The sequence below is a fragment of the Anas platyrhynchos genome, chromosome 2, assembly GCF_047663525.1.
Source record: "Anas platyrhynchos isolate ZD024472 breed Pekin duck chromosome 2, IASCAAS_PekinDuck_T2T, whole genome shotgun sequence".
NCBI classification, from domain to species: Eukaryota; Metazoa; Chordata; class Aves; order Anseriformes; family Anatidae; genus Anas; species Anas platyrhynchos.
In genome coordinates, this window is record NC_092588.1 from 50,154,379 (window position 1) to 50,283,574 (window position 129,196).

The window sequence follows — 129,196 nt, forward strand, 5'->3', positions numbered from 1 at the left end:
CCTTTTTATTCCTCTTAGAAGGATTTTCCAAGATGTTTTTCATGCTAATCTTCTCTCTAGCACTATCAGTGTTGATTTTTCTAATTATTATTTCCTGCCACCAATAAATAATAGTAAGGAAATTTAAAAAATCTCTACTCAGAAATAAATATGGTTGTGAGGAATCAAACCACAAGTGCCTTCAACAGCTAAAGCAGCAGTGCTGTTGGCCTGAGCAATTATCCAAACTCCTCCCCAGCCTTTGGTCTTTGCAAGTCTGCTCCAGACCAGTCCCTGAGATGGACTCCAGCTATGGAGGTACCAAGCCAAGCCAATAATGAATTAATTTGCTCTACCAGCGACGGGAACTGCCTGTGCTCACTGCCTCAGAGCAGGCAGACACTGCTCCTAACAGCCCTTTCCCAAGGGAAAGGCATCAGTCCTTTCCAAGACAGTCCATTGGAAAATGAGAAACAGAAATGCCCAAGGTAGTACTGCCTTCACGTGAAGAAAGAGGTTGCACTTGGAGTTGTTAGGATTGAGATCTGGTCTAACTGTGCTGCTAACTCTGCAACTCCATCCACAGAAAAAGCACGGGCTCAGGCCATCTTCTGGTCAGGAGACAGAAGCTGCCTAGACAGACAGACACCTGATGGATTTCCTTAATTAAATGTCCAACTACCAGCTCACATTTCTCTTAGCACCCTAAAGACGGAAGAACCTGGAGATGATGAAGACAACAAAGACATTATCTGTATTAACTGTAAGGCACTGCTGCAAACAACCACACCACACGACACTGGTGTGCCAGGGGCTTTAGGGACGATCGTGTAGGAGGCAGCCTCCACTTTTTTCAGGAGTAGCTAGGGATAAGAAAACATTGCCATCTGGTGGCGGCAACTTGCTGAGCATTCATTCTCCTGCCAATTTTCCCGAAAAAAAAAAACGACCCGCCCACTGCAGAGACCTTACCAGCGGCACGCCGTGATTGATGGGCGAGGAGGCAGAGAAGCAATTAAACGAAAATAATTGCAAGGTGTCAAAAATACTCGAGGGCAGTCATTTTTAAAGCACAGTCACGTTCTAAGACTGGCACTGGAGTGGCACCAGCCTTCATGGGATCTCGGAAGTTACACTTTCAAGAGTTACGAAGTGCCAAAATGAAGCTTTGCCCCTGCAGCCGCCTGCGTGCCTGGTGCTATACGATCAGGGCAAGAAACTCATTGAACCTACATGACATAAAGTAAAGGAAACCCTTCTCTACAATCCATATGGGATAGCGGGGAAATGCTTGCATGTTTTAAGCTGCACCAACCACTTCTGCACGTTTTGTTTTGAATAAATGCTAAAAGGAAAACACCATCACTAAATTGCAAATACTGCTTCAACGTATCCCCATCTATCCAAAAATGTATATAAGACAACTGTAAAATGAATGTGTATATTCATGCATATACATGTACATACACAACTCATATCTACGTTACTCCTGGAATTACCAGAATTTTTAATGACTAATATCACACATTCACTAGAACTACTTTAAGAGCTACATAAACTCACAAATACACTATATATGCTAAAAAAATATACTGAATTTTAACAGATGCTCCATTTTAAACCTTAAACTATTATTGGCCTACCCAATTTATTATAAAAGCAAGTGCTTTAATGTCCATGATTCCAAGCAGGGCAAGGAGATAGCCATGACTGTAACAAATGCATAGCTACGTGAAGGGGAACATAGAGGAGACTGCAAAACTGGGAGAATTTCCCAGAGAATAAGAACAGCTTTTGCATTGACAATTGATATCTCAGCCTTCCACAAAACCATTAGCAAACACTTCTGGATGTTGGAAGTCCACCTTGCTCATCCTCTCATGTAAGCCTCCCGTTCCTCCTTATAGGTCTCAAAGTGCATTTGGGAAGGGGACAAGGTAGCTCCCATTTGGCAAGAAGGAAGTGTTTCCCCACCCAGCTGCCCTTAAAACTAGCAATTGTAAATTAGCTCAAAAAAAAAAAAAAAAAAAAATAGAAACTGTTAAAAGGAGGAAAATGCATCCATAGCAGTAACTGAGGCAGCTACAAAGCTGGCACAATGACAGAGTCCCACGGCAACCCAGACTGCTGTAACCACCAGCTTGCACAGTAGCAGGCAGGCACCCTGAAAGGTGTGTGCACACCGATGTAAACACGTACACAAACATACACCAGGGTTTTGAATAACCACAATACCCATGCTAACAGGTTAACACAGTGTGCTAACACAGTCAATGTTGTGTGGGACTCACCTACCACGCTGCATGCATACAGCACCCAGAGAGCTCAGCTCGCCACCGCGCTCATCGCAGGAGCCAAGGAGCTGGAGAGGTCCCTGTGTGTACACTGTGAGCTGTGTTGTGAAAAATTGTTACCTGGGATTAGCTGCTTCATTTCTATTCTCTCTTGTTCCACAAATGCAACTCCTGCATAGCTCTAGAAGTGGACTCTCAACCACTCTCTCTTGCAGTACACTCCTCTTCCACCCATGCTGCTCCCAAGTGCTGGGCTGCAGCCGCCGAGGATCTGTGCCTGTGCTGACAGCCTGGCAAGCACACAAGCACCACCTGGCTTTTCAGCTCACCATGCAGGCTTGCCCTTGATGGGAGCACCAAACTCAAGGTCTTTCACCTCAGCTCTAATTGCCCTGTAATCAGAGATAGCTGGTATCTGTGCAACATCAAGCTATCCAACGCATCTTGAATTAGATTTCAGGTTCGCGCAGGAAGCAGCAGCCCAAAGATGCTTCAATCACATAAACTTTGTCTCTTTAAGGAATAAGTTTCTCCGCAAATGCTCTGACCTTCCTTTGCCATTGTAATCTGGTTCCTGTGGAGGCAGGATGAGGAGATAATTTTCCCTAATCAGAAAAAGCAATCTGTTCTGATTTTCTCGAAGCTGGGACGTGAAATAAAGAGGCCATAGGGCTGAAGTATTTCAAGGTATTATGGAAGAAACTGAAGTCTGAAAGCAGTGCCATCAAGCTGAAGGAATCCCAGGCATGAATACAATGAGAATCTCTCTCCTGGAGTTCTCCTGTTTACAGGATTCATCGCTGCTTTAGGCTTAACAGCCTTAGGATGGCAAGAAATCCCTGAAGATCACTGATCCCGAAGAACACCACAGGAGTTTCTAGCAGATGTTTGGGGGGAACATAAGCTGCTGTATGAGCTTTCACCTTCTACAAACCACTCACTTAATCAAAGCTGCACTCTAGCAGCTCAGATTAGAGCTCCAGAGCTTGACCCAGGGTTCAAGACTTTTCTATGGACTTCCCTCCTGAGCCTTTCCAAAGCACAGTTCTGTAACTACTGTCCCATATGATGATTTAAACATCTCTCAAACATCAAGAAACAAAGCATCATGTTTGTAAATCAAGGCAATCAGTAGATTATCGACATCACTACTCTTTAAACCAGCCTTCTGAGGAATTGACTCCAAAACCCACGGTTGCACAGTTTGGGCTATCAACAAGGCAATGGAGAAATGTTTTGCCACTCCCCTGGGCATGTAGAGCAATACATACCACCACCACCATGGTTGTTGTATAGGTTCAGGAGTGTTTGTTTTCTTTTCCTTGGAAAGTACAAACAGTTCTGGCTCCACAAATACTTGTGCTACACAAACGCTTCCATGTTCTAATACTGCCAACAACACGTGCCCAAGTGATTTGGGTGTTTTCACTGGTGACAGTGGTTTGTTTTTTTTTGTTGTTTTAGGGTTTGTTTTGGTGGTTTTTGGATTGTTTTTTTCCTGGCTAATGCCTTTTAGTAGAGTTTGGGCTGTAATTCGGGTGAACACAACCCACTGGTTAACACCTAACAACCACATTCCCTTCCTGTTTAACACTCAGCTTCAGGAAGAGAAAGGCAACAGCTATGTCTTTGAGAAGATGCTTTAAAAGCCTGAGAAACACCTCTAAGCAATATAAAACAGCATTTTGGAAACCCAGGGGAAAAAAAAATTATTACAAGAACCAAGATGGAGAGTATGCTAGGGAACAGCGGTTGCGCCCAATTCATCTCTTCCCAGTAGTTTGTCCCAACACTTGTGCCTCCGTTTCCCAATCTCTACACCCAGGATAAGCCATCTTTACAAGGCAGACAGAGACTCATGAAGACTGCTGTTACCAACCACTCTGAGAACTGGAAAGGCACTGATCACCAGGGAGTATCTCTGAATTCACCTAAGCACTTAAATCTGCATGAACATCAGTAGAAAGATATGTTTTAAAGAACATCCTGAAAGTTATGTCAAGACTACGACTTTTTTTTTCCTTTTTGGAAAACCTGGATGATATTCAGGGTAAGAAAAAAAAGCAGTGTGACGTTTATTATACACAAGTTTAGAAGGTAAGAATTAATAACTCTGTCACCTTTCAATTAATTTTTCATTTATTTCAAGTGTCTGAGCTCAGCCTTCTTAGCTATAATCATAGCTGTCTGTCTCATGCCACTGCGCCTGGATACCGTAACACCCTTTAAAACTTTTCTGAAGGGAAGGGAGGGGATGAACAGCATTCCACTGCTGCCAGCAACAGAAGTAGCTACTGTATAAACAGGGATTCAATACCTAATGGCAGTGTTATCAGCGTTACATAAACTGGTACGAAGCTTTAGATAAAACGGCACTCTAACATGGTGGAAGATGCTTATACAATTGAAATTAAACACAACTTGCCCAAGATGAAAAATCTGATTTCATCCAAATCGCTTCCCAAATCTGGTTCACTGCACAAACACGCAAACCCTCATCACAGCAAGAGAGGAAGAAGTACTTGTATCTAGCAGCACTGAGAAAGTAGATAAAAGACAAAAATCGTGTAGCTTTTGTACAAGACCTCATTTCTACTTCGCCATTTGTCATTTAAAGGCAAAAAAAAAATTTAAAACGACAACACTATCGCTGCCCATGCAAATCTCTTAGCAAATTTACTTAAGCACCCACACCCTGCACCCGAGACCAAAAACACAGCAGACCAACTCCAGTGATATGCTTGGTTACTCTACTTGAGAGCCCTGGAAAAGAAGTTCAGACAGGAAAGAAAGAGATCAGTCTCGTTTGTCATTAGTTTCAACCCTTCCAACAGGAGCCCAATCCCTTGAAAAGACAGACTTCTGTACTGAACACCCCATCTCGGCCAACATTTAAGCATGCCACCAAAGTAACGCTGCCAGTCTCTGGGGCAGCAGCCATCTGTGCTACCCAAGGAGCTTCCAGCACACGGCCCCATAAAGGCACTCACCAGGAACCAGCGCAGAAAGCAAAGCAGTGAAGTACAACAATCACAGAAACATGGCTAAAAAGGCAAAGTGCAGAATTTTATCCCACCTGTAAACACAAAGAGCAGGACATTTTAATATTAGTGTTTATTAGGGCTGCTCTGTAACACAGAGGTCTCATTACATCTTTTGCCAGAGTTTGCCCCAGAAAGTCTGTTCAACCATAAACATTTGGGACTCCAGACTGAAAAAGAAAAACTCTTTGACATGATTATTGTAAATGTGGCAGGTCATCAGCATCCCCAGTGCTGGGTGGATTCAAGCACCTGCTCTTCTCTCCAGCAGCAAATCTTCATCCAAGCCAGCTCCCTGCTACTAACTAGCAGTACCAAGCAGCAGGGCAGTTACGCCACCTTCAGGGACCTAGATACACCTATCAGCATCCTAAAGTCTACAGAACATAAATATTCAGGAGAAGTTTCAAAATTAAAAAAAAAAAAAAAGGACACTACTACATTTTCAATGGTTTATTAACACTTCAGCTTTTAATATCTTTGAGGAAGGCCTGAAAAATAAGCTTTACTTATTGACTTTGTCTTTTCCCCCTTTGGCAAGATGTCATCTTCCACCTCCTCCCTCCACCCCTTCTCCTCCCGAGAGGATAATGAACTTTCAAGCTAGTGTTTGGTTGCTTCTCATATATAAGTCGGTTTCAATCATAGCAGCAGAGACATGCAAGCCTGGACAACAGTTTGTCAACAGCTTTTCAAGAATGAGTAGAACGGCACAAATAAATTGTGCGTTGATGCAAATAACTTTTTTAAATGAACTTCATATACATATATGGATTTTAAAATGTGGGTTAAATTTGGTGTCCAGAATTACTACAGAAGCTATATTTTCTATTTAACAAGGCTTTTTTTTTTTTCACCTGAACCATCACACTACCCTTTTGTAAAGTGATATATTCAGACAAACTTTTAAAGTAACGCTTTGATACTGTATACTTGTTCCATCTTGTCCTTTTGAGAAATCAAAATGGGACTTGTGATGCATATTTAACTGAAGTTACACATGTAGCCTCACATGACTTCATGGGCATTGCCATCTGATCTTATCACTAGGAGCAGCGGAGGCTGTATTTCCCCATGCTTACATACACGAGTAAGCAGGCAGACAAAGCAAGAAGTTCTAACCATTTCAGGAACAAAGACAAACAATTTAATCCATATTACATAATTCACTGAATACAGTTGATCTCATCCAAAGTGACTCCTGAGAGCAAAAAAGTTGTAGCATTACATTTTATATACAGCTATGAAGGGATTACTGGAAACCAAGACAGTCTCCTTATACCATTAGTAAGCACACTGGTTACGAGACTGCTGCACACTTTCACTTTGAAGACATCACTCAAACGACGACCAATTTTTACAACCACCTGTTCAGTATTTATGGAGAGAATTTATTTCAATCCAATTTTATCTAGTTTTTTTCCTTTTCACTGCGGCCAGACATCAAAACCTGAGTCAGCCACATTGAGCAATGACTCCTTTTTCTATCTTCAAGTCCTGAAAGTGCTAGCTACCCTTGAAAACCTCTGTACAATATGCTGTAAACATTTTAAGATCTTCCAGGGGATATTTTTTTTTTCCTTCAGTGCAGGATTAACTGCTCTGTCTCAAGCAAACTACATCCTGCACACTTATTGCCTTCATTATTTTCCACATAATCACTTTGGAACAGGCTATGGAAGTTTGATGCGTTAATGTTCTGTTCGAGAAAAAATTGGGAGAATTACACCATTCTGAACCAGCGGAACCAAAATAATCAAGACCTTAACAGAACGTTTCCAGTCACTGGGATGGAAGGCAACTTGAATGCAGACACTGGAACAAGTAATTGGAAACACCTGTGCTCGCATGCTTAAATGAAAATAAGCAGTTTTTTTGTATTTTCTTCATCTTCCTTGCACATATGCAAAATTTTATAAAAAGTTTATCACAGAGAACAATAACAGAACATGATGTAATTATAGTTTTCTTTAAAAAAAAATCACTAGAAATCAAAGGCAACCAAGATAATGTACATCTTCTCTAGAACATTTTTCTCATCTACACAACGTGTGCATATACCAAGGTCTAACATACTTAGCTGCACCACATCAAGTCAAGCTGTCCAAAAGCATACACAATTTCACTTACAGGAGTATATCCCTTCCATAATTTTTCAGTTTACAAGTAATTCCCTGTATTGGATTAAGCTTAGTCAAAAGTACAGATAATATTTTGTTCCATTACTACTGTTTGTTTTTATGATATTCAGAGATGAGGCAAGACATGAGATTAAGTGCAGGGAAGCATTTTAGACCCCCAAAAACGCATTCATTGAAACTTAGCTATATATATGGTTAACACAGGTAGGTCTGCCAAGAGCTGCATAAAAATGACTTTCATTTTCAACACGTGAGCAACTAAGACTCACTCAGCAAATATCAACTCTTCCGCATCATGGAATTCATTATGGGTGTCTCAATCATCCAAATCGCGTTTTTGAGCATCGGCTAAAACGGAACTACAAAACATAATTTGGTATATGTGAATTAAGTACCTTTATGGAAATCAAAGGAGAAAAATGTTGACTCTTGGAAGACACCCAAAAGATCCAAAGATGGAACAAAAGGTTGATTATTACACTTCCGCACAATGCAAGCTAATTCTTAATATATCGAAAACATTCGAGTCTGGTATTTGTACCTGCTGGATATCCAAATTATTCTGTCCCAAAACGAGTTTGACAATTATCCCCTCTATAGCTGAAAGCAGCCAGAAAACAGTTGTTTTTTTTTTAAACAAACAGAATGGAACCCCCCTTTTTTTTTTTTCTTCCTCCAAGCTTCAATAACAACAGTCTAAGCCAGAGACTTATGCAAATAAACTTCAAAATAGCCATTTGTTACAAGCAGCAAATTGCCATGAACAATGAACTTGTTAGGAATCCCTTCTAAAAGTACGACACACACAAACAGGCTACCCAGCAGAAAATCTGTTAACAATTTTATTTCTTTTGTAATGTTAAATATTATGGGACAGGATTGTAAGGACGAAGAACTCTCAACAATGCCTCATGAGGGATAAGAAAGAAATTCTGCCATGGTATTAGCAAAGTAATGTAAGGAGAAAATTTACACAGTAAGAGGCACCATTTCCCCCAGAATACCTCTTGTCATATTCCTGAATGAGTGGGATTAGCAATCTAATAAATCATTTTTTCAAGAGGTAACAGCAACAGATAAAATTTTTAAGGATTATTAAAATAACATTTACAAGACTCTGAACAATTTTTGAACTCTTATTAAAACCACAGAAAGAAAGAACAATTCTTTATTTATGAATTTTCATAAAGGACTGACTGTGCAACTGACACTTGCTATTGATGACTTAATGTACAATTTTGTCCAGTAGCCGAACAGTTTGTCTTTTTAGATTGTGTTTTCTAACCGTGCGAGATCATTAAAGGCAAAGCCTGTTATGATGCTGTACACAAAAATGGTCACTTGGGCCATACTACCAATGAAGTGGTAGGTAAACAAATCTTTTTTTTCTGGCCAAGAAAAAAAAAAAAAAAAAGAAGCTGCATTTTGCATGCATGCTTCTCTCACTCATTCTTTCTACAAGATGAATTTCCCTAGAAAGAATCCAATGAAGATGGCTGCAATTACAACAAGAAGTGATGGAAGAGAATTAGAGCCATTATCTCTGAGAGCCAAAGCTGTGGGTGATCCAGATTTATCCGAGTGTGCTACCTTTCTGAGCCTCAAGCCTTCATCCTGAAGGGGGGAGAAAAACAAAAACACAGATGGAAGAAAATTATGAAGACATCTTCTTTACAATTACATAAAACCTAACTCAAAAGCCAAATCTACTGGTGAACATTTCAATAAAGAAAATAATTTGAAAAATAATATTATATCATACCAAAAGCCAGGATCTGAACACAGCAAACCAGAACATTTTGAATAAGGATAGGCAATCCAGTGCTTTGCTTAAGATTTTGAAAAGACGGACTCTGAAGTATCCATCTTTTGCTTACTATGTAAGAATTAAACAGCAGTAATTCCTTATTGTTAAGGAGAATCATCTTCTGTTTGTCTTATGTTTCCAAATTGTCCCATATCAGCAGTTACAGGTGTAGAAACATCATTATTTATGAGTTCTTTAAAAGGCTACTGCTGCCAATGAATTTTTTAGATACCCAAAAGCAAACAGACAGAACAGTCATGTAAGAACCACTTATCAATTAGTTACAGATTATTGAAAGGGTACCTTTCCATAAAGGTACTACAAAGTGTTGTTTGCTTACCTCCTCTGGCCAACCAGTTGTCCTTGTTCACTAACAATGTGCAACAGAGTTACCATTTTGGATCTCGTTTACTCATTCTTAAGAATGAATAATAATATGCTTTTATTTAAAATTCATTATTAAATCTAAATTAAGAGATACAGAAAGTAACTAAAACCACCTTCAATGAGCCTATATTTACTGCATTTCTTTGAAGAAAATGGTGTAGCTTCCGTATCTCATCCATGACAATCCCAAAGACCCAACAACTGAGAAGTATAAAATACACAGTGAACAGGACAGTAAAATTACATTGCGAATCAATCTTGACATCCCAACAACTGCAGCTACTTTCTGAAACACGCATTTCTAAGCCTAATCACAAGCCAGACTTTTCACTCAAGAAGAGCGAAGCCACTTCAACGCAAACATGGAAGCAAAACTTACTCTCAGGTGCCGATTTTCTTCCGACAGCTTCATAACCTCTGCTTGAAGTCGTTTGCACTCCTCCACTAGCTTCCTTGTTTCAGTATCGTTAAGTGAAACACTATGTGGTTTTGGCATCGGTCCATCCTGCTTAGATGCATTCTGTACTGGAGCGGGTTTGCTTGCATCTATATCATTCTACAAATATTAAGAACGACTTGAGAATTTTACTTATCTAGAGAAAAATTACCCACAGCTTAAAACTGGAACAACCCAGCTATTAATATAGTTCTATTGAGTCTATACTTAAAATGATCTGAATAAAAGACTTTTTTTACTGGTTCAATTCCAGTTAGCACAAGTATTGGAAAGCAAGACAAGACTGAACTTTTTACATCTGGTACTAAATGCCACTGGGACAAAAACAAATACTTCAGCTGCTTCACACCGACCCAGTAGGCATGCAAAAGATGGCATAAGATATATCACGCAGCATTTGAACTTGACAGAAAAAAAATAAGCAGAAAAGGACATGCAGGAACAGCACAAAGCTGCACTGAGGTTCAGATTACACACTGGGAAAAACTTCTTTACTGTGAAGGTGGTTAAACACTGACACAGGCTTCTTATCAACATGGTTGATGCCCTGTGCCTGTCAGTGATCAAGAGCCATGTGGACTATGCCCTCAGTAATACGCTTTAACTTTTGGTTAGCCCTAAGTGCTCAAGCAGTTGGCCTACACGATGCTTGAAGAATTAGTCCAGTTGGAAGGACCTATCTTATTCAAAAAGGAAACAATTAAAGCTGCAATAGTAAGAACAAAGTAGAAAGAAAACAGGTTGTATTACAACTAACATAATGTACGGCTGAGATATTTTGCATTTTGAGAACCTCTTACTAGAGAGAAATTCAAGTTTTGTGCAAACATGGCATCTAAGTTTCAGAGCATCTCTGCAATATGCAATACTAATTTTGGACACAAGTAAAGAGTAGCACAAAAAGCTGCCAGAAAGCCATAAATAAAAATAAAAATAAAAGTTCCCACAGCTCTGCTCAAGACAGACAGTGATCTTCAGTAGTCAGTAACAACAGAATGGATTCAACTGTATAGCTCAGGTTACCATTCACAAAAAAACACCATTCCCATGGCAGTACATTCAAGCTTCTCTATTTTTACTTGATTGGCTATACAGCTATGTCACTTAGACCACCACTGCACTGCATGTGAAGCAGCCCACTCTGAATATAACAGAAAACCTAGTAAAAAGTAACGTATCTATGTACAAACAAAACAACTTAAAAAAAATCTGATTTCCAAGATTCTCTTTAGTTCCTATACGAACAGCAATTATTCGGGCTACAGCATCTACTTTCATTTTACATCTTTTGCAATGCAAAATGCCAAATCCTGCTATTCTACACAGGTAATCCTAACTAGATTTAGAAAGACCAGCATACTTGTATCACGAGTAAACAGAGAAAGATGTATCGCTTTTTTCTCTGGCTCACTAGCTAAACTGAACTCCTTTAGTAGTACTGAAACATCAATAGAGACCTAAGACTTATCTCCCTGGAGCAAACCTCCTTTGCTGCCTGACCTCAGTGACTGGTTCCTTCATGTCTATCTTCTGGCTATGACTTGTAGGCATCTGAAGAAAGAGGTTGCTGACTGAAGTACTTGCATCCTGAGGTGGTATGTGAGCCTTGCCCTCAGGTCTTGGCACATTTCTCATTGCAAGGCTTAAGTGAGTGACTAAATCAACTCGTAAAGCATTAGGTTTTGCAACCCCATGCTGCTACTCAGAAAAATATAAAGATTAGGTACAGTCAACACTATAAAGGTATTAAAGAAAATATAAAAGGAGTTAGTTCTGTAAGAAAGCATTACATTTCTCTCACATTTTACTGTAAAACTAAAAGCAAGTGTGATTTTCTTATATCTAGAATGTAATTTAGTAAGAGGGTAAGAAACACGGAAGGTAGCCAGCTAAGTACCTTGATAATTAATGCTTAAAATTTACAGTTTTAGCATTTCACATACACAGGCAGCTGAATAAAAGCCTGCATCTCAAATTAATCTTTACCAAAAAAAAAAAAAAAAAAAAAAGACCATTATACTGACCGTATTACCCTCACATTACACTCCAAAAACTGTATTAGAAGAATGGTTGCAAATACAACTATTAGCCAGCCAGCAGACTTCATGAAGATCCTTTATGCATACAAATTATGAGATTTTACATGCATGGATTCATGCTGCTTCCACCCAACACACCTTACAGACTGCACAGTTAAAAAAGCCAAAGCCACAAAGTGAATAAGGTTGTTTATAGAAATCCTGCATTAGCACTCTAATTCACAATGCTAAAAGTAGCACCAAAAAAATAAAAGGTAAATAAAGAAGAATGTACAGTATTAAGATTCAATAATCAGAAGAATGAGGGTAAAATGTGTAACGTGTAAGAATTTCAGCCATATTCCACAAAGCTTCAGGACAACAGACAGTTAGCTATTATTCCAAACACCAGGCAACATAAAAACAGACATCTTCAGTCCATATACAATGAAATTGTCATCTCCTACACAAATGGAATTGATTTTGTTTGAAGTCAGAAGCATGAAAGAGCTAATGGGATTTTTTAATTTTTTGGTCTGATTACCTGTCTGTACCACTACCTTAAAAGATGCATTTAGGATTCCCAGCGCATGTATTAATTTCCAATCAGTACTTCCTTTTCTCATTCAGCTGAATTAGAAAGAGAATTTTTAAAACTGAAAAGCACTTCATACTTTAAAAAGCAAATGATCCAATTTGCTTTTCCCTGTATGTGGTACTGAAGACTCTGCTTTTATCTGACAGCATTATAATGCTAAAGCAAATCAGTAATATGAATAATGAAAGGACAATATTTTTTGGCAATAGTTCAAACTATTTGAAATGAAGCTAGCATGGCAATTATAAGGTAAAGGACAACGCTGACTTGTTTGTGCTGCAACACAGAAGCCATGCATACTGCACATCAGCATTCATACTGAAATAAAATATAAATCACCCCATACATCATTATGCATATCGACAACAGTGTAATTTGGAGTTGTTTCTCTCCATAATTGCCAAACTAGTAGTAGAAGCAGTAAATAAAAACTGTATTAAAAATAATTTTGTCAAATGCTTAAATCTGCCTTCTACTTGAAGATTCATCTCAGCTGATTCTCAGACACCAGAGTTAAGACTTACCTCACCTTACTTCAGCCTTCTAGATAACCTGTACCTAAAACTAGTTTCCATAAAAGGCAGAAAGACAGGAAAGGCAAACCTAGAGGTACAAATTCTAAGCATGTACCTTTGCCATGTACTAGAAGTAGGGAGCTCAGCTGCATGAACCGATAGCATAGCACATATGAATGGCTACAAGAGGCAGCCATCAAACAATGTTTTCACGTGAATATCAGGGCCCAGTGAAAACATGTGCCTGAAGAGTTATATACCAAACACCTCTCCCATCCATTTAACCAGGTTTAAACTCTAAAGATCCACTTAACCATCAAATCAAACATTCTAAAAAGTTGAAAACAAATTTCTGTAAGATCATAAGTCAGTGTATGACAGTTTCTTACTCTTTTCTTACTTACCAGTTTATCATTTTCGTTGGGCATTTCAAACACACATCTCAATTTGGAGTCCATTAGCTCATCGGGCTTTGCTTCTTTCCACTAAAACAATTAATATAGTTACTTAACGAGCCAGTCGTGCAAAGATATGAATAGTTCAAAACCTTGTTCTTAGAACTTCCCTATAGCTTCTACAAAGCTGAATGCTGTTCTTGTCCTAGCTGCAATTTTCAGACTTGCTTTTGAACAACAGTTCTGTCCACTTTAGATTACTCTGTAAGTAATGAGAGGCAGAGATGGTTTAACTTAAGTCTGGAAACGGAATCAAGTGAACTGAACGCCAGGATGGATCCAGAAGTTTGTAGGGCACAACAGGTGGGACAGCAGAGTGGTTTCCTTAACACAATCAGGAACAAAAGTACCACCTGAGTTGGCCTAAGAACAAAGCCATACCGCTGCTTGGTAAATGTTCTCATGTCCTATTTCAGAAGCATCAATTTTAAACAAAAGAATGAAAGACACATTTATTGATTCTATACTTAACTCCAGAGTAAATTCCTTTTTATTTTTTTTCCTCCAGTGGCTATAATTGTGCAGTAACTTGTAACTACAATTACTGATTTTCTGCAAGATTTGTTTCTCAGTATTCTATACTTTTAACAACCAAGAAAGCTGTTATTTTCAAGGTATTTCTAAAGTGGATTTTTATATCCTCCCCAAATAGTTACGCTTCACTTACCACACATAACCAAGAGCTACCAGCACATATTAAGAAAAAGTAAACCAGACCAACAAGAGAAATGTTATCTTTGTAGCTACACATCTCAAAAGCTTAAAAATTTTTCCACTGTTTCCAGTGGAAAGAGATGCCATAATAATCTTTGCCTTCACATGTAAGGGAAGAGAGCCTAAGCCATCAGAGGTCTAGTGAATTTCAGTAATTTATAAAATATGGATAAAAAGTTTTGTTTGTCCTCCTCTACCTTGAGTGAACACTGAACCACGTGATTAACCATATGAACTCGGGCGTCCTTAGAACAGTTTCTAGAGACAGAAGCCCTGCATCATGCCCCTGGACCCTAATAAAAATGCTAATGGGAACCCATGTATACCCTGAAGGGCAGGTGCTGACTGAAGACTTCTCTTCCAATTGCTTGTAATGTCAGAGAAAGGTGTCCTTACTTCTGAACTAAAATGCACAAACCTAATTCTCTTCTTCCTGGATCTTTTGTCAGACCAGTCCAACTCAAGAATTGAACCTACAGCCTGTTCTATTAAAAAATAAAATCTATCATTTGTGCTGTGTTTAGCCACTTGGTATCTCATAGAGAGACAGTGTAGTCTTGCAAATGTTTCAATTCCTTAGAATACTATTCAACTTTTTAGACCTAATGGGTCTATTTCATACAACTTCAGGCTTGCTGCTTCCATATACTGGACTCCCTCATATAAAACCTGTTTCTTCAGTTCCAATAAACTGCTTATCACATACAACACGACCATGCTTTAGCACTGAAGTGACTTTAGCTTTGATATAGTACTACTTCTATTCAATCAGTCCACTAGACAGGTTCCAAGAACTTAGCTTGTATTTAATATTAAAAACCCAGAATCACTTACGGAAGACATTTCTCCAAAAAATAATTTAGAAAACATGATTCACTTAAGACTGAAGACTTTTTAAATTAATAAGCAAATACAAACTACAACAATTATTCTACCCCTGTTTTACTTACCACTGCCTCCATATCTGAAATATTTGATGGTGCGTAGATCGTTTGTACCATAAACTTGTGTTTACTCTTCTCATTTGGGTCATAGTCAAAAGGTTGCAGCATTACTATACAAAAGAATAAAAAAGAAATCCGTGATCCTCCAGCTAATCACTGTAATAAACATGCCATATGCTTTCGGTTCACTTCTCAGTGAACAGACACTGAAAGTTAAAACATGAAGGCAGTGTTGAAAATAGGGCAGATGTAAGATGTTTCCTTTCATTACTTGCTACAGTGTACAACCATTAAAAACCTTAAGTTTTTCAGAGTCTAGCATAGCTTAAAAGATTATTTCTGCAATTACTATAACTAGAAGACATTTAATATACAAGTGAGAACAAACATATCCTGACTTTTCTGTGGAATAGATAAATTTTGTGATAAAGTAAATGCAAACATAGAAGAACGATGGTATACATTATGACATTTACTCAGGGGAAAGAAAAAAAACCTTACATTAGACAGACCACCAGTAGGGCAAGCTCAACTGACTAAATTGTATTAATCTAAGCTGGGTGCAAGACTACTAAAATACTTAACTCAAACCACAATTACTACAGGAGGTAAAGCTGCCTAGGGCTTTAATAATGCATCATTAGAACACTTTCAAATTCAGCTCTTGTAAGATTTATAGTGATTACTTACGGAATAACTACGTAACACATTTCATTCAGGTTTTGACATTGTTAAACTTAAGTCCAGCCTAACAGCTAATGTTTGCCCAAAAGCACTCCAAAATCCAACTATGGATTTGAATTCTACAGCAAGTTTTGGTCCTCCACTGCATTTTATGAGTGGACAAAGAGGGATGGGATTCAAAATCATGTTTGATGTAAAGGCAGTTTTAAGTGACATATTAAAATTAAATACATAATACCCTCTTTGTATTTTATCTGATGTGTTTTATCCCCGCATTGTCAGCCTTCAACATACTCTAATGCAGATTTTAAAAATCTTCCTGAATGAAACCAAATGCTTCTGACACAACATAGTTTGTGCTACAGGTACCAGAACTAGAATATGCAAGCAGTAGAGGGTACTTTTGTGACAAGACATTTTCTGAATGAGAAGTCTTTTTACTGCACTCCAAATTTTTACAGCTTTTTACAGCTTTCCAAATTTGATAATTCAACTGGTCAAGTTGAACTCATGTTTTCAAAGTTATTATTTTGAAGTGTACATAAATTGGAAAAATGAATTACATCAGTAACAGTTCCCATTATCTCCATTATTACTACAACACTACAATATTTTTAAAAGAACACTTCAATTACAGAAGCACAGCACCTTCATCCATCCAAACTGTATAAAGCCATCAGGAGGTTGAGGTGTTTGTTGTTGTTGCTGTTTAAAAAACAGCCCAGACTGGTTGTCAGCTCATCCTAGTATCATTATTTTGTGTGTGATTTCTTTAGTTCGAAGTGACTGAAAAGAGAACGTCTATAATACCGTCCAGGAGAGTAAAGCAGGGGTATAGTATAAGGATTTGCAGAAATACCTGAATACACAAGGGTTGATAATAGTAGTGCTGGAGGACTAACTGAAATAGACAGAAGGATACATAACCAGCAGAGTCTACCTCCATCCTACTTCCATGGAATAGACCGTAAAATAAACCGTCACTTTAGCCTCCTTGCTCACATTTCATCCTGGAGACAATTAGTTGACTCACTCCTGCTGGGAGTCCCAGGTAACAGAAGTTACATACACGAATACACACGTGTACACACTTGCAACTCTACCAGAGAACAAGGACTCAGAGTAAACTGTAGAGATAAATTATTTGACTTGTCTCCCACAGGAAGTGGATTCCACTTTAGAGCATCGTTATATAAAAAGAAAAGAGAAACTTAAGTAATTCCAGATAAAGATTAAAAATGTGAATTACATTTATGGAGTCCTATCACCAGGAATCCGTATAGTCACCTATTTTACAGCAATGAAGAAACTAAAGCAGAAATATTTATTTACCTAGGAAAACACACTGTACGCTCTGAATGAGTTTCCCATGTAATTCTAAAAAAGTTCCGTCTGTAGACTTCAATATTTTTACTATGTCCAACAATTCAGTTTTATTTTCCTCAATTCTGAATCTTTACTGGATGTATAGCTCAACATCCCCGCTTTCACACAGTGCAAGTTCTTCACAATAGAACTGAACCGCATTAGTTTATAAACTGGTAAGTACAGTATCAAAATGATTAACTTGGCCTCTCCAAATTCATCGGTACTTATGAAAAAGTTACTACTAAATTTAATTATACTGCAACCTAATTTTAGAGCTTATGTATTAGTTACATGTTGCAGATGTTTGCTGCAGAATAGTTATCCAATGTTTTTCCTCCTTTAATGCTGCATAGGGTATAATCAAATGATAATTAAATAATCTAGCATTCTATCTAGCAATCTGAATCAGATACATTCCACAAATAAAGCCCGTATAGGAACTGCAATATTTGACATGCTTTCAAACGATCCTACTTGCAAAGGCTTTGAAGTCAGGTTTCTTTAATCGTTGGCCTCACTTAGGTCCAGAATATAAATGATCTAACTAAAGGCTTCTTCCAAACATGGAGCTACAGCAATTTATCTCTAAGAATTGTTCCACCAGCAGACCACAGAAAGAATGCAGTACTTTAGTTTCCCTACGCCAAGGGAACAGATGGAATAGCTTGAAAGACAACAGAACCAGCTTTCCATCATCTGAGAACTTCCTCCTGTGCTGGCAGAATCCTTGGGTAACTAGTTAAATAACTTGGTGTTCTTTGACTACTAGGTAACAGCTGAAAATTTGATTGAATTGAAAAGCAGCAGAGAAAAAGATCAATGAATTCAAAGAGACATTCAAGCTATGTTAGGCTTTAAGTAATCATGGCAAACTCCATGAATATATGAAGCCACTGTTTTCAGCATATTCTCAGAGCCCACGAGCTGTCGACATTATCAATTCTAAGAGTATTGCAAACAGTTACGAAAGCAAGACTCTTGTTAGTAAGCCTAAGTTTTCTACACAGAAGGGCTTTATCTCCACAAAACCGATCTTAAATGGGTCTGAAACTCAGAAGGAAGAATAGTAACATGTAACACTAACAGTTGCAAAGAAAGAAAAATAACATTCTATAGTCTGGAAAGAAAAATCACCAGCAAACAATTAATATAGATGACACAAAAATAAATAGTTAATTTAGGTCATCAAGGTGAAGGGAAAGACATCCAAATCAACAGTAAAAGAGAGGTCCTATCAAATCCGTATTTTCAGAAAAAATATATAAACGTGGTTAAAAAATAGTACCTTCTGTTTCACAATAGGATGATACAAAAATGTCCGTGGACCTCCTTAAAATGTCTATTAAATCACATCTCCAATAATGTACTTTAAAACTCCCTTGACCCTGAATTATCTGATGCATTATCTGGACTAGAGGCAGCTAACATTGTCAACATTTAGTGCTGAACAGAGTTTCAGCCATGGTATCCTACATTGATTTCCCTCTGCACAACAATGTGAGAGAAATCTATTTTTAATGATATGAACAATGAGTCAGCACTGAAAACATTCAGTAGAGAGATACAAGAGATAACAAAGTGGGTCAATAGAAAAAGTATCTGCGTACTTGGCTTACAAAGTAATTCAAAAGAAATTATATGCCCAAAAACAACAATTTGGGGAAGAAAACTTAAATTCTGAAAAGCATCTGTAATGACACATCTACATCTTGGAGTCACTGTAGCTGAAAATCCGCATGAGATTCCATTAATACAGAAAAAGCAGCAACAAAGAGCCACTGTGGATGCAAAGTGGAAAATCACCCAGCTTTGATACTCTGATACATAGTTAACACAAATGTCTGTGAGTCAATGTTGAAAAGGAAAATAAGCTAAGCTTTTGACTACGAGAATCTCTAAACAATTATCTCAATAAAATGATCTTTTGTCCACAAGACTCTGAACTGTCCCTGGCAAGCAATACTGAAGTTTTAAAAGGTCACATTCTACAGATCATATCAGATTAGAAAACTGGTGTCTCTCCTAAAAGGAAAGTTACTCTGAGGTTTTAATCCATCAACTTTGAAGTTTTCCTGAGTTATTTCTTGCAGCTTTTGAACATATCACCTAAAGCTAGTTCCTCAAATTCTTTTAAACTTCCCAGAGGGCTTAAGGGTATGAATATGAAAAGCTCTGAAGATTGCTCCTTGTTTCCCTTTGCTTTGCTATAGCTTTTCAGGGGTACTACAAGAATCGTCAGCTTTCTAGACTTAGGAGATCTAGAAGCTTATGACTGTGTCACCCTTGATCTCTACAACCTATGAGACTACATCCATGTTGGGAAATATGATGGTTCCACAGAAAAGTAAGAGTTTCTCTCCTCTTACAGTCATAGGTTTGAGAATTTCCTTATTCAGATGATTCTTAACTCAAGAAGATTGGGAGAACAACCTACAAAAATAATTTATCAAGTCAGAAGACCAATACCTACTCTTTTCCCACTTTCTTGAGAATGTCTACTCCCATCATTCCTGACACCTGGTCTTTTTGACACAGTACTGTCCAGTATAGGATTAGATTATTATATATCCAGCTCTCAAAATTCTGTTAATTGTCATAATGAAGTATGTAAGCCAAACCTAGACGGAGTTTCACGGGGGGTGGAAATATTGTGTGGCTTCAAGGCTCACACTGCTGAGCATTAAAGATCCTTTTTTAATCCACATCCCAAAAACAGATTAAGAAGTGTCTCTAGAGTGAAACGTGATAGATTTGTCAAACCTAAAGGCTACAAAAGCTCCATCTAATATAACAGAAAATTTCCTTAAAAGAACTGACAGATTATCACTTAGCATGTATTACTTAACACACTCGTAACTCTTCTATTATGACAAGTTATGACACAATAGAGTTCAGACAATAGGGACCTGTCCTATTCCAAACAACTATTCCACAATTGTGGATGGATTTATTTTTTTTAAACGCATTGAACTGTCAAATGTTGAACTTTAAACACATCAGAGCAGCCAAGCAACGTCCCACTTCACAATGGGAACAGGAATACAGTTGTCTGAAGGTACTGTTAATGTCACTGCCCATTTCCCGCTTTCCTTCCTCTTTAACACAGCAATAGCTGCAGGTAAACATGATAAACGACAAACAAATATTTTTGTACAGAGGTTTTTCATGCTTTAAAACATATAACCTACAACGATGCATATCTGCTTTTACCTGAAACAATTACAGATGATCCTGGGTCAATAATTCCACTGTTTGGCCTCACACAGTATCGACGAGGCGCTGTGGTCTTCACTTTGAAGCATACTTTTCTATCTGATGGATTTCGTAGCTTAAGATTTGTAGTTACTACGTCTGTAAAGGGACCTGGAAAAAAAAAAAGTCATTTTTGTTGTAAATATTCATGTATCTGTGGAAGACAAGCCTGTTTATACAGTACAAATTACTCTTAAAATATAATTTAATGGCAACAGGCAGGTTAAATCATACATCTGTTAAGCACATATACCGTTACGTGCAAAACATATTCCATCATCTTAGTTATAACAATATACATTAACGCAATGAATGAGTAAGTACTAAGACATATTCAAGCTGCTGGTGCAAGGAGTTCATATATACATATAAAGAGAGAGGCATTTTTACGACTTACACACAGACGTCATTATGCTAATTTTACCAAAGCTTTCCTAACACTGCACGTAACCAGTGGGTAATGATCATATGTGCAAGTAAATCTTGCTGGATTTTTCTCTAGGAATAGAAGCAATATGTACTTTGGAATTCTTTCAAGTGTTTATTACAGAAAGGAAACACTGCGATAATGAAATATACGAACTGCTCGAGATTTCAACTTATGTTGGGCTTTGAGGTCCTACAGCCTTGACAGAAACATCACCCTCATCTGTTAAATCCAAAACAGGCAGGGAAGATGATACTCTGTTTATGCATATATTCCAACTCGTCCACCAAAAAGAAACTTCAGTTGCCATATTCACCAATCTAATGCAGTATATTCTCTAAACCATGCCTATATTAAACCATCAAGATAGAAACTGACTCTAAGGCTGGACTGGACGACAGAGGCTTAATTTCAATGTCAAGCTGTAAAAGCTCTTCTTCCAGAAGAGATCACCTCCAAGTGATATCATACGGTAACAGCAAAAAAGGTTCACAGTGTTCTCAGCTATGTTAATCTCCTTTATGTCATCTGAAAGCCAGAATGCACAGGCACTGTAAGAATGAACTTAGAAAATGGAACTGCATATGAACATGAAGTTAATTCAATAATACTTCATGTGTACATGAATTTTAAAGAAGCCTATTTTTCTTTAGACATTACAAATCAAATTCCTACAAAATGCTTTCCACCATTATTGGAATAGCAACAACTACTTTTCCATTTAAAAAAGAAAGAGAGCAAACTTTAGATTATACAGGGTTAAAAACATACACGACCTGAGCAGGAAGGTAGGAATCCACCAACATAAGATAAAGGAAGTCAGAAAGTCAGTTCTCTTCTGGGACCTCTGTGGAATAATGTCTCCAGGACTCCTCTGAAGCCAACGGCGCTATCACTAGCATGTTATTACACTAGAGGGCTCACTATCTGAGCAATGTCTTGATTTCTGTAACCCTCTTTCAGCCCGAATCCTTGATGTTGAGAGAGTGCTGAACACAGCCTTGACTTGAAACAATGAAATACAAATCGACAGAGGACAAACTGGGATTACTGAGAACAAGAACAGTCAGGTGGAGGTGAAGACACGTGTGAGCCAGTTTAAATTCGACAAGACTTCATTGGTGAGAAAATAGGAACTGGTACTACTCGTCTGAAAATGTCATTTCTAATCTGGCTTTATACAGTAGAGGAAGGTAATCAGCCTTTTAATCCACTGAAACTTGGCACGGGTCCCATGAGGAAGATTTACAAAACTACTTCAAAGTTTCCTGCCACTTGTCCCTTGTCGGCTCTTGCAGGATCCGGTTGCATTTACTTAGAGAGTTCAACCTAAAAATAACTCCCATAACCCACACCACAAGCCGAACTAAAATCAGGTATCTGAATAACCCTCTAAGTCTGAGGCTGCTGATACACTCAGAAAAAAGACTGAGCATTTATTTTTTGAGCCATACTAACATTTTTAAGAACTTAATTCTCAATATTTTACTTACAGCCACCTAGGCAGTGCCTTTGCAGTGCCCAGCAGCATAGGAAACCTTGAATTTGGCTTTGTCTTTTTTTTTCCCTTTTGTTTTTTGTCTATAATTGCAACTCTAGACAACCTGAGGTGCTCTGCTGTGCAATCTTCTCAACCACTGCTACAAGAAAAAATCAGGTCTAAGAAAAAAAGGCTCAGTTCAGAGGCTCATTTTGAAAGACACAGTCACCAACTGGAGGAGGTCTACTACTCAAATAGCTTATCTCGAGACACAGAAACAGAGAATTTAGGAACTCGAGATCAACTTGTTTAAACTTATAAAAAATAAAAGATGTTCCAAGACATGAAAGGCCCCCTCACGCCTTCCTTCTCAGAGCCTGCATAATAAAGGCAAGATAGGAGTCAAAGCATTGTTAGGATTATTCTAATACTTCCTAGCAGTTCTAACACCACAGATGAAAAAAAGCCTGCTTTTGTTCTCCAGGTACATACATGTAATGACCTCCTCTGCATTTCCCCAGCACTTCCCAAAGAGCAGCCTTGATCTCAGGAACATTTTTCAGCATCAGACACTTCTTCCAGAGTGGACTGAAATCTTTTCTCAAAGCCTTGGGCACCCTTTTGCCAGCCTTACCTTTCACCTGCTTTCCAAAAGCTTGAAAGGTGACAAGCTTTACAGAACCTCTCCAGACTCACAACCATCAGAATTAATAAATAGCTCCCAACAAACTGGTGTACAGAGGGACAACAAAAGGAAAATAAGACTGAATGGCACTGGTCTGGCAGTGCCCAGCTGTTCTGGTAGTTCAGTGACAGCACTGATCTTGAGCATGGGTAGGCAGGCATAGACTTTTCTGACACAAGGACAGGAAATCAGGGAAGAAAAGAAAATGACTAGCATTGTGAGGAGAAGCATGTTCTAAATTAGAATGACATGTCCTTCAAAAAAAAAAAAAAAAGCATGCAAGAGCAGAAAGGGATTCTGGAGTTTCCATTCACACAGACATATGTGACCCTACCCTTGAAAGAGTGGGGAAATAAAAGTCTAGCTGGCACCTACAGCCTGAGCACAAAATCTTAAATCATCAGATTTCTTTGAGAAAAACTAGAAGAGTGGGGCAAGAAAAAAACAGGAGTGAGAAACACTGGGCCATACCACACAGACTACATCTGAAGAACCTGTAGAAAAGAACAGAGGCTAAGATAGGAGGTAGGTACACACATTTTGGGCGTGCACTGAGATGGACAAGAGCATGCCAACTTCATCTCAGGAAACACCGGTACGTTACCATATTATTACACACAAAAAAGTATCTCACTCGCCACTTGTGACACCCAGTCTAAACCTGGGTTGGTTTTATTTAAGCACTTAAACCTGTAACAAACTCACATAACTGCCCCCAGCACACAAAAACACCTTGTGAGTACTCATCTACTGTATTTTGCCCAATTTCCATTGGAAACTATCTTTTTTTAATCTTAGATTTGTACAACTGAAGGCCATGGACTTTTGGATCTGCAACGAGGGTTTCCAGAAGCTGGATGGTAATTTAACCATTAAAATCCTCAAGGTACACTGACTTAACTGTGATGTACCTATATCGATGTAACGGTGATGTACATCGACAAGAGATCATTGCTTTTTAAACCTGTGATTCCAATCTAACAACTCCCGGGAGGCAGAGCTGTTTTAAAGGGGACTGGGAGTTTATAAATCTGTTTAGCAGCACTGAGTCGAGACACCAACTCCAGCATCTTTCTAGAAGAAAAGCCGTGGAAGTGCCAGATAATTCCCACTGGTTTGAAAGGCACAGTGACGACCCACGCCAAGATCTCTCCTGTCTTTTTGACTTACGGCAGCCTTAGAAAGGAAGGACAGCCACCTGCCTCATCACATCGGAGAAACTCTAGAGCTCCAAAAAACACAAATGCACTGCATCTCTCTTCCAGCAATCCTCCTGTGCAGCCACCACGAGATTAATGCCGGGGTTGCCTCTGGCAACCACGTATCTTGGACTAGAGCAGCTAGCAAGCAGGAGGAAGTGACACAGATTCTGCAGAGCCAGCTCCCACTGCTGAAATGCGGTCCCAAATTGTCTGGCTTGCCACATCCCAGCCTCTTACACTGCAGTAAAGCCAAACCACGATGTTACAGGACAGGTATGGTCTGCACAAAGATCTTTTGGGATGAACATTGTCATGTTTTCTCTTCAAATTCAGGTCTCCGGGTTCTGAGCACCAAGGCACCCTACTCCTGCCCAGAAAGGTCGAATATCAAGGGAAAAGGGTGACATGAATGTGCCTTGCTAGAGTGGGAAAAATGAGCTGAGAGGAGTCTCCTCAGTCCGTGGTACCCACGGGGGAGATCTGAGATTACAGCCAGTAATCTGCTCGTTAACAGTACAGCACAAATGAACTGGAAGAATTTCTGGGAGGGGACAGGCTTGGTTCTTAGATGAGCCTTTCAAAATTAGAACAGCTAGCAGAACGTATACAGAGACCCTGTTACACAGCATCTCCCCTGCCTAAAATTAGGTAACAATTTATCATTGTATAAAATTACAGCAGCTTGTACAAAAATAAGCATGCTTATTTAAAAAAAAAAACACTGAAGAGCAGTTTCCATGAAACAGCTTATATGTAAGTATGTTATTCTCTTTAAGACACTGAACTGTAACTGTTATAGAAAGCTAAATACCTAAGCTGACTGCCAAAGGCACTCCATTTCATGCAGAGAACTGAAGATTATTTAAGCTGTAAACTGGCACATTAAAGTATTCAGCCATATCCAAAAAAAAAAAAATACAAGTATACATAAGGAAGCACACAAACAAGCAAAAAGACTACTAACTTCTAAAAAAGCATGAGCTGCAGCATTAACTTCAAGAATTATTTGTCCAAGCTCTAAATGCAATGCTGTCTTTTCCTCACCTTCCCAATTCTGGGAGCAATCTATACAGAAGGCTTCAAGGTACCTTCCCCGAAACGTACTCAGGCAGGGTAGTTTTTGTCCGGCGCACGAGAGTCAAGTTGGGCAGTCTGGTCTCCTCCACCAGACCAGCCACTTCATCCTAGCAGCTTACCACGTTGGTCGAGCGTGACTTCCCCTTAGTGAACCCATGCTGACTACTCCTGATGACTTAACTTTCTTGCCCTTCACATGCCTGGAAATGCTTTCCAGGGTGAGCTGTTCCATCACCTTCCCAGGAATCCAGGCGTAGCTGACCAGCCTGTAGTGCCCTGGGAACTCCTTCTTGCCCTTCTGGAAGATGGCAGTGAAATTTGCTTTCCTCCAGCCTCCTGGCACTTCTCCTGACCAGCAGGTTGATGAAAAATTACAAGAGTGGCCCCACAATGACATCTGCCAGCTCCCTCAGCACCCCTGGGTGCATCCCATCAGTTTGCCTAAGTATTTCCTGACCTGATCTTCTTCCACCACAGGTAGGTCTTCCTTGCTCCAGATTTTCTCCCTGGTCTCTGGGATTCCTGAAGGGTGACTTCTGGTAATGAAGACTGAGGCAAAGAAGGTGTTAAGTACACAGCCTCTTACATGTCCTGTGTAACCAGGTCCCACATCTCCTTCAGCAGTAGGCACACATTTCCCTTTGTCACCGATGTATTTACAGAAGCCCTTCTTGTCATCCTTGACGTTCCTGGCCAGACTCAATTCCACTTGGGCTTAAGCCTTCTTAACCTAATGCCTGCATGTTAGGACAACCACTCTGTGCTCCTTCCAGGTCACCCAGCCTTTGCTTCTACCCTCTGTAAGCTCCCTTTTTGCATGTGAGTTTGGCCAGGAACACCTCGTTCATCCACACAGGTCCCTGTGCATTTTACCTGACTGCCTATCTGTCGGGATGGACTGCCCTTGAGCTAGGAGATGCTCTGGGAATACTAAGGAGCTCACAAACGATCAGTGAATATCTGCATCTGGGACAAGCATCATAAACAGAAGTATTTCCAGAGACTCGCTGTCCTTTTAAAAAGGAGTTACACCAGAACAACAAAAAAAATCTCTGTTATAAGAACGGGCTGGACAGATGCTCAGTGATGTCCAACCCACAACGCACTGACACTGTGTGCAATGCACCAGGAGACATCAAGGGCTGTATGTATTAAGGTGTTTCTCTTTTGGTTTTAAATCGATTGAAATAGCCTTTGTGCTGTGTCTACCGTCTTCAAATATATGAATACTGATTGCAGTAACTTAAAAATAAGAGTTATTTCACAAAGGACTTGGAGATGGCAGCTCATTCTGCTTTGCTTACAGTCTGATACTCCAGCTTTCTTTCCCTGTACAAAGAACACTCCTGCCCTCTTCACCTCCAGATTTTTCCTCTTAAGTTTATCCAATTATTTTAGAAGCCCCTAGAAACATTTCTATTTCAGGTTCTACTACAGAAGCATATTTATTTTAAAAGATATAATGAGAAGGAAAAGAAAAAAGGTGAAATGCCAAAATTAAGCTGAAAATTGCGTATTACTGGCAAACAAAAAACAATAGTGAAAAAAATGAAGGCAAGATGTCTAAAAATGAAAGACCAGCATCCAGTAGCGATTTGAACTACCTGACTGTCAGACAAGCACACTTAAAATATAAACAAAGCATTTGATTGCTTCAAATGGGATTTCATAGTTCTGAAAAAAAGCGTATGTGAAAGAGCTGGCACAAAAAAATACGAGCAAGAAAATATTGTTTCTTTCCATAAACGACTTCTAAGCAATTAATATTCAAATCTTTGTGAAAACCATCTAAAAAGAATCCATAACAGTTATTTTCAAGGAACATCATTCCTTTTTCTCTTGAAATACCAAAACCACGATCATTCAAATATCCTATAAACTCAGCTGGAAGAAAAATTCCTACTCTAACAAATCACCGGTGTTAAATTTATTCATGGTCTACAAAGCGTAATAGCTTAGGTTTCATGAATTAATACTTCAGCATTATAACTCTGAACGATGAGGAATAATCAGTGGATGAAGTTGCAAGATTACTAGTATCTACAAATAGTCACTGCTCTCAGGTACGTATCCATATATCAGAGCAAAAATACAGGCTCTCTCTCTTCTTATGCTACCCTGGCACTTGAGAAATAACTCTTAATTTTATCACCAATCTGCACATAAATACCACGGTCCAAACAAAAAAAAAAAAAAAAAAAAAAAAAAACCTTTATAAGAAAGCTGACAGGCCTCAACATCCACAGCCCCCCAGCAGGCTGATTCCAGGCTAGCACTGTTCATCATGGAGTAACAACAGATATTATCTGTGTTCCTCACACCAGCACACTGATGGTAGAGATCTGTCAAAGATTTTTTCTTCAGAAAAAAAATGCTCAGACAATGCCCATTTTTAATCCTAAAAGAGCTTGTATTCCTCTGTCAAAGCGGCGAGGAGAGCATATATATAAGGCTATACAGCTTACTAGAGGTGCTTGAACCCATGCTGACATGCATGCTCTCACCAGGGGCTGTTGGAAGGGAAATGGGAATTGAGATCTGTTGCCTGCCTTTCTGACAGAGAAAAGACAGGAACACAATACAGCAGCATTTCAAACCAGACAAAACAAACATTCTTTCTCCTTGTATTTTCTTCCGGGATCAGAATTTCACATTCACCCCAGATTGTTCCTGATATGCTGTTAGTGGCCAAAAAAAAAAAAAAACATGGTAAAAACACAATGAGCATCCATCTCAAGGGTAAAGTGCAGCCATAGATGACTATCATGAATTCTGGTAAACAGAACATTATCTGCTTTACAGAATGGCAAGAATACAGGCTAAAAGGAGATGGTCCTGCACTTAAAGGTAAATATGGACAAAGGTTTCCTTAGACTCAACAGCACTACCAATAACACGACGTAACACAGAATAACTTCATCCAAAGACATTAATGCCCGTGGTTTAGTTTAAGCTTTAAAACCTAGCAGATCTAGGTTTTAAGTCTGTTTATGTCTGTTCTTGATATTTTCCCTACTGAAAGAGTCCCATTATCGAATAAATGCCATGTTACCGGTGTCAAAGGCAAGCTTGCTACTTCAACTTAACCTCCAGGTTATTGTGAATTCCCGACTTGCAATTTAGCTCCATTTGGTTGGTTGTACTGTTGTTCTTACACAAGACATGCTAAGCATACTAAAACTGGTAGCTCATAACTCTACTAGGATAAAGTCTTAAGAATCTAGCAATAAAGCATTATTCACCCCAAAGTGTTCTGTTGAAAAAAAAAAAAAGCAGTAGAAATATTTTACTACTGATAAATATGAACACTTAAAAGAGCAAATGATGCTTAAAGTCCTGAAACAACTAGTAATATGTGCAAGCAATTTAGTTCAGTAAGGGCTGCGTCATAACCCCTTCCTGCTGGAGCAACTCTTTACTTGGATGAGGCAAGATAACTAATGAATTTGATAATTACAGAGGCTCTTAGATTTCAAAGAACAGTAGCCCATTTGAACAATAGAGCTGGATACACAAGTAACTGTCCCCTTTCTTCCTTTGAACTTTCTTTGTATTTTAACCTGCTTAAAGAAGCTTTCAGGGATGCTGAAACAGCCAGATCTGCTGCTTAAAATTTCCAAGCATACAGCAGCTCAACTACCCAACCTCCAATTGGATACACCTGTCTGATCTGAATCACAATATTCAAGACACACTTCAAACCATCCAGCGGTAATCAGAATGTGTAATTATCTCAGCTGACAGCTGCAATGGCACGCAGTATGCTGCAGCAAGGCTGATTTCCTTGCAGGCTTGACCAAAAGCTGTGTGCTCAAAGAACTGGACATCAGAAGCCGGACTCAAACATGCTTCAGAACACCAAAACCCTCCTGCTTTTCACCAGTTTCCCTGAAGGTAGTATCCAAACAGCACAACGGAGTAATTTTGATAAATAAATGTAGCACAAATAGCATCCAGCCTCACAGAAGAGGCACACCCAGCTAAACGGGCTCACGTATCAGGCATTAAAATGCTCAGCGTGCAGATGCAGCTAGTGCTGGGCCACCTCCCAAAGGCGTGAGCAGCCCACTCCAATCTCAGGGTGACCTCTCCTTCTTCAGAAGCAGAGCCCAGGCCTCCAACGTCTCACCTCTCTGGAAGCCAAGTTCACCAGACCCCACCGTTACTCAGGAAACAAACATCTGCTTTCAGCTGGACGTGGTGACAACCCCCTTGCTCTGACGAGATCCCACACCCCATTCCCTCCCTTATCTTCCCATCACAGCATCATGCTGAGAGACACAGCCCCACTGCAGGACCGGGCAGCTCACTTCCACAGCAGCAGCAAGAGCCTCAACATGGAAGTGAAACGACATCTTGCACGTGTCCAAAACAAAACCCTAACAACTTTTAGTTTTGCTCTATTAGACTTAGCGGCCTTATTAAATTAACATCACACTCCCGCGCATTCTAATTCCTAAGTTTACTTCACATATGGAGCACTAACTCCTATGTGTATGACTTATTTTTATGAACATCCCTTCTTACAAATAAAAAAACCTTTGAATGCTATCCAGCCCTGCACATCTCTGTTGAGCTTTTCTAATGCCTTGAAATGTACGACAACATATCAGCTTCTAGGTGAAGCGTGCCACAAAGTACCACCACAGTCCTACCAAGTTATTAGGAACACTGTAACCTCATGACCAAGTAGAAGCTTTCTAAAGCCCAGGAGAAACAAATCGTTTTGTAAGATGGTATCTGATGAAGTGAAAACGAGTTGAGGGGTATTTCTGCCCGCAATTCCTTTTAGAAAGTTGGTTCCGATTGCTATGATTCAGGTTTGAAATTCAAGTGGTTTCTACTGACCTAAACACACTCATAGCCACTCGATGCCAACTCGGTTTTGTACCAGTCCTACCCTTCCACCTGCACAGCTTCTCTTTTCCCCGCTGCCTACCTCTTGATGTATTTATGACAGCGATCAGATCCCTTGCAGTCTTCACCTTGCTGAGACAAACCGTGCTACTCTGCTTCGTCTGTCAGTAACTCTGCCTTTGCACCATTCCCACTTGGGTGTGCTCTCTCCAACAGGCTGCTGCCAGGGATGTACTCAGATAAAGCCTCATCAACGCCATGCACCACGACATTACAGCTTCCCTCATAACTGTACTACAGCCTCATATTTGCCCTTTTTCATGCCTCGTCACACTCACACAAGCCTGTGACTAAGTACTGGTCTCTAGTCTTACTCGCTCATCACTCCCAACAGGAACAGTCAAGCAGCAGGTCTATCCCTAGCACACACCAAACACACACTTTTTTACCATTCCTCACATCTCCTACTTTGCATCCCCAGGGAGCTCCACCAGCACAACCCCACACATACCAAGGCCTTTAAAGAAGTCACTGAGCCAAGTTCAAACACGACACTGGGCCACCCTTTGGAAATGGCTTTATTAAGCCTCCAGTAGGCCGACAGCTGTGCTGCAGTTCATTTTACAGCTTGCTCCTTCTCCATCTTAAGCTTACCTGCAACTTAATTATGTACTCCGCAGACACCGCTGTACCAAATAACCTAATGCCATCCAGAAAACCCAAGTGTTTGGGCAGCAGGGGCACACAGAAGAGCTGAAAGGAGAGGCACAGAGCAGGAAGCGGCTCTCAGACCAGACTGGCACACGCTACCCAGGACACCGACGCTGCGTTTTATTCCATGTTCCATTTACCCCCATGTCTTCAATTATTCTTTCCTCCGAGGCTTTGCATACAATTTAGGTCAGATCTAGTCAAGCACTGAAGTGTCAAATTGAACGTTACAACAAGCCAGAGCACACCCTGAGAAACGGGAGGGAAAAAGCTGATGTGACTATCTTTTAAAAATTCAGAAAACTATTTCTCTTTTCCTTTTCTTCCTTCCTCATATTATTTCATAAGCAAACACCTGAAGTCCTATACCAGGGTAACCTTTAGCAAAGTATCTGAGCTATCGGGTCCACACCTACGTTACCCAATAATTTACAATGCAACGAAATAACTTTATTATTCAACAACACGCTGAAAGGAAAGAGAAGCTGAAGAGGTCAAGATGATTATGCATCAGATAAAGTCTCACCACAGTAAGGAAAATAAAGTTACTGAAGTTCCAACTGGCGTTTCTGTTTTCAACAATACCACATCAGAAATTACCTTATTACAGCAATTTTGCTGATTTATTTTTTTTAAGCAATTAGCTGATATATATTTACTTGTCAAATTGCAAGGCTTTTACTGTCAGATGAGCCAACTTCCACACTGGGAAATGTAACACTTATCTAATTATTCAGTGATTTATTTCTTTTTTCCACTCCACACATAGTAAATTCTCCCCAGCAGTCTTTTCCAACTCAAATTTACGGCTTGTAAGCCGAGTGCGTAATAACCCTTTAATGACTGATGTTTGCAAAGGTCCGGTTAACAAACCTCTCCCAAAGACACAAGGTGAGGAAGAACAGCACACTCACAAACCGCACCGAGACAAAGCAGGAACAATTTACACCACCAGAGAGAACAGCCAGTGCACTAAATATTCGGCCCTATTAACTGATGCATAAAACAACTCCTCCTGTTCACAGCAAGGTTCTGCTTCTCGACTTGGCCTTAAGCAACGGTACAACATTTGCATGCGATGCATTATTTTTATATTATGATGTATTGTAGTGTTCTAGAACACTGGCTTCAGCTGTCAACAAGCAGAGGGAGTAGGCACTTCATCCTGATTACAACATAAAGGGGAAGCTTTCATACTGATGAGAAGCACAAGGTGGGGAGTGCTTTGGGGAGTGCTTCTCAGTTTACTGAAGGTGCAACGCTAGGTCTTATGAACTGAAGGGAAAAGGATGAAACATCCAAATCTGTACTGCTGTCATCTTCTTTCATCACAGAAAAAAAAATCCATTATTGAATTTTATCTAGCACCTACAATGCACCTGACCTCACAGCCCAGCACAGACCCTGTTCATCAGTCAGTTTTAAACGTGGCCTGACACTGTGGTAGAGACCTAAGTACTAACACATTGCCAGCTCATGAGCAATAAATTGTGTAATACAGAAAAAAGTTTTCTTTGTTTCCCTCAACACATTCCCACTAAGCATTTTGTGTCATATGTTTCATTAATACTTATCATAAAATAAAGAGGCAAAGACCACTTGTTGAATGCTAAATCATTCTATGGGATATTCCATCTTTGTCACCATATGATATTCATCCAGAAAAAAATGTATTAAATTAAATGGAATCATCTCAAAGCATCAGAAAGTCACAGCTGTGCTAGTGCTCAGTTACAGCCACTTCGTCCCCTCTGCAGGTTCCCTGTTCAGTTCCAAAAACGTTCTAGAATGAAGATCCCACAAAACTGACATCCCAATCACCTTTGGGTTTTGTTTCTTAACCTATCCTAGAAAGCTGGGACATCACGAATTCACTGTTACTGTGAATAAGGTGAGTTTGTGTGTTCTTGGTCTGGTCAAGACCCACACAAGTAAGATCACATTTGAGAAGTCCAAACCCAGCCTACACTAAAGGTGTCCTGGGCCAATTCTGGCAACAGATCTTGAGGGCCGGGGATAGATTTAACATTGAGCTATTTTTACCTTTAAATTCCACCTTCTCGATTTGCAGCAACACACACCCCATGGCTTTCACTGTTACCAAAAGCAGTGTAATGATTATAAAATAATCCACAGCAATATTTTCGTATGATTTAAAAGGTCACAGAAATCCGTACATCAGAATGAGCTGTCTAAGTAAGGTGCTGCCTGCCTTACCTGGATAGAGCTGTTTGAACCTATACCAGCTGAAAGATGATTTTAATGTACTAACAGTCCTAAGGCATGAATCAGATTAATAATCAGAAGTGAAATATCATGTTCTACCTCGTCCAGTGACTCAAACCACAGAAGTGAACTTTTATTGTACACTAACATTCACAAAATTTGATCTCAGGCTGCTTACTTGCTGACTTACTCCTAACCTCAATAAATTAAAACAGAAATGGAAAAGCGTGCCTCTATTTTGAGACCTTTACAAAGGCAGCAAAACAATTTCATACACTTGTAAGCAAGAACTTCAATAAAGGCTATCAAGTTAGAATATCCATACCTTTTTGTAACATCTGATATGATTGCTAGTCAGGCACCTCTGAAGCACATGAGATGCAAACTCTAAATGCTGTCTGCTGATCCTCCAAGGCTCATCAAATCAACTAGTGTTGATTTTCAATTAGATGTTGCAAAAGCACATCTTATGACTGATGTAAAGATTTGGAGAATGTTTTTCGAAAAAGGACCACCATCCAAGACCAACTTAAATACAAGTTACTCACAGATGCAAAATTGACTTCTTTGATTTAAAGAAGACCAACTGAGTTTCCATAACAATGCTAGAAAGCTTTGAATTGAAAATTTCAAGCGCTGCTACTTCACTACACAACTGTAAAGTACCTTTTTTAAAAAGGCATTTACTCACAAGGAACCAATTCCAAACTACCATAATCTCCACTAAACTAAGGCTACAGACGATTATGTGCACAAGTCAGGAGAACAGACCCCAACAAGAGGCAGAAGATGTGCCACCTTCCAAACTAGCTGCTTTTAATTGTCTCATGTTTCAACTCTTCCTGTCTGGTCCCAGACAAATCCAAATAGCTCCAGATTTGGAAAGCTAAACAAAATACATCAGATTAGGAAATACAGAAGGAAAAAAACCTCCAGGATTAATGTGGCTGAAGACCACCAGACAAGAACCACAAGTCAAATTCTCAGTGCTCTCTGAGTCTCTGAAAGCATTATCATGTAGCTTATCTACTGCCTCTTAGTCTCATACCTTTTAAGAACAGTTTTTCCCTTGCTACATTTGTACGACACTCTGAAACTTCCTTGTTTTGTGACTCTCCTTTGGTATTCCTGATGGTTCCACAACCATGAGAAACCCCAAGTATCATAAAGGCAGAAGAAATCAGTCATCACTCCAAAATGCTATCGATGGCTGAAACATCTAGGAATGCAAGGTACTAGAAAAACAGGATCCTAATCTGCCAGTCACCAAGGGGAAATACACAATGCGTTAACCACCATGGGATACACTTTTTCAGACTCCCTCCTAATTGCATGGAATAAAATTCAGCAGAGAGGCATTACAGCCCTTATTTTTGCTGTTTGAGTCAAGTAGTTTAAAAAATAATAATAACCAACCAAGAAGAGTTTCATCAGACACTGATGAATTCTAAACCTTGACAAGAGCTCCTTACAGTAAGTCCTACCGTCTTTTTAATTTAAGTCACTGTTTGCATAAACGCATACTACCACATTTTGCTGATACCCTAAAGGTCAGCAAATTCATTACGAGCCACACTGTGAGGCAAGAAAACCCGCAGAACTATTTGTTCTGTTCAGATGTTTAGACTTAAACTGGATCTCTGTTACACATACATCAACAGTAGGACAATAATAATAATGGGTAATAATAATTCTCCCAGTAAGATAACTTTGAATTACCAGCTACATTGAAAAAAAAACACACACTTTTTTTTTTAACCAAGGTCATATGATTTTCCTACACTTACGATTAAGTTACAGTTATTGAGTCATACACCCTCTTAGTAACCAATTATTTTTAAAAGATAACACTCGGAATTCCCTTCTGCCACTACTGCACTCCTCGATGCAACACCACTTCAGAACTGAATTACTGCTTGTGGCCTACAGACCTTTTTGTACACCTCAGAACAACAAGCAGCTGGAAAATATTGACTGAGAAAGCACTCGATGCTCTTTTAATAGGCATCTCTTTCTATAAGGTATTGAGGTAATGATATACTAAGAGTGTTTTCCATGGTATATTAAGACTGCAGTCTCATTATGCTTCAGATTTTGGTTTTGCTTCGTCTGCTCTACAGAAATTGTCCTAATTATATGCATTAGCCTGAAAGCAAAGTTTATGCTTAAAGAATAGGCATTTTGCGCTCTAAATACCTGAACACACAGCACAATCAGGATTACTGATCGACAACGGCTTCCTATTGACAATTTGTAAATCTAGTATTTACTCTGTGTTCCCTGTAACCAGCAGTTCCGTATCACATAAATACAGCCTGCTTCCAGCTTGAAGACAACTCAATGTTTGCAAGCTCCAAATTAGACGCAGTAGCTAAAAAAAAAAAGGCATTTTCCTCCGACCTGTTCTCTCAAGAATAATGCAGTACATTGAAATTTGAGTGCAGACCTGGCAGCATTTTAACAACACGAGTGAAAAAAAAATAAATAAATAACTTCCCGCTACGGTGTTGGCTGTATCGATGAATGTGCAATTTATAAATTGAACCTATCAATAAATTAAGGTGTGCGATCCAACAGAATTCGGGTTTTAATGGATTTGATGGACTGATAAAACAGGTACAGCTTGTTAAAAATCCCTTTGATGCACCAGGCTCCAGTTTTATTTCTATAAGCCAGGCCAGCCAAAGGTATTTTGGGGAAATACAGCGTTCGGATTAAACGTAGACATAACCTTCTTCTTGCCCACTTAAAGATTTTTGCATCATAAACTCTGCTCGGAGGGGGGGGGGGGCGGGATGATGAAAAACGAGCCTACACGAAAACAGAGCGTGAAACAGAGACGGGGGATTATGCAAGTAGGCGCGCTGACACCGAGCGCAGGATCTCAAGCCCTGGTCACACTGACAGGTTTGAGGAGGGGGGGGGGGGGGGGAATAAAAAATAAATAAAAACCGAACATCACCGGTTGTAACACTGGAGCATTCGCTGAGTATAACAAATAAACTGAGGGGATAGTGTTTATAATGGGGGGGGGGGGGGGTACATGACACCACAAACTTGCAGCAGGCAGGCACCCCTTCCCTTCCCCTTTCCCTTCCCTTCCCCTTCCCCTCCCCTCCCTCCCGCAGCGCCCAGGCCCGGCAGAGGGCAGGCGGGGCCCTGTCCCCGCGGCGCCACGCCGCAAGATGGCCCCGGCGCGGCCGCGGGCTGCCCCCCGCCGGGACACCCCCACGGCGGGGCCGCGCCGCGCCGGGCTCGCAAGATGGCGGCGGCCGGGCCCGTTGGACGCCTCAGCGGCGCCCCCCGGCCCTCCCCCCCCCCCCCCCCCCCCCTCCCCTTCCCCTTCCCCTCCCCGCGTCCCGGGGGCTCCCGGCGGAGCGGAGCGGGACGCCCGGAGAGCTGGGGCTGCGCTGGGTTGTGTTGTGCTGGGCTGTGCTGGGCTCGCTGCCCCCGTCCGCCCCTCACCTTTGAATTTGAGGTCGGTGGGCGGATCGAGCACCAGGATCTGCTCGTGCTTCGCCACAGCCCCGGCGGCCGCCATCTCGCTCGCTCGCTGCGGCGGGGGGAGGAGGAGGAGGAGGAGGAGGAGGAGGAGGAGGGCGAGGAGGAGGAGGAGCGGTGGCAGCGGCGGCAGCAGCAGGAGGAGGAGGAGGAGGAGAGGCGGCGGCGCCGCTCCCTGTCGGGGGCTCGGAGCGCAGCGCAGCCCCAGCAGCCGCTCGCCGCCCTCCCGGCGCAACGGCACGAGGGCGACGGCGGCGGAGGCGGCGGGGCCGCTGCGCGCATGCGCCCGGCCGCTCCTTCGCCTCCCTCGCCGCCCGCCCACTGACAGCTGCGGGCCCGTCGCAGGGGCGCTGGGGAGAAATGGGGACTACAGCTCCCAGCATGCCGCGCGGAGGGAGGGGGCGGCGGGGCATGCTGGGGGGTGTAGTCTTTTCAGAGAGCCCCGTTCTCCAAATGGGAGAAACCAGAAAATCGCTTTGGTTCCCTTTGGAAATGAGGGGTGGGCGAATTGGGCAGAAGGTCTGAAAATCTGATGGGGCTGGGCTCTTCAAAGCTCACTCCTGGTCCCCGCCTCAGGATCATTGCTGGCCAGCACCAGGGTGGCTCCACCACGCTGGGAGTCCCCTTTAGCGCTGGCAACACCCAGCCCAGGACGTTGCCAAAATCTACCATAAAGCAGGAACACTGTCTTTGGCTGAAAGACATCGTTTTGAAGGCTTGGGGATAGTAATATGGGCTCTATGGCAAGAGACATTGAGCTCATGGAACAAGGGATTTTTAACCATCCTCCTTGCCCTTTTTGTCAGGCACCGTTTTCATCATAGGTCTTTTCATTAATACCGTATTTTCAAGTGGATGTCATATACTCAGGTATTTGAATACACCAGTGACAAAAATTAAAAAAAAAAAAAAAAAAAAAAGAGAGAGAGAGAGAGAAAACATCCAAATCCACAAATCCATCCTAAACTTGATGATTCCTACCCCTACATCTAACTTCAGAAAAATCTGGCCCTAAGATATGTAATCAAGCTTGTATTCGTGCAAGGTTGGAGTACAGGTGATGGAAATGAAGTCAGAAGGAGTAACATGTTTATTTTTCTTCTCTTGCAATCTGGTGGAGGTGTGCTATGAACACGTATGGGGACGTAAAAGCCTGTTTGATAAATATGCCCCAAGAGTAAATAAATCAAAATGACTGGAGTGCTTTACTTGCAAAACCAGCTCACCACAGTATGAGTTATGGATCACATCATGTCCTTGGTGAATAACTCTACCACATCTACAAACACAGAGAATGGTTTTGAGGCCATTAAGTAGGGGAGGTCCCTGAGTAATTTAGGTTCGGGTTCTGCCTTGGCCCCAGCAGGGCCTTTACCCTCCATTTCAGCCGTCTGCCTCTGCTCCGGGCCTGCCACTGCCAGGCCTGCCGCCTTAATTCCTTCTGCGCTTTCCTCCGTGTCCCTCTTGCCAAGAGCAAATACCAATGTGAGTTTTAATACCATCACCCTCTGAAGAAGAAATAAGTGAGACGTGCTGGAGAAAAGCACTTCAGAATACTTTTACGTAACTGGAATTGGCTTCAGTAGGTGCAGTTATGTGGCATATACATGTAAACATTGCTAGAGGTCTGCAACTGCAGTTTTCCAGCTACATGCTTATTTTATGACACCCATAAAACAACATCTTCAACTGTGTCCTTTCTTTTATTTACAGTGGATTATTTAGAGTTATTGTCTGATGCTCTGTTGGGCTTGGTTATCAAAACTAATGTTCCTTCTGTTTATACATTCTTACCTTGGGATCCAGAAGATAAACTGGGAAACGAAGGGGTTTTTAATATATCGTAGTATATTGTTCTTCTTCTGTTAATGTGGGCACTTACTGTATTACCTCCACTCTTTCTTCATTTCTCTTCATGAATCCACCAAAGATTAAGCCACGGCATACATTCTCAGAAGTGATAATTCAGCTCCAGGATCACTTGATAACTATATACAAGAATTTCTGGGTCTCAGCTTTCAACGAATGAAGACACGAGGAACTGCTGTGAAACTCCAAATGCCACCAAAGGTTCTGTCCTCTCTCCTTCTAATGGACTATAAAAAATAACAGTAAGAAGCACAAATTCAAGAGAAGCTTCTTCTACCCAGATTTAGAAGGCAGTTGTTTTTCTAATTTTTTTATACGTTCCTTATATAAGAGCCTATGAGGATTATCAGAAGTTTAAATCTCTTTCAAATATGATAGGTCTTACAGGTTATCCCATGCATGGTATCTACTGCAAACACCTTCTTACACATTGCTGCATATTAGATGTATCTGAACATCAATGGATGTGTGCAAGCTGGGGGAGGACTGGGTTAATCCTTATCACCAGTATATTGAGAGGCAGTGAATGAATGAATGATAGCCCATGGCCTCAAGTATGTTATTGCTCACAGAGGGAGCATCACAGCACCATTGAGGCTGGAAGGGACCCCAGGAGGGCTGTAGTTCAATTTCCTGCTCCAAGCAGGGTTGAAACTGAATTCAGGCCAGGTTGCTCAGGGCTTTGTCCTGTGGAGTCATTAAACCCACCAAGGACAGAGATTTCACAGCCTCCCTGGCAGCCTGGCTCAGAGCTTGAATCTGGTTAGTTCGGGTTATAGCAATGGCCAACTTAGTACATGAACACAGAATGGGTGCGTTAATGGTAATTATCTATGAACGTGTATTTTTAATTTTGTTGTTGCTTGAGCACATTTACAACCCTAATAATGCATTCATCTGCTTTGTTGCATTTAATATCAATTCTGATCTAATGTTTTTATTTCACCTAAAAGGATGTTAATTTTTGTATTAAACAAAACCTGTGCTGTTGATTAGCAGTATCTGGCAACTTTCTCCAACATGTGATTCATTTTATTTTAACACCTCATAGCAGAGTTCAGGAATGAAATTTTGGAGCTATTGCAGTCAATAGCAAAGCTTCACCGATTTCAGTGAGATCACAATGTTATTCCAGAAGTACCTCTAGTATCTTCATCAGTGCTTGCCAAAGGCTAACATTTGCTTAATCTAAGGTTAACATTTGTCCTGTGTATTTGTAGATCTTACTGTTTGTGTGGGGTTTTTTTGTTCACACTGTGAATTCAGTATTATTGTTATAATATCTCAGTTCGATGATGGCTTGACATTTTTCAAAACTGTTTGCTTTTAAATATTAAATGAGCCCTCTCTATACCCAAGAAGTATCAATGTAGACTTGGTTTCATAATACAGTTTTCCACTGCTTATTATTCGGCTAGCTTATTCAGTGCCCCCCCCCCCAACTTGGAACTTGCACGTCTTGCAGTAAAACAATATCACGACTTTCTTTGCAATTCCTTGGTGTTATTAAGACTGTCAGGAAGAGCAACCAAGTACCACATTACTTGTCACGTTAATGGAAAAACTCTCCATCTCACTCACTGGGCTAACATATGTATCCTGCCCTGTCAAGTCAGTGAAAATTGCAAAGCAAAACTATAAAGGTAAGAGTGTGTTTGAATTTCTCTTTAAGGAAATACCTGGCCTCTTGGTGCTGCAATTTATCTTCTGAAATACAAAACTATTCATAGCATACACATAGATTACAGCAGGCTTTAGTCATAATTTACGTGGCTGCTAATGAGTTCCATATATAATTTTAGGCCCGCTCACTTGTTATATTGTAAATCAAAGGTAAAATCACAGTCCCTGCCTTTTTGAAGATTTATGGCATTATTCAAATGTTACCACAGGCTAGAAAAGTAGATCTTAGCTGAGTATCACCAACTTTGTTCAACTAAAGTGTATTTCTCTTCCTAGTGACATTATTAGAAAAATGTACGACGCATGTTGAATATACAAGTAGAGAAAAACTAATAACTTACAACCGCCTTCTGATAGCTGTAGTGGGAAAAAAAAAAAAAAAAAAAAAAAGAAAGAATAAAAAAAAGAAGAAAAAGGGCATATGTTTCATATTTTGGACCTGCTTCTGTTCTCCTGAACACAAAAATCCTTAGACCATTTTCTTATGTAGGAACGAGACAAAAATGGTATTTTGTTCTTCTGGTTTAAAGTAGCATTTAAAGAACCGAATGAGTCCCGAGCCAATTTCAAATGTGCTAAGAGCCATTAGCCCTTTGATAAAAGACCAAGCTGTTGAGGAAATGGATTCCTGAATACTGTTTTCAATAATTGGTTCTTACAGTCCACATATATTCACGAGGGATGTAATGAGACTATTGAATATACAAAATATAGAATGTGTAATGTGTTGGTGGTTGTTTGCTGGTGTTGCATTTCTAAAAATGTACAAGCTATGCTGAAAAGCAGCCAAAAATAAAATATGCATAGATAAGCATACAAATACAAGTACATAGTTGAAACTCCCTTCTTTTTTACCAAGAGTAAAACTGTATTAAATAACAGTCTTAGCCTGAGAAGAAATCCATCAGAAACAGTGTGATGGTGTCCTACAGTCATTACATCTCTCTTCCAGTTTGATATTCATGCCAACAAAGTCATGGGCTTTCTCAGTCTCTGTTTGGGGAATTCGTATGGCAACTGGGACTCAAATTTCACCTTTCCTTTGGTCTGCTAACATGCATAGAAGCTCTATGATGCTAATTCTGCCTTCAGCGTCTCCTGAGAGATTCGAAGAAGCCCTCGAGTTTCATCTTTGTACCCTCCATCAATCGTACCTAGGTTCATTTTTAATGGGTCACGAGGTAATAAAGCTGTATCAAAGTGCAAAAGACAAGCATTGTACTGAGACTGTGCATGACACATGCTTTCCCTTTACTAAACACTGACGAGACCTGCATTGAAGTGCTATGTCCAGTTCTGGGCACTGTCCTTCAGGAAAGATGTGGGATGGTTGAAGGAGTCTAGAAGAGAGCACCAGTAGTGACTAAGGTCCAGAACACAGACAGATTTAAACAAAAACCAAAACAAAAACCAAAACAAAAACCAAAAAAAAAACCAAAAAAAAAACCAAAAAAAAAAGATTGAAAAACTGAAGTTGTTTAGGCTAAGAAAAACAAGACAGAGTCACGTATGATATTACTTTTCAAATACATCAAAAGCTTTACATTGCACAGAGAAAGAAATAGTCTGCTCTTACTTACTTTGGCTAGGACAGGAAGTAATGGGAGTAGATTGAAGCAAGAGCTGACTTAGAACAGATACGAAGAACTTCTTAACAGTGAGGATAATTAATGAAAAAGATTGCCTGGAGGGGCAGTCCGTGGAGTCCCAGTCAATGACCTTCAAGAACAGGTTAGGCATCTGTTGGGAGATACAAATTGAGCTGATCCTGCCTTGAGATGTGACCTCTGCAGTCTTATCCAGCCCTATGATTCCCTCCTTGTATACGTTCCAGCGTGCTCAAAGATTAAGCCAATCATCTGCAGTGGAAATGTGCATTCCCTAAGGTCTGAACTACAGTCCATTAAAATCAGGGAATTTTTCCATTGCCTTTAATAAGCGTTGGATCAGGCCCTAACCGAGCGTGTAATTTGGAGCCGAGGATGGAATTTGGTCGACAATTCTGTTAATGGTATTTGCAAATGAGAAGAATCCAACTCATTTTCCCAGAGTACTTTAGTTTGCAATGGTTACAAGAGAAAGTAAACACACACTGAACAACCAGTGCCATACTCTTCATACAAAATTGAGTAGAGCTGACTGAAGACAGAGACAAGGAGAAGATCCCAGGAGAAAATTTAGCAAGTTTTTTCAAGGAAGAACGTTTTAGACAGCTATTTTTTACATCGATTGAGACAGAAGGAGACAGCAAAAAGCTGTGTTAACAACGCTTTAAAAATAAATAGGTATCCTGAATGTGAGCACGAAATGTTTGTTTGTGTCTGCTGAAAGATCAAATTAGCAGAGAGCCTGAAAATGGGCAGAGGAAAAGAAGGGGAGACATGGGGAAATTCAGGCTGTCAGTGGGTTTGGTTGGGTGCATAGTGACTGATGAGGAGAGATCTGTTCCCCTGTAGTCTCTTACCAAAGAGCATGAAGATGTTCCTCAGCTCCGAATGATCAACTAAACTACAAGCACATATGCCAGCAAAAGCTCTGCTTCTGCAATTGCATGTGATTAGATCCACTGAAATCCAGAGGAATTATCAGATGCATAAAGATTTACAGATTTGCAAAATCACAAATTTGCAATTTTACAGATTTGCAAAATCACAGCTCGTGTGGGCATCAGCAGCCACTCCACGCTGGTGGGCTCAACCCAGTTCCTGGAAATTATTCCTCTTGCCCTCGCAGTTTGGGGCAGGAGACAGACAAGTGCTCACGGTGATCTTCGAACAGATGCCAGAAGCTAAGGTTACCAGTACATGGTTAACACACAAATGAAAGACCTTTGCTCTTGATTAATTCATTGCATCTAGGAGTAAAGACGCAAGGTTTCTAGAGTCACCTCCCTATTCCAGCTTGTTGCAAACGTGCTCTGTGTCTGCGCATAAGCTTTGGGCATTCTACCTGAGTGATCAGTTATGAAATATTCATTTACTTTACGTTAGGGGACGGCGGGAATGGAGAGGGAGGGGGAAGGATGGAAGTCTGCATAATATTATTGATGGCATCTTTGACTGCCAAATACTGAATTATTTATAGCTTAATTGTGCAAATGATACCCACGAGAAGCCGTTAGGTTACAAAATGCAGTTGGTACGCTGCGCACAAACAGGGACGCGCCTTTCAGACTTTGTTCTGGTGCTTTGATGGGTCACTTGAAAACAGGTATGAACACTTTGCAGAGACAAGGCTGGAATACATACAGCATTTTGCAATATCCTTCAAGACCACGTTTTTTAAATAGCTGAGGATAAAAAAGCCTGCAGAAATCCCCATGTAGCAAAAGATGCTCTGAGTCAGATTCTCCCCATGTGGGACCTTTCCATCCCCAAATGACCCACAGCCATCATCCAGCGATCTGTCACTGTGCTGACCCCTGATGCTCCCCTTCCCTGTGAGCAGCCCAGCTCCTTCTGCCCCTCAGCAGATCCTGCCTGCGCTGTGGGCACAGCAACTGTGTGCACCGCTCACCACCTCCCACCAGGAATATTCACCATTTCCCCCGCCCTGACACCAAACAAGTTAGGGGAGTGTCCCCGTTCCCTCACCATTTTCATTCTGTGCCTACAATCTGATTGCAGAGAACCACATAAATAAATGTTTCACTGTTAAATTCGTAAAGTCATGCTTGCATATATTTTGTGAGCATGCCTTTTTATACAGGCTTTAATAGCAATCACTATTTTATTCAGGTTTCCTGGCGTCATTTCTGCTTTTCAGAGGGAGACACAGTGGATTGAGACCCTTCTGCTCCCACTCCATCACCCCAAACCTACTTCTGTCCTATTTTGCTGCTTTTCTCCCCTTCCCTTCTCCCAGTCCCCGTTGCTCCTGCCCCTTTCTTCCAGCTGGCTGGCAGACAGACAGGCGTGCAGGCTTCTCCTCCCATCCCTTCACCTTCAAATGAGGCAGGTGCTTTTTCTCCTCCTTTGTCCTCAGTACAAGAAGAAGCAATTTAATAGAAATCACTACCAATTTAATAGAAAAACAGTCATCCACAGTAAACCTAGAATCATTTTTTTCCTGTACCGGGCCAATTCCTTGCCCCCCCCCCCTTTTTTTTTCTTTCCCGAGAAAGGCGAATAGAGATGAAGAAAATGGAAGTCTATAGTGGATCAGAGAGTATTGTCTATTCATCTGCCACCATCCCTTCCTGGGCCAGCACCTGAGGCTTCAGAAAGGTACAAGTCCCACCACCAGCAGATAGGGGATAGTATCTCTTCCACATTGAAATTCATCCTATTTTTAAGTATTGACTTAAGGCTTTAAATACCAACCTTAAGATCTGAAGCAGATGTTAAATACCCTTATGTTGTTTTGGTCCCTTCATTGTTTCCTTTCCATTTCCAGCAATTTTTGTGTCATTTGCAGAGTTACCAGCAACGATTTTATGTTTCCTTCCAGATCACTGATAAAGACATTGAACTTCATTGGCTCCTCTGAAGCTGTTAATAACCCATTAGAAGGGAGTAGAAACATGCTGATATGGCTGCTAATTGGTTCTCAGAGTATTTGATGCAGGTAAATTGATTTTGCATAGTACTGGTTTCTTTACTAGATTGTCATGCAGGGCTACATCAAATGACTTAAAATAATCCATGTCTTCAGTCAATACCTCTACCTTAAGCAACTGCATTTTAGTCTCATCTCTTGTGGTTTGAATGCACCTATTTTCTGTTTAAAAAGATATTGATTAACATTATGGATGTTACTGTCTATGAATTAATTCCTAGTTGCTTCCCGTGTCTGTCTTTATAGTATTTTGCCCAAGGTTTAACCCATGCTTGTAATTATCCAAGCCTATCATATTTATTCTTTACAGTGCACCACATTCATTTTTTACCAGTCATCCGCAATTTCCCTTGTGCACCAATATTTGTTCAGAATGAATATGAATGGCTCAAAGAGCATCTCCACCAATTTTCGTAATGCTCTTGGGAGCATTCAGCCCTGAAGATTTAAATGTGTTTTGCTTTCACCAATAAACATTCTTTCACACATACAATTTAAGAGAAAAAAATCATATCACTTCATTATTGCAATAGAAAAAAAATCCGCTTTTCAAAATGGCTTAGTAAAAACTGCTTTCTTCTCCAGAAACCATTCCTGGGGTGTATTTCTAAGTTTCACTCACTCAGAGGAAATAAATAAATAAATAAATAAATAAATAAATAAATAAAATTACTGCATTTTGCTCTTGTTAGCTATTCAGGGATGATATGATAGTGACAAAAAGAGCCGAGCTAGATTTTGGCTTATGCATCAGTAATGAAACTTTTAACCAAGTTAAGATATTGCATGTTCAATCTGAGAGCTGGCTAAGCCAGAAAGATGACTTTTTGGGGCAATTTTCACATTCTAAGCTGAGTTTCCAAGTCTGGCATGTAATCTTCATCAAATCTTAGGAGGCTTGATCTTGATGATTTTGAGGTACAGTAAAACAAGGAATTGCATCATTACATTTTTACAAATTCACATTTTAAATCTGAGAGTTAGGCTCTTTCCTAAAAACTGTAGGTCACGAGTTCGGGAAAGCTTGCATATTCCAGTGGCATTATGCATGATATTTCTTCGCAATTTTTGTCGTTGTATTTATTTGAAAGTGAAATGAAGTTTTAAATCTTCTGTTTTCTGTCTTTTAGAGGGTGAAGTGGATGTAGAAGTCTGCGTAAGTCCTTTGGGCCACTGGCTCAATTCAAACAGATTTTAGTAACATCTTGTTATAAAAGACTAGACAGGATTGTGGGCTTCGGGCCACATTGCAGCTGACTAGACTTCAGATCTGTTTCAGCCTGCGTAACATAGATGGTTTCATTCTTAAACACGAGCAGAAGTATTTCACGTGATGGGATGAACGTAACAATATCCAGCCATTATCTGACTACTTTTCTAGAAAGTGGTAGAGCCGCAGAGTTTACACGAGATGAGTTTAAACAGACATTTGTTCATTTTCAGTTTTTATTGTCTTTGTTACCTTCAAGCACGTTGGGCAGCTAGTAAAATGCAACACTTTCCTTCAACTGTGCCATCAGCAGCTACCACATAACATCACCAGGAAGTGAAATATCTGCAGTTGCCTCACAGGAAAACTTTGAGATGCACAAAAACACCCATGAAGCCTACTCTTGGTATGAGGCAACACTGAGGCCACTTGTGACACAAATGATGGAGTTGCCATGGAGGCCCGACAGCGTGCTAAATCAGAAAATTTTTGCATCATCTCATCACATGCTTTCTATGGCACGGTTGTGTATGAAATCAGATGGGCCACTTCGCTTGGAACACCTTGCTTACATTTCTAGCATGATCTGATTTCTACTTTCTTGCCTGGGGCTGGCTGGCTTAAAATACACATTAGAATTATCTAACACCCAAGATTTAGTTATGCCTTGGAGCACTTGCTAAAAGGAAGGAAAATATCCGAGGCTGGGTAGAATGGCAGGAAGAAAAATGTCTTTCCTCAGGCATCTTGGAGAATGGGGATCTCTTGTGGAAATTGTGGCACTGCTTCACAAAAAAAGCACAAACGTTCTTCAAAAGCAGACGTGTCAGAAGGCATTCTCAGTAACTTCAGGCTCTCCTGCACTTCCAGAGACAAGGGCTGAGTCATCTTGCCAAATTGCCAAGTAACCACTTTCACGGAGCTTTGAAACCCGTAGCTCCCAGACTTCCTCATCTCGCTGTCACCGATGTGATGCGAAACAGGCTTCTCAGACGGAGGCTCTCTTGCTAATCTGGTAGTTGCTTCGGGCCCTGTAATTTTTCTAACTCTATCTATCACCCAAGAAAGGGTGCAGTTTTCTGCCGTGGCATGCATCTTTCAGTGGTGTGTGATTTGTAGTGAGATGAGGCGAGGTGTCTGAAAGACATGCCTGCTGACAGTGATAACTTGATGACTCAAGTCTTGTGGATTTTATAAGACATCAATTTCCTCCTGGGAAAAATAAAATTAAAAAAAAAAAAAAAAAATCCTCCATTTTTATCTTCCAGTGATGGATGTTTTGTTATTGTAAAGCCTTTATACTCCCAGCAGCAAGTACTTAAGTACATACTACATGCTGTGGTTAAATAAGTCGATGTAAATCTACTTGGATAAATTTGTCACTGTCTTATTCTTTCTTCCTTAGCCTCCCCTGGAACAATTTGCCCTTTTCATGTAAAACAACACATCATGCCAAAACATCTTTTAGCTAGAATCAAGCTTCATGAAAAGCTGAACCATGCAGGCAGCAAGGCTACGTAAGTGCCCTGGGATGCATTAACCAGTCATTAGTCCGAGGCTCCTGCTTGCTGACCTGTGTGTCATGGACTACGCGGGTGGCTGTCATCTTTTATTCAATGGCCTTTGTACTATGTAAATTCAGGCATAGCCACAGGTAAATGTATAGTATCATTTTTTTACAGGTGGAGCCTTTAGCCACCTGATGCACTCTTAATCTTGAATTTGTTTATGCTCATTTGTTGACCAGGGTTCCTAAGCAACAATGGTGTTAATGTGGCTGTGTCATGAAATGCATGTATATGCACTTTGACCATTTATGATGTGACAGCTCTTCACCTGAAACCCAAATTTTCTGTTTCAGAGATCTCTTTCCATCTGTGTCACCTCAGTGGGGCTGTGACCAACCTCAAAGAGTATCTTCTAGGGTAGGACATCATCACTTTGTTCCTTCTTTCTTCTTCAGATTTTTATAGTCAATGTGACATTCTGGCCTTGCACTCTTTTCAAGGAAACTATTTCCTCTCCAGAAATTTCAGCTTCTAAAAAGTAAAAAATAATAAATAATAACAATAAGAAAAAAATACTATGGTAAAAAAAAAAAAAAAATCCAAAACTATGAGATTCCTTTTCAGCTATCTCTGTCATGAGGAAACAAGTTTATCTATTTAGAGCCTAAATCATTAGAAGTTCATATTTCCAGCATCTCTCCAAAGTCTTCTTTGTAATCAAAACCGCCAAGAAATAGAGTCACTGCCATTAGAAACTAGTGTTAATAAGGCTCCTGTCCCTCCTTCCTGTGACTACAGGGAGAACTATTTTAGTGTTAAAGGTTGTGTCGTAGGAGGAGAGCTGGTTAGGTGCCAATGGGAGGTTCAGATTGCCACCTTGAAAGCAAATTTTCCCTGAGAACAGAGAATGAGTGTGGTAAATCTCAGAGGACAAATAGTATTTCTAAAGGGAGTGGTGCCAGGAAGGCTTTTTCATTCTTATTTTGATTCCTGAATGTCTTAAGAAATGGCACAGAAAATCTAAGTATTTATTTTTAATGTCTTTCTTTTTGAGGGCTCTTATTAGATTCCTACTACATACTTTATGCTTTTTAGGTAAAGATTTACAGGGCAGAAACGTAACCATACGATGAGCGATGAATGCAGACAGGAACTTGGATAGTTGGTAGTAATTCTAGGTTTGCTGATCGCTTGATTTTTTGTGGAGCTAGCATATTGAAAAGGGATTTTAAAATCACTGTGTCATCCAGGTTGCATCCATTGCTCTTTAACGCTAAACTGCTCTGAAATCTCCTGACATGTATTTATCAGCAAAGCAGCCAGGTTCTTTTAAGATGACAAGAAGCAGGGATTTCTTTTATAACATGCTTAACCTACATTTCAACCCTATTAAACAAGCAAAGAGAAACCCCAACTATCCTCATTCATTTTTTATTTATTTACAAAATCACTAACGGCAGTGCTATCACTTGCCCCCAAATCATGTTATATTGCCAAACAGGAAGAAATGTGATGTTCGTTTTTCCCAGGAGCATCTCTTAGACTTGTAAGCTGACTTCCTTATTGATTGGCACTTGTCAATACACAATCAGAAGCCCAGTGATTGCCTCTCTCTTAGTCTGTAACAGGTCATTTCCTTAGAGTACTCTACTTGCTGTAGGGGAATACAAATTTAGTTGTTAGGTATTTATCTTTTTATTTAAACATGTATTTTACTGCAGTGAAGGGAGCAGGAATGGCATTGACTACATAAAATAAATGTGAATGAAATGGACTTCAGTGGAAATGTATTTTTGTTTTCTAAAATACCTGGAGAGTGGGAATCAGAAAGGTTAAGGTTCTCATCGTCAATTAGGTGTCTTAAAGAAATTTCCAAAGATGGTCGGAAAGATAAGGTTCGGGCTCTCAGGGAGGCTTTGGAAAAACAAGGTCAGCACTTTTCAAAGAAAGCATATTCGTATGAAATACTTCAGGGTGTCTCAGGGATAAAAATGATTTCTGACTGGAGTAATCTAAGATCCAGAAAAAAATAAATCCTTCCCAAGCTGATAAATTTTTAATACCTAAGCAGAAGCCTCAAAATTCTTTTCCGCTCTAGTGCAGGACTTTTATGCACTGATTAATGACATCTTATTAAAAACTTGTTAATTGCTATGACACTAAATGCAAGTCAGTACAGGTTTATTGCACTTCAAGTTCTGCCAGTGTGTTATCTTCGAGCTTTCACAATAGCTGTGTTGCAAAACAATTTGAATAACACTTCAGCACTTTATCTATTGAAAACACATGATTGCGAATCCTAAAATAATGAGCATGTCTTCATATTCCTACAAAATTCATAGCGGTGATAAGTGACAATGCAAACTAATCTGTATCAGGACACACTTGGTAGTATCAGAAGCATAAAAATACAGACATTTTGCAATGAGGACTTTTTTTGCAGAGCTTAATCCAGAGAGAAGAAACCCATCTGAAATTGATTTTTCAGACAAGCTGTATTATGCTACGTTATGCTATTACTTATTCCTTCTCGTCTTAACCTGCTAAATGTGGTCAACCATTGATTTTACAGTTTCTAGTCAGGAGTTATTTTTGAACAGTGAAAAAAAAAGCAATTATTTTATAACAAACAATGAAATTAGCACTGCTCCAGCTGCTAAATAGATCTAATCAAAAGCAGATCTTATTAACGGTCAAGAACACCATTAGACATGAATGCATCCTATTGTTGTAGCTGGGTCCTTAGGGAGTAACCTGCACCAATTAATGGAGGGGTTGGCACAAATACTTTCAGCCACTCTGTCCTCCCGTGAGTGTTTTAACGCTTTTAAGAAAATTACTCTGTAGCCCTGTGTAAAACAACATCAAGGAGGGAGAGAAAAATCTCACAGCCTCCTGTTTTCCTTTCAGGGAAAAGAGGTATTTCACAAATCTGATAGTAGCCTAAACACTTTTGCAGATTAGGTGAGGGGGTGGAAGTATGAAGTAGATACACAGACTATTTCATCAGACTTACTGTCCTCATTTCAGAAGAGTGCTCGAGAGATCACAGCAGGGTGTCCTATGATGCTCTCTGCAGAAAGACTGAAGCTGCATTAGGGGAGTTTTTGAAGCCTGTAACATCAAATACTTTTTCTTATGTACCCTGAGACACAACCTTCAGTTTTAAAAAGGAAAGCAGAGAGGGTTTATTTCCCAGCCAACTGTACAGTTCCCCCCTCATTGCAAAATAAAACTACAAACTAATCTAAAGCACTACAGGAACATGCTCCCAAGCCACGTGAAACCTCCCGCTGACAATGCAAGGACTTGTTGTCAAAGGGCACAACTCCCTACATCGGCAGGAAAAACAGCATTCACTTCTGATTTTCCAACACACTGACAGTAGTTACAAGCAGCTTACTTAGGCTTCCCTTGAATTATGTAGAGAATCCCAGCACAGCTGAGGCTGGCCGGGCCCTCTGGAGGCCCCCTGCCCCAGCCCCCTGCCCCAGCAGGGCCACCCAGAGCAGGGTGCCCAGCACCACGGCCAGGCAGCTTCTGAAGGTCTCCACGAGGAGACCCCACGGCCTCTCTGGGCAGCCTGTGCCAGTGCTCGGCCACCCGCACAGCACACAAGTGCGGCCTGGGGCTCAGAGCCTGTGCCCGCTGCCTCCTGTCCTGGCGCTGGGCACCACTGAACAGAGCAGTTCATGGTTATGTACCTGGGTTCATTTTTATTTTTGAATAGCTGGAAAGAGACATGTAATTTTTCAACGTGATTATGAATGCTTTAGCGTGGGGAACAGATCCTGCTGGGTATCTTCAAGTGGGATGTAAACTCACAGCCTACATAATCCCCTCTGAAATACTGGTTTCTCTGTGCATAGATAAATGGTGGCTTTAGTCACCTGTTACTTCTTAGTCACCATGGTCTTGTAAGTCAAGATATCGATTAAGATTTCTTACTGTGCTTCTCGTTTATTGGTGTGCATTGAATTTATCATGGTAGTTAGAAAAGCTTTACTCCAAAATCCTATTTTCCCTTAAAAAATAAGACCTTTATTCATGGTCCTCATCATTGTGGTAGTAACCTTAAATCTCTGAATCAGACAGTGCAACAAATTCAGGTGAGTTTAAAGGCCTCTTGAAACAGTAGCACTAAGAAGTATGAAATACTGCGTACTTCTTAAGGGAATGTTAATTCCTAAAGACACGCTCAAGGGCATCAATAAAAAGTAAAAGAAATGTTCCACCAAAAATAAAACGTACAAAAGAGTTATGTGTCATATGAGCCATACTAGTCACCTTTACTATTCCAAGTGAGTGGTAACCACAAGCCCACTTTTTCCTGATAGCCACTCGTCTAAATTTCCACGCTGGTACTGGCCACTCGGGTACCTCTCTTCTAAGGGGTAAGTCAAACAACTTTTGGCAAAGGAATCTTCAGGTGCTCTTTTCCTGTTTTTTGAAAGCCTGGCTGAGCTCCAGGATCCTCCCAGAATGCGTTCAGCTTCTGCTAGAAGGCCAGTCCACTCACACACAGTTTCAAGCAGCATTTTAAATACCCATTAAACAATCTGCAGATAGCCCTTTTTCAAGAGAAAATGATGTGAAAAGCAGGACATACTTTGTTCTGCTTTATTGAAACCAGACATCCCCAAATCAAAGGTATTTAAAACATTTATTAGCATTAATCACTGTAGGTTAAATAAAACACAAAAACTACGTTTTAGGGCAAAAATATTATTAGGTATGATACAATTAATATGTAAAACAGAAATTAAAGTATTAACAGATTGCAGCATCCTATACATGAAGCGAGTGGGTCCAGCCCAATCAAAGCCCTTATATAAACAAAACAGAGAAAAAGTACTTAGCAAGTGATTTTAAACTGACAATTTATCACTGACTGTGGTTTAAATAATTAAGGGTAGGATACTAAAATACATCATCACTGTACTGAAAAGGTCTGATTATAGTCAGGGTGCTCTCATTATATCTAGTCATGCTTATCATCGCATGCCATGAAGGATTAGTGAGAAGACAAGGGATGATAGATAACTTTTCTAGTTGTTAACATATACCCATGTTATATTGTAACACTTCAGATAGACCTGCTGTATCCGGTACAAAAATAATTGGACGTTTTTATTTTCGTCTTTTTTTTTCCTTTTTTTTTTTTTTTAGTGCAACTTCAATACTTCTGAGTCCCAATTCTTGGATAATAATGGTGTTTTGTAGATTTCTCAGTCTGCAAGACCAACTTTTTCTATAATATGCCATTTTCATGCATAAGAATGGCAAGTCAACAATTGTACCTATGTGTATCTCCATCTTCTTGCTAACCTTCAGCCTGCAGCTTTTAGTTCCTAAAGATGAAATGATCATTAAAAAAAAATGTACTTACAGAATACAATGTGCAGTATATGAGAACCAGACATAGTGAAAACACTACATGTCAGTATAGCAATATAAAACTGTACTTATATACACACAGATATGCAAAGCATATATGAAAACTAGTTCCTTTTCTTTTTTCTTTTTTTTTTTTAAACTTGTTCATGACTAGCTGGAAAAGCAAGTCACCCACAACTGGACGGTCACAGCCTTGAATCATGGTGCAAACAGACTCCACCAAGCATACTTGGCACTGCAGCTCATGTTTCAGTCCTGCTGACAGCTCTCCTGGGGAAACCAATCTTCAACAAGTCCAGCACCAGCTGGCCAGTGAAGAACTGCAGCACTATTATTATTATTGCTATTATTATTATTATTATTATTATTATTAGAGCAGGTCAGCTACAGATTTAAGTGTTCCTATACAGTAATTTAGCCTTCAACCAGCCATTAACTACTAAGGAATTACGGTTGCTGCTGAAACTTCTGACTCAGAGCTTTTTTTGTATGTCATTTTTCTGGCTGCTTAAGAATGGTGGTGGTACTTTCTGAACAAAGAAGGCAACAGAAGAAAGCAGAAATCATGAATTTTACATTTGAAAATCACGATTTTTGAAACCAACCATTCCCCCGTTTGAAGAGGCAGGTTAAAGCTGCATTTCAGCTTTGACAAACAGCAGATAGACAACATCATCGTTGAATGCTGGCCCTGTCTTCAAAGAATATGCAAGAAACTATACAATACAGTTGCTTTATATTTTCACCTGTGACTTCAGAGCTGTCCACTGAAGCCTACCGTAGCCCAAATTTCAAGAACTTATTTGATCAAAATCCTTATTCATTTAAGATTTCCTTGACTAAAAGCAGAATAAAGTAATTTAGATTTGGCCCACCAAATGCAAAAATACCTTTGAGCCTACTTCGCTAGCATTTGAATATTAAAATCTGCCAGAGATCCATTGTAACAATTTCCAGCTCTACACTATTTAAAGATGTAACTCGCAAACCTGCAGTGATTCACAAACAGCTCAATGGCAGCTGTGAGAGCTGCTTGTTCACAACACTGTCTATTCCACACAGACCAACATTAATTGCCAGTTCCAGCAGAAATTCAGACTACACCAGGTACTTACAGAGTTGTCTTACAAAGTTTTCAGACATCTCAAGTGGGGTTTAATGCATTCTGAGATGTCACATTACAAAAAGGAAGATGCCAGACAGATTTATGAGAAGTTAACAAGTCGGTTATGCGTAACTACTATACATTGAACTAAAATTCCTAACTTCTTCTAAAACGTGGGCTAAATCTTATCATGTTTTCTTGGTAATGGGTCTAGCCTTTGACTGGGTTTTACTTGAGAATCACCAGATCTCTTGCAGTGTGAGGTCACAGATCCCATCGACTACCTGAATCTGTGTTGTTGATCAGTTTGATATTTCTTTAGCACTGCAGGCCTGGTTAACCACCCCTGCTTTCCCGTAGCTGTGTGGGCTTCCTCAACAGCTCAGGGAAAGAGCCAAGCACCCTGTGCAGACGTGCTTATACTGGGATGGGATAGGAGGATCCCTAAAGGAGCCTGTCTCCCTCCCCATATCCTCATTGAATTTCCATGTGAATGACGCTGGATTATCTGTAAAATACTTGGTGCAACTAAGCAGTGGCACAGGTCTTATATCAACACAGGTGACATAACAAAGTTTATCCTAAATATCCTTTCTCTTGGTAGCTCTTGTGTCTACGTGCATTATCCAAGGACAAATTTTCAAGTACAAAGTTCTTTCAAAGGAATCCAAAATACCTGAAACATGGAGCATAGGTGAAAAAAACAATGCAGTTTAGATTCTTCGATAAGAGCAGGTGGGGAACAGCCCACCTGATGTTAACTATTTCAGCCCTCTGAAGAGAAGGAAATAATCCTGTTCAGTATACCCAGCGCTGGTTCAAGTGCTAACACTTACTGCTACTTATCAAAGCAATCTCACAACCTAGCAATAAAGTCTGTTTTTATGCATAAACACAGAAGCCCAGCTCTAGCCTGTCTGTTTATGATTTATAGCAGGAAGTTATTTTTCTCTTTTGATTACTTTTCATAAGGCCCCCAACAACGTACGCTGAGGTTAACTTTCCTAGTAAGAGAACAAATGAATGCTGAGAAATGCGACTGGGACTCTGCTTTTGAAGCCTGTTTTCCTTACCCTAGTTCAGATTTCAATTTGAATTGATGAAGAAGAGAGAGCCATAATTTATCATCTCAATCACACACATTCATAAAAGATGAAAGTGGAGAGCACATACAGTTTTACAATATTCCCAGTACATAGCCATCTACTGGATTTATTTTTCCACACTGTATTTTTTCAAGTGCATTAAGCTTCAAAGGTATCAAGCAATGGGTCTTCCAAACTGCATCCCCGTGTTGGTGAAGAGACTATTCCACAAATGAACAAAATTGCATTTGTAAGGCAACATTCTACTTTGTTTTATTAGATTTCAGCCTTTAAGCCCAAATTATATGGTGCTTTCTTAAACCATTTTTCTACAGAACTGCCATTCTTCAAACAGCCTCAGTGAGGCTTCTTGGGGTGCTGAGGTGAGACAACGAAGGAGTCCTCCCAACTCACTCGGGCAGCACGGTGCTCTTTTAGAAATAAAGAAGTGGAATCTTTTAGCAGAGACAACTTCAGTCTGGGACACAGAATTGGAGGAAACATGGTAAGTAACAGAGGTTAAACCGGCATTTGTGTTCTCTACAATTGCAGTGATTAATAAAGCCTGTGCCCTGGAGAAGAAATCATTTCAGGCAAAGCGTAGTGGCTGCAAGTTCCATTCTTTCTGGAGCAGTGAGAACTGCATGGGGTCCAGCAGTCTCCTTCATGATGATTCCTTCTTTCACATACACAGCAACCTCATGACACAGATTTTGACTTGTAGCCTGTAAAAATTGCACTCACTCATCCTTTGTATCCATTTTTCTAATTAGCAAATTCAGTCCAGTTCTTGCTGGCATTTACCAAATGCAGAAGTTGAAGCTACAGATTTAGAAAAATATGGAAGCAGAGTCCAGCTAGCAAGATGGCAGAGAAACTGTAAGCCAAAACTCAGGTTTTATGTGTTTTTGCACCCTATTTTTACACAGAAAGCTCTAAAGACATGCCAAGTTCACTTTGCAATGTAAGAAGAGAAGTTTTTGTAGCAAATCTACAATTTAAAATATAAAAGGTTCTTTTTATTAAAAAAAAAAAAAGTCAGTGGCTTAAACAGAGAATCAGAATTCTTAAGACGTTGTAATTTTGAGAGGATTTTCCAAGTAAGTTTTGCAAAATCACTTTGAAGTAAAGCTTTCCACTTCTGGTCCTTGCATTATTACTCACGGGAAGTATTGAAATTACTGCTTTCAAGATAAGGAGCCACATCACCGAGATCATGAAGTCCTTTCTCAGTGAAAAAGCAAACGGTGTTGTTTTTCAAGTAAATCTCAGAAGATCAAGTTGGGTCAGCAGCACCGCCTACCCGTCTGTGAAGTCTGCTTTCCAAGTTTGATTGCTCCATTGTTACCATTTTCATGAGGATCTAAGGGTGGAATTTGCCGACCTGAAATACATGAGGAGACACAGCGAATTCAATTTTCCCAATGTACTAACAACGCATGCAGATAATTGGATGATTTAGCTTCCATAAGAATTACATCTGTAAAGTTTCACCAGAAAAGAACCATCTTCTTTGTACCTTGAATCTTTTCCCCTTGCATTTGCTTATGAAAGGAGGAGGTTTTAACATTTTAAAAAGACATATGAAATACGGCTATCAAAGAAAGCCCTAAGTACACTGAAATTGTTACACATGGATTTCAGAAAGTTACTTAGAAATTCACAACTAAGATGCAGAAAATTCTTGGCTTTCTCCTAATTCCACTTAAACATGAATGGTTCTAGTTTAACAAGATCTTGACACTCCTAAATCTGCATGTCATTTAGTCCTTGTACACTAGAGCTTTACAAAGTACTGTAATTAAACACATACTGCCTATACTTGGAAAAGAAAAACAAATCTGTTCTTATTGAATCCCTCTGTCCTTCAAGGGGTACCTATGTCTCCAGGGATGACAGCTTTTATTAATTAACAACACCCATCCCCAGCTCTCCTGATTTCTTAATAATCTTAAGGGGTGATTATTTTAAGCATCTGCAAGAAGTTCAGCCATCACAGAAGATGTAGACATCTCCCCCAGGACATAAAGCACTGATCCACGTCTCTACCCTGTGTCTCGTTAGTACTGCTGCATCTTTGGTCTAACTGGCTTACCTACTCATGGACAACATACCATAATATGCTCAATTATCAGAATTGTAAGAGGAAAAACAAGATCTTCCCAAGTCCAACCCTGGTCTCTGTCTTTGGTCAGGCCTGGCTTTTCCATTACACCTACTGTGTCATCTCTCTTTCAGTATCTCAGAGGTTACAGTCACGATAACTTACTTTCTCATTACCTTGTGGATTTGCTGGAAATTTTTTTTCTGAAGCTGAATCTAGATTCTGTGAATTACTCCTGTTTTTACTCTTACCTATGTTAAATAACAAGAGTCAAAATATTTAATTGTTGTTATATGACACTTTGAGAACATAAAGGCTCAGTGAACAGCTGATCATAATTCAGGTGGGTCTTAAGAGTTCAGATTTCCCCATCCTCTGCTGTATTTATTCACAGCTCTCTCTTTCCAAATATTCCATGAATTATTTATATACGTTGAAGCCTGAGTCCTGCAAATTACCTGAGGGTGGTGGCAATGAATTAAAACCGTTCAGGTAAAATCCAATCTCAATGAAATCAAACAGCAATATTGCATTGGTCAAACTTGTCCCTAAATTACCTTTGGTCAAATCCATCAAAATTTCATCTATCTTGTTCAATCATTTCTGAACAGGAGTATTGTACAGCAAAAGTGAGACTTTTGGAGCAGACAATCTTATGTATTTCTACAACTGAATGAGAGGACAAAAACCCGGCATATTACTAAGGTAAAAATACTGTATCTGGTCCAACATAGTAGGAAACAAGTATCTTGAGGGCTTAAGCACGTATAAGCACTGTCATTACAGCTCTGCACTCTACTTTAGGTTAGTAAAATATCAGCTTTACACCCTGCATACAAGCAAGAAATCTAGCCATAATCTAAGTGCCCTTTGGAGGTAAAATAAAAAGCAGAATAGGTGGTCAGGGATGTTAGGATGTCATCAGTTCTATCAGCTTTGTTTGGGGACTGTCTCCACTAATTCGTAAAAGCTTTAGAAATTATGAAGAACATATTATCTGTAAGAGGCTTTCCAAGAAGATAATGTTGTCATTTTAGAGACATACCTACCATTTCCAGGTAAAGTAAAAACCTGACCATTTGTCCCACAGCACAATGTAGCTAAAAACAGTTGGAATATATGGACATGGTTTCCATAAGATACCATTAAGCAAACAAGCCCTAAACACTTGTTTCTTCTAACAGTAGTTGGGAAGAGGAGAGCTCTTACAGGCAAACTAGCTTAGCTTTTGTTTTAGAAGTCCAGATTAAACACTTATTATCTCTGTTTCTCATTCAGTATTTCATAGTTCTTATAAGTTTCAAATCTTTTCTGTAGCACTTTGATGGTATGCAAACAAGCAGGCAAGCTTATCTTTGGAGCAAAAACATTGTAAGCTTCAAGGTCGGCAAACACTTTGGCCAGTTCAGGGCAGGACACCATACACGTAGTTAAGAATCACCTTGGTTTGTTTCATTTCTCATAATGATTTTTTTTTAAAAAGTAGATAAGAGATACCAAGCGTAAAGAGAAAAATCTCTAGGCATAATATTTGCTGATTAATTATTCTGGGCTTTGATCTTAAGTACTGTTTGTCATTAACCACTCATGTTTTCTGTTGTTTCGATATCCCCCCTTGAATTCAATGCAAGGAAATAAAGTTTTAAACAGCTTAAAAGTTTACAAGTTTGAGTTTTTTTGGTTGGTTGGTTGGTTGGTTGTTTTTTTGTAGGTGAGTTTGCTCTCACTCATTATTTCTCCTATTACAACATTTGTTAAGCCACTGAGTTAAATCATTTTAATTTTAGTAACCAGACTTATCCCTGCTCAAGGAACTTTTACCATCTGATGAGGAGCTGACAGGAGTAACTCTGCTGGAGCATGAAGCTCAGTCTAATAACTAACTGGGAACCGGCTCCACAGCAAACGATATGGTGATTCTTCACTAAGGGTCGTGGGAAATGGTATTAATTTTAGAAAGCATGCTTTCATTACAGAGCAATGGATCTAGGTAATAGGAAAATAACCAGCCAGAAAGCTGTGTGGCTGATAGTCTCCCCCTGGGCCTCCTTAACAGCCCGTCTCACAACCACACTGTAACAGGGAAAGGTTTATGTTGCAAAAGAACATGAAGGATTAGCAGAGAAACGCCGAGCCTTCATCTGCATTTGGTGCTTCTGAAACAGCTCAACTGCTATTGCTACCTAAAAGGATCATCGTCATCTCATGTTGTAACTCAGCTATTGATAAACATAGCGCTAATATTGCTGACACCAACACAGTCCAGCTGGCCCTGAGTCAGAATCAAGAGAGGTTATAAACTGAATTAATTTTTTTTTAAAGTATATACTAATTTAAAAGTATTTTTCACTGGCATACATAACTTCTGTTCCAGAGAAAAATAATAATAAAAAAAAGATGCTCATCTACCTTTTATAACCTACAGCACTGCTAACGTATGCTATTTTCTTCATGCAGTAGACATCAGATAGGAGCAGTAGTGCCCCAACATTTGGCCCAACAATTCTCTGCTCAAGAAATAAGTAGATTAAGACAGTTCCTCCTCAGATCAAATATTGCTCTGTTAAGACTGAGTTAGCTCAAAAGTTCTGTGGGATATGGAACTCTTCTGTTGCTTAACTGAACAAACTAGACCATAAATCAAATACCTTTTCCACATTTTACAGAGCAGGACACAGCCAGCCAGCTTACCATTTGACAAAAGAATACCAAGCACATGCTTTAGGATCCCAGATGAAATAGGTGATTAGAGAAAAATAGATGTGCATACATTTATCTAAGAACTGGTAAAAGGGGGAACTTCAAGATTCATTATTAAATAATTCTGCTAGAGGCAATATAAAGCTCCATATGGTTCCCATCACTGACACTTACATGGAGTCAAGTCTATTGACTGTGATTTAAATTAGATTTTGCACCTGCATTAATTATGTAATTACATATTTTGATTTAATTTTGCTAATGTTTAGGGCATGTTTCATAGATTATTTCATGCAATGAAATTGTTGGCAAACATTCACCTCTATGCAGAGGCCTTGGGGTCCTCCATGATCTCATTCCAATAAGCACATAATCATGTATAAAATAATAATCATCACAACAGACTGCTCAAGGTAGGATTACAGAAATATCAAGGTTCTGAAGTGAACTTCCCAGGTTAACAGGTGGGAAGCACTAAATCAGCTGTATCTCCCCCTTTCTGGCATGTCTGAGTTGGGCTGAGGCAGTCCAGAATGAAGGTCAGGGTCTTCTCCAATGCCTGGCTGAGTTCCAACTCCTGCTTTTGAATCTGAGATTTGTAATGCAAAGAGATTAATTGGCACTCTGGGAATTGTGGTTCTGAGGGTGCCAGAGGCAAAGGAAGGGAGGGAGGGACAAGAGGTAAACAAAATAAGAGGGAAGAAAAAAGAAAACTGGAGCAGGAAGCAAGAGAGGCAAAAGGGACTTGGTGACAGCTCTGCAAGAAGATCTTGAAGAAAGGCAGACGGGGATTGCTCTGCTGCAGCTGGAAGCATGACGCATCATCGCAGTAATAAAATCTGCTCTCTTTGTTCCTTTTTGAATGTGATGCTCCAGTTGTAAGCGCTGAACAGATAGTCAATTAGTGTGTGTAGGAGAAAGGAAAATGGATGTGACGTGACCAACCTTAGCTGCCACATCCAAGTGATGAAATTCAAGCCCAAAAGAAGCCCCGTCCTGTTACCTAACAGAACTGCAATTCTGCTAAGGGTAAGAGGCAATGCATTGTGGTGCTGCACTGTGGCGTTGTGCACTTCCCCTACCTTTTCTCTTTCTGAAAATGGTGTACAACATTTGGGGGGTGGAGGCTGGAGAAAGGGGAGATTTCTGTTAGGGTAGGACGTGAAATCCATCTCACTTGGCTCCAGAGCAGCAGCCTAATGGCTGCCTCAGCTTTCTGACAACGTGCTTACTGCGGCTCACCTGAGAAAAGCTGGGCTGCCCAAAGTACAATAGTTAGACAGTGGCCAGAAACTCCTCCTAAAACTGCTAGCTGTATCAGAGCAAGGTGAACCCCTGCAAAGTACAGCTTTCTGTAAACCGTATTAGCAAAGCCAGCCAGCCATGAATGCAGGGCAGAATGCAGCAGGCACATCTTACCCAACAGTTTTGGCATTTGCATATGTGACCCTTTGCGCATTTGTAGGACTTATGGCAGTCACACCTCTTATCTCCCCAAATCCCTTCATCCTTTGAAACCAGTTTCACTGGTATGTTAGAATTTCCCCGTGTCTCTGATGTGGGTTATAAAGTTTGGCCCAGTAGTCAGTCTCTATTTTCCTGTTCTCACCCATACTGCAGTGAAGCAGAATTTTCCCAATTTATGGAGCTGACAGCTGTTTACTTCACGCAGTAAATTTTCATGCAAGGTAGCACACATTTACAATAAAGGACATTGCATAAGTAAACATTGTTAGGTTGCAATTATTTTAATACTTCTAATAGCATATCTAATAGCATCTCCAAGATTGTTTTTTTTTTTTTTCCAAGCAAAAGGATAAAATTGTGACATTCAAGTTCTTGCAAGGGGATGTGACAATACTGCTCATGTAATCAAGATCACCAGAAAAAAAAAAAAAAGACAAATCTTATATACATCAAAGTAAATAACAGAAAGCCTTTAATTAATAAAAAAAGAAAGACTTTAATTAATAAGAGCTCCAATCTTGAGTTGAGGTCGTGCTGTAATTAATTTGGGTCTGTTTCAGTTTACTGACTTGGTTATGTTGAAAAGCTCCCCTATGGTTGGAGAGAATTCCATGACCTTACAAGTTTAAGACTAGTCCAAAGGCCAGTAAATTTTGCCTCACTAATCAAAATTTTGAAAACAAGAGGAGAAATAATCCTATAACACAGGGACCATAAACTGTAAAGAATATAATCTCAAATCTTCTTCCATCTTTTACAGTATTGTGAATGCCCCCCACAAAAATTCATTTATGAGCTTGGGCTATAGCAAATCACATGCCAAAAGTGGCATGAATTTCACTGTAGCATAAAAGTACTTGATTTGCTTAAAATGTCTTTCACAGACCTCTCCACAGTAGTTCACACATCTCTGCCTATCAAAAGATACCACAATGAAAACCACACAAAGCTCTGCAGTTGCCCACCTACAACTCTGTTCATGTAAGTAAGGCCATTTTATACATTCCTCTGCAGTCTGTCAAGTATATGAGTGGTTAAACTATAAACTCTAGAGGGTCTTTTTTGTTGTTGTTGTTGTTTTTTAATCTCCCAGTATTTCTAGGAAACAAGTATTTGGGTTACATTAAATATTCAATATATGAGCTGCTGGCAAGGCATCAGAAAATCAATAGCTTCATATGTGTATAACTGAGCATTTACCACATGAAAGGTTGTATCCAGAGACAGAAACTCTCTGCTCTAATTAGCAAGTCTACTCTAGGAAGAACTTTCTTCTATGGATTGTTTAACATAAGCCTGTCTCATGCTCTTAGTACCACCATCAGTAAGACTGGAGTGTGATAACAGCTCTTCACAAGCCTTCTGCAGTGAAACCCCGATAATCCTATTCCTCATTTCACAGAGGATGCTGAAATGCTCCAACCTTGGTTCCTTTGGTAGCACACCAGCCCCTGTATTTGCCAGACTTGAAGAAATAATGCACACCCAGAGTTTATTTGTCGCTTAAGCACATGGCTATTTCCTATTTCATTTGGCTAGGTATTCTTCAGCAGCTTACTTGTCCCACTGCCTGTTTACCTTTGGACCTGTGGAGGCGGAGGGCTGTTAACCTGGGAGGTACATCTCAGCTGGCATTTGCAGGGGTGGCTTTTATGTAATCTTCTCTTTCGTATCTGGGGCACCTCCATGCTCAGATAACAGGCAGTATACACACACACACACTGAAGAGAAACAGCTGGGTGTGTACTAGATTTGAATAATGTAACGAAGGCTTGTTTTACTTGTTAAATGAGCGGGTGTTTGAAAATTACAAGGGTGTGATTGCTTGGGAAAGCTTGTTTAGTCATTTAAAACCTGATGGGTAAGCTGCCTTCACAGGCACAATCAGCGGTCAGTGTACTGCAGTGTACCCATAAACAAGAAAGGACATACAGACGTGGTGTGACCCAACACACATCCACAACTTTTACCACTATTTTTAAATACATTCCTGGCATTTTTGCCGTTGCTGAAGTCTATACAAGTGGCGAGTTCCCAGCATCTCCTAGGGCTGTGATTCTTCTAAGGCTGGGAATCAAAACTTAATTAGCAATCACTTGCATAGACGCTTATCTTTTAAACAAAACAAGAAACCCTAACAAACATAAACAACACAACCACTGGAACACATGAAATAAATATATTATATATAATCGTAATATATAATCTTATATATATATAAAAATCTGAAACCCTTTTGATGCCAAAAACCTTTCAAGAAAGTCATCTGGAAAAATTTAATCCAAGCAGGGAATATATGACTGTACTAATGACATTCTTTTCTTGTTTACAGAGAAATAAGCAGCCACGTGATGTTTCACAATCACAGCAAGCCTTCAGTCAGGCGCTGCTAAATGTAATCAGGCTAAGTTGACTGGCTTGCCATCTGAAATCAGAGAGGTACAAGAGACAGCCAGGAGCTGCATTTGATTACGCAGCTCGGTGAAAACTCTCCAGCACAGAGGACACCCGACTTTGCTGACTCTTTTGCTAAATCTGCATCCCCAACTTTATTAGCCTAAAAGTATACTGCCTGCAGAGTCCCTGTCCCACCAGAGTTGCCCCACTGTCAAAAATCAAAAGTTTTTGCAGATTCTAGTCTTTCACACCTTGTACTTTCATGTGAAGAATTAAGGATAACATACTTGTTTTGAGGCTCTGCAACTAAGACATACCTCAAAGCAGTCAAATACTCAAATCCTGAGACTTATCAGAAAAAAAAACTTTTAAAAACAATGCAATATAATAACTTTATGGAGGTTACAGACAGATGACTCCATTTATAATTTTGTCAAGATTTATCTGGTTGTTAGCAAAACAATCCAGTTTCCCTTTTATTTTCCACTTTCTCTTTATCATTACATGGAGTAATTTTTTCCCATTATACTACTTCACTCCATTCACAGTGTTTCCCCTGCAAAAGAGACAGCTGTTATCCACTTTAGAAAGCTGAAATGGTTATGCTCAAACATCCTTGGAAATATAATATGTAAGCCAGCAGAAGGTAACTTTTCAGATAAATTAAAATGTAGTCTACCCTTTCTGTTTGCTGCATCTATTTTGGGAAGGCTTTTAATGGAGAAATTATCCACACATGTTGGAATCTCCTCTTCAATGCAGACTGCAAAGCAGACAATACATTAAGGTAGTATACCTACAAGAGCCATTCTACACAGTAGTATTGCCTCTGCTATGGGACTGGGGAGCTGCGCCATGCCCTTCTACAGAAGCACAGTGAGAAGGGCACAATCTCTCAGGCAGCATGAAAGCAAACCCAAAGCAGCAGCAAGACTTGCAGGACACCACATGAATGAAACTGTCAACAGGGTTGGAGCCCCACAGAGGGGCTTCATACGCAGAAAAGGCAGAAATGTTGCCATGCAACTTGGTCCAAAGACAGGCTATTTTTGAAGTTGCAGCCTGCTCACTGGAGCCCTAACTACAAAGCCTGAAGTGGTGTAACACATCAGAAAGATATCCCTTTACTCTGTCATAATCATACTAATTCATTTATCCTGCTAGCTAAGCATTTTTCACTTGGTTTTCACTGTATTTCTGTGAACACATACGACCAAATCTCTCCTTTCTCTCCTCTGAGTACTTGATAAAGTCACGAGTACATCCACTGAGACCTAATATTTCTATATATAGAAATAATTGCCTGTGGTATTAAGTGCACTTGCCTGCTTATCTAGTTCATACGAAATTCAATTTAGCTGATTTTCCTCATCTAATATACCCATTATTAGGGGCAGTTCATGCTGCCAGCTGCAGCGCTGCCTATCAAAAATGGAAACTAATTATCTAATTACGTGGCAAGGATGAGTTCCTCCGCTAGAACATTCACAACCATCAGAGACAGGCAAGGAATAAACTATCACAAGGAAGAACCGGTTCCTCCAGACAGCCATGTTACACATTCGCCCTTTTTCAAAGGACGTAACAGAAAGGTAGACGTATTCTAGGAAAATCAGTTCTCATTGACAATTTCGAATACAACCCATGCAAGCCCAGCAATACTTGAACAGGCAAAACGTAATAGATAATACCAGCTGATTTATGAATACATGAAGGGAAATAAAATAAAGACCTTAGAGAAACAAAGGCGAGGTTGAGCTGGACTCCTATTGACTAGTCTCCTAGGCCTCTGTACCCCCAAAAACAGGATTCATGGAGAGGAGGAACCACTAGTGATGAAAGAGGATCAAGTCATGGAGCTTTTAAGAACTCTCAACCCCTACAGGCCTGAGGGTGCACAGGGAAAGAGACCCAATGTCACTGCAAAGCTGATCTTTATGATCTCTATCATATCTGAAAGGTTTGAGACATTGAGGGAGGTCCCCTATGACTGAAGAAAGGCAAATGTTACATCTCTCTTCCAAAAGGGCAAGAATAATAAGCCTGGGGTCTACAGGCTGGTCAGACTCGCTCTGCTTCCTGGAAAAACATGGAACAAATCCTCTTAGAAGCTGCTTCCGAGCACATGAAGGTAAAGGACATGAACATAAACATGAACAGGACCACTCAGCATGGACTTAACAAGGGTAAACCATACCTGACAAGCCTTATTGCCCTAAACGACGAAATCTTGCTGGATCTGTGATGAAGGGAGAGAACTAGATGTCACCCTACCTTGACTTCAGCAAGGCTTTCAACATTTTCTCCTACAGTATCCTGATATACCCAAGTCAGGCTTTTATAGTCTAGATAGGTAGACTATTAGCTGTGTGAAAATTTGGCTGGATCATCAGACTTAAAGACCACTGGTTAACAGTATGCATCGACCTGTAAGCCAGCTACAAGTGGAGTACTTCAGGTACCTTGCTTAACATCTTTTATTGGTGACCTGAAGGAGAAAAAATACACACCTACTCCAAGCCTCAAGTTCAAAGGTACAGTCAATATACTTGAGGGCAGGGCTGCTGTTCAGAAGGCATTAGGCTAGAAGGAGGAGTGAGACAACAGGAGCATTATGTGATTCAGAAAGGACAAATGCCAAGTCCTTCATGGGGAAAGGAAGAGCCCCTGGCTACTAGACAGGCTGGGGACTGGCAGCCCCGGGAGAAGCTCTGCTACAAAGGACCTGTGGGCAGCAAGTTGAGCACAAGCCAGCAGTGCTACCTGGCAGCAAAGATGGCCAACAGCATCCAGAGTCATACCAACAACACCTAAGCCAGTAGGATCAAGTGAAGTGTTTAGCTCCCTCTAGATAGCGTAAGCCTGCTGAGTAATGCATCCAGTTTGGGGCACCACAACCTAAGAAAAATGTTGGCAAACTGGTGTGGCAGTGGCCAAGAATTGAACCAGGGGAGGTTCTGAGTTGATACGGGGTGTGGTGGAAGGAGAGGGCCATGCCACTGTGAGGACTATTTAAGTACTGGATTTGGCTGCCCAGAGAGATTGTGGGACATCTACCCTTGGACGCAGCTGGAAAAAGGCCTGAACAACCTGGTCTAAACTCACTAGCAAGTCTGTTTTGAGGGAGAAGTTGGACTGAAGGTCTCCTGAGGCCTCTTTCAGCCCACAAGGTCCTGCAATTCCCCCCACTCTTAGCCAGAGACTCAAAGTGGAATTTGTAGGACACAAACTGAACCAGACATTTTTTCTGATCCTTGTAAGGAACGTCAACTTCATCTTGTTAAAAGACTTAGAGAGATTATTTATTTATTTATTTTTAAATGGATTCCACTGCAATGACTGTTTTCTACTTGTTGTAGCCCTCCAGGCATATTTCTCAACATTTATGTTTTTATCAACATGATGATAAGATCAGCAGTGTCTCCTCTACAACAGACTTGGTCTGAAACATAAGACATGACCCAGTTTGGGATTTAGACACAGATTTAGAAGGAAGAGGCCTACCCTGTATCTACGATGTTTTGCTCTAGCACATTCAAAGTCACTCTTAGCTTACATCTGCATAAAAAGCAGCCACACTACTGGCCTAACGAATTTCTTGATGTCCTTGGGAAAGAAGATTTTAGACCCGAAACAGACAACGATTTCCAGAAGCCCTCTAAACAATCACCATTTAAAATACATAAGTAAAATCTTGTTTATAATATAATTTACTTACTTATTCCTTGAAAGAGTTCTTCAATGTTAACAGCATTCTTTGCACTGGTTTCAACAACAATTGCACCTATAGATTCTGCGTATTCTTTGGCATCCTTGATAGGAACCTCCCTATAAGAAAATTGACAAATAAATGAAAGCAGTTTTTCAAAAAAATAATTTATTTTAAAAAATAGCTTATTTGTTGTAATTGCTCAAATCTTTATCTCAGAATGATTAATACGTGTTGACAAACCATGTGATTCCTGCTTCCACCCTGGCCCACATGGATACAGCAGAATAACTCAAGAAAGACGGAGGCAAGATACAAAAGACCATTGTGGACTTCACAAAATCACGTGTATCAAAAGGCCTGGGTTTTGCTTGTTTGTTTTTTGAATGTGTCAAGTAGTAATCTTTGGAAGGTAACCAGATCCAGAACATAGGTGTTTATTCAAATTAACCCTTTTGGTCCTTCAAGATCCTTCAACCCTTCAACCCTTGGATTTCCTTCAAGAAGAGCTCCTTTCAGAGCATTAAAAACATGATTATCACAACAGTACTGTGGGTTAAAGTGTACCAAATATCTCCAGGGACAGCTATTGCCCATCATCCTCTGAAATAGCTTCATTTTCATGTTCTTTTTTCTTCTTTCTCAAACACACAAAATGACATGATTGTGATACACGTTTCAGGTGGTCATAGATGCCTGCCTTGACAGAAATACATTTAAAAACAACGTTGCAGCTGAATACTGTCAGTTCACTACAACCACATACATTAAATAAATCTGAAGCTTCCTGCAGTGCAACACTGGAACATTAAACACAGCCTAATCAGAAAAGCATTAGTATGCTCGTCCTCCCCACAAAAGTCATCTTTTTCTTTTGTCATTTAGTCACGCTCAAAATATCTGTATTTCACCAGATTAGTTGACCTGCTGTTGAATGCATGCCTTGAAAGAAGTGAGATAATTTAAATGATAACCCCATTTATTTGTCTTTTAAACATGACCTTAGTAAGAAAAGCATTAAAGCACTAGCAAAAGACCTACAGCTCTGCTGATGCAGCCAGCAGCAGTGATGTCCTTACTAAGTATTCAGACAACATAGGGTATGACTACTGTGGAAGAAAACAATAAGAGCATCGTATATCTAAGAGTTTGCAATGTGAAGGAAAGTAAGGCAGGCTCTGAAAAGAAATATGAAAGCCATTGACTCCAAGCTCATTGGCAAGAACAAATCTGAGAGTACCAGATTCGCTGGGGGAATAAAACCAATTCATTACATGTCACCAAAGTGATGCCATCCTAAAATCACATCCTCATTTCGTAGCCAGGGCTTCATGCGTGAAATGTTGGTAAATGTAGTTTACAACATGCAAAATAACTGCTTCAGACACAAAGCAAGTCCCACGCTGATGTTGCGTCTGCCTGAGCCAGGTGGCTACGCTGATCCCGGCTGTGCCTGACATTATCCATAACCCCTGCTCTTTGCTCTTCCTGACTTTTGAGCAACACCTCAGAAAAAGAAACTGAATGTTAACATGTGAACACATGCTGAAGTACCAAGCCCCGGTACTACTTTTATTTCCAGTTGTTCAGTATTTCAACTGTTGTGTTTTGTATGGCTTTACTGTTGCATGTTGCACAGAATTTGCTTCAACACCTTCACCCCACAGCTGTGAAGTACTAATCCAGAGATTCCTCGTACAATTTCTTCCTATTACCAGTGCCTCGGACTTTAACAGAAGGTATCTCAGTGGGAGCACAACAGTGTAATTTCCCAGTTAGTTTATGGAGGTATATTATTTTAAATAATTCAGGTCTGCTGCTCATGGGAAAAATCTAAAGAGGTAGAATAATTTCCTGATTTATTACAAATGGTTTCCAAAAAATTAGACTGCAATTACAGTATCTGGAGCTTGCTTCCACTACTTGCTTCTTTTTATTACATGTCTTTCTAATGAAGAAGGCACTGTGAAAGCAGCTTTCCCCTTGCTAACTGTGAAACTGCACCTTGGCCTTTATCATGAAAGGTATTGCCATTTGTGGATGGCCACGGAGATAAAATAAAAAAAATTAAAAAAAGTAAAAAAGGAAATTAACTACATAACATAATATTCAAACCACAGTAAAGCACACATTTCAGAGCATAGGGTTATGTAGTGCAGGCTTGCTGTAACTTAGATAAGAAAGCAAACTTCAGCATTCCAGGAAAAGATAAAACAGCAGCACATGAGAATATTCCAAGGAAGCATCTCAAAACCTCTGAGCCCTCTCTGATGACATTTCTAAAGGAAGCCTATAAACTCCCACAGCACATGGCAGTAAATACCTCCCTCCAGTGCTGCTGGAACTGAAAACTCCACTTGATGTACATGTGCATAGCCTGAATGTCATCATGGCTAAGCTTCTACCTTGTCCAAAAGAAAAAGCACAAACGATCAAACGCTAAGCCAATAAGTGAATAAACATTAAGATGGGTGAAGAAGGCAAGAGCCACCATTATAGTGTTGAGAAAGTTCCAGGACTACAGGCAAAGTGAGAAGAATACTCGTTTTGAAATTTATCAATTATTTCATTTTATGCTTTCCAAAGTGTTCTGTTGATTCAATCCCCACTGAGATTTTCTGAATAGTTACTGAAATAAATAAATATTCCAGATGGATAGGGGAAAGATCTGAGCAGGAAATTTTGATGGATTCTCTAACCAAGGACCTGGCACTTTCTAGTGAACATTATATGTTAAGAAGGTGCACCATATTTTCAGAGAAGTAAGCACTACTCAGTTGCTGTTATGACTATTACTTCTTTATTGCTCATATATATATATATATATATATATATATATATATAGGACATTTACAACTTTTTCATATTTATATCTCAGCTTCTGCCTTTGAAACTACTTTTTAATGACCTGTCAGAAGGACAGGACACATATCAGTAGGAAAAGGTTATTACTTAAAAATATGCCAAACATTCAGCAGTATTATAGTCAACAGCATTATAGCAAAGATGGGGATTTATACTAAATAAAACTGCCTGTCTAGCAGTAGAAAATCCTTCAAAGTGAAGAAGAAATTTACTTCCACAAAGCACCAAGAACTGCTGATAGCCTATTAACAACACTGAAAAGCAGCATGACTACTGTGTGTCCCAAATCCATCTGGCAGATCAAACACAGTTTTTAGATGCTAAATGAGGAGGGTAACATGGCCAATGATTATGAAAAATAGTGCCAGCCTTTTGCCAGAGGAAAAGAATCAGTTCCTACTGCTTCCATTCGTACCTCCTTATATTGCCTCCTACTTTCATAGAGATGGCAGAATGAAATCAACTGGGACCTGGTCAGCCAGTCCTCTATTGCTTCCATTCATGTAGGTTTTTAAAGCAGCTGTCTCTCTAATTCCCAACAAAATATCTGCCAGAAGTTCTACAAAACCAAATAGAGATGCCAAAAAAGCATACAAACAGCAGCTTGCTTTCGTGTGCTCACATCATCTTACTTTTAAATTCTCCATGCCCAAACACATATGCATTTCTACTCATTGAAGACAGTGTGATAAATTGGTGACACATTCCACCTATAATCATTTTTACTGAAGACACTTTTAAGACATAAAGCAGACAGAGAATGCATACAGATACATGTGTTGCAGAAACAATCAGATTTCTGGAAAAACTGTGAAAATAAAGTGTATGATACAGTCTACTCTCTATTTGTCCACCAAAAATCTCTTTAAATTCACATTGCTGGATGCCTTTACAAAGAGAAAAGGCTGAGGGGATGCAGAAAGAATAATTGAAGAGGAAAAAAATTCTCAAAACTTTTCATAATTATGTGGGGGAGGGCAACAATATGACTAAGAGTTATTAGTTCATTGAGGACAATGAGCACCATGCAAACACCAGGACATTTTGTGCATGGAAGAGCTGCACTGGCCAAACAGGAGCAAGAAATGGATGATCAGCAATCAGCAGACAATAGGTAACGTCTGAGAAAACATGGCAGGAAAAGCACAGTCACTGAGGAACCACAGTATTCTCACAACACTTCTATGGTGCAAGCTTTTCTTCATGTCCCCACATTAACATGTCTCCAGTAGAACACATTTGAAAGCTTGCAGCCACAGCAAGTGCTACCAGAAGGGAGGGGGAGGAGAGGCTATAGATTCATTTGCAATTAGTGCCATTTTTGACAATCTCCAAATTTATTATCCTTGATTTAATCGGGCAAATGTATTGCTCAGAACATTTAAGCAATAAATTTGAAGTGACTCTCAGGGCAACCGAAAGCTCAGATTCCTGCCAGCTGATTTTAGCTTTTATTTTTACTGATCATCCTTTCCTCTTGTTTCTGCTTCAAATTTGGAGACCTTTAATTTCATAGTACAGGACTCAGTTTCACCATGCTGACAAACATATCACTTCATCGTGTAGGAGATACGAACATATTGTGTCCCCCATTCTTAGAAAACCAGGAGTCTCCAGTGTCAGGGCTTGTTCAGGTTTTACAGAAAGCTGTCACTCAGATTTGTTTTGGTTTAGGACTGACTGAGGATCGAGAAAAAAAAATTACACAGGCTCAACCCTTATATATTCCTTGATTTATTAAACACTGCATCACTCACTTCAAGTTACACATGTGCTTCAGAGTTCTAGTGAACCTGGGCCAAAATAACGACTATAAAACAACGGGGATGTATCTGAACAACCGTGACAGTCTTTGACGTCCTTAAAAGAGAGCCAAATATAGCCATGGAGCTGAAGCAAGAAATAACAGTCATGGACTGACACAAAGGTTTCACTGTTGTGCAACAGAATGTGCTTCCACTCCCCAAAAGGACAAATGCAAACCCAAAATACAGCTAACAAGCAAAAGAGTGAATCTAGCTTTGCTCTCATCCCAAACAACTATCTCGGCAGATTCTGCCTTCCCCTCACTCTCCCAAGACATTCTTGCTCCGCACAGGTGACAAGTCTGAGGTCACGCTTGAAGAAAATACACACACAAAAAAAAACACACACTTTCTACATCCCATATGAGACAGTTTCAGTTGTTGCAAAGCATATAGCACAAGTTCTCAAAATTACCCTGAATAAAGTTACTCTACCTCAGGCCCATCCTTCTAGCTGAGTTTTTCATTGCTGGGTTTGCTCATACCATAACACATTCCGCATTTTTAACATGATTGGAAGATAAAAGTAAAGCAAATTGGTTACTTGAAGGAAGAAAACGCAATCAAAGTCACTGCAATCAAAGCAACAGAAAAAATGGATGCATTACCTGATATCAGAAAGATCACATTTGTTTCCAGCGATGGCCATTACAATGTTTTCAGGACCATGTTCTTTTAGTTCTTTCACCCATTTCTTCAAAGTATGAAATGAATCCTAAATCAGAGAGATGATAAATAAGCTAAAAGCATAGTTGCCATTGATGTTTCTATTTGATTTTTTGTTGTTGTTGTTGTTTTTGTTTTTGTTTTTTTTTCCAAGTCAGAGAAGCACAGCTTTGACAGTACTGATGTAATAGTTTCAGACCTCAAGTCCAAAAGAAGATTGATGGATCTATGCAATCTGCTTTCCAAACTACATCATAAGACTGTCCCAAATTTTCACTATTGTGAAACTTGTTCACTATTTTTAAATTTCTTTATTTTCAGGCAGCACTGAATGTTTCTCTTAAGTATTCACTGATGAAGAAACTGCCACAGCTTTTCTTTTAAGTTTATTTAGCAGCTGATTTCCTTCATTTTTCACATGAGCTTCATTTGTCTCATTTCAGCTTTTGCCTAAGGGATTATCTCAGTCACTCTCATATTTTCAGCAATGTCCAGAAGAGTTTTCAGTGACCCCTCTCTTTCCTTCTCACACACATAGCCACACTCCTGCATTTCCAAATTTGTGACCTGGTAAACCTCAATTTACTCATTAGTAAATGAAAGAGATGAGTGACAATTCATCTGGCTTTTTCCCTCCAAGTACAAAATTCAAATACTTTTTGATGATACCTACCTTTTAATAGTAAATTTTCTACTTGTGCACACTACTGAATTAATGGGATTAAAATCACTTTTATTCCTAGAAAAATTCATTTTACTACATTAATTTTAATATCTCTGAAGGGGGAGCACTGTCAGTCATTTGGGAAAAAATACCCATTCCACTCTAGTGGTCAACACTTTGAATACTAAGCATCAAAAAGTGAAATACACATCTCCTACTTTCCCCTCTATTTTGTGAGTTGTTCCACATAAGTTTGGAAAAAGGATGGCAAAACCAAGTTCTATTCTTACAACACATTGCAAGATAACTAACAGACATTTAAATCACAAATAACCATCAATTCAGTATAATTCGCTCATTCTCATATTTTCTTGGCAAATTAGCAAAGGAGAATAGCACCACTGTGCTATAGTGGCCACCATCCGCTGCCACAGATCGTTACACTAATGCACTGGAGAACCAATTCAGCCTTGTCAACTTAGCAATAAATAATTCAATTTGCAAGATAGGAATAAAATGCAAGTGAACTGTTATGTCCATCCATCCATTAAAGTCTCCTCTAACTTGGCTTTATCAGTAGGGGGCTTCTTTCAAAAACGGGGGAAAGGAATTCAGCTAGAGCCTCCAACCTCCTCTGGCTAAGAAATGAGGAAGAGCAGTTCAGCATCTGAAAATACAATTTTCATTCCAAATGAATAATGTTGAGCCAAAGGTCAGAGACTTATTTCACTACTGGTTTCAAAGTTAAGCAGCTATGGAAGACTTCAGTCCTTCAATGCAAACACGAAATTGTATGCTTACTTAAAAATAATTGGTTTTAAATCAGTAACATGTAAACGACAGAATTTCTGTCCAGTTGACAAAGCAGCCAGCTGTTTTTTTTACAATAAAATTCATTTCCACCAGCTCTGGGTGGCCCTGCTGAGCAAGGGGATCGGACCAGATGACCTCCGGAGGTGCTGCAAACCTCAGCCCCGCTGAAGCTACAGCTGAAGCTGTACGTTTTACATCAAACCTAGGCCCAAGCAGAGCACTTACCATAGGCAGCAAGCATGCAGAAAGCCTTACCTGCTTGGTGATATCATAAACTATCACAGCTGCTGCTGACCCTCTGTAGTACATCGGAGCCAAGGAGTGAAACTGTTAAAACACAATGCCACACCAAAAAATAAATAAATTGTGAATAAAACATCATTTGTCCCCTAGAGACCAGGCCTCGGTGGTGGTTGTGGGCCTCCAAATTTCCTTAAATCCCCAGGAAACAATGAAAATGAGTCCTCCCTCTTTTCTCCTGCTGCTCTTCATCCTGCTGGACATAGTGGTCAGCACTATGGGCTCTCTGCAGCTTTGGCATTATAGTGCAAGGACTCCAAGGAGTTCTGACATGAAATTCCCTGACATTTGGAAGCCTCACCTGACAACATATATACCCCTTACACTGGCAAGCACCAAGGTTTTGCTCTGTAGTTTTTAAGACTGAATTCAGCTTGGGGTTGAGGTTTGTAATAACACTGCAAATCACTCTAAATTAACTTGTCAGAAAACCATGAACACCTGTCATGTTTAGTTATCCTATACTGTAACAGTTTGAAAAACACGGGTTCTTGCCGTTTAAGTTACTCTTCAGCTCGTTTCAAGTCAAACATCCTTTTAAGAAAAAACAACACAATAAATATGTTCAATATAACAACAGCTTGCCAATGAGCAGCACAGTTTTCACAATTTACCATGACTAAGCACCTGATTTAGAATTGCATCTTGCAATTACACAGAGAGAGGAAGTCGAGAAGCCTTTTTGCTGATTCACCTAAAGCTATTCTTAAGCAAACCAAAAATAATCTGCCTTGGAAAATACGCTTAGCCTCATTGCACTCATGGAGCCATTTTGCAGATTTTCATGCGTGAAGAAAGTCACCTGTAAAAGCTTTGTACAAAACTGCAGCTAATAGCTGAAGATGGGTCCTGAACCAACTGTGTTATTAGGGCAGGGCATGAATTTCAATGCCTGGTGAAACCTTTGTACGGGCCCATGTGTCACACCGCAAGCCCCTGCAGTCTCATGGGACACATCTTTGCCTGGAAACTGTACGTCCAGGCAGAGCATTTACACCCAGGCAGCCCAGGAGTGTTTCATGCCATTTCCCATGCAACACAGAAAGTGAGTTATTCATAAGAATACGAGGCCATGTGCCAGTGTGTAAGCTGTTCATCCAGTTCAAGGTCGGTGCTTGCCCGTACCAACGGGGAGGATGCACACGCAGTAAGCGTGACAGATGGCCAAGAGCTGAAGTGCTTTGGGGAGGGATGCAGGTGGAACAGCTCATTAATAGGAGAAAACAGCAGGAAGGGGGATGAGGGAAGGAGAGAGGAATCAGCCGAGCAGCCAGGTCTGCAGAAAAGGGATCAGCCAAGATCCTGAGGGAGTCGGGTAGATGCGTGTCTGCCAGGCTTTTAGATGGCGGCCTTATTGCATGTTTAATGCTGTAAATGCTTTTCAGCATTTTTAGCCCTCCAGATCACTACAGAAACCTCCAGTGTGTTGTGTTAAAGTACCCTGAAAATCAGGGAGCTTAAGTGAGGAGGGCAGTCTGACCTTTCACCATGGATATGCACTCCTCCCAGTCTGTAAACTTCTGCGGAAAAAAAATACATATCCCCTACACATACTAGTTTGGTTTTAATCTAGATGACAAGGCATTCATGAATTTACAAACAGCTCCCAGATAACAGTAATCACACTTCACAGGAGCCATGCAGTTAAGCTCACATGCTTTGGATTCCTCCAGCACTGGCCCAGAAAGCACACTGGAAAGCTGTGCCACTTCTTGGGAATGGCAGCCCTTTTTCTTTCGACCAGGTGATGAGAACACTTTCTGTAATAACCTTTCCCTGAACAACACTGCCAGTGTTAATGCCAAAATTAAAAACTGTGCAGAAAAGTAGGCATTTTCCACTGGATCCTGGACAAGTACGTTTTAATGAAACCAGGAGGCAACCTACCAATATTTTGGTAGGATTAATTTTGAGCTGGGTTCCCAAACCAGCTTGTTGTGCATTGGGTAAACCACAAGCTCAGCCAAAAGGAAGGAGTGGGAAAGCATGGTGGAGAAAAATGAGGAAGGGCAGGACCACTAGATGCCAGATTAATAGTGGTTCAGACCACACTCAGGTAACTATATACTTGCAAAATTACTTTGTGCACATCTCTCTGCAGGTACAGCCTAGTTCTGCAATCACTTTTATTTTTTCCTTTTATTTTTTTCCCCTCTATAATGAAAGCCATAATCATTATAAATCAGTGAAGGTAAAATGCAAAAACAAAGAAACCCTCTTTCAAAACATTTTGGAGATTAATTAATCACTTCAACAGCATGTCACATTCCATTAACAGCAACACCAGACTCAGCCAGCTGACCCTGTCCTTGTGTCAGGAAACACAAAGTGGCACACAGAGGCGCAGCACGCAGGAGGAATGCGGTTCCTCTGCTGTTTAAGACAAAGTAATCCTTTCAAATATTCCAGTTCCTTGCAAGCTAGCGAAGAGGGAGGGTAAGACCACTGCAAGGGCGACTCAGAAAGGCAACTGCCTTTGAAAGGCACTGAGCTTCAGTATAGATGTTGATAATATGGAAGTGTGACCTTCCTGCCCTGTAGTGCTGAATATCTATTTACTTGCTCAGCTGGCAGGACAGTTATTTCCCCTTCCATTATTTTACTGTAATATCTTGGCTATAAGGCATTTTAAGAAAACATTTCATTCACATTTAAGCATTTTGAGCATGCAACTTCTTTTTTTTTTTTTTTTTAATATCGTGATAGATTTCATCCAGCGCGTACATTTAATGACCAAAATGGGATTACAGTGCATCTTAATGCAATTTCCTAAGGTCTGTAAGGAAAGAAATACCGTAAAACTTTTTAACAACAAAAAGTGCACTAGTAATAACTACCATCAATTATCACAGCACAGAATACTTATCAAATAAAACCAAAATTAAATCCCCTTTTTCATCTCTTTCATATAATCCAATAACAAACATCATGATATACTAAGTCCCAGTCATAAGAAATCACTGTTGTCCAGGAGAAAACAGAAAAATAATCTTTGTAGCACCAAATAAATCAATGGGCATCGAAAAATTGTAACTCAAAATAACTTTAATAAACTAATAATAATAGACTCTCTTAACAAATGTGTTTTATCAGCGTGGATTTTCACAGGTTACAAACAAACCAGTAGAAATATACAAATAACTACATTTATTAAATGCCTTCTCTCCCTCTCCCGTTTCTTTCTCTTTTTTTTAATTCCACTGCCCAAAAGCAAAGCTGCCTTGAATATTTTTCTGGCCTAATTACCTGGAAAAAAAGAGTCATGCAAAATTAAAGGGATATATAATGCTAATGTGCAAATTTTTCACCTGCCAAGGACCAAATGTGGGACAGAAGCCCGAAACAAGTGTCACACAGAAAAGCAGCTCACCGAGTTAAATCTCACGGGATTAGCTTCTGTATTAGAAAAGTACAGTGTCTATAACCTCGATTTTATAGCTCAGTATTTCTGTATCCAGAAATTCCCAAGAACATTAGGAGAAACAGGAGCAGTTCAAGACTTGGCATGAGGACAGCTCTGCTTCTTAAGAAGGGCTACCTGAAGGCTGGGTAGGCAGCCACAGCTCTGCCCTATGCATCTTCCCCTTTGATAGCCCATTCCCCCTTCACTGCCACCCCAAACTTAACAAGGAGTCAGCCCCTATGTAACCTACAAACAAGAGCAGCCAAACAGTGAGAGAATCACAGAATCATTAAGGTTGGAAGAGACCTTCAAGATCATCTGGTCCAACCATCACTCTATTACCAATGTCACCCACTAAACCATGTCCCCAACACCACGTCCAACCTCTCCTTGAACACCCCCAGGGACGGTGACTCCACCACCTCCCTGGGCAACCCGTCCCAATGCCTGACTGCTCTTTCTGAGGAGAAATGCCTCCTCATTTCCAGCCTGAACCTCCCCTGGCACAACTTGAAGCCCTTCCCTCTTGTCCTATCACTAGTTACTTGTGAGATGAGGCCGACCCCCAGCTCCCCACACCTTCCTTTCAGGTAGTTGTAGAGAGCAATGAGGTCTCCCCTGAGCCTCCTTTTCATCAGACCAAACACCCCCAGCTCCCTCAGCCGCTCCTCACAGGACTTGTTCTCCAGGCCCCTCACCAGCTTCGTAGCCCTTCTCTGGACACGCTCCAGCACCTCGGTAGTGAGGGGCCCAAAGCTGAACACAGCACTCGAGGCGCAGCCTCACCAGAGCAGAGTACAGGGGGACAATCACCTCCTGGTCCTGATACAGGCCAGGATCTACCAGCTCCCACCGTCAGAAATAACCACATCACTTAACCTCTTTCAAAAGTCGACCAACATAAAGTCATTCACTTTTTTTTCCACGCTGCTCCTACAAGGATGATATCATTTTGGCAATTACAAGAATTCTGACTTCCTAGCTTGAATAACTAAAATTTAAGCATCAGTGCTTGTCTTTAGCTGAAAGATCGATACAGAACAGTCTGTTAGCTTTTGCTTTGCCAGTCTGGCAAACCAGGCTCTTTTAGTCAGAAGATAAGGTAAGTGCAAGAAGGCAGGACCTAACAGCCTGCCACCCGGTGTCCCTTCTGGGCACTGAGAATACCTCCTGTCTGTGTAATATGTCAACCATCGTGAGCAGCTCACCCAGCACGGAAATTCAGAAGTCCTGTACCTCTCATGCAGCAGCCACAAAAACCATGCCGTTTTGTGCAGAGCCTTAAGGTAGCAGGCAGGGAATACCAATCCATGTCCACCAGCAGCCTGTTTTGCTTTTGTAGGGTTTGGTTTCAACCTGTAAGGCTGAGGTCACCACCCCACCCAACGCAACAGTTAAGTTTCAGGGGCATACCACCTTTCATTTCAACAGCTACATCCAGGCTAAAAGGGCCATTCAAAATATAAACAAGGAACATATTTTACCATACCAAAGAACAAAACTAATGACCTGCGTAGCTTCATGCAGTCTCAATGACTCTTTCACACAAATGTTTGAAAACTTCAGAGCACACTCCTCTACCCACGTGTTCCCTTTGCACTTGTGGCTTGCCATTGCTGCCTCTAAGGAAGAAGTTGTGAGGCCACACGTGACTTATGAAATTTCCTTTCCCGTTTTTCTCTCGGAATCTGACTAAAGACAGCACAACCCTCTCAGCTGTACAGCTGTAGTGGGTTTACATGGCAAGGTTTTGGTAGCAGGGGGCCATAGGAGTGGTTTCTGTGAGAAGGATCTAGAAGCTGCCCCATGTTTGGGAAGGGCCCCATTGTTTTCCAGAGCTGAGCCAATAAGCAATGTTGTTTTGCGCCTCTGTGAGAGCATATTTAAGACAGGGAAAAAAAACGCTGCTCCACACAGCAGCTGGGAGAGTGAGAGCAGTGAGGAACAGCCTTGCAGGTGCCAAGGTCAGTGTAGAAGGAGGGGGAGAGGTGCTCCAGGCGCCGGAGCAGAAGTCCCCTGCGGCCTGTGGTGAGGACCATGGTGAAGCAGGATGTCCCCCTGCAGCCCATGGAGTACCACGGTGGAGCAGGGTTCCACGCTGCAGCCCGCGGAGGAGACCACGGTGGAGCAGGTGGCCCTGCACCAATGGAGGCTGCCGCCTGTGGAAGACCCCTGACGGAGCAGATTCCGGGCCGGACCTGTAGCCCGTGGAGAGGAGACCACGCGGGAGCAGGTGACCTGGCAGGAGCTGCTGCCCGTGGGGGAGCCAGGTTGGAGCAGTTTTCTCCTGAGGGATGGACCCCGTGGTACGGACCCATATCTGGAGCAGTTCTGGAAGAGCTGCTGCCTGTGGGAAGCCCACGCCAGATCAGTTCATCAAGGACTGCATCCTGTGGGTGGGACCCCACAGCACAGGGGACGAGAGTGACCGAGAAGGAGCGGCAGAGAAGAAGCGCTGCAGACTGACCATAACCCCCATTCCCCCGTTCCCCTGCGCCGCTCGGGGCAGGAGGTGGAAGAGGGTGGATGGGGGGGAAGGTGCTTTTGCTTTCTCTCCTTTGTTTCTCACTTCTCTAGCTTGTTAGCAATGAGCAATAAATCTTACTATCTCCTTATGCCGAGTCTGTTTTGCCCGTTACAATAATTACTGAGTGATTTTCTCATCCTTATCTCAACCTTTGAGCCCTTTTCACATATTTTCTCCCCATTCCTCTTTGAGGAAGGGGAGTGAGAGAGCGGCTGTGGTGGAGCTTGGCTGCCCACTTGAGCGGAACCACGACAACAGCCCCGTGCCACTGAGGACAAATCCACTCTTAAGTGATGCAAATGCAAGTTCAGCATAACCCAGAGCTGCTCTGGTTGATTCCAGGAGCATTTGGGGATTTTGCAAGCCCAGATCTGGCCATCTCGCTGAAGTCAACAGAAGCTTCACCCATGCAAAGGGCAGAAAAATAGAAACAATCAGCTATTAAGGAATTCGCCATTTATTTAGAAGCTCATCAACTTTTTTTGTGGAAGTTCCTTTGCTTTCCATTTCCCATGTATCCTGTCACTGAAGGGTATCCTTGGTCTTAGGTAACACCTTTTACATATCCTCTGTACTAACTGCACAGAATGGGGAAGAAGAAAACCACACAAAGTAGCCGTATCAGAATAATTAGAAGAGAAAAACAAATTCAAGGGAGCACAACATAAATCACACCCAAGTTGTGGTAGTGAAAGTCTCTCAACCATGTCTTGTGTAATATTAGTTCAGAAAGCAAAAGAGAGGCCAAATTAATATAAAAAATAAGAACTGCCACTCCTGCCTACTTATAAAGAGGCTAACAAATCCTGCTGAAGACAGCTTGGGTTCATTCAGTCTGCCAGGCACACCAGGGAACACTAATTCATGTCTGCAGCTCTTTGCACCATCCTGCAGCGCTACACCCCAGCACTGGCTCTCTGCCACACCAGCCTGTCTCCTCCAAACTCTATAGCCAAAAAGAAAAAAATAATTAAAAAAAATAGAAAACACCCACAACCCCTCGATTGGATTGTTTGTACCATACTGGACTGTAAAGAGCATCACTTGTTCTTGCTGCTGAAGCATTACAATTTTGCCTACACTCATATCCAGGAAGGGTAAGGATGCACAGCACAAGCAGAAGCAGAGCAGTACTCAGAGAGCTGCACACCTCCTCACATCAAGCACTGAATTCAAAGAGTATTTTCCACATGGTGCCTTTTCAAGCACCTGCAGGTGCATATCCGCACAAGAGTTGCTTCCTGACTGGCGCAGTCATTTAGCTAGATTTCATTCTCATTTCTGAGAAGCTGCTCTCAGACTACTTACGTAGCCTCTGAGTGGCCAAGACCAAACCCCTCAGCTGCTCTTGAGGTGCATAGCACGAGCTCATTGCAGAGGTCTGTGTGCCATTAACAGCACATATACCACAGCCTGGGAGCCTCTACTTGCCCAAGTCTAGGCATTTCATGCCTTTTTATCATCTTCAAGGCATGGCAGCCCTCCCCAAAAAATAAATAATAATAATACAGGGTGTGGAGAGAAGCAAAGGCAATAAACCAGAAGTGTCAAACAGATTATCCCGAAACATAAGCTTCTCACACAAGCAGCAGCAAAGGAAGGGACAAAAAATTCCTGACATTCTCAGCTGGCAAAGAGTGAATGGAAAAATGTTATGCATGAATGCCACTATCAGATACGATTTAGCATTTTATAACCTTGAATAGTTTTCGCTGCCATGATTCAAGACCATGATTCTAGTTCTAAGGAAGCTTTAAAATGTATGCGTTTTCTTATATCAGTGTTTCATGAAGGTCAGAAGAAAAAAAAAAAAAAAAAAAAACAGTCAAATATCACTCCTGTAAGGATATATAAGAAATCTCAGGATTTGCAAGCTTAGTAAGTCAGGGAAGATCTGTTTCTGACCTATATGTATTTTTGCTAGTTCAATTGATGATGATTTACATAAAAGAATGAGCATTCTTCTCAAAGATGTAAGAATTCCTGAAGCGAGGAGGGAAAAATGCCAACATTTTAAGGTTATCTATTTGAAAATATTTTAAATAAGCAGAAAATAAACCTTTGCAACAACACAAAAATGACCTGTGCTGAGCCTTTCCACAGTTTACAGTCACTAAACACACATGTAAAAGACACCACGCCTAAACCATGGCTCAAACTACACATGCTGCAAGTTCGTTGAAGCTTAAGAAACATGTTAGCGTACAATGACTTACCTTGCCTTATGCTCAGCCTAAAAACAGGAAAATAAACATATTCACTCACTAGTTCCAATGCCACTTGTGCCCTCATGAACATGCGCTACCAAATCACCCGTTGACCTTCATAGCACACTGGCAGTAGCTCACCGTGGGGATGTTCTCACATCATGTGTAGGAAATGAACTCACAACGTAGCTGTAGGCTACCATCACAATCACCCACATACAACTGTAGAGCAAAATTCAGACGTTTTCACTGCAGAAGCAACTCGAGCCATTGACACACGCTGTTACCTCCTCCCAGGGCAGTGAGATTTTAGTGGGAATTTATACAAGCTTGGTAATTATGTTGGCAAGGCACGATATGCTAGTAACCATTGACCTGTTCTCATTTGAGATTGAGTCCACACAGACTGGACAGCTCCAGCACCATGCTGAGTTACAAGGTTTTGTTTCTGGAAAGAAGTCATCTTAGGATGCAGCCAGATTTTACATTTGAACCAGTTTCTCATGGTTTTGTGGTACCAACATTAAGGTACCCTGCCTACTCTCCCCATTAAAGAGCATAAATTCACTACTTCTGTTTAGCTCCAACATCTAGGATACAGCTTAGGAGAAATGATGCAAAAAAGCCCTCCTATCAAGGAACATTTACACATCTGGCATTCGAATCACCAGAACAACTACTGTCACCCAGAAAAGAGGTGACTATGAAATGCTACAGATATATTTGCCAATCTTTTCCTGGGAAATCATAAAATAATTAATGCTAGAAAAGACCTCCAAGGTCATGTGATCCAGCTATCCCCCAACCACCAATAAACCATGTCCCTAAGTACCACATCAATGAACAGTTAAAGGAAAAAAAAAAAAAAAGAGTAAACTTAAAAACTTAAAAAGGACAAAGATAAATTTTTCTGCCCTAAAAATATGGCCCTCAGGCTCCCTAAGTATTTGCTACAATATTCCTCAGCTGGCAAAATGGAAAGCTGGCAGCCACCCAAGGTATTCAGACAAAGCATTGTAATTAGAAGCTACTTAGGGCATCATGAACCAAAATATATGCTAATAAAAACATCATTAGCTAACTTGTGAAGAGATTGTTCTTAGGGAAGGGAGTCTTTGCTAACAATAACATAATTGCCATGAATTTAAGTCCTGAAGTCCACAGCAACAATTTAAAGCTGATGGGGAAAAAAATGTAAGATGGGCAGAAAGGGAGATTTGGAAAACAGGCTGGGTGGAGGGAAGGTGACAGTCTGAAAAACAGAATAAAGTGAGCTCATCTGAAAACAAACCAACATCGCACAACTGGGTCTGCAGAGACACAGAAAAGCAGAGGGATTTTGTTAAGCATGCTGCCAGTTTAACGCTTTGCCTACCCAAGAAAGGCAAAAGAAGAAACAAGATAAAAGGATTAACAAGCTTTCTCCTTTTGTCATCAACTACAACATATGTTCTCCACAGCGAACACTGCTGGAAAGCCACGTCCCTCTCCCCAGCTCTCCTCCAAGAAGCGTGCTGAGCATCCTCTGCCACCAACACTGCGATAGAAAAGCTTTTCATCTCCATTCTCTGGTGCATTGTTGTCATTGTGCGGAAGTGACAGCTGCTTATTATCTCCCATGAAATGGCAATTTTAGTTACTTCTTGGCTCTGCCTGCAATTCCAAGTCTCCTGACACAAAAGAAATGTTGTATCTAATATCCACACCAATAAGAAGTTATCTGCTCTCCACAACCAAGCTCTGGCTGGCTGGTCTGTATCCTCAGTTTCTTCAATAACACCCAAGCATTACTACAAGCTTTCAAAACCAGTAGTGACCAACGTTTCCAAAGGCTTGAAAAGCTACAAATGGGTATCTGAAAGTTGATTTAATGCCTCAAGGGGGTGCTGAGTGCCTCCAGCTTGCTTCTCTCTCTCCTTTGCTTCCTCACCATCCTGTGTGTGACTCTTCAGAAAAAGTCCCATGAATTCCCAGGTTCTCTCAGCTTGCTGAGGGGGGCCAGGAGGCACACAGCATGCAGACACAGCAATAGCTGGCACAGCTGGGGAAGTACAGGGTCCCCCAGCTCCAGAATAAGCACATGCATGTCCTGTGCCTGGCCTGGCATTTAGAAGAACAAAGTCAAATTAACCCAATGTTGAAAGAGCAGGAAGTCCTAAACAGAGTTATCAGCAGTATTGACAGTAGAAGTACTGAAAAAACTCCCAGACTTTATCACTGGAACATAAAGACTCAACAAAACCAAAGAGAACAAGGAAAGGACAACATTTGTTAGTCTGCTTACAAATGTATTCTAAGTTGTATTTCTCAAAGCAGAAACACCATTTAGAATGCATTCATTAACATGCTACAAAAACAGCAACAGGCCCAGAGTTTGGGATAGGTTGCAAGCTTTGGGTCATCGCTGTTCAGAGGATAGCTAGCAAAAAGTCATGCTTTCTTGAATAGCATGATCAGAAGGAGCAACATGATGAAGACAACATAATGAGTGTCCCAAATAGAAATTAAAATCAATAAGCTACTGAGAAGCACAACGTGTTTACCCATACAATGGGGATGTTCCAGGACAGAGAACCACCTGAAACAACATCGACCTCATCTTGAGAAATTCAGCTGACTTAGAAGATAGCGTTCAACAATTACCAACATCATTCATCACCCCACATTACAACAGTCCAAAGGACTGGGAATGCATTGTGGAAATACAGAAGAAAAAGATCCCTAGGCTCTCTTTAGGACCCTGGCCTAAGGATGTTATGATTCATTATTACACATGAAAACCATTAACATAACTTATATGTATCATATTCTGAATAATTTAGCCATATTTGTGGTTGCCACTGCTCATCACTGTTAGAAAAAGGAAAGGAAAGCAGATGTTTGGAAAAGGCGGAGGGGGACAACATAAAGGACTAGATGGGAAGGACAGATTTTGTATCCAAGAGTCAAAGCTCAGTCACAGATTTCCTGCCTCAAACGAGTTATCATTCAGCTTCCTAAATAATACTTATTAATACTCACCTACTTTAAAAAACTAATACTCCTAACATGCTTTGAGAGTCTTAAGATTATGCAGGAAAATAGATTCACATTTATACCTACATCTCAGAGTTATATATAAAGTACACAACATGATGGGTGAACAATTAGCTGATGGGCTGAGCTCAAAGGGTGATGGTAAAGGGGGTGACATTAGGCTGGTGGCCAGTCATTAATGGGGTTTTACAGGGCTCCATTTTAGGGCCAGTTCTCTTTGATGTTTTTTATAAATGATCTGGATGCAGGACTCAAGTACATTCTAAGTTTGCAAATGACACTAAGTTAGGAGGAGTGGTTGACGCCCTCTGGGGCAGAGAGGCCTTGCAGAGATGCAAAATAGAAGCTGGGCAGTCACCAACAATATGAAGTTCAACAAGAGCAAGTGCTGGATTCTGCACCTGGGACGGGCAACCCTGGCTGTGTGTACAGACTCTGGAGAGCAGCCTCTCAGAAAGGGATTTGGGGGTTTTGATTGACAGCAAGCTGAACACAAGCCAGCAGCGTGCCCTAGCTGCCAGGAGGGCTGACCATGTCCTGGGGGTGCATCAGGCACAGCATTGCTAGCAGGTTGAGGGTAGGGATTGTCCTGCTCTATTTTGTCTGAGTGCAGCTTCACTTCAAGTGCTGTGTGCAGTTTTGGGCACAACATAAGAAGGACATAAAAATGTTAGTGTCAAAAGGAGGGCTACAAAGATGGTGAAGGGTCTGGAGGAGAAGATGCATGAGGAGAGGTCCCTTGGTTTGCTCAGCCCCGAGCAGAGCAGGCTGAGGGGAGGCCTCATGGCGGCCTGCAGCTCCCTCACGAGGGGAGCGGAGGGGCAGGCGCTGAGCTCTGCTCTCTGGGGACAGCGACAGGACCCGAGGGAATGGCATGGAGCTGGGACAGGGGAGGGTCAGGCTGGGGGTTAGGGAAAGGGTCTGCACCCAGAGGGGGGTCGGGCACTGGGACAGGCTCCTCAGAGTAGTGGTGATAGCACTGGGCCTGCCAGAGTTCAAGAAGCATTTGGACAACACTCTCAGACATATGATTTAGTTTTTCGTTAGTCTTGTGTGTAGTCAGGAGTTGGATGATGATCCATGTGAGTCCCTTCCAACTTAGGATATTCTGTGATTCTATGATTGTGTGCCAAAGACCTACAAAGGAAAAAAAAAAAAAAAAGGCGGAGTAGGGCAGTGGAGAGAGGAAGGGGAAAGAAGAAGCAAGAAGAAGCAAACCATGGGAAAGCAAATGAACCTTTGCTATCTCTGACCAACTGAAACTCCACACACAATCTTCTTCAGCTCCAGGTCATTCAGAAATGGAACAAAAAAGGTTCAAGGGAAGGGATGATGCTGTATTTCATGAAAGTTTTAAAATATCTCTGTTCCCATCATAAATAACATGCCAAATTGCTAAGAGTCAACAGATTTCAGCAGGCCCGCTTTACGTCATGCTGCACATTGTAAAGAAAAGCATGAGTATTTCCTGCACTTAACAGCAACATTCTTTATTGTCTGCAATTCACACGCGAGGTTTGGAGAACACAGCAGGATGCAGCAGGACGGACAGTGCAGTCTGTATAAGCACCTAATTTTACCCCACCCTACCATGAGCATAGCTGCTTTTTTCTAAGAACAGGAGCAGTGTAATTTAACAGCAAGTTTTAAAGATGCTTTAAAGCATGCGCATGGATTTTTCCTTTTATTTTTATTTTTTTCTCAACATAAAAGTAGGCATAGATTAAGAGAACTCTACAGTCAGCCTGTTGCAGAATACCACTGCCATTAAGCCTCTTAAAAGAAACAAATGACCAAACAGGCGTATATACAATCAATATGAATGATTGCCCGTGATTTCCATTATGGCTTTTTTGAAAAGCCAAAGGAAAAGCTATTTAATTTGAGCAATTCACTCAACCCACTTGGGGAAAATTAAGAAAAAATAAATAAAATCAAGAAACAAACCCTACATGGTTCAGTTTGCCAGTACTAATTTCAAAACCAACACCAGCAGACACAGCTTGTGCCTATATTCAATGTCCCAGCTCAGGACAGTCTTGGAGTCACCACCAGCTTAGCCAAGTTGCTTTCCAGTGTAAATGAAAGCTGCCACACATAAGCCTGGAGAAACAACATGAGAATTGCCCAGCCTTCAGGCACAGCCCAAGCTGTGGCAAAGAAAGTGGCCAGTAACTTACACAGCTGCCCTTGATGATCACGGTGTGGGCACAGGTAACACCTGCAAGCTAAGGCACAGCTCCATTGTGAAACCAGAGCTGAAATCCACAGCCAGCTTTTCTTTTAGGTCAGTTGTACTGTCAGCCTGCTTCTGCATTTTCCCCAGCTGAGAAATGGGAACCTGTTTAACAGTGACTGCCAACCACCCACTTCACAGAGCCTTACAAAAAATTCAGCAGATTTACACTTGCAAAGTCTTCTTAAGATGAAAAAAGTTTTTTGGTTTTTGTTTGTTTTTAAGTGAGCAAATGCATTATAAGAGACCACGATGTACTGCATAGTTAATACTCACCCGCTCCTGACCAGCTGTATCCCAGATCAGAAATTTATGAAGCTCATTCCCACAAGGCACAGTTTTAGTCATGAAGGATGCTCTGAAAAGAAGAGTAGGAGGATCTCATTTATGGTTAAAAGAAGGAAGCAGCATAAATTCTTTACATGAGTGACATTAATTTAAAAAAAAAAAAAAAAAAAAAAAAAAGGAAACTCCAGATCCTAGCCAGTTCTGCTGGGATAGACTACATATAGGGAACCACCAAAACCTGGATAAAATGCCTACAAAAAGTGAAAAACCTCTGCAGCTCAAAGGGCTCATGTGCACAGGCACAGGAACACAAACGCTCCTGCCACTCATGCTCAGATGCTGCTGCCACCTGTCTCCATCTTCTTGGTGATACAGACCTGAGAATATGTCAGTCAGCATCATACCAGGCAACAAATACATGAATTTTCAATTAAATCTAGGAGGATGGTCACTTTGATCAGTAGGGAACAGACAAGTCACCTGTTGAAATGCACAGAGTAAATAAATTGAAATAAAGTTCTCCCCCCTCTCAACACAGATGAAGAAAACTTTGTCGCTTCTTTTATTTTTTTTTGTAGGAAATGTGATTTTCCTATGGTTTCATAGTGTGACTTCTATTCAGAAATAACTTTTTAGGCTTTTTCTACATTAGAGCATTTGAACTGAAAGCTGGCTAGGAGAAACTGCCAAACTCTGGTAGATTTTTTTCCCTCATGCTATCTGGACACTGCTGAGCAATTTCTGTTGTGAAAACTTTTTTTTCCCAGCTCATAAAGATGCATTTGATACAATGCACTGTCATAACAAAAGCACAATTATATCAAGGACATATGACTGATCAAAACATCTGAGAATGATGTACAAGAGTTCTTCTCTACAGCCATCTGCAAACTGCATGAATTTAACAATGCTGCATTGCATACAAAAATATTAAGTAAGGCAAGCAAACAAGTAATAAGCAAAAATAATAAGCAAACAAATAAGCAAAAAGCAGCATTTTCTTTGGTTATTTTCAGGGTGGGTGCTTTCAGCTTAATGCTTCTACTTGAAGCATTAAGCAACACTTCACTGTTCCAAAAACAGGAACTTCAGAGCCTCAGCAGCTACTGTAGATTTCAAGGACTGCATATTTAAAACTAGATTAACTCTGAAAAAATAATGACAACAAAAGACTTATTGACATAGTCATCCTACACAGACAAGCACTATCATCTGCATGCAAACTAGCCTTCACAATTTAATCCTCAAATAGAAAAATATTTTTCCTCTGTTATCACAATTATGAAAATTAAAGGATTTTTTCCCCATTTGAGCAGAAGACATTTACTTGGCAACAACAACTACTTGGGGAAAAACGCTGATGATGACACAGAAGCGAAGAACCACTCAAGTTTCCATCAATTTCTTCACTGCCAACAAGTGTCCTTCAGTCAGTAATGTTACTCATTATGTGCTTGCTTGGTTCCCTTCTCTCTGCCTATTTTTCTCTATTCATTACAAGTGGGAGTCCAATATTGCCCTGGAACTTCAAAAAGTTCCTCTTCATTCAAACACAGAGGTTTGAAAGAAATCTTGCAGCCCTCCGAACAGCACTCAAAAAAATTACCCATCTTTCAGAGCAGATTTAAAACAGCTGTAACACACAAGAAAGGTCAGCCTTTCCACCCAAGTTACTCCTTTGTGAATATCATATATTCAATTCCTCTCCCCATAAAAGATCAAGAATTTTCAATTTTTTTTCCAGGTAATGCTGGATTTGGCAGATTTGTCCCTAGAATATTAAAAGAAAAAGAAAAAGAAAAAAAAAAGGAATTAAAATCAGCTACAGGACTAGTATGCTTTTGATGGTCTGAAATGAAGAAGCCTGTCAGTTTTTCTACAGAGCAGGCGTTAATTATACTTTATTTAAATTGCATTATCCTGTCTTTTTCAAAACAGGGACAATCCTAAACTTAGATGAAAGCACATCCACACCTGGGAACAGGCACTCTCAATATCATGGTCTAGCCTGACAGCATGCACAACTTAGGAACATTAAGGGTTTGCCATCATTCTTCTGTCACCACTCAACCATGGGATGTCCTGGTCATTATGCAGATCATAGCCTGTTTGGGTTGTTAAGATCCAAGGATTAGATTTGATACCTCATTGACCACTTGGAACTAAAGTAATTTTAATCCTAAACTCCTGTGATCAAAGCATCATCTCCCATGGGAAATTCTTGATGAGTAAGAGACCTAAGATGGGTGTAAGACAGGTGAAGAAAAATGTGATAAATTAGAAAGGGAGCAGTAAAAAAATAATTCATGGGATTATTTAGGTGTTATGGGCTCACTAGGAACTTACAGGGGAAAAAAAATAAATTACGAGGTTCTTTTTCTGTTCCTTTATGTTCATGGAAATCTGAAGTATCTACATGTTTACACAAACAAAAAATACCAGAGTTTAGCCTCAAGTCTTCTTTCTGTGAAAACCAAAGCAACAAGCCTTTACTTACAGTTTCCCAATTGTTCTGCTGCATGGAAAGTAAACAATAGATCATGTGGCATTCACCCATTGTCAGCTCATATACATATAGGTTCTCTCTATATATTAATATATATAGAGATATATATATATATATTAATATATATAGAGAGAGAGACATATGTGTTTAACATATATTATACCATACACTGGCCTGTGCAAAGGGTGACAGGAACACAAGACCTGGAAGCCATGGCCATGCACAACACAGGTTGGTAGAGGTCCTGGGCAGCTCCAGCAAAGCGGTGATTTCAAGAGACATCACTCACATGAGAAACAAGGCACAGCTCTGACAGCCTCTCCATCAGAGAGCACGTGGCCATGAAATAAATTACAGCCCACTTTGGGTTCCCAGAACAGGGAGAGCAGAGCAGAGCTGGTTTGGGCAGCCCCAGGCTCTCTAAGCAGGTAACATGAGACTAAAGGGTTCAATGAGATTGGCAAAGTAGAGGAAAAAAAATATATATGCAGTGTTCAGAGCCTCGAAAGCAAGGAGAAGAGAAAGTAGAGAAGAAAGTATTGGGTACTTACCCAATAGTAGGACTAATATTGTGATCAAAGTGGTCCTGGACGAATCGACAAACAATGCTTGATTTCCCAACCCCGGTATCCTGAAAAAAAAAAGGAAAAGCATGACAGTGAATTCAAGAGACCCTAGGTATCTGTGTTTCACCTGAACAAATAGTCAGATATTTTCCGTGACTTTTTTTTTTTTCTCCTAGTGGCAAGGGGGGCAGGTGAAATAGTTCAACAGAAAAGAAAGCACAGGGATTATTACTTTTTTAATGTCAGAATTATGAAAAGTTCTCCCTGTTCCTCATCCCAAGACTTCCTTCTCTTGTATTTTTGGGGTGCATTTATAATCCTGTTGGAAGGGGTGCAGCACTTCAAGCACAACCATTTACTTGTTAAAAAAAAAAAGACGCATTTTCAAACACACGGTGTTTGAAACCCAGCAAAAGCATGGGCCAGAGAATAATTCATTCAGGCCTGTTCAGGTATTCAGGTATTTTTAAAAAGGCAGGAATCCAAAGGGCTGAATCCCCGGAGACGTGTGTTGCTGGACTGGGGTGGAGCAGCGCTGCTTTAAACACGACACAACTTGCTCTCCACACTGCGATGCAGAAGGCTGCTTCGATTTGCACTTATTTCCCCACCACAATCAATAAGGAAAGATAAGAGCAGTGCAATACTGAAACCAAATGCAGAATCCCTTCCAGACAAGGGGTAGGATGGGGAGAAGAGGAAGGGAAGAAAGCTTGACATTACTCAGAATGACTATTTTAGGCATTTAAGATATGAGCAACTTCCCCCCAAAGCAGCATTTTTCATCTTCCCTCTGTTACCCTGAGAAGCTTTGCATGTTAGGTAGCAGAATATAAATACAGAGAATTATAAAGGAAGAGGAACAGCAATATCACTGTGTCTCCCAGAGAAATGCAAAGAGCCTCCTTAGAGACTAAGAGGATGCCAGGAAATCGATCCTGACCTTTCCGAGGCATCACTGATGACTGCCCAGGGCCCCATCCAAGTCATTAAAAAGTCTGTGGAAAGCTTTCTATTAATTTCATTGGAACTGATTGCAGAAACTCACCTAACATCCATTTGGATCTTGCATTTTAAGGCATTTGAGTAACTTACACAAATTTATCTGAAATTGCCAAGACAAGACAGCAGTTTGACAGCACTAAATAACTATATTTAAAAAGAAAAAAGCCTTTGCCTCTCCCGTAATCAATTTCGTAATTTTTATCTTCTTTTCAAATATGAAAGAAAAAAAAATGTCAGTATTTGATTTCCTTCCCCTGTGTTTAAATGAAACTATAGCACCACTGCAAAGTCTTGATACACTGCACTTATTAGAAAACCATCATTTCAACTCTCATATTTAATTCAAAGCTGTCCTTAGTCAGCTTAAAAGCCACAATAAATGCTCATGCTACACAGACAGTTGTTTATCTACTGTGTTCAATCGATAGAAAAAAAAAGATCAAAGAGAGTAAGTGTTTAAAACCAGCCCTGTAGCCTTTGATCAATAGCAGCAACACATCCTATTGCTTTTCCCAAATTTTGCCTTCATTATCAATTCCAGCTGACATTTCTGCATAATTACTAGACCAGGAGAGCACAACACATTTTAAAAGAGACAATCCTCTGTGCTGAAACTGAGAATCTAATTATTATGCTGGATTTAAAATGCCGTGGGGGAAAAAAACTACCAACCTACCACCCGCTGAATGTGGGGAATTATGTTTCCTTCTTGTGGGGACGTAGTTTCTGCCACTGCATTCGAAACTAGATATTGCTTTGTGTGACCTGATGATACTTTAGTTTCGTGTACTTTTTTTCTGCTCCCTTGATGGGTCGCTAAGAAGGGCAAATGCAATTACATCTCTTAAGCAAGAAGAACCCAGTCACCAGCAGGGATGTGACATCCACACGCACGGATTAGAGTCCAGCTCATTTAATGGAAACTCCTGCGTCTATGACTTCCAGTTCATGACTCCTGCTAGCATTTCATGCTAACGTTAACTAAACTTCAGAAGTTTCTGTTTCCCTCACGTCTCTCGCAATGAGCGCAGCTAAAGCCAAGCACGTGCCAGCCTTGTTGTTAGCCCTCAAATACCTACAGGCATCCTTAGACTTTGCTGCTGTGGTTGCTTTGACTACAGAGAGGCCAAAATTTACCCGTGGTCTAACTCCAGTGAAACCAATGGACCTGGACCACCAGTGAAGCCAGCCTACACTCTCCAGGAGCAGTCAGTTTATGGCACGAAGGGGTTCAGCCGAAAAAAAAGCCCTCCCATCTCATTGCCTCAAGGGTCTGAATGGCCAGCTAATGAGCATCATTACAGCCCAGAGGGGAAGGGAATGAAACAGAAAAACCTTCCTACTTTAGGCAATTCTACTAATGTCATTCTACTGCTGAATTCAAAGCTGCGCAGACAACTTTCAGTTCACAGTACCATGCTCACAAGCATCATAAAACACCCACCTGCCCAAAAGCAAAGCAAAGCGTGGTGTGTGGACGTTTTGCAACAACTTGAAAACTTCATAGAAATCTTGTACTGCTAATCAGACCTCGTATTTTGCTGACAATAGGGAACGACTTTCCAAGTAGCTCTTACAAAAACGAAAGCAAGCATGGTTGCTTCAAAGAAGTAGAAATGTCATTCACTTCTCAGCAACGTGTTCAGTTTTACCTCCACACTACAATATGCAAAGCATTCCTGCTACCACCTGCTTTGTTCTTTGCTACATGGTCTTTCCCTACATACATTCATTTTTCTAAAATGCGATGAGGATGATCCCCCTAGTTTTGTTTCTTTTTCTTCAAAGGATAACAGTCTTGTCAAGCCACATGCCTTGGCAACACTCATGCTTGTGGATGATTTATTTTTTTAGTTCTCAAAAGTTCTGCTGCTCACCAGCTTTTTGCATCCTTTAATCTAGTTCTTTTCTTTCACTCCACTGGTATACATGTAACATCAAACACATACCAGGGAATAAAATTTTGGCCTATATAAAAGGTCACAGCAGTAGTGAGCTGAGTGGATTTGACAAGCTTCAGAAACTGGGAATATGTCCTGAGGAGTTGTGTCACACTTTGAGGAACAGATCCTTGTAATTCTTCTGAAGTATCCTGATCCATGGGAAATCCAAAGATTTCAGCACTATATAATGCACACGTCATGATCGGGAGCATACCACCCCATGGAAGGAGCAGCAAGCAAGGAATACGTCTGTGATGATGACTCTGAGTCAAGAGTCCTGTTCCTGATGCACTAGCAGCGACTGAGGCAGGCGTACACAGTCATTTGCATCGTCAGAAGAACGGTTGGATGAGTCACTCATGGGACCAACTGCACGTTTGCTTTTCTCCTTTCTTCTTCACAAGCCTCGTAGCACATTTTCAAAGTTTCAGTTACAAAATGCATTGCACTGAGATGAGCAAAAGGGGTGGGGAGGAAGGAAAGGAGTAGAAATGTAATCCACGGTAAGGAAGCCACTGTTAGTTTACCAGAAGCAGCCACAACTTCAGAATGTCCCCCAGTCTGCAAACTGGATGTGAAAATCTGAAGCAGTATCAGATGGTTCTGATAAATACGAGGAACCAACGCAAGCATGATGGATTCTCGATTTTTTTTTCCTCCATAACCCTGAAAACACATTCTCTACTCCTCTGAAATCCTTTAACCACAGATTGAGGCAGGAGGATTTTAAGAGCTCTGGAGCAGAGAGCAGCATGCCACAAAGCTCAGTGCTTCCACCCACACTCCTGCTCGCAGAGAACCACCCCATTTGGCTCTTCTCTGCTCCCATTACTGTAAGGAAGATGAGGCTACATTTCAAGCCAGCAGAATTACAGGATGCTGGCAACTAATCCGCAGGCAAACAACAACCGAGATGCTGATTTCTGCTGGCTGATCCACAGCAGCACAGGAAGATTAAAAAAAAAAAAAAAAAAGTTTAAAATACGAGCCATATATATTAGAAAAGAAGAAAAGCATTTTCCCATTACAGATAGGCAGTGGGTATATTCCTCTATGCACTGTTGCAGATGTGTGCGTTATGGCAGGGGAGAAAAAAAGAAAAAGAAAAAAAAAAAGAAAAAAAGAAAAAAAGAAAAAAAGAAAAAAAGAAAAAAAAAAGAAAAATTAGCTCTTCATTTAAATATGGATGTCTTTTTTATACCTTTGCACCACCGTAGGACTGAGTCCTTGAAGCACTTTTCCACGTGGAATGGAGCTATATGACTCCGCAAACACATCCCTGATTAAGGCCTTATTCTTTAGCCCAGATATGTAACAGCTTTTAATAGATTCAGATGGGTCAAGCCCCATTGTGCTGAGCAAACTAAATTCTTCATGTAAATTCTTTCCACATCTGAAACAGAATAAATGGAGAATTCACAAAAAAAAAAAAAAAAATCCATGCATTCTGTGACTGATGACTAAATAGTAGTCCTATAATTATGCATCCTGCTGCAACAGCTATTTTATTCTTGACAGCACAGAATCCTTCTGTGCCATGTTAACACACAGGGCTTTTTAATATATGTAAAATCAGAGAAACCATGCAAAAAATCTTTTATGATCCTAAGATTTTGGAAATGCAAATAGAATAAGAATACTATACGGTATTTCACATGGGGAAATGGCATGCTAAAAACAAACATACTGCAGAAACTGCCTTCTGTCCTCTACTTGCAAAGTAAGAAGAAAGAAAAAAGAACATCTGGTTTGTAATCACTACAGATCTCATGACTAACTTCCCATTTCAGCTTTAAAAGAGGGTTGAGATACCCTGGCGACGGGTGCCATAAAAATCTACACTGAGAAGTAAAGGAGAACTGATCTCTACAAAATACCGATCACACACATGGCTCCCTTGGAAGGATGGAAGTTTTCCCATCAATTTAGACAAATCCAGGATTTAATCCAGGGTATTTCAATTTGTAGAAATTGAAAATGTCTGCCCTTCCAACGCACTTCTTGGTAATAACTAAGATTCGTTCAGACGTGGTCTAGAGGCAGATGTCTCATTAGAGCTGGCTGGGTTTAACAGGAGTTAGTCTTGCATATCGCAAGAATGACCATTCCCTAACAACCCGCAGGGTATAAATATAATAAAAAATAATTAAAAAAAAAAAAAGCAAGTAAAGCATACATTATTTTTCAACAATAATGTTAGAAAACTTCTGAAAGTTAAAACTCTTTAACCTTTTCTGTAAGCAGGAAGACTTGAGGCATGCCCAAAGTAGATTTTACTGCACTTGGCATGTCTGCCCCTACACCTCGCACAGGAATGCATCTGCCCCTCAAAGCCAGCTGCTGCCAAGGCTCCCCAAAAGCTCCTCACACTGCTGAAGAGCCAGGCTGCAGGCAGAGGGCAATACCAGCAAGCTGTTGAGGTGCACTAAGTGCATGCACCAGAAACAGCTATGTTCAAATATGGCCACTAAGGGTCTTGTCGGTGTAGCTTCCAGTGAGGGAACACTGTCTTGTGACATCTTACAGACATAGAGAGGAGGGAAAAAAAAAAAAAAAAAAAAAAAAGAAGAAGGCCAGATCAACATACAGAATAAGGACACAGTCAGAAAGCTGTACTGCTCTCATGGAAGCGGATTTGCTCAGAGACGAAGCTAGCTGTTCCTTATTATTGGAATAAAGAACAATTCCTGGCTCCCAGTCATATATTCATGCCAATGGACAAGTTTCTTGGCCGCTTCCTTACTAACTGAAAATAACAGAGAAGCCAGTTTATGCTCAAGATTTCCCATTAAGTTCTCCTTTTTGTTACACTCTGACCTGACTCCTGCCAGCACCACAACAGGTAGCAAGGAGAGGTCCTTGCTTTGCTGACTGCAGAATTACCAGTGTTGAAGTAATTAAGATGTACAGATGAGAACACTTGAATCGGTATGAAGTTGCCAAAAAAAAAAAAAAAAAGAGAGAGAGAGAAAACTGTCCTTTATCATCAATATATTTAATATTTGTAATAGAAAAGAAGGCACTCAAAATCTCTGCAGCTGTCCAGGCAAATCTGAAGTAGAGAGAGTAGAAAGATATGGTTTAAATTTTAGGGAAAGAAAAAAAATCAATGAGTCTTAAAAAAAAAAGCAGAGACCTTTCATTTTAGTCGCTCTCCATACTGCAGCTGGTTTGGACTTGGCAGTTCAGGCTCTTCACATTAAAATAGCCGCTCTTTCCACTGTCAGAATTGGCCATGATTTAGTTTTTGATTTACAGCTGAATCCCCCTGGCCCGTTCCCATTATCCACAGCAGGACTTTGATGGAATTTGAAAATTCGCAGCAGCGTAATCACATTGCAGTGCTGCTGGATGGCTGGCATTTTATTAGCTATCATCAAACAAATTGCTGGGCCTGCGCTATCAAGTATTGGCAGGCTTCTGCAGAAATGTATGCTCAGCTCTGGTCAAGCCTGGTATCAGAGGAACGTCGCTCCTCATGCAATGTCTGGCTTGCAGCACTGAGATATCCAGCCTGCATCTTTGCTGCTTGCAGAGATGCTTGCCCTTAACCCACAAGGCATGTGGTATGGCTGAGGGCAGGAATATTGCTGTCTTTTAAACTCCAATTCAAGGTAAAATAAATAAATAAATAAATAATAATCCATGAACTGAGCAAAACCAAACAAAACAAACAAAGCTTTGCTATTTGCAGCCTGCTTTAGTGCTGCGTGCCTGCCATTAACATTTCAGTCATTACTCAGAAGATCAGATGCAAGCAGCATTGCAATATTTTCCATGTCTTACTAATCCAGTTACAGCTGCTCTGGAAGGCTGTGGCAGGCAGCTTGAAGAGCATCTGAAACCGGCTTCGGGTTTTTATTGACTGTATGAACATACAAGGAAGAGTTATGCACAACAGATTCCTGATCACAGTTTCCAAGGGCAGTATTTGAATCCAAGAACCATCCTACCCAGTAAACTTCTGCTTGCCTTAAACATATCCTTTGTCCTTCCCTGTGTTTGGGTATCGCTTACTTGTCTGAAGACGCTGCTGTAAGGAGAAATACTATCTTTCAGGAGACCCGGGTTCAGAGACACCCCTGGGACTGAACTGAACCTGCCAAGCGACAGGCTTGCCCCAGCAAAAACGCAGGCACTCGCTGAGGGGTGGTGTCTAGGAAGAAGTGCAAATAGCTTCTTGCTGGATTCAGTTTTTCCATCTGCAAGACGTATCAAGTGAGCAAACCCCACCACCACTGCATAAGCACATCGATGAAAATGCAAGAGCAGCCCTCAGACTGACACACTGGCTCCCAGCTGCTTCGGGAACATAAAACTGCCTGTGACTGAGGGCTGAGCCAGAGGAAAGCAGGCTGAGGTGTCCTGATGCCTTGCTTCTGTGATCCAAATGATACACATCTCATTCTGGCCACAAATAATTTTTGTGAATTCTAATTTTCTGTACATCCCTGTGTGGTAAGAAATAGGTTATTTCCACGATGAGCAACCTGATCCTCAGAGAAGACCCTTTTCCTGTTGATTTGCTGGGAGCCACCTTCCAGAGCTCAGCGCTGGGCTGTGGGCACCCTGCTGCCCAAAGCAAATGCATGGTTTTTCAGCCCTGAAGCCACCTCCCAGACAGGCCCTCTACCAAGTGAGAGGCTTGTGCTTCTCCCCTCACTCTGCTCACCACCTTTAATTGGCTTCATTTGTTACCTCAGGTACTCTGAAGGGCTTGCACAAGCCTGGCAAGGTGCCTCTGCAATAGGAGCTCCAAGCAACACCAGACAATTTTATGCCACCAGTGACATACTGGACGCTCTGCAAAGGTCCGGGGGATACTTGGTCACAAAGCAAATTCTTGAAGGGAAGAACTGGAAGTAGAATTGGTCTCTGGGACCATCAATGTGCTATCGTGCATTTCCCAGAATGAAAGGTGTTTGCCAAATGAACAGGAACACAACTGCTGAGTACTGGAGTGGAGCTCCTTGTGATCCATCCCAGAACAAACACCAATCTCAATGCAACTGGGTTTGTAGGGGCAGGGTTATTCTGCAGCTTCTCATTGTTTCAGTACAAAACACCACAGCTCTTTTGGTCATATGTCAAGAACGTCCCTGTTTGCATTTCTGTTTCTCATACACTCTTCTCTAAACTCATTATACGTACTAATATCGGTCTCTTAAGTAAGTGGGTATATTACTCCCATGGAGCTAAGATGGTCTGTGTCAATTCTCCCACAGCAAAAACCACTCCTAGTCATCATTTTTAATTGCTAGTGTAATTTCAGGCCCATGCTGGTGTTGTGGAGCATGAAATAGCTGCAGAGTAAGGCTTTTTCCTCTGGTGCGCATTAGAATTAGATCAGTTCCAACTCCCTCTACAGATAGAAAATGCACTGCTTGTTCTCAGCGATGTTTTTCAACTCCAACCAGGTTCATCTTATTATATTATGGCACAATCCTTCCTTCTAGCATTGCAAGGACTGTGTTTGGCACCAGAACTTTTGGCTCTGCTGGTCTCAACTCACCAGCTATTAAATGAAAATAGTAATGACTCGATTTTACCTTGTAACTGCATTATGAGCCTTTCGATCTGTGATACTTCCAAAGTGTTCAGATGCTACAGTGACAAAGAACCACTGAAGTGCCTGAAGAGATAGCCAAGGGCTAAGTGAGTTTGCTTGGTATTTATATGCACCCTCACTACCACCTGTATACCCTAATAAGCATTTTAAAATAGAAAAGTATCTGCTGGCCAGGCCTTAATGCTATCTGATCTCCGAGTCTATAATGTACCATCTGATCCCTTCTCTCTATTTGTTTTCCTTTTGCCCACATTGATTAGTAAAATGCTTACAGCGACTGCCAATTCTGCTTCGCCTCAGAGCTGGGTGTCCCTGCAGTCCAATCCACCTCTCCCATTCCCACTCAGCCATCATAGAAAAACATCTGCTGCCAGGTTTTGGCTCCCTTACCAACGTGATTATTCAGCATGTGGTTTCCTTCCACATGCGCCCTGCACACATCCTACTGTGGAATTAAATTCGGGCATATACAGCTCCTCTGCTATCTGCTTTACCAGGAGCCAGCCAAATGCTCTCCTACTTGTTCTGCCATTTTGCAGATTTTCTCTGGAAGCTAAAAACTTTCTATATATTCACTGTGACAGTTTCTCTCCATCAGGTCCTAGCTCAGTTATCTTATAGAAACAGAAAACCCTAGTGCCCAAGTTTCAAATACACCTTCTTTAATATTTCGCTGCATCCTTTCCTTTCTCATAAAGAAAAAAGAGTGTTTCCAACCTTCCCCCACCCCTGGACTGCAATATTAAGATCTCTGCATCTATCTGCTTTTACCAGAGATGTGCCCAGAGACCCCAAACAATATCATGGCTGGCCTCACTAAACTAGAAAGTACAAAAGCAAACACAGACAGCCAAGCACATTTTGTCATCCTGTCAAAGTGACGTGCTTGGCCAGAGATGGGACAGACTGAAGAGCAGCTAGTGTCTATATAGGAGTTAATTGTAAGAATAAATTCACTTTCCTAGGAGCATTCATATGCAAATATTTGAATGCTCCAAGGAAAGTGAATTTATTATTGGAGCGGGTCCAGAGGAGGGCCACAAAGATGACCTGAGGGTTGGAGCACCTCTCCCATGGAGATGCTAAAAGGGTTGGGGTTGTTCAGCCTGGAGAAGAGAAGGCTCTCAGGAGACCTTACAGTGGCCTGCTAGGGCCTAAAGGGGGCCTATGGGAAGCTAGGGAGGGACTCTGTCAGGGCATGTAGTGATGGGACAAGGTATAATGGCTTCCAACTAAAAGAGAGGGGATTTAGACTAGATATAAGGAAGAAATTCTTCACTCAGAGGGTGGTGAGGCACTGGCACAGGCTGCCCAGAGAAGCTGTGGCTGCCCCATCCCTGGAGGCGTTCAAGGCTAGGCTGGATGGGGTTTGGGGCAACCTGGTCTGGTGGGAGGTGTCCCTGCCCATGGCAGGTGATCTCTAAGGTGCCCTCCAACCCAAACCGTTCTGTGATATATATTATATGAAAATAAATTGCCTCCTAGAGAGCTTGCAAGATTATTTGGCATTACCCTACTTTCATAACAAGGCCTCCAATCTCAAGTGTTTCATGCTAGATGGGAGACATGGAGAGCTGCTGCTGCAGCCAAAAGACTTTTGGGATGAGTGGAGTGGCCATACCTTCCCTCCTCTCTCCTTCCCAAACACTTGGCTTCCAAAAGGATTCATCCAAAGTGTTCTCTCTTATCTCAAACCAAGACCATCACCTAGCTATTTAACTAGGAGGAACTCCACTAACTTCAGCTGAAGAAATAACTCAAAATGTGGAAAGGTTTCTCCAAATGTGGGGACTCAAAGGAAGCCATGACCATGATGGAAAGACAATCCAGCCAGAAAAGGAGCTATATTTCCTTCACACATAGTCCAGTGATTGAAATGGCATTAAACCAGCAGTAAGGAACAAATCCTTGTTTTACACTGCAGTGGATGGCAGGAGTACCAGTTGCTTGAACTATGATCCAAGAAATCACAAAGTGGCACACAGTGACTGCTGTACACGAACTCACCCAGAGCTTACAAACCATGCTGCTCTTCTGTGAACTGCCAATCCCTTTTCTTTTTTCTTTTTTTTTTTTTTCCCCTCCCCATTCCTCCCTTAAAGTTGGCATGGAGCTATAAAGCAATCATCAGTTATGAGAAATGGGGTTGCGGAGGGAAAGGGAGAACAAAGAAGCTTCCTTCAAAGCTATTTTTTAAAATAACTCCAATACAGTAAAACTAAATAAATAAAACCACGAGGCAAAACAGAAATGTGACTGATGAAGAAACATGGCCTGTGGGTCAGTACCACAGTTACCTCAGCTCCTTTCTCTTCACATGACTCAAGAACAGTAACACTGTAGAATATATTAAATAATAATAATAATAAACTTTGCAGCCAGCCTAGAGATTTAAAGCACAGGAACACCCAGCTTAATAAATTGTAAAGCTCATCTACTTTAGTCAAAAAAAAAAAGAAAAAAACCTCATACTCTAATTTAAATATATATTTTTAATCACTTCATCGCACTGCACAAAGTACAAGCTAACCACACTGCCATGCTAGCATGAGTGTGGATGGCAGAGATAACAGTGCTCAGTCGTTAACATTATTTAGAAAATACTTCCCCACAACTAATTTCCAGCTAATTCTGTGAGCCTTCTCATATACGTTACCTTCCCCCCACCACACAAGTTATCAAATTCAGAGCAGTAACTGAACTGCCAAGAGAAATGGAAGACATTAAATTGAAATCAAAGAGCGGAATCTCAATCAATTTCTTCTGCCCTTGCCAGCATGTGGTAGGGGAAGAAGTGCCTAGCCTGGTGAAAAGGAAGATGGCAACTTGGTGCTTATTTGCATTCCTTCATCTTAAGTTGTGGCTTTTGGGGGTACTGGCAAATTGCTTAAGAAGCTAAATCCCTTGTTTTGAACAGCCTCTACAGTTTCAAGCAAGAGCTTGATGTCTATTAAAAAAGCAGCTGGAAATTAGGTGGTATCAACCTAGCTAACTAATAAGATGAGAAGATGAAAGGAGAAACCCTTCAGAGAGTGGTCACTTGCACACAGACCTCCTGTGGAGCAGCAGCACATGCCAAGGAACCTGCAAAAAAAAATCTCCCCCTGGTTGCGGGGTGCCCAGAAGGGTACCCAACAGCGCAAAGTCTGAGGTAGTCTTTAGTGAGACTTGTGCTTGCTTTACACTACAGACAAGCAGCTTTTGGAGCACAACTGTGTGGTCACAAGCTGTGTGGAAGCAGTCCAGTCTTCTAGGGTCCTCAATATCACAAAAGCCCCTGTGACTGAATCAGCCAGTGAACACCTGTGTTTCAGAGGGGTTGGCTCAAGCCAGAACCCATGGCTAAGAGCAAAACCCTTCGCTATTTGATGCTGCTGCCCAGGAAAGAAGCTGCAGCACAAAACCTAACGCTGCACAACCCTTCTCCAAGGGCTGGAGGGCACTGCAACACAAAGGAGGGCATTTATTTGGGAAATAGCACCACCTGGTGACTCCTGGCACTACGGGAGAAGGAAGTGAGACAACTTGGCCATACTGGGACAGGAGGGAGAGAAAGGAGCACTTCCTAAACTGCTCAAGTGAGTTGGGAAACGTGAGCCTGGGCAGGGAGGGAAGAAGATGACATGGTGAAGTTGCAAGAATTAGACAGGTGGGTCAGACAGAGATGGAAAGACAAGTGTTTGAGCACCTTCCCTTGGAAACTGGCATCTCTCATTGCTGTTATCACCGCAGGACCGCTGCATGGCAATGAGTGGCTGGAAAGGCAGATGAAAAGGCTTCTCCATAACCCAGAGATAAATCACTGTACTAAAGCACCAAGAAAGGAAACAAAACCAAAACAAAGCAAAGCATCAACAATGTTGACCAAAGTACCAACCTGAGGAATTTTTATTTGCTCATTTTTAGGAGATCTATAGCTGTGGGACCTTATCGGGCCACTACTGCTCAAACAAGAATAATGCCTCTTTATTTGCCTCTGTTTATCTCTGAATCACAGGATCCTCTTGACCAAAGTGTAATAGAGAAGAGCTCGTAAATTTACCCTCCCAAATGCACCAAAAGAGATGAGAAAAAGTATTATCTCGTACTCCTTGATATACTCTTCCCATCTCTTCACTGCCACCACCCTAGTTCACTCTAATGACCTCTCCCAGTTACTGCCTTGCTGATTTCCCAGCTCAGTACCACCACATATATTTAACTGTGATCACTTCATTTTTCAGGTGGAGGAGAAAAGAGTCCCATTTTATCATGGGAAATTTCCTGTCGTGGTGGGTGGTGGTCACTGTTCTTCACCTCCCCCAGGTAAGTGGGAGCCAAATGCAAGCTTAGCAGATTAAGCTAAGCATGTCAAGATCTTATCAGGGAGGGGGAAAAAAAGCCAAAGTAAAACAAAGAAAAATTGCAAGTCCTGCTTTAACGCCTATACAATTTTACTGAGAGCACTATTTGGCAACTCAAATGGAGCTTATTTTCTGGTCAAACTTGGGAGACCTTTTACATTCACACACTGATTTCCTTTTCCTATCCACTCTATCTCAAAATATACAATGCATTCACAAAAAAAAAAAATCCATTTGGCATACTACTCCTCATGCAGGTAAATTCCTATTTAAAAGACAGTAAAAAACCCATGTGAATAATATCTGCTTAAGAATTCAGATCATTGGCCCTGAACTTGAAAAATGAAGGAATAAGTGTAAGGAAGCAACTTACCAGTCACTGTACCTCACATTTTCAATGATAACAAGTAGTGATTGCAAGCTGTTATCTCTATTGGCCACATGCACACACACCAGCATAACAATCTGGTCAAATACCATTCATCATCATCGTGCAACGCAGTGATGAGAGGAACTAAATTCAATTTTCAGACTAAATACATAAATAACCTGAGGCTTTCATAGTTCAGTAAACACATTAGGCAACAGCATCCTGACAAATGTTGTTTTTGAGTACAGTTTGGCAGCTAAAGATGAGATAAACAATTCCGTGTTATTCTTTCCAAATCAAATTCTTTTTCTAAGTGAACCTTCCCCACATATATTTATAACAGTTGAAACTTTCAAAATAATCATATGACAAGAAGATAATCTTTGACCCAAACTGGTTCGCACAAGTTCATTTTTACATTCCAACACCATCTCTTCTGTTGTCAAATCCTGTCAGTGGGGTCCTAATTCCAAAATACAGACTTGTTAGTGTCACTTAATAAATAGCAAGGGGAAAAATATATATATATATATGTATGTGTATATATATATATATATATATATATATATATGCCTGTCCCCACACAGGATTTATTTAAAATCCTCTAGTCAGTCTGGAATCAATAATCCAATCCAAACATTATAGTTTCATATTACAGATTGCCCACAAAACCCAGTCTGGATGAAAGTAATTTGGTTTTCTGCTCAGATGCATGAATTCACTTTCTTCTATTAAAAGAAGGCACCAACTCTTATGCAATTGACTTTATGCACATCGCTTAGGTACAATATTTGAAGAAATGGCTCTTGGTATTCAGTTTACTATTTCAGTAATATAAAAATTGTCCTGCGGTTACCTGGAGAATTTGTAAGAGGGCTAAATTACCTTCAGACTTGCCCATCCAAGCCCAGCCAGCAACTCAGTTCAATGTTCAGACATTCCTCCCCCCATTTTGCTACTAACTCACCTACAAAGTATTATTGCATTTCATACCAAAGAGGAAGGGAAAAGCCACTTAAATTATGAGTGCCAGCTGAAACACCGGTCAAAAACCTTGGTTCTGGAGAAAAGAAATCCCCTCTTGCACCAATGGGCAACAGAGAGGAAGAAAGCAGTTTCAGAGTGCAGCTATTTCAATAAATTTCCCCTAACAAATGGAAATCAGCATCACAGCTCTGATCTTTGCTTGAAGTTAGCAGAACCCCAGCAAGCGATACAGCACCTGAGAGCTACCAAGGCAAACATCTTGTTGCCCTCATACACTCCCTCTGCCCCATGCCTGCCCCTCACACATTGGGCCCAAGCCATCTGTGAAGACCACTTCCAGCAGCAGCTTTACACTGGCCAAATACCAAAACCCTGACAAATACTCTCCTGCTGCTTATCATCAGTTCCTTTCCAGCTGATACACCCAGCACCTGTAAAATCAGTAATCTCACATAGCCATTGAAGGTAGTCTCCTTTGGTGAACAGCCTAAAGGTCAACCAGCTGCTAATGCCATCTTCTTTATCCAGCAGATCCTGATACCCCACCCAGTCTTTGGAAACCTGCATTCATCAGCTTTCCAGGCAAATTACAGAGTGCCTTCCCTCAGGCCATCGAGGGAAGGCAGTCAGTTGAGATTTACTGGAATTTGCCATTATTTGTTATCTATACATTAAATGGCACCATAAAACCCTTGAAAACGGGTGGTTTTGTTTCCCAAGCTGATGTGCATGACTCAGAATAGAAAATAGGAGGTCTGTGTAAATCTAAACTAGATTTTTTTCACCAAACTATTCTGTTTAATTAGATTAAGAGTGATTTCATGCTCATCCCATGCATTCTCTAGACCTAAAGTTCTCCCTAGTACTATAAGAATCACCACTTATTTTGTAGTGTCATATGAGGACCCACCTGTTTTTTTTCCCATGAAAGTAAACCAAAGTGGTAATAGCAAGCACAGCATAATAAAACCTGGGGCCGAGTTTTTTATCCGTTGATTTACTGTGCACGGTGCTGTGAACTTACTGAAAGCAAAGCTATCTGCACCAAACAGGCTAGTATCAGCGTAAGGCTACATCCTTGAAGCAGCTAGCAGCTTGAATGTTTTCACCCCCTGCCGATTTCAGCAGGGACGAAACTCTGCATCTCCCAGAGCTGGTACCACTAGTGCCATGGAATTTAGGTTTTCAGGGAAAAGCCCTTTAAACGAGCAGAAACGGGTTGTATAGCTGTTATCATTAAGGCACCTTCCCCTCTCCACCGCAAAAGTAACTGGGAGATTGAAGTGTCTAACTTTCCTCTGCAGATCAGTTGTAATTGCTGATACACCTGGCCTATTTTATTTTATTTTATTTCACTTCTTTGCTCAGAAATTGGAATCCACTCACAATGGCTTTGCAAAGCATGGGAAGACTCAACCCCACACCAGGCACGGAGGACACCCTCTCAGCACAGCCCATTTGGATGCTCAGTGTGCAGCCCAAGTGCTCAGGACCAAGCCCAAAGTTGGCACTGACTGCAGGACAGGCACAGTGGCTCTGGATGACATCTCCAGTGGCCCATAAAGGCCTAGCAGACCTTCCCTTCCAGCTACTGGATCCACGACAGTGCATTCTCAACTGGCCATAAGGTACAGCTTCACTTAATGTCATATAAACAACTCTGCAGGCTCAGTTCAAAAAATATTTTGAAACATAATATAGCAAAGCTAGCAAAGTTCCAGCTTTAAGAGAAAAAAAAAAAAAAAAAGGAAACTGGAGGCTAAACTGAAGGGAGAAGTGGCAGGCTTTTTTCACCACACCGTATTTTTTGGTGTATTATTCACTTTTCCCTTTTGCTCTGCTTTACGTGGTTTTCTGTTTCCCAGCTTTCAGGTTCTCTTTCCCTCACCCCTTCTCAGATTTTACCCTCCATGTTCCTCATTACTGGTCCCCTACAACTCTTTTAATCCTTTCCCCTTCAGTCTCTCATTTTCTTCCCTCCTTCCCCAGTATTCTCTGTATATATCACTTTTTTTCCTCCAAATCTCCTCTGTGCTGATTGTTACATCCATTTTTCTACTGGTCATCACTTTATCCAAGCTACTCCTGGAAAACTTTTGGGTGCTAAGGGTCTCACTCTCCATAATTCAAACATTTATTTATTTTTTTTAAGTTGGACTTATTCTATGAGCCCCAAAGGTTCCTTCTCGCTGTCATCCTTCACACCAGTCTAAAGCTTTTCCTAAAGGCAAACCTAGTCACAAAATTCTGGATCAACTTAATTACCTGATCAAATAAAGCACAGTCTCCAAAGAGTCTACCAGTTCCTAAAAACCAAGCAGAGGAAAAACTGAGCTACTTCATTGACTGTTAATGTTAAAAGACGGAATCACTCAAAGGCTGTGTTATCTCAAATACTTAATTTACATTTTTTTTTCTTTGTCCTCCACGTAGCACTGCATTCAGCTGTGTATTAAAGTATGTGCTGAGCCTTAAGCTTGGAAATCAATTCAGCCCTTTCAAAGGCTGAAGGATGTACCCCATACACCACCAAGGAGCACCCCAGTGCTTCGAAATCAAATTAGGGCTTCAGCAACCTGATCTTAAATCAGTATTTGTGTTATCAGGTTTTATACAACTGACATTTTTGTTGTTTAAAACATGCTCCAGGTGCCTCTGTAATGCTCAGGCATTCTATCAAGCACACCTTATAGGAAACAATTAAAATAAAGAAAAATACAAAGAATAGACTACTCAGAAGAATATTTTCAAAGCCTATTAGCACAAATTACACTCTGCTACTGCAGTCACAACAGCTGAAGAAATTAACTGTTCGACACACTGCTTTGTTTCTTCATTGACATCCAAGCAAGTGAAGACGAAACCAAAGAACCTTTTTTCTAAGAGTAAGATTATCAGCACAGCAATTGCTACGGTTGAAGGCAGCATGGATTGCGCACCATGAAAGTCCTGTGGCCTAAGTGTGGCTGGAAGCTTCCTGTTCATATCAGCTTTAACGAGATACACTGCAAGTGCTGATTTTATGACTCTTAAAATAGTCCCACTTAAATTACTTATATTTAGTACGCTTCAAGAAAAAGAAAAATGAGGAAAAGTGCTTCCTGTTCAATAAGGGGAATGAGTTCTTTGCACTTCCCAAATCCCTCCAAGAGTTTAACCAGTCATCAGATTTATCTAGTCACCATGAAGAAGCGTGCCTTTATGTACTGGTAAGCAGTGTTTGTCTGCCAGCGACAGTTTTCCTAAATTAACAAGCAGTATCTTAAGCAAACAATCATAATATTTGCTTCCACAGATGGCAGAAGCTGCTTGAGATTACAATTGTGACTGCTCATGGACAAACACCTCAAGGATCTCAGTCGTGATATGCTCCTAAACTGCTAACCGGAGTGGCAATGTACTTTCCTCCCATTAAATGGGGAAGCTGAAAATGCATTAAAGTCCCAAGAAATGAGCTGACTCAATGAAATGAGCTAATGTATAACTCCATGCTGCTTTCAAGTGAGTCCTGTCCAGGATGATTTTCACACCACTCTTTGGAAAGCCACCAGCGAGCACAGGAGGCCATGCAAGTTGACTTCAGATCTGTCCCACTGCCCTAAAGCACAGCTTTGGATCCTACCTACACTTGAGTTTTGTTTGCTGCAGAACCAAACAGGCCAAAAATAAATAAATAAACATTTTGAAATCAGTCCTACTTCAGGAAGATCTTCTAACTCTGCTCGTCTCTACAGACAGGCTCTAAAATAAGGGAAAATCTGCCTCAGGCAGTGCCTAACTACAGGTGAGTCCATGCAAGAGGCTGATATTTATCATTTCAAAAGCTCGCTCTGGCAGTGTTTATAGTCCCTGGTGACTGTGCAGGGCAGAGAGTGACCCTGGCCAGCCGATGACGATGACGTGAGCCACATCCTGTCACCCTGCTGAACACAGAGGAAACAGTAACTCCGGGACACAAAGTGTCCGGGAGCTGGATCTCGCGCACGTGTGCTCCCACGTGTCTCCCCAAGAAGGACTCAATCTGCCCAAAACAAAAAAGCACAAAACCAAAGACTGCTCTACCCTACCCTCCAAGAAACAGAAAAACCACACACTAGCATTTATGTTTAAAAATAGCCACGCGCAAATAAAAAACATTTGTTCCGCTGACTGCCGTTCAGCTTTCATTACTGGCTCTGCAAGCCTGGAGACTGTAAATTAAAGCACTGGCATGTGCTTACACAGGGCAGCGCTCTGAGGAGGCCCATCGGCCGCATCCGCTGGCTGCTTGCTTCGGTTTTCCTTCTTGTGGCAGTGTTCGAAACTCATTTAGGGGCACAACGAGCCCTGGTGGGGAGCAGAGCACTGAGGACTTGCTCTTCCCTGCCCAAAAAGCAGGGCACAAGTCAACCAACCAGCGTGATTAACACTGGATGGATGTAATTTTTTTTTTTTTTGTATTCTATAATTATCCAAAGGAAGTGGAGGGAGGAAAAATAAACTGGCTTCAAACTCCTGTAAAGTTGAGCAGGCTCAGCAGTTAGAAATCCTCAAGGATGGAGAAGACTAGATTGAACACCAGCTTACGGTGGCTTTCAAAGGGAAAGTCCATCAGAGCAAGAAACCCCAAGAAAATAGGAAGCTGCCTTCCTTTTCCTCCTCCCTCAGCAGGCAGGGTCTGCTCAGGACAAGCTGTCCCTGTGCGTGTCCTCATACCACCCCTGCAGCAAGCCCCCGAGATGCCCACAGGACCCAACAACCAGCTCTGGCCACACATGGGGGCATCGGCTGGCCCCAGAAGCAGCTCTGGGAAAACCCAAGTGGAGGAAAAACCACATATCCAAACAAAGGATGACGAAAGGGGTCGAACCACGATTCCAAACCACCATCCTGCATCAACAGAGGTGACGCAGAGCCAGAGAAGATACAAGCAGCCCTGCGCTCAACAGCTTGTTCTCCAAGGATGGGACACGGCCTGGAAATACGTGATCAACAGACAGTCCCCATTTGGGTCTTCCAGACAAAGATGGCACTTGGAAGAGGGAGCAGAAGGGAGTCAAAAGAAAAGGCAGCTGCTTGAAAGCAAGCAGAGCTGAGCTGTAGCCCCTCTGTAAATGCTTCTCTCAAGAAGGAGCTAGTTTCAGAAATTTTAAGAAGAGTACGTTTATCCAACCTGCATGCTTGCAGAATCTACATGCTCTCTTCAGACACAACCTAACACTAGCAAAATTTGTCGGCACTGTAATTTATAAACACCATCACAAGCAAAAGCCCTGCAGCCCAACCCAGCCAGTGCCTATTTTGCCACTTCCTTAAACTGGATTTGAATTGCAACAGTAACATCAAAGGAAATAAATCATTGCTGTGGAAACAAGTCTTACTATTAACCTGAGTCTCAGGAAACAGACTTTAAATGCACATTTTAAAAAAGAGACTGAGAGCATTTTTCTCTTCCCCACACATCTCTTGCATGCAGTTTGTGATTGCTTCATAGTCTGCCTCAGCATTACTTTACTAAGGAGGGCTAAAACTGCACTCATCCGTGTTCAAAAAATGGGGTTTATAACCAATTCAACTTCCTTATTTTGGCAGAAAAAGAACAAATTTACTTTTCTCAGAATTACTGTGAAACAAGAAGTGTCACAGCTTTTCAGCCACCACTAAGAAATCAAAAAGAGGGACAGAAGCAAGGGGCTGGGGAAGCCTGGAAAAATAAATAAATAAATAAATAAAGCAGTTTGTAACAGTTTAAGCAAAAGAAATAAATAAAATTTGACAGGCAGAAAAACTGTGGCCTGCACATGATTTGTGGACGATAGCCACATCAGGATGGTAGGGTCTCATTCAACAAGAAAGTCAAAACCAGAAGACAGGAGCTGAGCGCTGATGCTCAGTTGATTGGATTCAGTTATATGTCATCCTCCCCAACAAGAGACAGCCACAGGGAATTATTTTTCTGCCCAGTTTATTAATGACAACAAGTTTCTTAATCGGATGCTTTGCAACTACTGGAAATAAAACCCGCTTCCAGTTCTGCCTTCTGCTGCTTCAGAGCTCCTCTGGAGCCGTCAGCGTGGTTTTGCTGCTAGACACAAAAACAGAATTTGGCCTCTGCACTTATCTTTTCCTAGAAAGACGTTTGGGTCATAACAGTTTGCTCACTCTTCTAGCTAATTCCACTCAAAACTTTTTGGAAAATGCAAGGAAATAAATGTTTGGAAACAGGTCAGGAAAGCAATAAGGCCAATGTCAATATTAAATCATGAATTCCGTTCCTCTGTGGGTCTACACAATAAATTGTTTACCTACATGTTTAGTGTCTACGTTGCAAAAAATCTGATTGCACCACTTAAACCAATTTTATAATTTAATAGGAAAAAATATTTTAGGCTTCTGGACATAATTGTTTATTGATACAAAAGAAAAAGCATTTTTCACTTGTTATTGTAATTGGATCTTTTACGCATTTTTTTGCCCCAGAACAGAACAACCAAGGTCCCCGACTTACATGTATAAAGTGCCTTGGCAGGCTGTTCTTTTGAATGGCAGAGTAGGGCAATGGATCGTGGAAGCAGCACATGCATGCCCAAGTGCAAGCTCTGGAGCACGCCTCACCAGCTTTGCCAAGGAAACGGGGCACAGGCAGCCCCACTAATGGTGTGTCTGGCTGCCCGCCTTTCGGTTCCTCATGGGCTTAAAATTGTTGTCCGGTTGAGCACGTGATTTGATATAGGGCTAGGACTTCCAAGGCTTGCAGCCACCTTTGTCTTCTGCACTACATCGGTCCCTCTTGTTCTGTTTGAGCCTACAACATTGCAGCTCATGGTTTAGAGTCAAATGAGAAATAAAATTGTTGTCTTTTATAAATTGCAACACAAACTAAAAGATTCTCAGTCATTCATACTCCATACAGTGGCTATTAAAAATAAAAATGGGTACTTCAACTTCTTACTGAAAGGTCTGATGTACGTGTGCATCCATTCTGCTACGGGGATTTGTTCTGCATCCAGCACAATCCAGACCTTTACATTATCGTGACATTAGGATAGGAGAACCACAGGGATTTGCTCCTCAAGGGAACTACTACCCCTTTCCCAATTACTTTAAACATCTAACAACTCTGTCTTCAATTCCGCACTCTAGTGCAGACACCGTACAAGGTGAACATTAACAAAGGTAACAAACTGTTCTCCAGACCTGGATCAGACCTGGAAAGTCCCAAGGAAACTTTCTCCTCCACAAAGGAGATGCCACTCCTTTCACAAGTTTAGGCTCCCCAACTTCAGACAGCATTTTGAGACTATGTGCGAGCATCTTCCAGTCAGCAAGGAAGTGGAAACATAAACAGGAGGATGCAAAACGAAGTTGCAGGCAAGGAAGATTTTAGGCGCTATGTTTGGAAAAGCTTTTTACGATACGAGTAGATAAGCTTTGGAATATAACCCTGGAGAGAACAGAAACCTTTGTCACAAGCCTTTTAGAGCAAGTATGTATCAGGGAAGTTTTAAGAGGAGCTTTAGGACCAAGGGAGCTCTTCCAGGCCTAACTCCTTTAGTCCTGTGATGAACAGTCACAACATAAAAATGTAGTAAACAAAAACAATAGGAAAGCAGCCACGGAGGTCACTTCAGATGGCAGCTGGCAAGCCACCTCCCACAGCCTCTCTGAAGAGCCTTCAAAGTTTCCTCAGGAAGCGAGAAAGACAAGAAACTTCGCCTCAGTCCTAGACCTGGCAACCTCTCCTGCGGTTGCCACACAGAGTTATGTCAGGACTTGGCAGAGAGATGTAAAATCGCTCCTCCAGCCTGCATTAAGACAACGCCGGGAGCCAGGGCACATGGCACTGCGTGGCCGCAGCCAGATGAGGAAACCCAGATGCTCTTCCCATCTGTGCACCCAGCCACACTTCACCCCTGAAGGAGCCCAGCAGCCCCGCTTCGCCCCTTTCTCCTTCACCCCCTCACTAAACCTTGCTCAGTACCAGGAGCAGGCAGCCTCCAAAACACAGGCAACTGATGTGAACAAACAACAGGTTGGAGTGAGAGGCCAGGCAGAATTTGGGTTGACAAGACGGGGCTTGGAGCAGATGCTCAAGTGGTTGCATTTACCAAGATGAAGGCGTTCCACATGCGGATACATCACTGCCCAGCAGCGGTAATTTACTACGCGAAGTAGTTTAGGAGCAGGCTTGAGGCCACTTGCACGGCAGCGTGCTCAAGGTAGCTATTAAAATTGTAGCTTCCTTGCTGTTACACCTGAGGCCGTGATGCCTAATCATTTGATTAGGCAGGCATCCTGTTCCTACCAGCCCAGGAGCAAGCTGAAACCATCTCTCCTCACAGAACATTGCTGTCCCAAATCCATGAATAACAAAGCTCCGTGACCAACAAGGCCTGCCTTCCGAACTGACTCACACTACAGATGCCCCAAAACCCCTCTCTGTCATTTCTGGTGTTTCTTTTAGCATCCACAAGCCTCACAACCACCCCATTCTCATGCACTACTTCAGGCTGCTCCAAATCTCTCCCATCACACCCACAGAGCTTAGAAAACTCCAAGCTACTTCTGAGGAAGAAAGAGTGAAAGCCAAGTACCCAAATTCAAGCTTTGACAGATTTATGCTGAAAATGACAAGCCAGGTTCTCTCCTGTGCTGCAGCATGACCTGGGCGACATGGGGCTTTTCTTCCAAGGGCCAGTCACGTACTCCCTGTCCCTACTGTTGTGGCTCCAGGCCAGGTGTTAGCCCTGATGCACAGCAGTGCCATGGAGCATAGCTCTGCCTTCTCTGTCCCCCTCTCTCCTCATGCTCCCATCTACACCAACATAATCCGTAATTTCTAACAAGGATAAGAACATGGAACATGGACATGTCAGACTTGACAGATTACCAAGGGATCTGCTAGATTAACCTACCAGGTCTAGGACTAATTGAGAAGATGACTTAAGATTCCTCTTAGTAGATCTCCAAACTTATTTTTGGGTTGCCATCTAACCTTCAGAAGATGAATGGCTGCGGTTGTTCACACACACAGGTACCGTTTCCCTGTACTGGCAGTCTGTCTGAACTTCACGAGGGGATTTCTGAAGTTTTCCTCACTTTTGGAAAAACAGAGTGTCAGCCTTCACAGGAAATGAGATGTCTGGTCAGAAGTGGGTGGTTTTCTAGGATTATACACTATTAAAACTCAGGAAGGAACATCTTCTCACTAATCACCGACTACTAAGCAAATATAACTACAAATACTTACATCTTCCCCGGGGTTTCCACTGCCACCCTATCATTTTAATGAATCTGCAGAGTAATTACATACTCCTGGTAACACAGGGCTGCTTTACAGCTTTCTTTTCCTGTCTTAAAAGTAAACAATTGGCCTGCAAAACCTCCAGTACATTTCAGTGTTACACAACAGCAGTAAGCAGTGGGCAAGAGGAATGTCATTCCACAAGACACTTCACCTCTAGAAAATTACAGGATTTTCTGCTGGGGGAGAAAAAGACTAAAGACGCATCCACATGTTCTACCACAGGCTCCTCAGGTCTGTGTAAACCGCATTTATTTTGTCTCTGTGCCATCTCGAAAGCTGCAGGCAGGAATTTTCGCTGCGAAAGGAGGACTGGCCATTGCCAAATAGTCCCCGGTGCCCTGGCACCACGTCCTGGCGCTTACCCAGGGCAAAGTACCCACTCCTGCTGGGCGAAGTGTCAACACACACCACGGAGCACGGCGGCGGCTGCCTTAGCTTCGTGTTCAAACCTTCAGCTCGCTTGTACTGCGTGAAAGAGTTCACCCTAAAATGCCTTCATTCATGCAGCTCTCTGGGCGTTCGTGGTGATAAGGACCTAAACGCGGCATGACTCGCATCCGATATGTTTGATTTAAGAAGGAAATAAAAAAAATACAAGTAGCCATGCTTGGCTGGTGACTGTCAGAGAGAGAGGGGGGGGGTCTGTTCTCCCCGCAGTGTTTATATCCCCACTTGGATGTGCAGTTCCCTCTGTGCAGGGCAGAGCGGGGGCAGGCGGAGCCAAAGTGCAAAGCTAAGCACATTGTTGCTCCAGATGTTAAACGCACACACGATTTCACCAAAAAAAAAAAAAAAGAAAAGAAAAAAAAAAAAGGAAAAGGAAAAGAAAAGAAAGAAGGAAAAAAAAAAAGAAAGAAGGGGGGAAAAAAAGAAGAAGAAAAGGAAAAAGGGAAAAAAAAAGGAAAAGTTTAAAAATAAAGTGAAAGAGGGGAAAGAAGTTGCAGGATGGCAGTCTTGTGAGGGGTCAAGGCACAGCTTTGAAAAAAGCACCCGCCGGTACGAGGGGGCCGAGGCTCGGCTCCCGGCCGTGTCCCCCCCTTACTGCCGGGGGGGAACACGGCCGGGGAGGGCTCAAGGCGCTGGAAAACCCCTCCGGGGGAACCCCCCCTAAAAATATGGCCCCTCGCACCTCCCCCCACCCCCCTTAAAAAAGCCGAAAAGAAGTTGAAAAGTGATTAAAAAGGGGAATAAACAAGCACACAAAGAGCAGAGCCGCCCCCCCCCCCCGGAGGCTGCCAAGTCTCGGCGTGGAGGAATTCAGGGCGGCCGAGCCCCCCCAAGCCCCGGCCCGGGCCGACGGGGGGGGGAGAAGGAGCGGGGGTAGGGAGAGGGGAGCTGGAAACCTCCCCCTTTTTTTTTTTTTTCCCCCCCTCCTCAACCCCCACCTGCGGCAGCGGCCGAGAAAAGCGGGCCAACAACCTCAATAATAACAAAAGGAGGAGAATAATTACAAAATCAGAAGAAATAACAAGAAGAAGAAAAATCCTCCCCCCCCACCCCCAAAAAAAAAAAAAAAAAAAAAAAAACCCTCGGTGCCGCCGCCGCTACTCACTCCAAGCAGACACACTTTCAGCTCGCGTATCGCCATCATCTGCCCGGGGCCGAGCCGCTCCGCATCCCCCTGCAGCCCCGCACGGCCCCGCACCGCCCCGCACGGCCCCGCACCGCCCCGCACCGCCGGCCGGAACGGGCCCCGCCGCCGCCCCACGGCCCCGCCTCGCCCCTGCCCGCGGCGGGACCGGCCCCCGAAGGGGGGGACGCCCCCGGAGGCTCCCGTCTGGGTTTGCACAAGAGCAGCCCGCGGGCACGCCGGTGTTTGGGGTTGGAAGGCCGGCTGCGCCCCGCTGCCGGGCTGCCCCGGGTTTAACGGGGGGAGCTTGGTGGGGCAGGAGCACAGGGAAGGAGCTGGGGGTTGTCTGCTGGGCTTTAAGGCACGTAGCTTCTGTCCCAGGGGCTGCTTGAGCCTTCCCTTGGCGCTGTTTTATCGTGTTGAGCAGGTAGAGAGTCGCTCGGGGAAAACGGGGAAAATCTCGGTTAGTCACTAGGAGGGCACTGCCGCGCCTGTAGGAGCATCTTGGCATTTATGGTGTCAGGAATTAGTCCCACCTTGGGGCCGCAGGTTGGTGGGCCAGGAGGTGTCTGTGCTCCCCCAAACCTCCCTGGGCCAAGCATCCTTGGAAATGGTGTCCCCAGGGAGGGAACCCCAAAAGGCTTTTCTGGTAGGGCTGGTCAGGAAGGGGTGTCAGAGGAGAGACCCAACAGAGAGGTGCTTGGGATTGATCTTTTTATTATTATTATTATTATTTTATTTTTTTTAATGTTGGATTTATCAAAGAGGAAGGAAACAGCAAGTTTTCAGGCAGCCCATGCAGGATATTGCTAGTACTCTGCCTACTCAGTCTCCTACAAGACTGCCTTATACTGTAAGGTCTTCCAATGAACAAATAAAATACACTCGCTAACATAGAAAATTTTCACTTTTTTACTGATAGCACAACTCATTCAAACCAGCTCAACATTTCAGCCAGTAGTTAACTCTACAAATTGGCAGGAGGCATGGAGTTTTAGGGCTTTACACCACCCTTTTTATCAATTTTAAGCCCAGGTTAAATGTTGCCCCTCTGACCTTCAGTCACACCTTTCCCCTGAGACTCCCAGGCAGTGTTACGGTTCAGGATCATCTATTGTACAAATCCATTTTTCAGTCACATCTTCAAACCTTTCTGTGCCTCTCATATATCCCAGTTGCCATCTATATTCTGCAGAAACAGACTGACAAGCGGAGCACTGTGTTCAAAGCCGTTCAGTGTCACGCTCACGGCTTGTCCATACGTGCGCTCAGATTCAGCTACAACAATGCAATGCTAATGAGATGATACGTCAAGAAGCTTAATGAACCATCCCATGTGGCATTGACTCTGCAGTTTTCGCTGAGACACCATCGTTTTCCAAAGCCTCTCAGTGCAGACATGCACTGGAGTACGGTGAATAAAGCTCCAGTTTGGGAGAGCACTTGCTTAAGCCCATTCATTTTCAGGATGGTGATGCATCCTGCTGCCTTCAAAGCCCTGTAAGCCCAGATGTAACACAAATCAGTGCCAGAGAAATCCACCTGGGAAAGCAAGCCCCATTGCCATGTTTCTTCTCATCTGTGGAAACATCTTCTCAAATACTCAGTGGTGAAACAGGAACCATTGCTAGAAAGGCTAAAGCACAGACCTCACACGATATAGCAAATAATTAATCAGCTACTTACAAACAAGCAAAGTGTTTAATACAGTAGCACAAAGTTGACCAAGTGTTAGCTGTTCAGGCCGAAACAGCAAGAGAGACAGCATTAAGGAAGGGCAATTTAACTTGCACACAAAGAAGACAAAAAAAAAAAAAAAAAAAAAAAAAAAAAAAAAGCAGCTCAGAACCAGAAAGAAAAAGAAGTCCCCCAAAACTACGGAGATAAGAAGAGAGAAAAATAACAACACAAACAGACTCGTGCTCAAGTATTAAAAAAAGCCAATGACGTCTCTTCTTCCAGGAACTGGCATAATCCTTGTGTTTGTCTGCATGCAAGAAGCTGTGGTCAGGAAAACATTTTTGAGGAATTGGTCATGTTTCAGTGTTTTCAAACGTCTGGTTAAAAGGAAACAAAAACAAGCCTTTGCATCCTAAAGGTTTGTTGTTTTCTTTTCTTTGATAGCATCTCTTTCAAGTCATAATTCTAAATTTTGAAACAATGATTTGCCTCATTTCTTTCTACCCAACTGTGACTAGTTTTGGGGAAATACAGTCAAGCAGTTTTGTTTTTCAGTAGCACTCCGCTGGGGTTCCAAGTAACCCGTTCTCTGCTCAGAAATCACTTGCTTCTGTTTCCAGAAAGTGGAGGAGACAGACCATCCTTCACCTTATTCTAATTTTATAACCCTGCCATTGCACCGATCTCAAATTAGATCTCACCGAGTTGCACTGATCTCACCCTCAGTGTGAGATTCAGCTCCTTGGAGCTGGGCTTAAGCCAGCAAGATGTGATCAGGCTCAAGGTGTCTCCGAGTGTGAAAGCTGGAAAGTTTGTTCAGGCCTGTCTCCAGCTGGAAATTCAAGGTAGTGCTGGTTGCTGTGGGAAGGTAGGATTGATTCACCCTTCATTTTGTGGTGGTTTGTGTCTTGCTTTCTTAATTATTTTTTCCTTAGACAGCTCGAGTGGGACTATCCTGTCGCTCAGCCTGGTTTTCTCCGAGTAACATCACTGGTTTCACATGAATAGACCCACTGAGGAAAGGAAGCAAGAAAGCTGTCTGGAGAGGTGCACAAGAGCGAGAATCAGAAAAACGTGGTTATCCTGCTGCCTCCAGCATTGCCTGGCTGCAGAACCTGTGATGAGGTGTTTGTCAGCACTCCACCTTGGCCTGTCACAAAAAAAAAAAAAGAAAGAAAAAGTAAAAAAAAAAAAAAAAAGTGGTGTAATGGTATTTATCTAGCCTGCATTGTTCAGAAACTGGATGCTCGTGAGGTGCTGGCAAGGCTCCCAGGCACACGAAGGCATCTGCCTGCCTGCCCCTGCTTTCGCCCTCCTCTTGGCTGGTGACTCTGGCCCAGGCTGGGGACTGCATGGAGCAGGGGCCACTTAACCCCACGCTGCCGTGGGGGGCCTGTCTGTGCTCCTGGATGTGCAAAGCAGCCGTGGCAGGCAGACAACACGCCGGCGCCTGCCCGGGGAACTGCCAAAACCCCTTCCAAGGAAAGCAGCTGCCGCCGAGCGGGCAGTTCTCAGAGCGGGAGGAGAGGCTTCCAGCTCAGAGCCTGCGTCCTGTGCACAGCCCCGTGGTTATGAAACGGCCCCACTTCTGGAAGATGCTGCTTTCTGGTTGTTTGTTTTCTCCATCGACAGGAAGGCCAGAAAAAGGCTGCCCTGGTCAGGCATCACCAAACTCCTCGGATGTGAAAAATGCTGAAGAGGAATGGCCTGGCAGAAGGAGGGAATGGCCGATTGCAGTCACACACATCTTAAGCCACTGCAATTTCTTTTACTTTGGTAGGGTTATTCCACTTTATTTCTCAGGCAAAAAAATGTAAAATAGGCCCTTCACAGCCCACTGACCCCAACGCTGACTCCAGGAGAATCCACAGCTGCCTTCAGTGTACGGAGGAGCTGCTTCATGTTTTAACATCTCTTCGTGGCATTTATATGGCCCAGTCACTCCCTCCCGAAGAGAAAATCTGCTGGGAAAGGTTAGAGGGGAGTAAACCGCTGCAAGATGCTACTTGCAGTTTCACTGCCAACTGCTCCGAAAGAAGCGGGGATTGTTTGCAGAAAGCTTACTGGCATGCTTCTCGATGGACTTTGAAACAGATGTGCTGTTCCTAAAGCATTTAGGAAATGTTCCTGAAGCATTTTCCCTAAAGGGAAGGATTTTTGGCAATATAAATGTACACTTGTAAAGAGGGACAAGTTTACCCTGCTCGTTTGCTGTCAACCCCCAGGGCAATCTGCTATCATAGGAGAGTGCTAGTGAAAACTCGTTCAAGTTTTCTCATTCCTCTGCAATTCCTGTGTCACGGCCCCGACCTGATGAGAGTACTGCATTTCTCCACTCTGACTGTTCTACCAGGAAAATCAAAAAGACCTGAAAAACAGAAGCTGAGGCGCAATATGAGAATGCCACAGATAGGCAAATTAGCGCCAAGAAAGGATAAGACCTAGCTAAAGAAAAATATTGGCTCAATTGAAAAATAGATGCAAATTGGCCTTAGACATGTTTAGACTGGAAGTTAGGAGCAGGGCTTTTCAAGGCTTTGGAAAATTTTTCTGATAGTAGCTGTCAGAGCAAGAAATGAAACCAAATGGAAAAAAAAAAAAAAAAGAAAATTATGCAAGAAGAAATTTCTGAGATGACCTGAAACAGCAGAAGTCAAGACCCAGTGACACAATAGATTATTTGTCTATATTTCTAATGATTTGCCAGTCAGCATCAATTGTTTAGGGCTGGACATCAGGCCTGATGTATCACAAATGAATTAAGGTAGAGCCCTTTCCACTGAGATTGAAATCACCAAAGTATTTCATTTAATCTAGCAAAAGCCACCCAGCTGTTTCAGCCTGTGCTTCCACAGGCTGAATTCATGCTCTCAATTACTGATGGAAGCTCCATATCTTGCTATCAGTCTCTTATTTTCATTATGAACCCTATAAAAACATTTATATGAGCCAGTAATGTTGGACGAGCCCTTTCTCCTGTTGCATTCCATACAAAACTCTGTCTGAGCATGCACGCTTTTGCAATGTAAACAGCAAAGGTTGTTGTGATTTCACGTAGCAATGCACAGCTCAGAACAGGGGGCTCATGACCTGTGGGTTCTTTTTTCAGACCCTCCTCTCCTCTCCTCTCCTCTCCTCTCCTCTCCTCTCCTCTCCTCTCCTCTCCTCTCCTCTCCTCTCCTCTCCTCTCCTCTCCTCTCCTCTCCTCTCCTCTCCTCTCCTCTCCTCTCCTCTCCTCTCCTCTCCTCTCCTCTCCTCTCCTCTCCTCTCCTCTCCTCTCCTCTCCTCTCCTCTCCTCTCCTCTCCTCTCCTCTCCTCTCCTCTCCTCTCCTCTCCTCTCCTCTCCTCTCCTCTCCTCTCCTCTCCTCTCCTCTCCTCTCCGGTTTCATGACAAATTACAGCTGGATTTACTGAACAGTAAAGCTGTCTCCTTCTAGCAGTATATTCTGCAGTATAATTTTCCTGTACAGAACAGGGTAGTATCTAGTGGCTAACTTCACCCAGTTCACCACCATTAGCTCTGTATGGGGAGAAGGAGCCTGTGTTTACTACCAAATGAAAGGAGGCCATCCACAATTCTCCTTTTAATTGAGCTTAGCCTTGTAAAGTATGAAAAGGGTATTATATTAAGGCCAATGTTTTACTGTCAAGTAAGCAGGCTCCTATTGTGCGTATTGCCAAGCAGAGATAACAGGGCTCTTATGCAGTCAGAAATTTGGCCTGCCAAGTAGGCATCAGGTTGTATAAAGCACACTCAGTGCGTGTGTGTGCGCATGTACTGCCAGCCAGAGGTTTGAGCTTGGCATTGATTTTTCCCATGAAATCCTCAGGCAACAAATGCAAGCTGATAGGTGTTTCCTTTGTTTGCAGGAGACCCGAACCAGGGATCTTCCGAACAGGTCTCAATAATTTTTTTCATATGAAATTGCCCCTATCCATCCCAGCCTTGCGGTAGTTTAGGTGTGGACTCGGATGCCTGCAGCCAGGCTGGGAAGTCTTTCCTATCTTTTTATCTGCACCAGTGCAACTGAGCATTTGCTAAAAACTATCATGAGGCAACTGAAAAGGAGAAATTAAAATTCAGTTGTAAGTGACGTTGTGGCTGAGGAGACTTATCTTGTTGACTGAACTTGGCTTAGTTGTTTAGCAATGCTACCCGTATCTAGAAAATAGGAAAGCAATCTGAGAGAGAAATCTCAGAGGGAGAAAAGAAATCTGGTCACAATATTGCTGCAAGAAAACTATCTCATCATTCCCAAAAGATCTCTTGAAGCATGAATGATAGAGTTCCTAACATTTGGTTTGTTTCTTTGTTTCTGCTGTGAATAAAATATAGGTGTGCTTGAGCTTCAGTCTGAGTTTGGGGGGTGTGACCTCCTCCCACCACCAATCTAAACAGTCCCAAAATGTGGAGGATATTTGACATAAATTGCAAATCCCCTCTGGGTTCTAGGTCCTTTATGAGGACAAATTAACCCCTAATGAAACTTGCAGTTTTGGCTACGCTGACACAAATTATAATTACTGTTGTTATGACATCCATGTTTTTCTTTTTAGGACAAATCATGATAGCTTTAATACTTGTTTCAATTTCCATGTACATCAGTGGTAGTGTTCCCTGGTTACAGACTTCAGAATTTGCCCCCAACACATATAATCTCAGTTTGTTCAGACTAGAAAATACATGTGTTTGTTTGTTTGTTTAATATTTAGTGAGAAAATACTCTACAAGGTGGAAAAGAATTCACTATTTGATCAACATCTTAATATTTTCTGATGAAGAGCAACAATATACTTATCTCTTCAAATAAGCGATATAAGCGATAAATTGTCAGGGCCCTGAGTGCACCAACAGGTGGTGATTACCCTGACATAATTCATAGCTGAGACTATTTTGAAGAGCAGAAATTGAAAATGTACACGCTGTAGCATATTTTAAAGGTAATTGAAATTTAAAGGTAATTGAGCTGTGATGGATGCTTCAGGTCCGAAGATCTGGCAGTGCACTAGGAGGCTGTAAATGTTATTATTTAGAGCAGATAAATTCCAAGCCAAGCTCTATCCTGTGCTTTAAGGGTACACAGACATACCTTCACCAAGTAGCAGGTGGATCAGGAAATAACATGTCACCCTCACAACTCGAAAATGGGTAAGAACTGAGGAGAATAAGTGTAATAGAGCACTAAGTGGAAAGCTCAGTTGTGAAGGTATGGTTTAAAGAGAACTGACGTGAGTTACCTGCAGTGAGAGTCAGCAAAGTGGAGATATATGTGAAGGACAGCCTTAGAGAGAAGCTACTGCAGCCAGAGTCTAAAGATATCAGAAAGGCAATAAAATTGCTTAGAAAATAATTAAATCTGGCACTATAAGGGAGCCAAAGCATCATTCAGTGAAAACCTAAAAAAGAATCAAAATCCTCATTTTGGTGTTAGGACAAATTTGTAAGAACAAATTTAAAGTAAAAATCCTTTTCTTAGTGGAGGTGTGAGCTCAAGAGAGCCCTGCTGAAGCCCAGTTCCTTTGGTGAGTCCTGTGGCTGGCACAGGAGTGTGGTCACCAGCCCCTGGCCCCAGTGGTCCTGCAGCCACTGCCAGGGAGAAGTTTAGTCTGTGAACATTTCAGATTTTTTTTCGAGCTGATGCTGTGCACTGAACTTCTGGGAAAATCCCCTTTGGCTTGGCCACGGCCCCAGGGTGCTCTTCTCCTCCCTCCTGGGCATCTGGGTGACCTAGGGCGCAGCGCTTGCTTGTGGCTACAGAACAAACAGCAGCCTGCAAAGAAAGGAAACCAGGCCTGTGGCAATCACCGAGGAGCCAGGGAGATGGGTCCCACTAGATATGCGCAGAGGATGGGGGGACATTGAACTCACAGCTGGCTTTGTCCTGCAGGAACTACGCGCTGTGGGTGCAAAGACTTGTGTCGAAACAGGTGTGTTATCCCATAGAGGCTACAAGCTCATAAAATCTGATTTATTCCAACACGGGGTGAGGACGTAAGTGTCCCTTTGAGGGGACACCCGTTTCTTGACCTGGTGACCCTGAGAAGGAAGCACAAAGGGAGGGCTGGCTGGTTTCTTTAGCTAGCCCAAGGGAAGAAGTAAAATATGCTTGATATGCATGTGCTGTGTCAGTGGGACCTAAGGAGCTAAATGTGTAAGAAAAAAGGATGCTGATATTTTTGAGGATAAGAACACCTAAGGCCTATCTCAAAGCACATGTGTTGCTCCCTGCTCTATCTTTATGAAAACTTTATCTCTGGATCAAAGAAACAAACTAAGTCTAACAGCTTGTTTTTTTCAAGATAAGCCAAATTTTCACTGCCTCTCCTCTAACTTGCACTGGCACGCTGTACCGTGTCTGCTTTTGTGTCTGCTTACCAGAAGTTATCAGAAGTAATGCATATAAAGCAGAGCTTGGCAAGAGAAAGAGCTTTTCATTTACCCTCAAGTTCCAGATATCCTGAGGTTTTCTGCCTCAACAATTTCAAGAACTGTACAGATCAGCTTGTACTGTCCAGGTGGAGGACACCACAGCAAGCACGGCCTTCGATTTCGTCCCCTTGTCACTGAGTTGAGTCACAAACCAAAATCTTCCCTATATATTTAATCTCATTTAAATCTCAAAGTACATTTGAGTGAGAGGACGCAATATATTATTTAGAGCTGGTCCATTAGCCTATGGGTTAATAGCACTCGTGCCCATAAGAAAAAAAAAAAGCACAGCTGATAGGAAATTTTGAGAACTAGACGGCATCTGTGAAATATTAATTCCTTATACACTGGTCTTGAAAAATAGCAGACTGCCTTCCCGAGTGAAAGGCAGAAAGCTCTCTGAACACATTGTACCTGCACTGTTTCCTACACTGTATCTTTTCCAGCATTAGCATTAGGGCTTGTCTTTTTTTTTAGCCCCTGATAGCAGAGAGCTGACCGTGTCCCATTCCATCCCTATTTTGTGAGAATCTGGTCCCTGCAAGATACCTCTCCTCTGTAATGCTCTTCCTCATGAAACAGGGTATCTATAACTGTCCTTTCGCTGATTTTCCTTTTATTCCAGTAAACTGTCCTACCTCACGAATGCATGGATTTTGCCCATGCAGCAGTTAGGACCACAGTAATAACATCATTTAGCCACTGAACCATACCAAGGCATTGAAAAATGGCACTGGTGCAGTTAGCAATGAGAAAATCCATCTCCTCCATCCCCCTGACATGCGGTATATATATACCACATGGTATATAGCACGTGCATTGCCATCCTCTGGGTGTGCATCAAAGGGAAGGAGCTCTGCTTGTGGGACCACTATGGCCCTCAGCTCTACAGTGCTGTGGGAGTGCACAACCACCCTCCAGAGACAATTTTGCCCTTGGAGTACATCAGAGTGGAGAAGGCAGGGATGCTCTGTACCTGCTGCTGAGCAAGCAGTATAAGAAAGGCAACAAAATTCTCTTATCAAGAGCCAGAAAAATGAAAGATAATATAACAAAGCAGACTTTAAAAAAATAATAATAAATATAGCATCTTGTTTTTGAATAATTGAACTTAGAAAACCTTTATCACTTGTACTGGTATGAAACCCTCCAAGTAGGACTTAGTTTCTCTGTGTTAGGGCTCCTTGTGCTCAGTATGAGTGGCTCCTTAGTCTCAGAAACAAAATCAACACTGTGGTTTTCAAAGTGCTGCCTGGAAAGAGATGTGAACAGGAAGAGTGCAGAGAGCATGAGGTATGTGCATGCAAATGTGCAATCACAACAAATCCAGCTCAGCGGGCTTGTGTATGCTCAATTAATAGCAAAATTTTATTCAAATAAAAAACTTGTATCCACCCTGGTAGAGAACAGATAGAAATTTCTTCTGTGTTGGAACTGCAGGTAGTGTCTCTAAATCAATGTTATTTTTATTCATTTTATTCATTTTCCTGTCCTTTGCTCTCAACAAGTCTCACTGCCAATGGAATATCTGAGGGTGAACGATGCAGCTCTCTTATTTTACTTTGTGACTTTGATGTTTTCATTGGGGTTCACTGGAATAAATGATCCTTGGAAATATACTGATATTCTCAGGGGATCAATCCATCTTTATTCAGAAAGAAGATTTCCCGTATGCTGTGCTTAACAAACATATTCCACTAAAACGTTACTTTGATCCCACCCACATTCCAATACCACTGTGCATACTTTGTCTAACTTTCTTTATGAATCACCCAATAAAACACACCCAGTTCAAGATATTATTGGCAATGTTACAGTCTACGTACATTAAATCTCATTTAAAACACAAACCTTTGAACCTGAAACATTGCCAGTAGTCAAATCCAAGAAAAGGCCAAAATGCTGTAATGTAAAGCTTCTTAATGTGCTGATGATAAAAAAATGTACCTGACGTTCCTGAACTCTTCCCACAGTTAAGAAATATTACAGCTTACACGTGTACCACAACCAGACACCTGGTGGTTCAAGCCCTGTATGACGGTAAAAAAAATAAAATGGTAATTCATATATCAAAGGCAAAAAGTTGATTTTGAAATGATTGAGACAATGAGCCTAGCCAGGATCTGCTGTAGGAGTGCAATTGCCCTTTCACATCTTCAGTAATTTAATAAAACTAAAAAACTATTTTTGGACCAGACAGTTCTTTCAGCTTTTGATTCTTGGTATTACAAACCATCTTGCCCCATATATTGTCAGCTTTCATAGCTTTTAGGTTATCACCACCTTCCTCGTATATATATATATATATATATATTAATGTTTATTTGTATCCTCTCTAGGTTTGTGTACATTTATTTCAATTACAGCACTTCATTCTTTGGGTTCCCTCCCACCTCAATAACCGAGAAGTTCTGCTTAGAAACTGGCATATGTCAAGAGCCATCATCCTTATTTTGGGTAGATTTTGGTGATTGTTTTCTCTGTTATACAGTCCTTGCTCGTCGTCTGTAGACTCTACGCATTTTGTAAGACTGGAAATAGGACATAAATCAAGTCTTTTAGAATATTCCCAGCCTCCGCTTTTAGAGGCACAATAATTTCAACCTCAAATATTTCTTCACTGAATTGATCTGTGCTGTGTTTTGTGTATTTTTTCACAGGTGTCCTGGTGTCAGGCCACTGTCTGCCCACACAAATGTCTGGGTCAGTGCTGCATGAAGGGTAATTACATGGTTGATGATTGAGTTGGAGCACAGGTACAATGTCAAAGACTGTGCAAATAAACACATCCAAAGACTGACTCCTCCAAGGGTCTACAAAAAATGTGTGTAACTGACCCTGAAATTCAGTAAGCTTCCTACAAGTGCCGAGGTTATCTAAACAAAGACTTCTTAGGGTACAACCCCTCGACTTCTCCACCCCTGGCATTTTTTCTCGTTGACAGGTTCTAGCAATTGCACAGGCCAGGATAACAAGTCATATCCCAGACCAGTCATGCTCCTGACATGCATCCCACTGGCACCTACCACCCTTCAGATCAGCAAAAAAAAAGTGCTTAGCTGCCTGCATAGGCATGTACCCAATTCTCCCTGACTAAACGGATGACACTGTTGTTGGCTGAACAAGGTGGCCAAGAAAATTTCCAGCCAGCTCGTACTCACATGGGTTGTGAAACAGTGTCACTGTTGAATCTGACCTAAGGCCGATTGAAATCCAAAAAAAGGCTGCAGACAGGTTGCCAGACTCCACTTTTGCCAGGATTTGGGGGCTGTTTCCATTCTACTTTGGAGAAATGCAATGTGAGGACAAGAAAACAGTAAGAAGGTTCAAAAACTGTTTACAAAAACAGAGTGAAAAGTGCTGTACAAAGAAGCTTGCTGAGAGGAGTTCAGGATGGAGGAGCAAGAGGGCAGGCAGAGCCAGAGCTGTAGTGAGAAGAGAAAGGATCATAGGGAGAAACTATCTGGAAGGGTGTGAAACTAATGTTGGAAAAGCAGGTTTGGTGACAGCGATAGTTCAGTCCCATCTGTCCCTCTGAGATGTGTTCTGGGATCTGAGTAACCCACCTCTGATTCAGGAGAAGAGTGTGAGCCTGTTATATGTGCCAATATCCAGGCAGACCCAGAGAGATGCAAATTTAAACTCAGTAGACCAGGAAATGAAGGAGTAAACAAATGCAAATATATTCATCTGAAAATCAGGTTGGGTACTGCCAGGTAGGGACTGGTTGGGTGGGGAAGGGAGACTGTGTGGGCTGAGGAAAGGCTGGAAAGCCTGGCTGAATCAAGGGCAAGTCTTACATGGATAGGGGTGTAGGGGCTGTCCTGGCATACGACTCAGAGAGGGGACACGCATTAGGTTCATACTTGTCATGAATTGAGTGACATCAGATAGTGAAAAATAGCAAAGGTCTTTTTGTGGTTTATTTTATTCCCTATTTTCCACCTCAGGAAATGTCTTGCTTCAGGAAAACTGCTTATTTCCTGATAAGCAGCACTAAGCACATCACTTTGCTTCCTTTGTTCTCTGTTTCTTTACCCATAAGAAGAATTTATTTCCTTTCAAAAGGATTTGGAGATCTAGGAAGAAAGGGGAGAATATCAGCGTCTAACTACGATAGCATCCCAGCTGCACATATGAGTGGGTGCTGGAGTTTCTTCCAACAGCCAGCCAAAATTCAGACTTTTTTTCCCTCTGTTAAAAATAAAATAAATAAAATTAAGTAAAATAGAAAGAAATCTCAACAGGCAACTGAGGAAAAGATTCAGAGTTTCTGATTGTCCAGTCTTGTTTCCTTCCAGTATGTCGGCGAGCCGCAGACCTCTGAGCACCAGGAAATACGGAGCTAAGATACATCAGAGCAAACTGAACTCTGCCCTGTTTGATCAGTGATTCAGCCTTCCATACCGACTGTATGCATGACACATGGTTCCTGAAACGGAGCTCCTCAGAGAAGCAGCACGGCTCTCTGCTAAAGGAAAACCTGTGCCCAGGTATGTGATACTGAACGAGGAATCCTG

At 41.4% G+C, this 129,196-nt stretch overlaps 2 protein-coding genes across 3 annotated transcripts; both read right to left on the reverse strand.

The window, feature by feature from the left end:
• Nucleotides 1–8,283: 8,283 nt before the first annotated feature.
• VAPA (VAMP associated protein A) lies at nt 8,284–37,112 on the reverse strand. The gene is made up of 6 exons (XM_038175591.2): nt 36,785–37,112; nt 20,613–20,765; nt 15,357–15,460; nt 13,642–13,722; nt 10,029–10,205; nt 8,284–9,069 (listed from the first exon to the last, which is right to left on the reverse strand). Exons 1-6 carry the CDS (start codon nt 36,858–36,860, stop codon nt 8,911–8,913), a joined length of 750 nt encoding a protein of 249 aa, XP_038031519.1. The 5' UTR covers nt 36,861–37,112; the 3' UTR covers nt 8,284–8,910.
• Nucleotides 37,113–52,291: 15,179 nt separating this feature from the next.
• RAB31 (RAB31, member RAS oncogene family) lies at nt 52,292–116,707 on the reverse strand. 2 transcript variants are annotated; one of them, XM_038175592.2, is made up of 7 exons: nt 116,549–116,707; nt 91,479–91,558; nt 88,410–88,491; nt 74,680–74,751; nt 72,890–72,996; nt 67,621–67,730; nt 52,292–56,618 (listed from the first exon to the last, which is right to left on the reverse strand). In XM_038175592.2, the coding sequence occupies exons 1-7, from the start codon at nt 116,585–116,587 to the stop codon at nt 56,521–56,523; spliced, it is 588 nt and encodes a 195-aa protein (XP_038031520.1). In that variant the 5' UTR covers nt 116,588–116,707; the 3' UTR covers nt 52,292–56,520. The 2 variants fall into 2 exon arrangements, with proteins under 2 accessions (XP_038031520.1, XP_071890804.1); XM_072034703.1 differs by having other exon boundaries at nt 116,564–116,639.
• Nucleotides 116,708–129,196: the final 12,489 nt, after the last annotated feature.

Coding starts and splice junctions, on each gene's coding strand:
- VAPA (XM_038175591.2), bottom strand. CDS start 36,860: ATGGCGGCCGCCGGGGCTGTGGCGAAGCACGAGCAGATCCTGGTGCTC. Junction 20,766..36,784: donor CACCGACCTCAAATTCAAAG/GTGAGGGGCGGA, acceptor TTTTTTTTCCAG/GTCCCTTTACAGACGTAGTA. Junction 10,206..13,641: donor CCAACGAAAATGATAAACTG/GTAAGTAAGAAA, acceptor TAATATTTGTAG/AATGATATAGATGCAAGCAA.
- RAB31 (XM_038175592.2), bottom strand. CDS start 116,587: ATGATGGCGATACGCGAGCTGAAAGTGTGTCTGCTTGGA. Junction 74,752..88,409: donor ATACAGCTGGTCAGGAGCGG/GTGAGTATTAAC, acceptor GTGTTTTAACAG/TTTCACTCCTTGGCTCCGAT. Junction 56,619..67,620: donor AGAACTCTTTCAAGGAATAA/GTAAGTAAATTA, acceptor CATGTATTTCAG/GTCGGCAAATTCCACCCTTA.